Source organism: Dromaius novaehollandiae, chromosome 1 (genome assembly GCF_036370855.1).
Source record: "Dromaius novaehollandiae isolate bDroNov1 chromosome 1, bDroNov1.hap1, whole genome shotgun sequence".
Lineage (NCBI taxonomy): Eukaryota > Metazoa > Chordata > Aves > Casuariiformes > Dromaiidae > Dromaius > Dromaius novaehollandiae.
In genome coordinates this window covers 73,750,222-73,894,400 of record NC_088098.1, presented here as the reverse complement: position 1 = coordinate 73,894,400, position 144,179 = coordinate 73,750,222, and the positions used below count along the sequence as shown (strand labels likewise).

The 144,179-nt window shown below is 39.3% G+C and overlaps 1 protein-coding gene across 3 annotated transcripts; it reads left to right on the top strand.

Annotated features, from left to right (window-relative positions):
* The first annotated feature begins 50,734 nt into the window (after window positions 1–50,734).
* Window positions 50,735–136,845, top strand: SHISAL1 (shisa like 1). 3 transcript variants are annotated; one of them, XM_064516827.1, is made up of 5 exons: window positions 50,735–50,859; window positions 117,529–117,627; window positions 124,740–124,953; window positions 132,751–133,086; window positions 136,071–136,845. In XM_064516827.1, the coding sequence occupies exons 2-5, from the start codon at window positions 117,561–117,563 to the stop codon at window positions 136,297–136,299; spliced, it is 846 nt and encodes a 281-aa protein (XP_064372897.1). In that variant the 5' UTR covers window positions 50,735–50,859; window positions 117,529–117,560; the 3' UTR covers window positions 136,300–136,845. The 3 variants fall into 3 exon arrangements, with proteins under 3 accessions (XP_064372897.1, XP_064372899.1, XP_064372891.1); XM_064516829.1 differs by lacking the exon at window positions 50,735–50,859 and adding an exon at window positions 80,972–81,060; XM_064516821.1 differs by lacking the exon at window positions 50,735–50,859 and adding an exon at window positions 81,494–81,742.
* Window positions 136,846–144,179: the final 7,334 nt, after the last annotated feature.

The window sequence follows — 144,179 nt, the reverse complement described above, 5'->3', positions numbered from 1 at the left end:
GTCAACCCCAAACCACTTTTTCCCTTTCCTCCCTTCTATGCTCGATTCCCCCTTCAGGCTTGCTCAGCCTAAAATTAAACCCACAACTCTGTTTCCATGCAACCACTTCCACCACCTTCATACCAAGATGTAATACAGGTTATGTCTCAGTTAAGCCACAGAATGTGCCACAGTAATCCCAAAGTTTTAACAAAGTGAAATGGGCTAGCAAACACTGGCCTCTTTAACAGTTAGGTAGTTTAATAGCCTTGAAGGGTCTGTTTTGGCTATTGAATTGCTCTCTGAAAACTGTAAGAATAACCGATCACCATTTTTTCTCATTGGAAGACTGAGTGAGAGCACAAAATCGGAGCAATAAATTAAACATACTTAGTTATCTTCTATATATTAACACAGTGACCTCTGAGTTCTCCTCCTCCTGGGGGAAGCTTCAAGGCCTCCACAGTGTATTTTTTTTTCACATGTCTGCTGATTGGAATGGAGAAGTAACGGAACAGATGAAGCTGAATAAAAATGGAAAAATCTTCCCTTGAAAACTTTAACCACTTTTTTTCCTCTTCTGGTGATCTCTGAAACTGCTTATCAGTTGTATTTTGTTATTCTTGGAAAGATGTAACAATAATTCAGGGAAGGAGGAATAGTTTCTTGATTCTCTTTACCTTCTACACATATGCTGCTAGCCACATCCTTTCTCAGAGCTTTGCCAGAAACAGTGTTGCCTCCCCTTCTGTGCTGCTAAAAGATATTTAAGAATTTTCCAATACTGCTGGAATGTCCAGGTTTTCCAAAGAGACAGCTCCTTGCCAAGAAAGCTAGATTTTTCTCTGCAAGTGGTTTTGTTGCACATGTAGTAGGGTAAGATATTCTTTGTCTTGGCCTCTGTTCCTAGTCCAGCTCTGTAGAGTTACAAAGTCTTAAAAAACATGCTTACAAAAATATTTAATGTTTCTAGCTGTCTGCAGTTGTCCCTCATTACTTTTTCTTGTAAAAACAGCGATACTTTCTTGTATCGACTTACCCATGTTGCTATCGTATTCCCAATAGCTTTCGCTAGAAATAGAGCTATAGAAATAATCTTCCTATTGTAAAATTAAGTAATGGTGATGATCTGATAGTGTGATGTTGTATTTTGGGAATATCAGCTCCTACAGTCTCATCAAAAGAAGATTGGCCTTATTATTCTAGGAAATGTGCAAAGTATGGTTTGCATTGATATTGATGAGATGAGGACACCAATATCAGTATTGTGAACAGTTCACTGATATATATCCAAAGGACCGGAGGTGCAGAAGAGTATTGTCCCCGTTGAAGGCCCCTTGCAGTATTAGCCAACAACGTAGCTGGAGTTTTCTCTCTTTCTCTCTCTCATCATTTTCTTTCAGCTTCTCTTTCAGTATCTAAGAAAGTATCTTGTATGTGCCTTCCCCTTTCTGCCACTTTTTGAGAGTATGAGTAGTCCCATTCTCCTCTTGAGAGCCCTTTATTTCTCCTTCTTGGAGAGTCCATGCAGCTCTCGTTCCTGGATATCACTTTCTCCCAAAGCCGGAGGCTGCATGCCTGTTCCCTTTCCTCCTCTTCCCTCATTCATAATCTTTCTGGGAGCAAAGTCATTAAAAACGCTTCTGTTAGGAGGAGAGACAGAGCTGAAAAGTAGAAATTGGTAGACAGGAAATTACTAATGGCTGTCATCAACTAGTTCTTTGATTAACAGATAATTGGAGTGAAGGTTGCAGCAGTTGGACAGAGAATCCAAGGAGGAAGGATGAAGCTTGTTTCCCTCTTCTGATTCTCTCATTGCTTTTTCCCAAACCATTAGGGTTCTCTGAATGCTTTGGCCTGATATGCTATCGAAAAGCCAGCCTACTGCAGAGAGAAAAATGGCATCGTGCTGAGCCTAATGTGCTGTGGTGTTTTGTTCTCCTGGCCGCTGAAAAGCTCTAGTCCCTGTTGCCCCAGGCAGAGGCTATGGAAATTAAAGTGCGGCAGGGCATGAAATAAATTAGGATGGGTGTTTGTTTTGGGGTAGGTAGCAGCGCAGGGGATCTAGGGTATTTTAGCAATTGTGTAAATTGGGGGGCGGGGAGAACATTTTAAGCTATTGATGTTTAAAAAATGAAAGCTTCCTACAGTAAGTGCATTTAGGAATCTCAACAAATAGAGAGAGCCCTTTCTTTGTTTCTCATTAGAATATTGAGATCTTAACAATAGCTTTAAAAGTTGGAGCCCTAGGATGCTTATTATTTCAGGTACATTGCAAACTAAAGATACAGTGTCTCTACTGATCAAAAGTTAGTAGATGACAGTAGATGCTTCTATAAGCAGTCTGCAGACACTCTCTGGGGGAAAATCTCAGGTGCTTGAAAGGTTATAAAAAATACTTAAATTCATTCAGTGCTGCAGGAAATCTAGATGAAAATGTAGCTGCTAATGGCATAGCCAGCATCAGGCAGTAGGAAATTGCTAGACTACCTAGAATAGATTAATTTATTGCTATGGATAACTGAGTTCATTTTTTCTAAATGGAGAGCAGGAGTGGGATTTAGGTACCCAATCATAGATGCCCAGTGCTATTTTAGATGTGCTAGGCCAGCTGCCTGGCCTCCAACTGTGGCTCTGGAAAGACACACATCTCCTATAGCTCCTGTGTCATATCTGCCAGCCCTTTACAGGCTTCTCAGATACCCTGAGGCATCTAAAATAGCACTAGACATCTCTATTTATACAACTAAGCCTGCTAAGGAGTTAATTGTGCAAACTGGAATTAGCTTGAAATCTGAAGTCCTAATTATACAGCGTAGTCATTTAGCATTCAGAGTTGAGTTTCCTTCTGCTCTGTATCAGGAGAGAAGAGGAATGGCTGGCATTCGCCTCCTCACTCTGTTATTCAGGGCGCTCTGTGCTCAGAGGTTGCCGCCCGCCAGTCTAGCTCTCCAGGCATGATATCCTTCAGCATGCAAATACAATGCAAAAATAGGAAATATTCACTACAGAATTTTTAAGATGGTGTTTTGGGATTTTGTTTGTTTTTTTTTTTCTGTTGGTAGCACATGTTCCAAAGCATGCAAAGGACACCGTTATTGCGGCTTTTGGTCTTGCTTAGGACAGACTTCTAACCTCCTGGGTAACTTCCAGATGAGAAGGCTGGTATGATACATGGAAAGGAGTTGCCTTCCCCCTGCCTCTTTTTTCTTTCTTATGCTAACAGCAATGGGAAGGGTAGGCTGTCTTTCTTCAAATATACAGACTTCACCAGCTGTTTCACGGGCAAATGAAAATAAATGTACTAATCGCAAGGTCTAATAGAATTGAGCAAGAGACATTTTTTCTGTCTTGAAAAGGAAAGAAGAGCCAAAATTGTGATAAATAAATAAATAAAAACAATTGAAAAATTGGATTAGATCCGTTGATGTGTTTTGTTTTGACAATGGTCTTCTAAATAAAAGCTTGATATCTTTTGTTTTGGATAGCATATTTTCACAAAAAGAATCTGCATTTAATCTGTAAAACCAAACCACCTCCCCTGGTGTAATTATGCAGCAATGATGGCTATTCGTGGACAGGTAATATGGGAAATGTATACCAGATCCCCCCTCTACCTCTGAACCTCAGCAACCTTTTCTCTCAAATCTCAGAATTCCCTTGTTTATCCCCTGATTTTGTTATGGTTTTCATAGATTTATTTTCATATACTAGGCTTAAAAAGAGATGGATTTTTTTTACATATGTGTTCCCTGTACCAGTCATAGTTATTACAATTTTGAAAAAAATAAAAAACAGTCTGATTTAGAAAAATGTTAATACAACACAATTCAACAGTTTTAGTAAAAATACTTATTTTCCAAATGTGTTTATTCAAATATGTTTCTTCCTACAAAAAGCCTGAGCTTTGATGACTGGGCACTTTCTGAGGAGAAACATTTCTATAGAAGATTTCTTAGCAGATTTGCTTGTATTGAGGGAACTAATTTATTTTCCTATGCAATAGAATAATATAATGCAAAACAATCACTTCTCATCAATTACATTTGATTCAAATAGCATGAAAGAGTAGCATTAGCATGAGATAGTCATTTGTTTGGTGAAATAGTGTAGTTCTTTACATATCCACTAATTATGTATGAAATAAAAAATACAGCAATTAATTGAATGCAAATGTAAAGCAATCACAGCATATTACCAATTATAATCTCAGTTTATCTGTAAGGTTCTCTCCTGCCCTGAGACCTGGAATGACTGTGTGAATTGACCTAAAAATGTAAGTGAAACATCTGAATGAAGTTAAGCTGTGTCAATTTTCATCCCAAGCATACTGTGCGAGTAGAAATACAGTGAAATTTGGATCCAGTTCTGGACCAACAGAAAAACTTCCACTGATTCCAGTGGTCCCTGGATCATTGATTTCACCACAGGAGTTATTTGCAGGTTTTCTCATGCTGCTGTGGCAGGACTGAGTAAACAAATATGGGCCAAAAGCTCAAAACTAACCATCGGGGTATGAGTAACAAGATTTGGAAATGACAGAAATAGGATTGACAGTTATCTTTATTGTAAGAGTTTCTATGGCTTTTTTATCTGATTGGTCTGAAATGTGTATGTAAATGCCAACCAAGATCAGGAAATAAATTCCACAACAAGATGTTGTCCAAGTCCAGAGTTCTCATCTCAATAAACAATGGCCATATCCTAGTATGTGACAGCTTAAACAGAAATAATATGTAGGCTTTTATCAGTAAGTTACTTGGTATGTTCATATTGCTTATAAAAATAAACATGAAAGCTTCTTTCCTCTCTTGTGCTAGTGTGCCTGGCAATATTTTAATACCTAATGTCTGAAGATTGCAAGGGCCATAGCCTTCCACTGATTGACAAAGGCTCTGGTGGAGCTTTGTCACAGTTTCTTGTTGCTGTAGACTCTGTGTAAAAATAAATAAAATGAAAAGTGCACTGCACCAGATTTAAAGTATTGTGATTACAGAGAGAAGTTGTCAAAAGCAAAAGGAAATATAAACATGGTGACATCCTTTAATGCACTGTTTATCTATCTCTGCTTTTCCTGAAGTCAGTGTCTCCTACGTCAGTACTACTTGTTGAAACCTTAAAAATACCAGCTTAATAACTGAAAAGTGCAGTCTTCGTCTCAAGGAATACTACCTGATGTATTGCCTGTGTCACAAAGAAAGTGACCCTCTTGGGTGATGTGGCACACTATTTGCCTTAATTTCCTATGTCACCAAATATCGTTAGAATTAAAAGGTGAGTTCTATGGCTGGCAATTGCAAAATCACTGCAATCTATTTTTTAACCTCCTGATTCCAGTCCCAGAATCTGAATCCACTTACCTTTGGGATGTATCTCCCTTTGCTGTCCTCAGGATACGTGTTATATTGAATGTTAATGGCAGGTGTACGCAATAGGATTTAAAAGTACCAAAGAATGGAGTAACAGAATTTACTCTGCATTCTGTAAAATGTAAAAATAGAGACTGCTCCATGAGCGCTAAAACAGCTGCCCTGGCTTCCTTGTTTCTTAGGAGACAGGCTGGCTGGCTCATGCAAAAAGCATCATGCACATAATGCTGGGCCCTTCTTTGTGGATTGCTCTTGAACAAAGGGGAACCTGCTTTGCTGAAGATCTGCCCTCCAGAGGCGCGAGGCTGAGACTGTGCGTGTGCCATAGTTTAACTGTGGTGCTGCTTCCCTGAGGTGGATCTGCCCTAAGGGACTGTATGAGTAGGAACAGTGGGTTCGACCCACAGGCACATGCTCCAAAACCAGAAAAACATTAGAAACAATTCATCAACACTTTTTTTTTTTTAATTAGAAACACAATTTTGAGTTGTTTGGTCATTCTAACGAAATGCAGAAGGTTGTTACTAGACAGAGCACAGGGAGCACTGTCAGTGAAGGATGGCGTTTGTGGTTTAGCGGCTGAGCGGTGTGGGCTTAAAAATATTGGCTGATCTGAAGCAAGGCCTCGCTCTGAGTTTAGCATAAATTATTCTGGCTAGCATGAAGAGGAGATCTCTTCACAGTCTTGGCACATTCTGGAGATATTTATGCATCACTACAAAATGTGTGACGTCCATGCTCTTTCCAGAAAAATTTAATTGGGGGAGGGGGATTTTCTGAATATGTCTTATATTTCCCTTTAATGAGATTCATTTGCAGGATTCTCTGTGTATGCAGGAGCTCATCCTGAGCTGTAAGACAGTCTCCAACACATCGCTAATTCAAAGAAACATAAGCACTTCAACATATGTCTCCATAGATCTGATAACCTCCTTGCTGCTGCCGTGAGGTTCAGGGCAGGAGGAGATGTATACAGTGTTGGTGTTGTATTGCAACCTTTCGAGTCATGTTATAACTTGACCCGAAGGAAGACAGTGATCAGCTCCTTTATGGCGAACCATCTGGAGGGTGGCTGTGCTCCCTTCTACCCCCACGTCAAAGAGAGGAGGGTGGAGGAAACCACGCGGTTGCGGTTGGAACGAGCTAGAAATAGAGATGGACCTGAACGAAGGCCATAGGCCCAAATATGGGAAGCCCAGAAATAGACCAGGATGCAGATATTTTGCACGCGTTGGACCTGTCTCCACTTGCTACTCATATTTTTCACTTGTGCTAGATAAATTGGAAAGCTCCACTGGCTGAGCTGACAGCATCACAGCATGTTACGGCAAAGCAGTAACAGCAAAACAATTACAGCAAAGCATAGCATAGCAGGAAAATTGCTTTTCCTTTTTGTATAGGGATGAAGTAGGACTTTTCTTCTTCTAAATAGAAGATTGGTGTGTACATGGGAGCGTGTTGAGGTGAGGAAGGCAGGAGGAACAAGCAGAAGAGGGGGGTATAAGTGAGCTAAATTACTAATCCCTGGGAATTTTTTAGTGCCTTAATGAAACTGCTGATATGCTTGATTGGAGCTATTCTGCTTTTCATCATTTGAGCCACATTAAAGTATCTCTTTATATGGGATTTCCTGCTTACAAAATACATATGTTAATACTTCAAAATTTCATTTTTATTAAGTGGCTAATATTACTTCAGTGCTGCAACTTTTCACAATATTTAGTAGGGATTATACCTAACAAATACAAACACTGATTTAATGTTGTTCTGCTTTACTTAAGATTGTTGGGAGTGCACATAGGCAATTAAGGTCAACAACTATAATAAATATTTGAAATGGTAACAAGTAGCAGTGTTTAAACATAGGGCACTATATCAAAATTTAAGCTGAGATTTTTTACAAGAACCCCCAAAAGAAGCCTGGGTCTTGGGCTCCAGAAGTATGATTTGCTCACTGTTTGCGAAATTCGGTAGTGAATGTCAGTACTAGGTTCTGTTAGGCCCTAGTTAACCCAAGGCTTTTATCTCATCCGTCTTGCTGAAGTTCACAGCTCTATACTCTAGTATCTCTTTCAGTCTCCCAGTCACCTCACCTTACAATTCCCTCCTGTGCGCTGCCCTCCAAGTATGTCTAACAATCTGCTGCCATACTGCAGCTTTTTGTATACTGGGCAGGAAGGAGTTGTAGTCAAAATTCAAAAGTATGCGATAGAAAAGACAATGAAGAGATTCGGTGTCTGCCTACAATGCCACTGGTGCTTGGATTAAGTCTCAGGCTCAGATTGGCTGCGTTTTTGCTGTGGAATTTTTGAACTACCTGGGACGGTCATCAGACTTCTCCATCCTTGACTGTATCAGGTGAATGTAGATGTTTTATTAAAAGAGTGATCTCTTTCCATGTTTTACACGAAGCAATTTAGGTAGGGCCTTAGAAGTCTCTTTGGATAAACATACATTTTAAATACGCAAAGAGAAATCTGAACCTTGCTTTCTATGTGCTTTCTGGAAGAGCTGGTGAGAGCTGGTGTCTGACGAAAGGCTAGGAGGGCCATGTTGTGACCAAGCTGGAGGAACCTACAAGCAGTTCAAGAAAAAGGACTTAATAAATGGGCTTGAAACATTTTTGGTGGGAAGACAATCTCCACACACAAACTCCACAACCACTTAAAACCACTGCTGTATCCCTAAGGCTACTTGGTAGATGTTGGTTAATAAGGTTATGTTATTGCAGACCAGTGGGTCAAGTTCTCTAATTCCAATCTGCCTCTATCCAGCACAGTTCTGGAGAAAGTCTTTTACTGCAAGTGCTGAAGAGGGACCCAGGCCTGCTGCTGCTGGTTTAAATCAGTGTATGGGTAACTGTCACGTTCTCCTGCGGTCAGCCTAAGCCTCTGGATCCATTTTCCTAGCTTTTTCTTCATCCAGCATTAGGATGGGGGGATGGCTACAAAGCATAAGCCTTTAAGGAAACAGTCACTTATTTCAGTTAATAAAATATCAGTAACTTTTTTCAGCCTTGTATTTGTTGGTTTTGAATTATGAGTAGGTTAAAAATGTCAGTATCAGTGAGACATTACTTTTCTTCAGTGTTTTATGGTTTAATCTAAATATGGGATATGCATAGTCATAGTTCTGATCAGTATCTCTCTCTGGAGAATTATTAGTCCCCTTTGGTAGATCTTAATCCAATCGGATCTATTTTGCTACCTGCAAAGAAATGCAATCCTAATTTTACTTAGACAGCAGTAAACTCTAAGCTAACTGTTCCCATGCAGGAAGGAGATCACAGAGTTGCAGCAGCAGTCACAGGAAAGTGACTGCTCAGTGACAATCGAAAAGCAAATTGACTGTCATAAATTATTAGGAAACCAATAGAGAGCAAAACCAAAACAGCTCTCTATAAAGTTGTTGTGTGCTCACATCTTTAATGCTAAGGGTAGTTCTGATTTTCCACCTGTCTATTTTGACAAGGATGTAGTATTTCTAGAAAAGATATAGGGAATGGGAAATGGTGATCAGCAGTATAATAGGGCTTCTGTACAGGAGCATTGGGCTCAAGATGAACAAAAAGGTTGCACAAAGGCAAACTTTAAAGAAAAGCAAATGGAATCAAGCATGGAGGCTTTACTATTGGAGTACTGCTGCTGCTTTCTCCATAGTTTAGAAAATGCCTTGATCTCTATGCAGTTTTTTTTGTATATGTCTGTTTTCATTTCCTCTAAGACCTTTGGGATGGGTTCAGGTAGTCCGGAGCAATCCACAGTTTTCCTGTGTTGCTGATATGTCTTCTGACCTGACACATCCCTCTCAGCCCAGATGACCTTCTAGAGTCACCCCACTGTCAAACTAGGTGTTCTCCGGTCACCTCTGAAACAGTTTTATCTTTTTTTCCTCTTTCTCCAGTGTTTCGTGTGCATCTTTTCTCTGACAGTCCTTTTCAAACTCTCCTTTGTCACCTCACTTCACTTGGAGAATTACAGAAGTGCATATAAAAAATTGGATGGCATGAAAAATAGTTCTTCCCACTCCAGCCACTCTTCTTAGCTTATCAGCTGTTGGCTGTTATCTAATGGTAACTCAGAAATGTATAAGCCATATATGAATTTTACAAATTATTGTGGACCTGTATGGGTCACATTAGGTTAGCAGTTTTAGATCTGAACAGAAGAATTGTGATTTTTTTTTCCTGTTACTTACAGGTCAAAGGACCTTAACCTGTGGTTAGAATTTGTGCAGAGCTGCTTTTAAATTGTTGTGAATTTATTCTAGAAAGATTTTACTGAAGTCCGCTTCCACCCCAATGTATACATCGAGGTCTTTTGTTTTATCCTTTAAAAGATTTAAGGATATTTGTGTTTTTCTATTTCTAGCATTTGTAATAGATTTGTTTTTGTTTTATAGGGACCTATTTAGAAAGATGCCTGGTTTTATTCTGTTGTGCTCTAAAAATTAAAGAAGTCTGGTTTTAGTTTCCTCATACTGCATCTCTATTAGAGAAATATTCTTTCTAGACAGTTAACCTTTACTATCACTTTTTTGACTGAATCATCAGCAATTATTTTGTACCCGAGGAGTGTTTTTGTGGCTTCCCAGAGATTTATGGGTATCCATCCTAATGGTAACATAGTCACAGAAAGGGTTTTATTTCTGCTTCTTTAAAATACTTAAAGTGCGTATCACCTGAGAACCCCATGAGCTGGTATGTGAGCTCGTCACTGTCTGCAGTTGTAAGTAGGGTGGTGTGATCCACGAGAAAATGAAGGACAGCTTTGCAGTTTAGTATTGTTCTGTGGATCCTTTTTGGTAATTAGGAAGAAGCTGTTTTCAAGTACGTTCTGCATGCAGATGAAAAACTGTTGTAATTCTTCCTTTTGGCTCTTGTGTCAGTATGACTTACTTCTTTCATGAAATTAAACATCTATGAGCCCTATCTTGCGACTCCTCGGGGAACAACAACTCTGTGATGGAGCTGGGGGTGTAATTATAAACCTTTGTTCAGATGGGTTTTGAATTCTCATTTTGGTTTGTGAATCAGCTAGTTATAGGCATATAAAATTTGTGGGGTTTTTATCAGGATGTATGTTCCATAGTTAAGGGACAATAACTCTGGATCATAAGAGTATTTCGTCCAGCTGAGTTGGAGAAGAATGGGACTTGTTGATGTAAAGGTAGCACTCCCCTGTTTTCTGCCCTTAGATCCAGGGCAGAAAAAACAGAGGAAAATAAGTGGTTCAGCTGAAGATTGGTAGATCTCACTGTTGAGGTTTAGGATGTTACCTAGCTTTCTGTCCAGTCTCACTGCCAGAGGTTACCATCCCAACATCACAGGCTGCAAGGGAACCTGCACTTTTATCCGTGATTTTTCAGAGCAAAATTCAATATTTTGTCTTAAACCAGTGAGTATGCACTAAGATACGAGGCTCTGAGTAGGAGCAGCTGGTTCATTTCTGCTGATCAGAAGGGCTAGGCGGGCAGCTAGGACTCATGCTACCTTCAGCTATTACAGGAAGATTTACCGGAGCTCCTCTATCGGAGTTGTGTGCGTCATCCAGCTTCTTTCTGTGTTTCTCATACACTCCCATAGCCTTTGCAACCATGAAGAAATAGAGCAATATTGAAAAAGGATAGAAATGAAAAACCAAGGTTAAACACTTAGCAAAAGTTTAAGTTCTATCTAAAGACTTGGCAAAAATTCAGGAAATCTCTCTGAGCTAAGCAAGTTCACGTATTTCTAGTTGTGGTGCTTGTTGACCATTCAATTTTAAAAGAAGGCTGTTGGCCATTCGATGTTAGAAAAAGGACAGTTTATCTTAACAGGGAGCAGAATTTGGCCCATTTGTGAGGTTCTGTTGATGTCAGTAGATTGTTTAAGCAGAGCTGAAAGCTGAACATCGTACTTATGCAGCCACTAGACAGCATAAGGATAGGTATGTCATGTTATCTGTTACTGGATGATGAGATAAAACCTGTGGGCATTTCAGGTCATTTGCTTTTGGTGGTGTTACTGTAGTTCTCTGAACGTGGTAAAGGTTGTAGTGCTCAGCTTGTGCTAAACTATTCTTTGGGACTGTAACTTTTTCATAAACCTATGCAATGACTTTCCTCCTTTGCCCTTCCCAGAAGCAATAGATGCATGTTTTGACATGCAGTGAGGAACCTGACTCCCATTGGCTTTTAGTGAGGCGTAGTCACTTGAATGTCTAAGTCAATTATAAAAATAAAATTTGGGATCCTGGTTCCTAAGCTGCTCATGGACATGTTTAACCTAAAACGCTTTATTCTTCAGGACTGTAAGTATTCAGTATTTATTGAGGCATTTGTAATCCTGGTTTGGACGCATATAAAATAAATCAAATACGTTTTTAAATGGAGCCAAAAGCACACTTGAATAAAATTCAAGAGCCTGATCCAAAACCCAGTGTAATTTCGTTCATTTTGGAGGGTTTGGGGTCAGGACTCAATTAAATAATATTGTCTGGTTTTGCTAGTTTCAAGAAACGTCATCTTGAAAAACTGATGGATATTGAACATTCAAATGCCATGTGGTAACTTTCATTCAGTATTTTCCTTTTTGTGGCATTAATATTTGTGACTTCAAAATCCAAATTTATTATGACATGTATAAAACATCCCAATAGTAGATCAGTTTGAATACAGCTTTACCTGCTTATCCATCTACATAGTTCTTAGGCTGAGGTAATTAAAATTAGATTTCACAGTTCATATGTGGAAAAACATAGATATGATAAAGCAAAATAACCCATCTAACATTAATGATGATAGACTAATGGCTAGGTAGATTATACGATAGAATTTTCAGAAACGTGATTATATAACTTTTGTGCAGTTTCTCATCTCTTCCAACCCATTTGTTTAAGGGTCTGTTTAAATTTAATAACTGACCCAAAATAGGCCATGTACGAATGTGCACTACCATAAATAAGATAAACAACGTAGCCACAAATTTATAACATCTTCGAGGGAACAACTGCCTTTTTTTGTCATATGTCTTCCTTGCACAGAGTACGACTTCAGTCCACGGCTGGGTGCCCTGGGCCAAACTTTGATATATAAGAAAAATAACAGAAATTTGGGATAACCAGATAGTGAGGTGATATAGTAACTAAGATAGTCAAAATCTTCAGATTACAAATGTTAATTTAATATTTTTTACAAAATTTGAGTAGGGAAAATGTTTGTTACCATAGAAATATTAGGATTTGTGTTGCATGATTCGGTGGTGGCACCAAATGAAAATGCAAAACAAAAATAAAGAACAGTAATCTAATTCAGAGGCATCTTCACTCAATATTTTATTACTTTTCATTAAATGTTTTAATGGAATAGTGAGAGTAAATGGTTGGAATTCCCCATTGGTTTCAACAGTAAAATAAAACCAGAAATGAACAAAAATGAAACTCTTTTACCTTGGTCTTCTGAAATTGCTTTGCTGGTTTCAAAGTGTTCGTGTCCCAGTTGCTGATGTCACTTAATGTTAAATATTTAAAAATCTTACTCTTTATATGGTATCACGGTAATGTATCTATGTCCTACTAAGATGACAAATAGTAGATAACTGTGTAATGAGAGCTGACAGATTGCTAGGATTTCTGCTGTTTCCAGTCTGCATGGCTAGTCTTAGCACATCTGCAATGTGTTATCTACAAAAACACAGAGCAAATTTGTTCCTAAAATATTATAAAGCAACAACACATAATAAAGTAGTAGTTTTAAGTACTAGGAAAACAACTGGTTTTAATGTTTAATGCAAGATATTTTATATAGTCTTGTTATTACTATTTACTTGACCTTCTTTCAGTCTGGTTCATCATGTATTATTAAAAGCTTTTAACAAGATGCCTACAGTACTGACTATCTGCCCACTGTTTACACAAATAGCATGCCCAGGAATAATAGACTACAAGCTCTCTTTAACAGCACTGAAAATGTGTATGTAGCAAAAGCAAGCATTATGATTTAAATAGCTCTGAAGACCCTTTACTGAAACCATGCTCTGCTCAGCCAGTCGTCTTACTTGAGATAATACTTCCATAAAGAGGGTCATTTGGGACTTTGAAATATTTTAGGTAGGTGACATTGTGGCACTATTCTGGAACAGTGCAGAAAATAATTATGGGTAATGTTTTTTGTACTGCACCTTCCATCTCCCGTTCAATAGTGGCAAGCTGTATGAAATATGTGCAGGCTCTGTCTGGACTATGAGCCAGGAGTTCCCCTTTTTCCGTCCTTAAAAGAAGGGCTAAACAATGTAGCTGACAGGAACTACTAAATGTTTGTAACTGCAGATACAAAGAGCTTTTTAAAATCGCTGTAAAACATCCTGCCAGAAGCTTACAAAAGTGACCCTAATTCTGGAAGGACATTTAAACATGGAGTTAATATTGCAGCATAAATATTGAAGTCAGTGCTTTGGTACTTTTGATGGAATCTTCTATTTATTTTTAAAAGAACTCTTCATATTTTGATACGTTGTATCTGCTTTTCATTTATGACATGGTCCCTAAAGCAGCTCTGAGAGGATAGATGGGATTAAAGCACATTGGCCCAGCAGAGGAATGCTCGTTTAAGTAAGATCTGGGCACGTTGTACTTTGTAGAGAGAGATTATAATGGTCGAGTAGCTTTGACCCACATGGTGAGCAGCGTACAGTGCTAGCAACCCTCTTCAGGGATTGTGTCTTTTGGAGTCTGGCCCTTTGCCATGGAATCATGGGATTCCTTCATCATGTGCAAAAATAGTTAAAGAATCTCATAAATTGAGAGGGCATTAGGAAACTCACTGAGACAACCTATAGGTGATGAAAACACTAGTAATGGAGGCAGGAGGTGGGCGGGAAGGTAAATGCTGCTGCGTCAGGAAGATCTGCTTTGGAGGAGCAGTGCAAAGAAGGTGTGTTGTTCCTCTGCAAAACATTTATGGGGTAACCGTTCTGGTGGCCATAAATAGCTAGGAAACAGCGTGCATATGAAAGGAGTGCTTTCTGGCTTGTTACAGAGTACTTCTTGTGGTGCCTCTCCCCATGCCCCCATCCCTTTGGTACTGCAAAAGCCCCATTTATGATAATGAAGTCACTCAAACGAGTGCCAGTTGATTGCAGATTTAAGCATCTGGCTACCTTTAAACTGACAAAATGCACATTTATGTAGTTTGTTAAGCAGGGATGGACATAAGAACACACAATGTTAAATACGTAAATCCAGATGAGGTCTCCTGTGGTTGTTAAGGGATGACTTCAGGTAAGAGAAGCTTTGCCGATGCTTTTCTAGGTGCCTCCCACACACTTGAAACAGCATCTTAAAAATGCAGAGTTGATGTATTAGACTCTGTGAGGTGAAACTAGCCGCAGCTTGTGATCTTGCTGCCCACCTCGTAGGGAACCCAGGTGACTGAGGGAAACTGCAAGTGCCAGCATCCAGGCTCCAAAGAGTCCCGGCTGTCTCTGAGCGAGGGAGAAGCAGCGTGCTTGCAAATCCAACCCGGGGATCTTGGTTGCAGTTTATCATAACAGCAGCTAAACGCCTCTGCTCAGGTGCTGGCGGAGGAGCAGATGGGACAGCCCAGCCGGAGGATGGTCCAGCAGGAGGTCAGCCCGCTGAGTGGGCAGTGGGAGCTCCAGCTCTGCAGGAAGTCCTGCACCAGGGATGCTCCGGGAACACCTACGCTTGGCCGCTCGTTTGTTCATCCAAAGCAGGGCAATGGAAGGACCACATTAAATAAGGCTTATTGATTTAATGGCCAAGTGCTGTGGCCAGGCACGGTGCTCTCTCAATTTGGAGCAGCCGATAGCTGGCAGGAGCAGAGCCTGAGGCAGCACAGCTGCATGGCGCAGAAAGGTCCCCCCAGGCCTGGGATAAAGGAAATGATGGTCCCTGCAGTAATTTCTACTGGAGATTAATGAATTGTGTATTTAGAAACTGGCAGCCAAGAAAGAGACAAGTAACTTCTTATAAGAAACTAAATTAAATTGTCAGAATAATGACACTGTACCAGAAAGGAAAAAACATCCATTGTCTCTCTCTCTGTGCTGCATATATCCCAGAGATTATCTCTGTCTGTGAGAGAGAACTTATATTAATGCTTTATATTGGAAAGGTCCACCCCAAAGTTATGAGATCTTAAAATGTGATCTGTGTGATGAAACCGTGAGATTTACATTTATTTACTGTAAATGGGAAAACAATGTGAAGGGGATATAATAAAATACAAATATTTGAGAAGGGACAATTACAGGGAAGAAATCATTTCACTCTAGGGCGCAAAGATAAAAACGCATAGCAATGGCCAAATGACTATGATGTTACATTTAGCACATTGAACTGTGACCCAGCAGATTTGGCTCAGTCCTTTCCTCTGCTACGTATTTCTGCATGACCTTTGGTAACTCACTTTGGCCCAAATCCTTAAGATAACACTTATTTGGACATTTGCCTCCCACTGAAATTCACTCCTAGCTGAACAGAAATTTGATATTCACTTGGGGTTAATTTTCTGTGGGACTCACTTCCCGCTAAACAGAAGATGATACTACTACAGATCCTCCATCTACCTCAGCTATAAACCTTTGGTGCACAGTTCTCTCACGTAGTGTGTCCCCATGAAGGGCCTGGACGAACAGAGGTCTGCAGCCAGCCAACACCTCCTACCACTGTTTTAGGATTGAAGACATTTTGTTATGTTATTACACAGCATTACAGTGGTGCAATCATACAGTCGGTTAACATGCAGCCATACCCAATACTAAAGACATTGTCAAGCCTTTTCCTTCCATCACCTTAATGCATTTTTTCATCTCAGCACCCTCATTTGGCATCAGAATTGCCCCACGGAGGAAATTCTTCTGCTATTCAACTTAACCACATGATGTATGCCAAATATAAATCGTGTTAGCTGGTTATTAGGAGCATTAGCATTTCAAGTATCTATTTCAATTCTAAGCAAATATCCTATCTACATTTCAATAGTTCAGTGCCTTGGCTATTGCTATAATTTCCTTAATTGTATTTGCTATTTGTGCTGAATGGATTCCTGGTATTTCTGCACTTCAGTATCAAATAAACAGGGTGATACATGCTTTATTCTTTCTAGTACCTACAGTTATGACATACATCTGTCACTACAGACCAAAAAAAGCATAGCTGCTTTACAAGTGGAAAAATTTCCTTCTCAGACTTGCTGGAATGTTTCTTGATTCATGAAGAAAGGGCCACATTTTCCCCAGGCAAGAATCAAGCTGACCACCAGTAAAGTGGTTCCAACTTATACCGGCTGAGCAGCTATCCTAAAAATCAGGAATTTGAGGAGCAAAATCATTTTTATAGCAATACTGCATGAGAGCAAAAATTAAGTACCCAGCTCAGCTGATCTCCCTCAAGCACATTGTCTTGAAAATACTTACACCACCCAGAAGAAGCGGTTTTAAAAATAAAATAAAACTGATGCCAGACTGAGACCTTTAAAAACTCACTGTTTAAGGCAGTTGTAAGGGGAGGAAGATTTCAATAATAAGTGAAAAAAGAAAACCTAAGCTCTTGAATAAGCCATGAGAGGCACCAGTGTCGAGGAAGATGTATAGCTAGTAGCAAAGAAAGGAGGACAAGGAATACATTTCCCTGTATGTCATCTGTTTGCAATCTCTCTTCATTGCAGTCTTTTGTACCTAACCCACCCAGCAGCTCCACTGCTATCCATGACCGGGTCCCAGAGAGCAGCCTTCCTCTGCCCATAAATATGATATGTGCCTGCACAGGGCTGAGGGACTGTATCCGTGGGGTGCCCCAGGTATTCTTGGAAATTCTGGTTGAAAAATCGGCTGAACAGACTACAGACAGTGATGCAGATCTCCTATAAATGCTGTGTCTTCTGATTATTCGTAGCCTTATCAACCCTGTCAGCTCTAGATGTATTTTCTTGTGTCAGTACTAAAATGTAAAAGCTGAAGTATGTTTTGGAACCAAACTCAAAGACCCAGAATACCTTCCGTAACTCTGAAGCTTCCCTGAAGGTAGGTGAATTTTGCCATCAGGAAGTGCTTCTGAAAATCTGATACAACCAGTTTGCCAGATCTCATATGCCGATGTCTGAGTTTGCAATCACTGAATACTTAAAAACACCACTATTGTTGCAGGATTGGACTGAAAATAAGGGACAAAGACAGAGGGAGTCTTAAGGAGAGCTGAGATTTGCAGGCAGATCAATGTCTAATCAGTGCCAAATGTGCCATTTATTTCTATAGCCAACTTCACTATATTTTATTTTTGCTGTAAAGATCTCATACACCCCCAACCCCATCCACATAAAGTCGTGGGAATATCTTTGTGATAACAGTGGTTTTGGATAAAGGAGATCAAATCAGAGCATTCTAGCATCTACCTGTATCTAAGATCATTCAAAAATATATATGCTGAAATCATTTAGATATATTAGCAGCAGCTGCTCATTTTTGTGATATTAAATTAATTTCTATACTGCAGTCTTAATATGACAAGAAATGTAAAAGGACTAATCATAGGCTGTAGGTGCAATATATTGGTGGTAGTAATGTAGAACAGCAAAGATAAATGTAATAGTCTTAAAATTAGATCATGAAATATAATAATAGGTTCTCAGTACGTGATCATAAAATAGGAACAAAACTATTATGTAAATGAAATTAGTATATTCGAACAGTTACATGAACTTGTAAGTGGGTGAAATAAGTAAAGAGTCTTTATTTTAATCATACCTATATCTTAGGTAGGATGATGCTGGCTATAATCAGCTTCTTCAGGAGCCTGTTTCAGTACTAAGAATTTTTTTGATAACAGGAGAAGTACTACAGTAATAGTCCTGAAGAAAGAATATCAGCCAATAATAATAACTCTGTTGAAACTCAAGGGGATCAAAAAATCATGGAATTATACTCTGCAAAAAATGCAAGCTTTGGAAAAACAAACAGTATTCTGGACTGAGGGAAGAGGTGTCAAAAATAGATTTTTTTCTTCAGGTGAGGGGATTCCCAGAAACATTAATTTAAGTTCAACAGCTTCTTACCTTTCACCAGGGCATTTGTTTTCAAATGTTTGGGGTTTTTTTTTTCCTATTTGCAAAATTAAAATTCTCCCATTGAGACCTTCAGGTTTGCACAAAGAGCATTTGTAGGAGGAGATTAAAAGACAGACAATGCCCAACCAGCTCTCATGTGGTATTCCTATTTACATCTGTGCTTTACTAACAACTATAGATTTAGAAAATAACATTGTAATGAGACATAATTTATTACAAGTGTATCTACATGGAGAATTCTGCTGAAGGATCATGGCTTCTTTGAGTGATGATACATATATGAATTTAAGAAAAAGTAAGCTGTGAAAAGCAGCTTTCAATCTACTTTTCTTCCCCCTCACCCTTATTTAGGAAAGGCCAGAAAAAAACATCTGTCAAACACTGAAAAAAAAATCACTGTAGTTGTTGTAAAGGCTATCCTATCTCTTACTTACAAAATCGAAAGAAATACAGTCTAACATAAAAGAACAACATTAATTTGGTTTTTTTTTTCTGTTTAAGTTGCATTATTCTTTGTATGAATTTTGCAAAAGATCCAGGCTTTGACTGGTAGCTTTGTTCTTGGGAAGGATGGCTGCTGCTTGGCACAAGAATAGTTAATTCATGCCCGATTTAACTACCTCCCTAACATGTAACAGTTTTTCTTTTAGGAGGCTGTAAATGCTGACTTCACCAAAAATACCAAGAGAGGTTTTCCTTCAGAAAGGGATCTTATGATTAAAAGCCATAGAAGAAGTGAATTATTAAAGGCTGTATCTGACAATGTAATAGTTTTAAATACACAACGGGGACAAAAGAGGCCTATAGTCTCATCACCTGGAATCCAAATGTCAGCATCTGTCGTTGTATAACTTCTTATCCAAGAATGAGTAGAAGTTATGTGCAGATGAAAACATATTTTGGTTGTTGGGAGTTGCATATTGAGGCTACCATTGTTTGTTCACTTGTTTTGAAAGAATAGGCGAAGAGGAACTCCACCAGCCTAAGACATTGCAGGGTAGTCTAATTTTTTTAGAGGATGAGTCTTGGAAAAATAATTTCTTTCAAGATACCAGTAGGCAGATACCAAAAATCATCAGTTGCTTTGGAAAAGTGATAGCACAGACTTAATATAAAAAGTAGCACTATAAAAACAATATGAGAAGCCAGCCTTGTGTTCTGGGCTCTTTCTGATTGAAAAATACCCACAGCAAAATGATGACATCAGTATCAGTGAAGTGCAGAGTATCACACAAAGTAAGTTGTAATGACCAAGCCAAAAGATGAGAGAGCTCTTCTTTTTCCCAAAGTTGATCCCTCCCCAAATAAGCACACGCTTGCATTCTCTCCCTTGCAGCAGACAAGGGATAACATTTCCTAGAAGATGACAAGCTAGGAATGTTGTTGGATTTTTTTTTCGGTAAAGTGAAAGAAGAAAAAAAAAGGGGGGGGGGGGGCAAGAAACTGAGCAATCCCACAGTCCATCAGCTGCCTAACAAAGCACTGTACCAAGCCATGGCTTTAATGCCATAAACACAGCTGTCTACAGTTAGCTTGGGAGCAGATGCTGCAGCTGCAAGATAATTTTCCACAGCTTGGCATGAGGGTGTTAAATTGTTACTGAAAGGCAGAAAAGGGCTGGTAAAGTACTGCAGGATGAGCGAAATGTAGGAATACAAGTATTTAATTAGTATTTAGCATGATAGGGGATAGCATGTTAAATACCATCTAGCCTACTCCTACCATACCAAACTAGCATTTAATACAATTTAATTGTCACCTGTCTGCAGTGCAGCAAGCATCTCCTTTCTTTCTTTTGTTTGTAAATACATACAGCCTTTTTCAAAGTCAATGTATTACTGAAGCTAGGATGGCTGCTTGGCTCATTTTGGAGATATTCAGCAGTAATCAGACTTACAGTGTTTTTGATATATATACATCTGTTAACCCTCAGAAGGAAAAAAAGAATTCCTAGTTGCTTAGAAAACAGAGACTGATGCATCAAACTTCAGTGCTAAATGCTCATCTAGGAATTTACACCTGACAGCTTCTGTCAGTGTAAGCTGATCTAGCATCTTGGTTTTTCCTCTGCCCTTGACCTTCCTGGGCATGGTCAGGAGCTATGAATAGTAAACTGCTGTAGACATAGTTTGCTCCATGCTGAGGTGTGAAGCCCTTTGGAGAATGTATTTGTAGTGAATCCTGTACCTTGCAGCAAGAAACCTAATACAACAGGGCTTTGCTTGGACAGTAGCTTTTAACCAAAACAACGATGAGATTTGGGCTTTTTAAAATCCCTAAAGCAAAGTTCATCAGATCAGAAACAGGAACTTTGAGTCTGATTATCATAAGCCATACCTTCTTTTTCTTATTTCTCCTCTTTTTAAAGAATCTTGTTTCGTGGGCCAATCTGTACTATGAGCTTCACAAGCGGAACAAGGCTCATGTGTGTAAACAAAACCTCTTAGACCTTACTGCTCAGTCTGTTTTCTTAAGATGTTTCATTTGATACTGTTTTACTGAATTAGAAGTTCCCCTTGAGTAGCTGTGTGTATCAGGCTGAAGCAAAAGGAGATTTTGCCCTACTCATAGATAGCTCTCCGAACTGAGTGCAACGCTTACAGAAGTCAAGGGGTTCCCTTTCTGCTGATTTCGATGGGCTGTGACTCTCCCTCTCAGGGTGTGTGAACACCATTAGCGTTTATGTGTATCAAGAGAAGCTATGCCTCTCAAGCTTTCTGCAATTCCGGTATGTTAAATGACAGAATAAGCAATATCCTTCTTAATAGTTTTTTTCCCTAAATTAATTCTTCTGACCTAATACAGATTTTTCTGTATGATGGCTATTTTATGGAAGAATACACTTACATGGAGAATAAACTACCTAATGGATAGAAAGTCAAGTTTGACTTAAGAAGTGCAAGTTCTAATTCCTAGTTCTGGTGTTATCTGCAAGATAGCTGGGTAAATAACTTCATCTCACCAGGCACCCATTTCCCTGTCTGTCAAATGAAGATGTTTATGTTCCTCCTCTGCAGAGCGTGCTGGGACACCAGTATGGGGACAGTGGGCTTTGCTCACGGGCACCAGACCTTGTTATCTAGTTAGTATTGTATATCACCAGTATGGTTAAATAATAACTATATTTATATTAGTCATATTCACTACTGCGAAATCTTCCCATCTTTTTTCTATTCTCTTGGTACTTTGTATTTGCAGGCACAGTGACTTTGTTGAAAGGGCGAGAGATGATGTCCCAGTAGCAACTGTTCCTGTATAGTTTAAAAGCCTTGCATCATCTTTGACTAGTACCCTTCAAAAAGCTCCTCTGTGTCTATATTACAATGTCTATCCTTCTGTCTTAGTTAAGAAGTCCCTTTGGACAAACAGGCATGTCTTTTGCTTATACTTTGTTGGACTGAACAGAGTTTGAGAGCTTAATAAATATTAAAGGGTCATCAGCAAGGCGTATTTAGGAGATTTTTCTTGACAGATCTGTATCTTATTTATGGCCTGTGTCTGCATCAGTGAGCCGAAAAGACTACGACGGACAAGTAACTTCCTGAAACTATGACTTTACTTGACATTTCTTTGTTTTGTCATGAAGTCCTTTTAAAAGAAAGGACAAGAAGCCAAACGCTAGAGCTGAGTGTTTGCTCCAGTCAGTGCCTGGAAAAGTACCTTGGGCTTGGTGTACGTAGGAGCTATGAATGGCTTCACCTCGTTGTCCTGATGATAAATGCTTTCTCTCCCTCCACGCAGTCTCTGAGGTGGTTTGTGTCAGCAGAATAAGCCTAGTTACTTAACCCAATAAATCAGCATTATCTTTACAGTGGAACAGTAGCTGGTGCCTCACTCTTCTCTGACCAGTTCAATGTAGGGAGCAATTTTCTTCACGCTGGTTGGGACTAGTGCACTGTGATAACCAGAAACATGGACTGCAGTCTCACCAGATATCATGCATCATATTTTCTTCTTCTAATTCAGCAGCCCGTGTCTCTCATCACCGGAGGATCCTTGGGGGTCATTGCCAGGATTGAAAGTGAGCTACCAAAATTGTAACAGAGTAAATAGCACTCAACAAATTAATGAGCTGAATTTTGCATTTTTTTGCTCACATTTCTGTTTTCAGGTCACAGAAATTTGCATATTACTTCAATGAATAACTGTTTGCAGTTCATAAATAAAAAGCCACTCCTTAGCTACAGTTTATAACAGATTATAACTGCATTTTAACTGAAATATTCGATGTCATTTGATGGAAAGTTTTTTACCATTTTTCATTTTCCTACACATTTGTCACTTTTGTGACAAATATAATTTTTCCTTGTTTGGGTTTTAATTTTCTGTATTTCCCCTGTTTTCTATACTTTAAAAAGGGAGAAGATTAAGGGTAAGGAAGAAAAACAGCAGCAAATATTAAGTCTTACTTTTCTTGGTTAGTCTTGGCAAAAAAAACACACAAAAATTATTTTTTTTTATATGACTTTTAAAAAATCAGTATGTTTCATGGAAGAAATGATGAAACCCCGAATTAGCTTGAGCTGTGAGACCATGAACAACAGAAATTTTGAAACGGAGAAAACTCAGCCTGAAAGGGATGAGGAAAAAAGACTTTGTTGCAGCCTAAGAAGCCACAGAAAGCTGATGGACTGAGAGCAAGATAGGAGGAAAGGACCTGACTTGCCAGGACACAGTAGGCAGAGGATATCTGTTTACAAACTTCTCATCTCACCCCAAGGACCCCCATGAGAAGCCTCTTACGCTCTACATCACCTCTGTTTCCTGCTCTCCTCACCGCTCTTCCAGCCTCGGCCCTGCCTGAGGGCCAGGCTCTGCACGATGGGTTGCTCTCCACGGAGAGACCATGTCTCTTCCCTTTCCTCTCCTCTCCCACCCCAGAGGGGTCCATCTGGCCCAGGATACAGCAGCCAGGGCAAAGGCAGCTGGCAGCTTTCCTCCATGAGGTCCAGCTGTGCTCACAGAAGATAACGTACAGTATGTGTTAAGCTGCAATGACAGAGCCCACCACTCTTGCAGACGCTGGTCTGCCATCTGGGACCTGTCCTGTCCCTAACCGCAAGACTAACCACACTTCTCGTTGCAAGGCTCCATCCCACAGACTATAGCAATGTCCACTCTCATGCATCTCTTTTTTTTTTTTTTCCTTCAGAAGGAGCCCTTTATTGAGAGATGATAATTAACACTTCTATGGGATCTGCTTCCAGGAGGAGTGTATTGTTTTGCAATAAATCTCTCCCAACAGTTTTGGTGCAACACAAGAAGATAATCGTAATCACAGTGTTCCTGTTACTGAAATGCTATTGCAGGGGCCAATTCATGTTGACAGAAATACGAATTTATACCCATGCAATACTAAATGTCTAGGTTATATATAAAATAAACTAAAACCAAACTGGATTAAACCATAGCCAGTATATCAAGGGAAATGAGGAGTTCAGAGGGAGCACGAGAGACAGTGGTAACAAACTAAAACAGGGGAGGTTCTGGCTGGATATGCAGAAAAGGATTTTCACTGTGAAGATCATTATACATTTAAACAGGTGCCCAGAGAGGCTCTGGGATCTCCATTCTTGGAGGTTTTCAAGACTGCACTGGGCATGGTCCTGAGCAACCTGGTTTGATGACTTCCCTTCCAACCTGGATGATCCTCTGACTCTCCAGGACTCCTTACATGTCCTCTAGTAAACCAGGCCACATGGGTCAGGTAGTTTCTAGAATACCATGGAAAGGAAAGATAATGCTTTGGGAAGCTGAAATAGAAGATAAAAGTCTAGGATGCCTCACATGTGGGAAAGGGACCAAAGAAGATGACAGGAGGGAGACAGAAGGGAGAATATGAGAGGTGAAGTTCATCTTATCATTTAGTTTATTGTCTTGGTCATTTTTTTACATGATATTTTAGTGAAAAGGCTTTTGTAAGTGATGTAGATATGATGCATATTGTTATGACACTTATTAGATTTTATAAATGCTTTCTTTTCCTTGTAGTTATATTTCTCTCCCATATTTCAATTGTTTTGGTTGTTACTGAGAATAAAGGAAAGTGAAAAGACTTGTGACGTGTATTATAGAGAGAATGATGGATTTAATTTCAATGAGAAGCTGCTTTTGTGTTGCAAGGGGAAGTGAGGAAATACTTCAGTCCAGTGACTTTGAAAGTCCTTCACAACTTCAGGAAAGTTTTCAAGGTTTTCAACTAATTTATGGCCTGACCCCAAACCATCAGAGCTGATGGAAGTCTGTGCACTGACTTCAGGATACTCTGAGTCAGGATCTTGAGCCCAAAGACTCCAGCTCAGCTGTACCAGCATTGTGCGCTGCTTAATTGAATGGAGATGCTCAAATATACAACAAGCCACCTACAAGCTCCCAGGACAGCGACAAAGATCTTAATACTCCAAAATGAATAATATTTTCAGCGCCCAAGTTTCTCAAATGAACTCTTTAACAATTGGCCCAGATATGGGAGGTATTTTGTCCCTCAAAGTGCTAGGTTTTGTATGTAATTCTCAAGGCTTTTATTTTATTTTGATCAAGGAGTCATGTATGTCAGAAAGGGCAGAGAAGCAGAGGAAAGGCTTCATTTAGGCACTGTTATCCAATATGTGTTACAAGGATACAGATTTTCCTCTGCTATATAAAGACCTCATGCCTAATATGGAAGAAGGTAGTCCCACTGAAAGAAGTGAAACTAACTGCAGTGAGTAAATTTACATACGTCCAATAAGTTTTTGCAAGAAAAGGGTTTTACAGGCCTCACTTGTCCTGCAGATTCACTCAAGCATTCACTTAAATGGTGTCCTGGAAACTCAAAACCAGTAAAGATGACGTGAACCGCTTGATCACTAGGAAGATTTAAATATGGATCCCTGATTTTGAACTGCCCTCTCTCCTTTCAGGTAGCAAAGAGATGCTTTAAAAGAAAACTAAGCCGTCACAAAAACTTTCAATATGCTGCTCTGGCTTGTGCGAGAAACCAGAGAGCCTTGCCATTCAGTGGGAGTCCAATAAACAGCAGAATACAAGAGTGATCACCTCTCTTAGCCAGGTATTTATGAATATGCCTCCCTTCAAATCCATGAGTTGAACCATCTCACAAACAAAGCTAGATCCGCAAGATACAGTAGTAGCCACTGAGTATGTATGATCTTCTTGATAAAATTCTATACTATTCATCATTACAGTAACTTGGGCCATTCTCATGAGGAGTAGAATATATCCTCTTTCTGCTATTTTTCTTTCCAAATCTCCACATATGCTATTAGTTCTTCTTGATTACAAATGCCATTGTTTTTACTGGAAAATACAGTCAGGTTGCATAAATCATGGTCACTGCATATGCAAGATTGCCTTCCCATTTGCATATTAATAATTTTGCTAAGAAATAAGCCATTAGAGCCAACTCTAAATGAAAACATTTCAAATTTATAGGCAACACATTTTTCATTTCACTGATTCTGTGCGGTACTGCTTAGCGTGCACTGTTGGTAAACAAGGTACTGCCAGGAATAGCCTTGCTGCTAACTCCCTCTGATTCCCCGCCGCCCGCCAGGAACCCTGAACCAATGTAGTGAGTTAATTACCTCTTGACTGCACGCTGTTGTTTTGAAGAGAAACTTTGGACTAGTCAACATTTTCCTGATTTTGTTTTCCAGCAATTGTTTTCCAGTAATTGTCAGGGACAGAGCTTAAGAAGCAAGCACACTTCACTGCTGAGCTTCCTGAAGAAGTAAATAAGTATGCAGTCCTTTTGATTTAAGTTCATTCTGTCAAGGAGAAATGTAAGCTGGAAGCCACAAAATGTTATGCCATGAGACAATTTGTAACTGTGAAACATAAGTGGATTGAATAGTACTTAAAGCACAATTATACTCCTAGATGCGATTTTGGGAAAAGTCACCATCTGACTGAAGAGATCTGCTATTCATCCTCATTCAGAGTCTTGTTCTGATTTAGACCAAACTTACATGTATTTGTGTTGCTTTTACTATATCTTTTGTTCCTAACAGATAGAATTAAAGAAACACACTCCTTGTTTTAATTTGAACACATTTACACTGCTAATAATTGATAGAGATTATAGCTAGCTAAGCAGTATCAGTTATATACATATAAATATAAATTATATATTATATAAATTATTACAACTGAAGTAACATGAAAGCCCTGATCAAATCTATATGGCTATGAGAGAGAGGTATAGCTTTTATCCCATTATCAGCAGAAATACTGACTGAGTTTCACACCCATTCTGCTCTCAGCTATAGACAGGTCTTTATGCACTGTTCAAGAAAATTAAAATGCAGGCAAAGGCACGGCAAGCAGTACAGTCAGTACTGCAAGCAGTGCTGCAGATTTCATTGCTGTTTGAGCCAGCAGAGATATATCCAGCTCACACTTGTCCTCGAGCAGAGGAGCTTAATCATGTGCCTGTTAAAACTGTGAGTACACAGTTGTTCCACTGAAATGGGTAGAGTTACTCACATTTCTATAATCAGATATACCCATAAGTATCTTCTAGAACTGGAATTTGAGTCTTAGTGAAGTAAATTCATAGTATGGGTGAGGTGGATGGGGTGCATATGTGTGTGATGTATGTTTTTGTATGGGTAAGGGAGAGGCAGATGGATATTCACTGTTTACAGACTGAGCACAATCGCTTTGAAAGTCCTTTAAAAGTGAGTAACTGTGGTCCTTCCAGCATGTTTGATTTTCATGACATGTTCAAACTCTTATCTTCAGTACAAATGACTATACTGTTATTTACACATTTTTTAGTTACTTCAGAAAATTCCAAATCAAAAGTATTTAGCTGACTGTGTAGCTATACTTCAGTGAGCAAGAACTACCCCGGACTGTTTTCAGTAATTGCTTTTGTCTGTCCTTGTAACGCTTGCTCCAGATGTTCAGCCTTCTGCTGGATTTGGTTAATGCACGTGAACTATTTGACTTATTTATCTAATAATAAACTAGTTGCCCCCTGTGGCACCAAAGAAAAATATCAGATGTGTCATCCCATGTTCTTAGTGCATTTGTGATGCCAGAGAGCATGTCTGAGACATCCATGCAGCAGCTGAGACAGGATCCGCAGGAGACCTGTGCTCTTCTAGTGTGGCAGGTGGTTGCCAAGGAGGATGCCCAAGGGCATTTCACGGGCACTGAAGACGTGCATGTGGGCAATTGGGTTGAAGCTCCTGTATCTGAATAATTTCAGTGTTAGACTGAATGAAGAGGAACACTCTCCAGTTCTCTTAACATAGTCTTCAACATAGGCTATCTATGCTTAGTCTCATCCTGCTTTGGACAGAGTTAATTGACATCGCTGAATCTGTCCAAGCAGAGATACTTCAGTATGTCTTTTTAATTTAAATATAATCTCCCATTAGATCATTCAAAAATAGCTGATATCCCTAAACGCAAATAAAACTAGAGGGTAAAATCTTGATCCTGTTGAATGTGCTAAACACACTGATAAAGCTCCCACTAACGTTAGCAGAGTAAATTTTCAATTCATTGTCAGAATTTTTTGAAAGTGCTTAAACCCAGTATGTGCAGGCCTCTAAATCTCATTTTTAACCAACAACCCAACACAGATGTGCTGGTTAAACCTTAATTTGGATGTAACAGATTCATCTGAGGAGTAGCTAAGGCAACCAACTAATTACAAATGCCAAGAGGCTGAGTTAAACTTTACTTCCCAGAGATTCTCAAGTGATTTCAGAATCTGAAATACCAGCTAGCTAGGTAAATGTTTCATAAATAGTAGACATCTCTCATCACAGCCACTCAGTGCATTTATAACTTGGCATTAATATTTTTAACAGTAACGATATAACAATTGAGGATTGTTTCACAGTGATTTCTATCTAAAATGTTCTGAGGACTCTAGTCAGGGATAGAAAGTGCCAAAGCATTATTCTGGTTTCTCAAAATACAAATAAATGAAGAGAAGTTGGGCTGAGATTATTGAAGCCTACTGTATAAAAGTTGTTTTATTCTTTTCAGGAGGCAATTTCAATCTGGCATGTATATGTGTGTGGTACATTCTCTAGCTCATCTGTAAGACATCTGCAGGAGTAACTTCCTGTCCAAAGCCTGGGGAGAGGAATTAGCATGAGAAAATTATCCCTAGTAGGGTTCTATCTACCTTCAGTTCTTCTATACTATTCCATTCTTTTTGTATGAGGAAATGTAAAATCTTTCGTGTGCTTATCGGTCAGTTCCAGTATTAAACATTTTTTCTGTATCAGCTTCATAAAAGCTTTAATTATTATACCATATTTGGTACAGTGTGAAATTGAGTCTGGAAATCCAGGAAGGAGCATCTGAGGTAGCTGAACCTGCCTTTCCACCCTCCAGAGCAGTATGGCAAGGAGATGCAGGTGGACAGTAGCTGGGCTGTGCTAAGCACTGGGCCATCAGGCCCTCACTCTCCAGGGAGTGGGAATGTCCTAGGCATCATCTCCGAGGGCAGCTGGAGCTTCTGTTCAGAGATGCCCTTAACGCAGCAGCATCGCGATCTGTCAGCGCTCCCAGCTGTGCTCGTCCCTCCCTTCCATCTGTTCCCATGGCTGCCAAATCTCCGATACAACACAGCAGCAAGCACTTTTTACTGCCTTTTGCTGCACCATTAACGCAGCAGGGCGCACCTAGAGGGTATGAGTCATCACACAGCACATTTTGGCAGCAGCTTTTGAAGTCGCAGTCATGCAGGCGAGATACTCCCAGAGCAAATACAGGTGATGCTACCTCTGGTAGCTGGAGAGTCTTCTTTTTTGTTCACGGTGGTTCTGGCAAAGGTTTTTGCTGTTACAGAGCCAGCCCTCCTTGGAAGGGCCCTTCAAGGGGACGATGTGGGGAGCTTTCCCCAGCAGTGTAGGCAGAGTTAATGTTGCCTGAAGGGAATTGCCAGAGTGCTTTAGGCTTTCAGGTTTTGAACTGGCAAGCCATGGTAGTCCTCAGCCAGCCCGTTCTTCCCTCTCCTCCTCCTTGTTCCACACTTCCTCTTCTTCCTCAAGTCTGTTACTTGTATCTCTGTGAAATTGCCCCTACTTCATCCTTGCGCGTTAGCCTTATTGGAAACAGTGACACCACAGATTGACCGAGCTCTTTGCAGGTGTAAAGCAGTTTGGAAATTCAGTCTTTTGAGAGTGCTCTTGCCTGGGTATGGTCCCACACTAATGCGGTGACACATGTATAGGACTGAGGTGATGTGTGCCCAGATGCTTGAACTTCACTGCAGAGAGATGCCCATAGTCATATGGGATGCAGCATCAACGCTAGTACTGGCACGACAGGATTATAAATTGAGCATAATATATCCCCGTGACTGAGATCGGTATTCAGGCTTGCTAAACTTGCAATCCCCACTTGGAATAAGTTTATAGCAGCAAACAGTGAAGTCCTAGCAAATATATCAGTAATTGCATGCCCAGCTCTCCCATTTCACTTCCTCCCCCTTTTTAAATAAAAGAAGGGGAGACAGGAGAAAAGAAATGAAAGACGACCTTGCAGCATATGCCATCTTCCTTAACAGTAACTACATTAACCACAAGCAGGCTAAAGCCTCCCATTTATTTCTCAGCATAACAAGGCATGGTTACACAAACTGTTATGCCGGTGACTCATCCAATTCATAAACAGATATAACTCTCACCACCTTTTCCTTGCTTCTTTTGCAGACAGTTCCCACTACCATTCTTCCAGTTTAATTGTTGCTTTAACTGTCAGACAGATCAGTGACAGAATCTGGGTTGAAAAAGAAAAGCTAGCACAATCATGGATTTATTTGGCTCTGTTTCAAGCTTGAAAGGATTTCAAGTTTCAAGGATTGAAATCTATGTTCAGGCCCATCCACATAGGTTTATATCTTACTGGCAAATCTCCGACTTGCCCAGGTTGTGTGATCTTCTCCATGGACTTCTCTGTTTCCACCCTTGAACATGCTCAGCTCTGCAGCATCCTCAGCTTTTCCCAAGATCCTACATAGCTACATGATAAGATTAAGACCATTCTACCTCCAAAGTCCATGCAACACAAGGCAATTGTAGCCACCAAGTCAAATTCCTCAGTGTTGGAGAAAAACTTGCTGTATAGTCAGTTGACATCTTTTCTGAAAAAGCACCCTAGAGAATGTGATTTTCTCAGTGCTGAGTTTGTTCTGCTTAATGAGTTCGAGCTAAAACTCTGGCTAGGTGTTTAGATGTGTCCTAGCCAAAGGCATCCAACATGACAAAAAATTGTCAATTCAGTGCTGATCTGTATAAAGCTATGCAGTTGTAAACTAGAATATGGATATAAAATGCTGCCAATATACTGATATTATAGCTGTGGCTTTGTGTAGCTGGAAGAGACTGTGGTACAGGGAACAGAGTATCTCTTTGACCAGCCAAGTGACAGAGCTGACACCTACTTCTCCGCCACCAGGGCTGCCCAGCTCCTTGCCTGTTCAGAAGTCTATATGCAGAAGACATATACCTTTGTAATCCACTGTGTGGACATCCTCATTCTGCTGGAAGAATGCTTTTTCTTTTTTTTTTTATTTTTCAAATTAGTTTGTCACCATCACGCTGTGTTCGTACTTGTGAATCTATTATGTGTACATACCATATCATTACATATAAAGACAGCAGTGTAATTATAATGATATAACAGAAAACATTTGCTGTGTAGACAAGTCCTTAATAATACCGTGAATGCTGTGAGTTAACCCACTCAGTCTCCTCCACAAGCATGTCTGGGCCTTTTCTTGAGAGAAAAAAGCCATGTCTTATCAGTCATGTTCACCCTTCCCCAAAGGCAAGCAATTAGCATCTCCTGTTATAAGCATAACTAAATCAGACATTTAATTTAATTCAGAAATTTACCAACATAAAAATAATTCCAGCAAGATGGAGACTACTTTGTTTATCTCCATTATGAGATATGAATCTTTTGGATAATGTTTTTTATTAACAGTTTATGAACAGTTAAACACTGCATGTTTTCTATAAACACCTGTGAGCCATGTTGGGCTCCAGAAGTTTGTGCAGATTATTACACTGCATACTTTCACATTACCTTAGCCCCATTCACAAATGGAGGAGGCTACATATATATTAGTGACATGGCAGTGTTTAACAGTTCATCAATCACAGCAGTCGCAGCCCCTCCGACTCTCTTTAGAGAGTTAACAGCTCTCGTTAGCAGCTGGCGGACTATTACTGCAGTGCTCTATTATATTATCTAACAGAGGATTTTATGGCTATATTTAGTTTAATTGAAGAATGTCCTAGAAAAAGACTAATGAAAAGTTCCATTGTCAAAATACTAGTTCATATACTGACAAAATTTTAAAGAGGAGAGGGGGAAAAACTTAACTGAAAACACAACCAGAAATTATATCTGATAGTGAAGAGTTTCTAGCATTTTGCTGATATGTAGCTTGCATCTAGTCACTGATTGATATGAACCATGAGTGGGTCTTTTTCTCCTAGTCATTTTGAAACTAAAAGCCAAAAACCCTCTCACTCCCACTGGATAAGCATTTATTTACTTCAGTAATCCCACTGAAGTGAAGTGAATCTCTCATGGAGGCAACTTGTTTGCAGTATTGTACAAAATCTGACGTTTAGATGAAAAAAATCATTACTCTGCACCATACCTGTGGAAGCAGTGTTCCCCTCATGGAAACACTGGCAGAAAACAGCACATGGTTTCGCTAGTAGGAAGTCACTTCAGCCTTTCATTACCAGGTTTGCTGATGGTTTGCTTCGGAGTATCATAACATAATTCAGGTGGAAGGGATCTCAGGAAGTCTCTAGTCAAACCTGCTGCTCAAAGCAGGGTCAGCTGAGATGTGAGACCAGGTTGCTCAGGGCTTCATCCTGTCACATCTTGAAAACCTCTAGGGATGGAGACTGCGCCTCTCTGGATAGCTTCTTCCACTGCTTGGCAGTCCTTATCATGGAAAAGTTTCTCTTTTCACCCAATCTGAACCCCTCTTGTTTCAATTTATGCACATCACGTCTTGTGATGCACCGCTGTAAAGAGCCTGGTTCCATCTTATCAGTAACCTCCTTGATGGCCTTAGGTCCCCCTGAAGCCCTCTCTCCCCGAGGCTGAAGGAGCCCCGTTCTCTCAGCCCCTCCTCACAGGAGAAGTGCTCCAGCTCCAACCATCCTGGGGGACCCTCTGCTGAACTTGCTCCAGTTCAGTGATGTCTTTCAGGTCCCGGGATAGATCCCTGTAGTGCTCCGCTTTTTAGCAGCCTCCAGATAGTGTGTGACCATTAACCACTTGAGTTTCATTGCATGACTGTCTTTACATGGTATTTCTTCATATCTCCTGTTGGGGTAAGCCTACTCTATATTCACAGGAAGACTGGATGCAGCTATCTGGGGCATGTCTTCATAGCATATTGAGGTGTCAGGCAGAGACAAAGCCAACCAGTGTGTTGGAAGCTGAATTAACATGGTACCCTGCCCACGTTTGTTAGCCCTGCTGAGAAGAAGTATCACGTTAATGTAGCTATATTGCTTCTGACAGTGGAGCTAACTTAGGCATCCTGCACAGCACTGCGTTGCGCTGATGTGTAGGCATGCTCTAACTCATTTTCTAAAGCGGGCATCTGTGGAGAGGAATTCCCAAAGGATGCTAATGGAAGGCTGCTGAGTCAGGTGTGCTGAACAGGGTTTCTTCCCTATAACAAGTACCATACTTAATGCTATGAGTAAAAATATGTTACTGGACCTATGAAGGAATGTGCATTTGGGTGGGGAAGGATGGGCACAGGTTGATCTTCGCAGAACCTCCATAGGTTTGGGTATTTTTATAGCTTCCCAAAGTCTGAATGCTTCTATGGATGGATGTCTGTAAGACTTTCAGGCCTTTTTGATACTCTGGCATTGTTATTTTCATTTTTTGAAATTCACTTTTTTTGTTTGTTTTCCCTGAGCTGAGGCTAATTTTCCTGCATTTTGTAAGCTTTCTGAGCAGCACACACTGCTTGCTTCGGTAATAGCTGGGATTTAGCTCATGAACCCCATATATCTTAGGAAGGCTGTGTTAGATGCTGCAGAGTTTGTGCTTCAGGACCAGTTACATCGTCCTCCCGTTGTCAACTCATTTACGTACCTCATGAATACAGTTGCAGGCCCAGCAGGTGTTGTGCTATTCCTGTTTCATATATGGAGGCAGTTTTTTCCCCTGCTGATCTGACTTTGCAGGGAATGGATGAGAGCACAATGAAAACTGTTTGGACACTTAGTGATTGCAGAGCCTGCTGGCTTGAGAATCGTGCTGAGAAAATGCCACATATCCTAATCCTTGAATCTCAGGCACCCACAGAGTAGCAACAAAGAAAGGAAGCACCACAGCTTTAGGTCTGGCTCTGGTGAACTATGGATTGCCATTACAGTCTCATTGCTATGGGAGCTGTATTGCTGTATCTGTCTGCTTCCCTTTCCTAGTAGCATTAGGTAGCTTAACACCTCGGTCCTTCTTGAAGTCATTTCACAGGTACCAACATGCTATTCTTTCAGGCTGTCTAAATGATTAACATACCTAGTCTAACACAGAGAAATCCTGCTAACTTATATTTACACTCATGTGTAATAAGTTTTAAAGGTTGTTGTTTCCACTTCTGAATTTAGGAAGAGCTTTTGGACTCAAAAGCTCATCTATTTTTTTGTACCTCCATGAGTGTTGAAGATTTTGATAGAGTGGAGTCCATTTAACCTCACCTGAAACCAACTTTTCATCGGCTCTATGGTATTATGTATTGCTTTTCCCTCACATCTTAAGGAAAAGAAAAACTAAACTGCTCTCTTAAGTGCTACTAGAGCTATTTTTACTACCAAAATCTAGAAAATGGCTCTTTTAAGAATTTTTGTCATTATCTACTGAAAAAGCTGTTCTGTCTTTACTGAAAAGGGCTAAGATACTTGAAACTGAAAAATTGTTGCCATTATCAGTGTACCATCGATGGGTCATGTACTTACCTTCACACTGAAACTTGACATCACCAATAAGTCATATAGTAAATATATCTGCTAGCACATACACATATGGTGTTTACCAAAATATAACCAATAACCATAAACTGTATGCATATGATCTTATATCAGGATACAATGTTTTTTCTTTGAAATCTTGAAGCACCCTAGATAAGGCAACTGAGAAACAATTTTTCTGTGCTTCACTGGTATTCAGAGTCCCCATTTGTCCTTTTTGATATCACTGAAGATATTATTTCAGATTACTTTTAGAGATGTCTTTGATGGAATGATTTGGTATGGGCTTGTATACTTTGATGTTAGGGTATTCCCAACTCTGCACTGGCCTTTACTGTATTTCAGAAGTTCACACTGTGTGGAAAAAAACACCAGAATTTGTGCAAAAAATAATAATATGTTCTAGTCATCTTTGGTTTTCCACTGGTTGTTAAACAGATGTCAATAAAATATGTTGTTTCAGTATGAGACAAAATTTCTAAGATTTAGCTCACCCAAAGATATACGCTGTATATCATCTGCTTACTGAAAGCTATCTAGATCCCCAAAAGAAGAGAGAAGAAATGGGGTTCAATGGCACCTCTTTAGAGGCTGTATGGATCAGCTGCCTTTAAAATCTTGAAGTGGTAAGAACCCTGTTACTCAGAATGCTTATCTAGCTACCTAAATATGAATACAAAGCCCAATGCCCAGGTACAAATAATTTTATGTCCCTAGAGTATTCTTTTATGCATTCTCAAATGGGCAGTTAGATCATCCATGTACTTGTTTTGTGATACTAGAGCAAAGCAAAACAGGGGATCGTGGAGATCAGAATGTGGACATAAATGGGCAAAATTCACACTTCTTGAAGGTTAATTGACTTCAGCTGAAGATTCATCAAGATTTAAATTAGTCCAACAGATGCAAGAATTTTTCTCATTCGTTTTAGTGACCATGTCCCAGCTTTGCATCACAGGAGTTGGCTGTGAAGTTGTTACCTTCCAGAAAGCACCCATAATACAAGGCTGCAGGCAGTTAAACTCTCTATTTCACCAAGCCTGTGCTCACAAAATAGGGAGCGTAAGCGTGAGAGTGGGTGGTAGGAAATGTTCAGGATGAGCTGTCAGGAGCTTGGTATGAGTGAGCTGCCTTCGTGTCCCTGAATTTTGCCTGGCCACAGGCAGCTTTATAGAACCTGCAGTATGACGCCAACCTTTGACAATTGGCAGTGGTCCTCGAGGGAGCAAGCTGAGCATAATCAGAACAAGTACAGCAGTTTATTCTCTTCTTTTCCAATCTGCCCCTTACAGTGGAAGATAGTACTATAGGGAAAACCTGTATATAGGTCTTCTGGGGGATTATATAGGTCTTCTAGGAAATCTATGCTGGTGCAGCCAGCCTCTGCCCCTTTTAAGGAATAGGTGAGGAACATAGTCTGCCTCTAATTGTCCACATGAAATCCTATTCTCAGGAGAGGACATTAGTACACACACAAATCACAAGTCAGGCTTTTCACAGAGCTGTCAGCAACAAAAACTACTCTGCGTACATTTCAAATGAGAAATGCAAACCATTAGATTAAATAACACTAAGCAAAGGCAAAGGTGGATCATTTTAAAGTCATATGAATTGTTCTATAAATGTCTGTTATCCTCAGCAAGGCTTTTATGTCAACACAAAATGCCATACAGTGTAGCAGTGTTTGTTTGTTTCATTCTGTAAAGGCCAATTCTCAAGGCAGGACAAATGACAGATGAGCAGATCGTTGTAGCCAAATATTTGCCAAAAGGAAAATCAATCTTTTTTTCTTTCCTTTCCTTTTTTTTTTCCTTGCCTGCAATAGTTCACTTTGACACTAAGCAGAAGCCTGAAGTCATGTCCCTTTTTCCTGTCTCCGTGTTCAGACAGTGGTACCTGCTGCAATAGGTCAGACTCCTCAACTGTTTGAAAGCTTTGTTGATTTATTTGGTCAATAACACAGTCAATAATAATCACTCCCCAAAACTCTATTTTTGTACCATTACCAAAAGGTGAACTGTGGAAATTATCCTGTCCCCAACTTCCCCTCAGAGGGAGAGTTTCTTGCTCAGAAAGAGCACTTCTTATCCCTTTGGCTTCTCCATCTGCTCTCTTGCATAAAGCAGGATCTGATCCCAGCTGCCTTCCTGCCAAATGGAAGGCTGGAGGCTGCACTGAGTTGGCTGTATTGCAAAGGGGAAGATGATTTAGGAAGTCTTCTTTTCTTTTTTCTTTTAATGGTGCCCTAAGCCTTTTGCAGAAAGCAAAGTGTGATTTGATTTGGCCTAAGCTCTCTGCTGTACATATAATGAAGGTCTGGATAGTGGGTGACACCATGAAAAGATGTGGGAGCCCTCTTGCTAGCACACCAACTCATGTCACCCAAGCGTGAAGTCCCAACCTGACCAGTGGCCATGAGTAACTGATCCAGGAGACTAAAGTCTTCTCAGAAGCAAACTCACTAGGTTTGGCAAGCGCAAAGGACAATGCATGAGCTTTCACACTGTTACTGTCCAAACAGCACAAGATCAGCCTAGCTCTCAGGATTAAGGCAACTGTTATGATCACCAGAAACTGGAAAAAGCATAGTTTTGTCCGGTTTCTGTGATTCTTGGAAAGGTAAGCTTAGTTTCCTACCTTGTTTAAAAGCTATCCAATCCTATCTCAGGTTAACCTGACCATCACTTCATTTGCGACATCTAAAGAATTGGTCGTTATAAATTTCTTTTGGGAAGGAGAACAAGGGCAGAGATGTGCTTGCCAGATGCAGATTAATTCAAGATAGTAACAGTGCATCCAACCCATTTATAATGAAATAGCTTAATGTTAATCCCATCATAAGTAGTATAATTCTCTAAGAGAGGAGACAGTAAAAACCAGCAATATTCCAGAGTGTGGAAGTGAATTTTATGAGCAGTGATAGCCTTTAAAGCTAGTGAAATTTAATTAGAAAGCTGCTGCTAATGCAAAACCAGCTACAGAACCTGTGTCCCTCTGAGCTGAACATAGGTGGCAAATCCACCTGAGGCAAAATCACCTTCATTGACACCTCTTTGGAAAGGTCTGTCTGGACACTTCCAGTGCTCCTTTGGATAGGGTTTTCTCATGTTTGAGTGTTGGTGAACCTTTAGCAAGATGCCCCTTCCAGAAATACGTATAAAGAGGAGAAATACATATAAAGGAAGAGAGTGTCCTCTGTGGTCCCTGTGTTTGGAAGGTCCTGAATGTTGTTAAGACTCAGCTAGAATGAACTCTCTCACATGCAGGCCTGGGTATTATCTCTTGTTATCCCACCCAAATATACAATATTTTGAAAGAGAAAGAGTGGTAGCTTTTGACAAGGTATACTGAAAAATGTTAACACACAACAAAACGCGTTTGCCAGGGTGTAGCTCATTTGGGAGGAATACAACATACACAGTAAAGGAAAGTCAGTTCAATACCAGATGGTCATAATCTGAATAGGTGAATTAAGACCTGAATAGTGCAAAGCCAAGCTATATTTTTATTACTTTGTTGCATTCAGATTATGTAATGCATTCTTTTAATATTTCAATATCAAGTTAAGTGTGCTGAACTGAATTCCAGTTTTGCCGCTTTGATGTCATATTTACATTTCTCAAGTCATGACTAACAGAAAAGCTTCCTTTGCTCCCAGATCTGTGTCACCTGCTTCCATTCTCTCCAAAAGGGAACACTGTGGGCTGTGAGGCTGACTTCCTCTGTGGGTGTGTTGCAGAGGGGGAAGAGACTTTCTTAACAACTGTTACTTTGGTTTGATGGATCAGCCTTGCTTAACCTTTTGGTCGCAGTGTCCTCTTCTGCAGGAGACAATAATATTGATCCACTTAACTCTTAGTGGAGAGACATGGATTCAGATTAATGAACCAGCACCTGCCGTGTGTATGGGGCAAAGGGAGTTCTGCATGCCTGCTAAATTTTATTGCACTTTTTTTTCTTATGACTGCTCTTAATGCCATGTTCTAAAATAATCCATTGTCTTTAAATTGACTCAGGGGCAATGAATAGTCATCATGGTTCTTGTCACTACTGCTCTTGTTTTGGGGCTTTTTGAAGCATGGTTTTCAAATGTAAAATGTGTCAGACATTAGAAATGATTACATTTTGTTTTATGTTCTACATTTTGGAAAAGTTGCACAACATGAAAAAAATGTGAATAACAGTAAAGATTAGTTATTGTTCTGATACAGGTTGACTAGGCAGCTGGGTAAGGTCATGATTTTTCATATGTACGATGATGCATCAGTAAGCTAGCCACAGAAACAGAAATGATCACTTGGAGAGTATTTTAGCATCTATTTCTCTCAGCTCCTTTCCGTGCAGGAACTATGTCCAGATTAAGACATTCTAGAAAAAAATTAGGCTACTGTAACCTCCCTTGTATGTCTTTTCTTATATCTCATCTGATCTGCAGCACTCAGATATGTTTATCCAGATGTAATTGCCATTCAAATGAGGATGAAGGAAGTTTGTTTGTTCTTCTACCTCTCAATAATGGCATTAATAAAATCCTTTTGCCTTTCAGCTGAAAGGAATCTCAAAAGGGCTGCATAAATTAGCAGTATGGTAGGCAGGAACTGCTTCCTCCTGCTGCTAAAGCACATAAAATTCTGTGGGAAGGAGGAGTAGCAAAGCATGACAGAAGCAGCAGCTCCAAGGAGCGGATTAGGACCGTGGTGTAAGCCATGCCTGACTGAAATCACAGTAGTAGTGTTGATAGATTTACTTACCTGTAGATGTTAAAATCCTGTTGTGTTTTTGGTTTTTTGCAAGCAGTTTAATTGCTTTAACAATGCTCTGTTCCGTATTAAAATAATCATTCTCAAGACCATTGGTAACTGCCCTTATCTGTTTTGGTTCAGTAATTATTTATTACTGCAGTAAGAGGAGGGGGCTTAATTTTGTTAGACTTTGTATACCCCATTGCAAGGCTCTGTCCCTACACCAGGAAACCTACAAAAGCATTTTATTCCTTTTACACTAATGTCTCTTCACCACAGCTCTGACAACATAAGAAAAGTAGGATATTGCTTTATGACTTCCGATTATTAAATTATCACAGCTTTGCAAATTTCTGCTTGCAGCTGTGTTCGTGCTCTTAATGCGTCTGAAGTGAGAAGTAAAATTGGCTTAAAGGAGCTTTGAACTCATATTACTTAGCGTGTTGAAGGCTAGGAATTATCATGGCACCCAGCTGATGTGTGGTAACATTAATTCCATTCATTCTGTTGCTTTGGATTACACGACCATGGGCTTACACTTGTCTTAGCACAGTTTTCATGCTGGTGTAACTATTGTAGCTGAGGAGGGATTTGTTTATGGTTATACTGATATAAACCTTAGTATGGGTCCATTCAAATATTGACAATGCTTCTTTCTTTACCCTATAGATAATAGTAATAATGAAATGCACATTTTCACATCCATGTAGCTGTGCTATAGCACGGAATTTGCTTTATCTGTCAGACTTTGTAGTGAAAGCAGTTCAGTATGTGAACAAGCACTTTAAATGGGTGCAGAAGTACTATGGCTGCAGAAGTAATGCTTTCAAAAGCAGAAGTTTAAGTGGCCATCAAAACAGAAATAGCCTGTTTGACCAGAGAGATCCTGGAGATCTTCATAGAGGAGATCAGTGTGGTTCTGCCCATTTTCCTGAGCAGGAAGTTGAGGCAGGGTCAAGTGGGGCTGATACCGAAGACAGTTGACAAGCTAGTGACAAGGCTGGGGAGAAAATCTGGTCTCCTGAGTCCCAAACTGATCCTCTTCACAATTTCTCACCATAGATCTTTGTGAAATCTATTTTCTGACTGTTTTTGTTGGCTTTAGGTCTCTGAAAATGGAGAGTGGTTACTGTTCAGCTCTGTTCAGTGTTTACCCTCACACATATCTGTTATCACACATATCTGCTTAACCTCACACATATCTGTAATATCGACATAACAACTTGTGCAACTTTTCTATCTCCTAACAGTCTTCCTGACAGTTGAGGCTTGATTTTTTGTTCTCCATCTCTTTGCTGCGGAGCAAGGTGCTTTGTGGGGCAGTTGGTTTTTATGAGGTCTGTAATTGTCTTTAGACTGATGAATCTCACAGAACAACCATTCCTTTTAAGAAATGGCATTACATTAACCACATCCATGCATAACATGTGCTTCCTCTGGGGAATGATCACCGACAAGTCCTGAATGGCAAAGCCAACTTCATCTCTAGTTTCGTACTCTCATCAGCTTTGACAGTTGCTGTCCCAGCAGTAAATCCTTTATTTGTATTCTGCAGCTGAAAGTGTCCAGAAACACACTTTATGAGAGGTTCAGAAAGGGCTGCAAATACTTACCTCTGTAGGTAGGACCACAATCTCAGCTTCTGCAGTACAGCCTCTGAAATCTCTGTTCGCCTTTTTGGAAGGCTTTAGTCTCTCTGTAAGTTACTTTATTAATAATGCATAATTTAATTTTTCTATTACTGACTTAAAAAAGGAAATAAAATTTTAAACACTGCATTAAAGTGTGACATATGAAGTGAAAGCTGCTCAGAGGAAATTCATTAAGACTCTCAGTTCATTTTCTGCTTCTCCCTGGTGCCTCCATTTTGTATCCCTGGTCGTATTTAATACTGATCAAACTTTGATTAGATTTTGTCATTGCCAACAGCAGCAGGTACCGTTGTCACCAGTGGCAGCAGCTGTGCACATGAGCACAAGGAAGCAAAGCTCTGTCTTAACTTCTTCCACATAAGCTGGGTGCTAGGAAATAGGTGGTCTTATACGTATCGCCCTGATCCACAGTACGTCTTGCTCTTTCCAGGCCAGTGAGCATCTCTTGCAGGAACACTCAGCCTCACCAAACTGCCAGAGCACTTTTTTGTCTTTGCCCATGAGGCTAAATGACCTGGGATTCAATTCCTCACTACCACAGCTGCTGCGCAGCGCAGGCGTATCACTTTGAAATGGTTTGTATGCCATAGCTTGAGAGCCCCTGACATAGAGCAAGATGAAGACAGAGGTGAAAGCCACTTCAGAGACTGTGCTGGTTCCTGGGTTTATTTTGCAAGAATTGGGCCTGGTGACTGTTGAGAGCAACGTAAAAGAGCCTCTTCCACAGTGAAGCAGGGCCTGCTGCGTGATGAGTCTGCCAAACTTACCAGTTCGGCCTGGCAGACCAAACACTTTCTTTCATGGGAGATCAATATCATATGCTAGTATAGGTGGTATGAGCTTTTTTCCCTGTCTTGGCCCTATGATGCAGTTCATACCCAAAGGGCATCATCTGCAGTGAGAATGAGTGTTTTGCGTACATCCTAAATTGAGTCCTGAGTATGTCTGCTGAGTAAGAGAGGCCTAGAGAAAGTTCACTATTTTCCTTAGTGTGATCTTTGGTTTAATTTTAATGGCATGTGTTTGGGTTTCTTTTTTATAATTCAGTGTGATATTGTATACTCCCTGAACTTCATCCCTTTACTCTCTTCCACCAAGCATATGAAAAAAACAGTTTTCCAGCTCCTAATCCTTTCAAAGCCTGAGAAGGAGTCTTCAATCCTATGTCTTAGTAGGAGCTGATATTTAATTACATGCCTGCTAATCTGATTAGCAGGGGTGAAGAAGACTATTTAAAGATGTTTGGAGTACTTTTTATGAAGATCAGCTGGTATAGACTGCAAACCATGTTGCAATAAAAAGCCATACAAGGTGCACTTGGCAGCCATGGCACGTTCTCAGTGCGGTTGATGCTGACGTACAAAAGGGTTCCTGTGTGCCACCTGCCAGCAAACTCATTAACACATATGCATCTTGTCTTCCTCCAGGAATGTTTCTAGAAAAGTTACTTCTCACAAACATTCAATCTTTCCTTCAAAGAAAGAGCTGTTCAGTGCTGGTGCTCTTCAGGTGACAGGTTTTTGTGCTGTATTTGTAACAAATGTATTGAAGTTTCATCTGGTATAGTACAATGAAGGTGGCAGTAGGCTTCATGTTCTTTGATCCCATAACCACCTCATAGCAGTTCACCAAGTCAGTGAATAGTTGGGGCTGGAATGGGCCTCTGGAGGTCAGCTAGTCCAAACCCCTGCTCAGAGCAGGGTGAACTGCAGCAGGTTGCCCAGGACTGTGTCCAGTTGCGTTTCAAATATCTCCAAAGTTGGAGACTCCACAACCTCTCTGGACAACCTGCTCCAATATTCAGTTGCCCTCACAGTAAAAAAAGGGGGGTTTTAGGTTTAAACAGGATTTCTTGTATTTCAGTTTGTGCCCAGTATTGCCTTGTCCCCAATCTCCCCCCACATCAGGTATTTATACACATCGGTAAGATCCCACCTGAGCGTGCTCTTCTCCAGACTGATCAGTCCCAGCTCTCTCAGCCTCTCCTCATGTGAGAAATGCTCTCGTCCCTTAATCATCTTTGTGGCTCTTCACTGGATTAAATCCCGTATGTCCACGTCTGTCTTGTACTAGGGAGCCCAGAACTGGACCCAGCGCGCCAGATGTGGCTTCACCAGTGCTGAGCAGAGGGGAAGGATCACCTCGATCTTCTGGCAATGCTCTTTCTAATGCAGCCCAGGAGACCGTTGGCCTTCTTCGCCACAAGGCCACATTGGTGGCTCATGTCCAACTTGTTGTCCAGCAGGACCCTGAGGTCCTTTTCTGCAAAATGGCTTTACAGGCACTTGGCCACCAACCTGAACTGATGCATGGGGTTCTTCCTCCCCAGGTGCAGGACTTTGCATTTCCCTTTATTGAACTTCATGATATTCCTGTCTGCCCATTTCTCCAGCCTGAATGAGGCTGGAGGTTCCTCTGAACAGCAGTGAAACCATCTGGTGCATCAGCTACTCCTCCTAGTTGTGTATCATCTGCAAACTTGCTGAGGGTGCACTCTGCCCCATCATCCAGGTCATTAGTTAGACAGTGTTGGCCCTATTACTGATCCCTGAAGTACATTACTAGTGACTGGACTCTGGCTGGACTTTGTGCTGCTGATCACAGCCCTTTCAGCCTGGCAGTTCAGCCAACTTTCAGTCCACCTCGCTGTCCATTTCACTAGCCTGTACTTCATCAGTTTGTCTGTGAGGATGTCATGGGAGACAGTGTTGAAAGCCTTGCTAAAGTCAAGATAAACAACACTCACTGCTCTCCCCTCATTCACCAAGGCAGACATGTCATTGTAGAAGGCTATCAGGTTGGTCAAGCGTGATTTCCCCTTCATAAATCCACGCTGACTACTCCCAACCATCTTCCTGTCCTTAATATGTTTTGAAATGGTTTCCAGCAGGATTCGCTCTATCACCTTCCTAGGGATCAAGTTGAGGCTGACTGGCGTGTGGTTCCCCACATCTTTCAGTTCCCCAACTATCCTTAACAACACCTCTCACAGTGCCAGTGATGACAGGTAGCTTGGAGCTTGGTTACAGATTGTGGGGACAAGATCACTGTAGCATCTTTCCTTCCTCTCCAGGGACCACTTGATGCCTTGTGCACTCTTGGTTACAAGCCTGGGGGGGGGATGCCTCTGTGCAGCCCTCTCCTCATATCCCCAAATCAATTACATGCAGACTTTTCCTAACAGAAACAAAGAACCTTTCAATGTGAGCTGAAGAATAACAGTTTATAGCATAGAGCTTGTAGTCAGCACAGCCCAGCTGTTCTGATTGCAGAAGATGCTCTAGATAATTCTACAAATAACACAGTACAGTTTAAATCAAAGTTCATGCTTTAAAATATGGAATATAGCAGATTCCTTGCTACTAGAACTTTTCTGTAAATGGGACAAGTTGTTTTAAAATTGCAACTGTACAGTGTTGTCTATTACTTGTAGGTATAGTCAAATCTCAAGCTGTAACACAGTGTTCATTGAGCTATGAGGGGACTGAGGAGCAGCTCATGGAAAGGTTGCTTTCCTATTGAATTCAGACAAGTTCCCACCCCTAGATTTAATTTGGAAGTTGAGAAAATTTATAAATCCAAAGCAAAACACAGCTGAACCTACAAAACTTTGCATGATTTCCAATGAAACCGTGCAATTCCAGTGAGTTTATTCTGATCTCTTTCCCAAACCATAATGCAGCTTCATGCTCATAAAATTCAGCCCAGTTTTGCTGAAAGTTATATGAACGTCATTCAACCTGGAAACTAACTCAATCTTCAGGCAGATAACATAATACCTAGATAGACAGTATGTGGGTGGGAAGATGGATATATGGCAATGGCACAGTTTTTCATATCTGTTTGAATTGCATTTTAGAAAACAAGAACGTTAATAACGGCTGAAAAACTAACTTCAAAATCAATTTTGTTCAACATAGCTTGGGTTGAGTATTTGCAGTCCAAAGCTTACGGGACTTTCTGTCTTTGATACCACTGCCTAGAAACAAAAAGTGAATATTCAAACTGCATCTACAGAGGAAACTGCTTCCTGGCACTCCCACATATCCACTCACTCTTCTTCTTCAGTAACTGAAATAACTGAAACTCCCACAAGAGAAATTACGCATTTTTGGTCAATTTATTTCTGATTGATGATGAAAACTCACTGTCAAAGATGGTGAAAAAAATCCAAAGATTTTTACCAGGCAAATAAAAAGCATAAAACTAAGGAACTGAAGGCTGTGGGAATTCTGTCAACCTGTTATTTGTTGGGAACAACTCTAGGTAGGCATGATGTTTCCAGTTTATGCCTTACTTCCCCTGTCATAGCTGGTGATCTTTCAAATGGCCCTTTTTTGATGTTTAATGACTAGATTGATCCTAGTTAAGGGCTATATATTTTTCTCTGTCTCCCCCTATTCATGACGATGAGGACAGCGGTAGTGCAAGCGCACTTGCCAGACTCCAACATGAGATAATTCTATTTCTCTCCTTTCTGTCCCCTCGTGGGTTTAAATTGCTATGCCCATGCCCTAAATTGCTGGATAGCATTGCTTTGTGTTGTTGCGGGCAGTGACTGTGAAGTGAGAGCTGTGCAGCCCCTAGGTAGCTGCCATGTAATCTCCGTAGTGGTCACTGTGAACAATAGTTGACATATTTGGGTAGAGCTCAGCAGGTGAAAAGGGCCATCATTATGCATACTCAACCACTGAGTTAAATATAAGCTCACTATGTAAATGCATACTCTTCATATAGCATTTTCATGTGTGAGGTTATTTTCTTTCATTGGTGTGTCATAAATCATTGGCACTGTTAAAAATCAGTTAATGTGTATAAAGTATATAAAATCCTTTATGCAATGAAATAATTTTCAAAATTATTTTCAGTGTGATTAGGGCAGTTTTTCTCCCTGAAATCATTTTTTGAACGGTATAACAATAAAACGAACATAATGAGTCAAATTCGTGAAGTTAATTAAATTGTACCAAGATAAAACTTGACTCAATAGACAAAAAAAGCAGTTGCAGTGAAAAGGCATTATTCTTGTTGCAACAGCTGACTGGAAAGCCTAAAGACAAGAGCTCTGTAATGTTTTTAATGATTGAATTTTGAATTGCAGGAAAGAGCGTGGCTATGTTTGACCGCTATAAAGCGAGCAAGTCGGCTTTTTGAGGTGTTTTATCAAATTCTTTCCATAGTTGATATATAAAGTATATTAAAACTTCTACATTCTGAATGAAGCAGAACTGCAGCTTCCTAATAATTAAGGGAAATTACTGAAGTAAGAAGAGTTGTTCTTCAGGGATTTTTTTTAAACTACAAAAACATAGAGTTCTAACATATTAAAATTTACTTCCAAGTTTTCCTTCACTGCAATATCATGCAAAGTTTTGGCTTTCAGAATTCTTAGGGAACAATACTGCAAGACCAGAGGAAGTGTTTTTTGTTTCTTATAAAAGATCTGGCACTGTTTTGTGGGTTTTTTTGTTTTTTGCCTATTTTAACAAGTTGTTCTGTCATGGCAGGGGAAAAGGTAGAAATTCATAAATAATTCAGTTGTATGTGTTTACACAAAACCTTAAGAGAAATGAATCAGAATTTAGGACATACCCAAACATTTCCGTCACGGCTTCCACCTACACGTTTCAGGGCAAAATAAATGTGCCAATCAAGTGCTGCAGGCACTTGGTATAAAAGACACAAATCTGCTGGTTTCTATCAGAAGCGCTCCCAAACGAGGGTAAGCCTGCAGCCTGCCTTTCCTCACCACCTAAGGAAGTGAAAAGCTACTTTGAGCTTCTTTATTCCCTCTTTTTGTGCCAGCTGTCTTCATCTTCAGAGAATAACAGCGCAAGTGAGCGGGGCCTGAGCTCCCTGCAGAGCTGAGTGAGCTGGAAGGAATCAGCTGGGCCTGGACTTGGAAACAGTTTACTTTCCCTATGAAGCAAGAGAAGGGAAGCACAGGAGAGAACTGTAATTGCTGCTCAGCTCTGGAACAACCTGGTACCATTTTTAAGAAGCAAATGTAAATTTTATGGTCTCATCATTTTCTTCGTTCACTGTCAGTATCCCAGGACACTTTAATTCAAACTACTGCAAAACTAAGTGTAGTTTCAAACAGAGGCCCAAGGTAATACATAGCCCGCAAAACAAAATGGTGTCATGGATGGCTGTACAGTTCAGACCAAGCAAGAGCTTTTCACACCTGAAAGGCATTTCAGATTCAAATACGAATGGAGAACAAAAAAAAAAATCATTTTGAATCAATGCCCTATGTGGATGCTCTCGTTCTGTAATAAGTGTATGCACTTTAATATTGATTAAGCCTTCTCGAAAGTAGATTATGTTTTCATGGAAAGAATGAGGGTGTCTGGAAAAGGAACTCCATAAGGAACAGCTCTATGCCTTACTTCACAGCTGCTTAAATCCTGACGCAGATGGGCACATAAAATTTTATTGCGCTCTGTTCTATCCGCGCTGTCTTTTCTGTTTCTGAATCAGGCAGCAGTGTGCACCCAGCGCACGAAAGAGTTAATGGCCACCATCGTCCCTGGGAAGTTGCTTAGCAACGTCGCAGGGCCGGGCATCCCACGGCCACTGGCCACTTCCGCTGCCACTCAATGCCCATGGTCCAGCACCCGCTGCGTGCGGTGCGGGGGGGAAGCTCTCTGCAAGCTCATCACGCTTCCTCTAAATCCTGTAGCTTAATTAATCTCACCTAAAATAATTGTTTTCTAATTTTCTGCCAGTTACGTAACAATTATTCCACATGTAAAGGTTGTCTGTACACTAAAAAAACAATTATTCAGTTAATATCCGTTCATCTTAGATGTTTAAATCCATAAGTCCTGCTTGAGATGAACAGATTGGTTTCTGTGATTTCAAAGTCTTAGTTGTAATAAATGAAGATAAGGATTGACATCATGTAAATTCTAAAAGTAGGATAAAAATCTATCCAGTAACTGCAATAACTATGGCTTACAGAATTAAGCCTGACATTTTCCAATAAATTACCAGTTATTTTTTAGCCTGGCTTCCTAAGCAAAAACATGGCTTACCTGAGCACTTGCAGACTTTGGGTAAATCAGTGAGTACTGAAACCATTAGAAACACAGGACTGTGTACTCTGTCGCCCCAACTAGATTGCAGATCAAAGCTGTAGGTTGGATCATCTGCTGATGCTAATGGAGGTGCACACTAGTCTGTGTGCACTGTGGATGTTGCCCTTTGCTTAGAGGGTTAAAGTCCTGAATCCCTCAGAGAGAGCAGCCAAACTCCTGATCAGTAATTAATTTGTTATATACATTCTCAAAACAAGCCATTCTGCAAGTGCTAGAGGTAAGGAAAACTGCATTTTTATGGGTCAGTGTCTTGCAGTGGTGATGAAGTCTGACTGAAGACAGTGCCATTTAGGAGGTCTGTTTCCTTTGTGGCTTCTTTGATGTCAAATGAGGTAAAATTCACATTGCAGTTTCTCCCCTTTGCCAAGGTACTTGTATTGTCTTGCTCCTTTTGCCTGCCGGCGCCTAAAAAATTTGTAGGAACTTAATTAGCAGTCAGGTTTGGCTGAAGCAGGATCATGCAGAAGTTGCTGGTGGAGAGATACATGCACAAGCACACAAAGACTATGGGTAAATAAATGTCTTTTCCTTAGGGAACCGGTCTAATATCTGAGTGACCAGATAGGATTCATTCTCAAATAGCTCTCCTGTCTATTGAATGTACACTGATTTCAGCCAGAGGAAGGCAACACGGATGCATAGAATTGCATAGAAATTCAAATCCCTTGTTAAAATGGTTTGTTGCTTTGTTTTCTTCTAATAAATATTTTGTGTAAATATTCATAATCCTCATGCTCTATTAGACAAGCGCAGTTATGACACCTTGTTAGCTCAGCAAGTTCAGCAGTATCGAGCCTTTTAAAACAGTGATTCTTCAACTTTTTTGAATTTTTGAATTCTTAAAAAATTCCAGGGGCAGTGCAGGCATCTGCAGAGTGAATTTGTGTTTACTGACAGTATATTTCCTTTTCTTCATTTCCTTTTCTAGATTTTTAGAAATAGTTTTTGTTACCATAGCCATTTGCAGACCACAGGTAGAAATGGCCGCTCTAAACTCACCCTTGTGTTCATTTGATTATATTGTGTTTATATTCAGCCATGTCTTAAAACTCAGCTAAAGTCTGAACAAAATTCTGTAAGATTTTGGTAGAAACTTTTTTGTGTCTTTTCATTTTTAAGAAAATTTGTCCTCCCCGGGTCTGAATCGGGTTAGTATGTGTGCCCTTGTGGGAAGTGTAACTGCAACACCTCCAGAAATCAGATCAAAAGAGAGAAAGATAAGAGGAAAATATTTCCAGGATCAATCGCATTTTAATAATGATTATAGCAGAGTATAGAATTGGCTGGCATAGTGTACAATGACAAGGTATTAGACTGTAATTTTGGTCTTACTTAATTAATGGAAGTTTTACCACTGACTTCAGTGGAACTAGGATTTCTGTCTTTCTGAATATTTGTTTTTGTATTTAGCAAATACTACAATATTCTCAGAAATCCAGCATCCTCCTGACACGTTGGTACTGCTGTTCTTCCTCCCTCTTTCTCCAAGGGTTTTCTGAAGTTCGATACATTTCTTTTCAGTGAGCTAACCTTTATTTCATTTCTTAACTTTGTAGAAAACTCCATGGATCTCATCACCGCTCACATACTAATTACGCACTTTTTTTTCCTTCTGAATAGACAAGAGGTACCTTGTTCTTCTCATGTCTGGGTGTCCAGTCCGGAGTAGCCCTAAGGTCATCCAAGGCACAGTAAGGAGCAGCAGTGGTGCTCTGCCTTGGCTGGCAGCTAAAGGCTTTTCTCTGCCTTCTGTTGGAGCATCAGCCTCTCTGGTGCAGAAGTGGTTAGCTCAGGGGACTGGGAATGAGAGAAGGAGTGTTTTCCAGAAATGTGCTGGAAGGGGGCTCATGAGAACATCTTGTTACAATTCCACTTTTGCAAGTGAGAAATTTCTTTGCCTCAAACAGAGATCTGTCCCTTTCAAGGTATCATTTGATCATGACTGTGACAGAAGACTAATCTCTGGGGCTCATAAAAATGTTTTGCCTTCTGACATACATTACATTGTGCAAAAAAGCAGGAGACGTGACATATAAAAATTCCCAGGGAAAGGAATCCAATCGAGTATTTCCTGGGAACATTCACCTTCCTGATTCCCTAGGTAAAGTCTCCCATCAGTCATTTCCAATGTCACAAATTGATCCCTGAAGTATACCATCAAAACACAGTATTTTCACCCATAAAATGATTGCTGATTTGTGGCGTTCTCTTCATTGGTTAAAGCAGGGTGATGACCAAGAATTTTCTATTATTAAAGGGAATAAATGAGGACATCACTACTACCACAGTCCTGCTCTCACCAATAAATGAATCTCTTGTGTATTGACTAGCTGCTGATGGCATGCTGAGCATTAAGCTAAATATGGAGAAGATACAGGGTGAACTCCTGGTCCCATTGGAGCCAATGCAAAACTGCCACTGACTTCAGAGGGATAAAACATTGAGATTGCATTTGGATCTCTGCTCAGGGATTTTGGATCTTAGAGTCTAGCAGGCATGGCACTGAGAAATGCGTGCCTGAAGTTAAGTTCCCAAGTGCAAATTTAGGCCCTGAAATAAATGGCCTAATTTTTGAAAGCATTGAGCACTTACCAGCTCCTGCTGATGAGATCATTCCAATGAATAGTCGCTGCAGCTCATTCTCATATGCACAGACAAGGGATTATTTAGCCCAAGTGAGCATTATTCACTTTTTTTCTTTTTGCATCTGCCAAACACATTAAAAAAAATCTTTGAGTAAAAAAGTAACAAAAAGACTCAGCTTACCAAAAATGAAAGTTGTAGGACTCACCTTTTCTCTTTGCTATTTTCTTCCCCATATGCTCAGGTATGAAATAAAATGACAATTAGCAACTCAGCTGCAGAATTACAAGCAGACGAGAATCAAACTGCACAGCCTAGATCTTCCGCTGGGAACCCAACAAAAAACCTGACTCTGGAGCATGACATGAGAAAAGGTATTCAGTATTGTATCGATTCTTTTTCTTTGTGTGCGTTACAAGGAAACAGTCTGATGGTCAAAATTCACATGTTTTAAGTGTCCTTCAGGGGCTAAGATGATCTTTGCTGCTAGAATACTGAGTATGAGTTTTCTGCAGGTATATACAAAAAATCATTGGGGGAATGGGGGGACATCATACAGATGTATAAGAAATAAGTAAATCAAGACAAAAAAGGATCAATGAAAGACAATAAATCCTTTTAAAAGAAGAGTTTGTTTATAATACAATGATCATAGGTCGATAAAGGAAACTTCCAAGTAAGCCTCTCACTTAAGCCTTTGTAGTTTTTACAAAAAGACAAGCTCAGATCTGTCCCATAAAATTGAACTCAGATTGATTTGAATCTCCTGTTCTTTGAAAAGCGACTGTCATCTACAGTGCGTGTGTGTGTGTGTGTGAGCGTGCGTGTGTGTTTATTTAATAATGCCTAACCTGATATTTAAAGTGTTGCAAAAGTGGCTTAACTGAAGACTGGTTTTAAGTCTACTTAAGTGAACTGGTGCAGTCTCCTGTAGACACATTTAAATCAATTTATAGCTGCCGTATAAAATTCCACCCTTTGAATTAAGCTAAATCAACATAAGCCAGTTGTAAATCAATTTAACTATGTCCACATGTGGATTTGCTTCATGTTTAATGAAACTGATTTAAAGAAGCAATCCTAGTGAAACCACTGGCACTTTCTTTTGCAGGCAAAGCCTATATTATGTTGATTTATTTGGAACTAGAACTCTCCTGGCATACGTATTGAATAGCCAGCATAACTCTTCAGCTGCGCTGTTGAATATCAACCTGAATTCTTGGTCTTGTTATGGATTTGGCTAATAAATTTTCTTGCATGAAATCATGTTTCTCCCTCAGTGAGATTTAACCCAGGCATTTGTCTTCCCAAACGGGTTGGGGCTTTTCGTGAGTAATCTGATTAATTTAATCCAAACAGCATTTCACCCTATGTTTTTGTCCTGCTAGAAGTAACATGGGCTCCTCACATCAGCAGTTATATTCTTAACACAATAGTCTAGCTTTACGGTTGATTTATGGACATACAAACAAGGAAAATTTTAAATTCAATCAGAACAAATGGCCATGAATTGTCTAGCCAGGATATTCTGGTAGGGTTTCCATCATATCTAGGAAATTTATGCTTCCATGAATTTATGGCTTCAGCTGACAGCAGTCTTTAGGTTGGTCCTGATTAAATAATAACATTAGTTCTAGGATTGTAGCTCCAACTATTTGTACTTTTGGAATTGTATAAAGATTAATTCATCTCCATGGCATATGTTTGTCCTTTAGTGAACTGAGCTTTGTTTTCCTGTCCAGCAGTCATAATGCATTTTTTATATATGCAATTCATTTTGGAAAAAGCTTTAAGAAGCTGTAAGAAAGAAAAATCTCAGACCTGGGTACCCAGTTCCTAATGTCTTCTTTGAAAGTCACAAATTTAAATCTGTGAGAGACATATTAAAGAAAGACCTTGTGGGCACCTCTTATCTTGTCTAAGTGGGGCGGGGGGAGAGGTTCAGCTCTGTCATTTATTCTAATAAAAGCTATTACCACTCTCTACAGACTTTACCTGGCTGGTAGCTGTAGACAGTTGCAGCTACAATAACCCTGCTGCTGCTGTTATGCTCATCATTGTCACACCTGCTGCATAGCAGCCAGTCAGAAATTCAGTAGGAGCATGGGGACACTAAACTATAGAAAAATCAGTAGTGTGTGGCCTTTCACAGTCGGCTGATCCGAAGTGATTTACAAATCTATTAGCAGTCCATGTTGTATGTGCTCACTAGTTATTTCTTTACTGTACTGCAGGACAATGATAGATTTCTTATTTCACAGTGCCAGATCTTAATGAATCTTGTATGTAGAATGGAGTGTATTATTTTCTGATTTTCCCAAAATAAGTTCATGAGCCTTCTTAGTAGCATATCTGGCATTTTTGTCTGTGATAGTTTTATCTTTGTTTTCTCCAGCTGTCATTTTCGGTCAGTACTCAAAGTGGAACTTCAGTAATAACACAGATCTGGAAAGGAGAGAATCTGTGGCAGGTACAGGGCATGAGCCAGAGCCTCAGCTCGCGCTGGAGATACACCGAGTGCTACATATGTCTGTCAGCTGGTGCCCTCTCAGGGCTGTCATTCCCAGTCTAATGTGAGCGTAACAGTCTCAGTGTAATACTAACACAAGCATCCCGATGCTTTGAGATGTTAGGAGGAAAATTTGGAAAACTGTCCTGGATTTGCCACGAGTACTTTCTGAAAACCTGCTTTGATAAAGATAACTTTAGTAAAAATATCCAAAAGAACATACTGAAGGAAGGTGACTAACAGAATAACAAAGACGTGGAGTTACTGACTCAGTGTTTCACTACCAGAAATGGAAGTTCTTCATCAAGTTTGCTGTCTTGCACTACTTGAGCTAAGACAGCAACTGATAGCAGAAGCAGTAGGTGGTTAACCTCTACGTAGACCAGTCCCAGAGGACACTTTGCCAGTGGATAGCACAAGACTTTGCTGGCATCAGTTAATTAAGGAGATTTAGACTGTCATAGGCTCTGGTGATAAACTCTTCTGTTCAGCTACCTCCTTATTTGGCCTGCTTCTGCCCCATCCTTTCCTACCTTTCTTTGCTCTAGTCCCAACTTTCCCCATCCCTTGTTCCTGGTTCCAAGTCTAAATTTTAGATGTATCAGCCTGGTCTGTCAGATCAAAAAGTCCTCCTATCCTGCCTCCCTCTGCCATCCCCCCAGGTTTCTAGTGCCAGATTTTCCTCCTCCTTCTTGGCAGGCCACAGCCACTGTCTCCTTGTTCCAGGCTACTGCCCTGCTCCTTCCTGCACCTCTTCCTTGAGTCTTACTCTGTTGGGACTCAAGCTTCTAACATTGTTTAACTCGCAAACTGCAGGTCCATGAGATAGTGGTGAATGGTCTAGAAATGGTCTTTATTTTCAAATAAAGTATCTTTTCAATTCAGATGGTGGCCCACGAGGAATTCAGATGGTTGAGAGGTTGTGCTGGTCAGAAAGCTGGGGAACTGCTGTTCTGAAAGCATTTCCATGGTTAGTTTGACAATACACTTCTTCTTGCTACACATGTGACTTTAAATATGTAGAAAGATTTTTTCAATCTCAGATTTATAATTCTTTGGGTTGGCAAAATCTCCTATGAATTCCTTCACTGTGCACTTTGGCCTGACTTCATCTCTCATCCAAACCATCAACTCTGATTCTGTTCCACAAACTCATCTATTTTTACATCGACGGCTTTGTGTGTTATCCTCGCTGTTGTGCGGGCTGTCACACTCTCTCAATCTTCCCCTCATTCCCTCGCACAGCTTCCAGGCTCCTCTGTGTTTCCAAAAACTTCTGTCCCCTGTGAGTTTGTTTTCAAGCTCTCAGCTTCTCTTCTCGGTTCTTACTTACTCCAGAGCTGTTGTCTTTAGACTCAAGCCTCTGCCTGGCACTAATCCCACTGCTTCCAGGCGCATATATCTTCTCCCTGCCTTCTCTCTCCCTTTTTAAACTCTTCTTTCTCTTGCTACTGTCAGATATGATTCTGTCATTGCGTAGGGCAAGGAGACCTTCTCCTGCAGAAGCCGTCCGCTCTGCTTGCTCCAGCACCAGCCTTTGCCCCGTTGCATGTTTATGCTGCTGTTCGCTGCTCACTGTCACGTTCAGCACAGGCAAAGTACTTCCTGGCAATGGCAGTGCAAAAAGAAACACCACCGGTTTTAAAGTGACAAATGAGGTTGATCACTCTGCCTTTGGAGAGCATGTATTCTAACCTACTTGGGGGGACCCTTTTAATTGATTTTTTTGCTACAAAACCAGAAAACAAACGTAGCGCACAGTGCCATATATTTTTGTATGTGTTCCCAAATCCTGCAGGCTTCGCAGGATCTCAGCAAGAACTATGCAATTATGCAATTTTACAACTTGTCAAAGCTGCAGACAATACAAGACCAGACAATACGGCATAGACATAACACATTAGAGTGAGTGTTAGAGTTATAAAATAAGAGGAGACGTGCATAATAGGGGAAGGAGTGAATCAAGGGCAGCAGTCTCACTGGCTCTTAAACAATTGTATCTGGCTGCGTGCTCCAAGTGGGTCTGAATTTGTCTCCTTGCTCTCGAGGGTGACAAGCTCGTCTGTCTTTGGCTGCTCCTTCAAAATGGCCAAATACCCTTGTGCTATTCTGGGCACAGGCTTATTTCTGTGTTTTCTGTAAACTCGTGCACTCAGCGCAAGCATGATCTTTGCAGCCATTAAAAACCAAAGGCATTGTGGTCTGATTTAATACTTTTCAGCAAATAAATTTAGTGAATGTGATTTTCAGCAGAAGTTTGGCTCCTGAGGGCCATTTAAATTCTTGGGTCTCTCTCTTCCTTCAGCTGCCTGACTGCTGGACAGTCCCAGGCAGCATCTACCCGTGTCCTATTTTTCTTTGTTACAGCACCTGCAGGCATTAGAGGAAAAGGCCCTATGTCCAGCTCAAACTAGTGATTGATAAAGTTGATATTTATATTTTTGGATGAAGCAGTCTGCAAGCCATAAAAAAAGTCTTTTATAATTGCAAGGTACAATCTGCCACTGAGACCCTTTTTAAGGGCTGTGACCTGTTTTCATAACGAACTTGAGGCTAGCGGAGTACTTCATTAACAAAGTGCAGGGGAGAGAGATGGTGAGGCATTCTGGGAGCTGTGACAGTCCAGGAGTATCTGATCCAGTTTCTTAATGTTTTTTATTATCTTAATTATGGACGCAGTAGTGAGGGCAACAGTTCAGAATGCTGTTTAGCATTAGGAAAGGGAGAAGATTCCACTTTGCCTACAGTAATTTGGATTTCCTTAAATGTGACATGAGGGCGCTAACCCGAATCACACAGGAGGCCTGTATAAATGCTATTAATTTCAGTTTAATAAGTTAGGAGGGTGTATACAGGGAGGCAACAGAAGATGTAGAGATATTTATGTAGAATATTCATTTTTGTACTTAAATTCTTTCTGTGGTAGCTCAGGGAGAAATGATGTTCCCTATTCCCTGTTCACCTCACTGGGAGAACTCAGGGTTTAAATAAGGCTTCTCAAGCTAGTTAAAATTTCTTGGCAGTTTATTACCTTGGTCCTTAATTGCATTCATTTCCCTGTGGAAATTCCTCTGAGAGAGATTCTCCATTACATGGATTCTGGGAGATTTCCAACAATTCATATTTTTCCCAATTAATTTCAGACTCAAATATTGATTCATTTTTAGAATGAACTGATAATAGGACTGAACTTCTGGTTTGGAGTGTTGGATATATGTACCAAGGGGTATTATCAGCACATACTATTCATTTATGCCGTATTGGATGATTCTGTAAGATCTGCTGTCTAGATGAACCACCAAGTTATGGCTTCAAAAGCAAATGGAAAAGAATAACATGATAATGCCTTAATGATTCAGAAGATAATGGAGGTGTCAGAGGCTTTTTAGCTCATGATGTGAGAAGCTGGTGAGGATACAGGGTCTGAACACTGGAACTAAACACAGGCTAAAATCCGAAAGTTTGTAGATGATAGAAGATAAACCTCCTTTTCTTCACGTAAGCCTAAAACAGCACATCGAGATCTCTGGATTTCATGCTATAATATGAATAAGTTGTCAATGGCTGTCAGAGTTTTTAACAAATGTAGCTTGATTTGGATGCAAAAGAGAGCCCGAAAGCATTTTCAGGCTCATTGCTAGAACTTTTTTCTGTCTTTATCAGCTTTTAACCAGTCTTCTGACAGCACTGTTAAAAAGAGATATCAATCAGAAGCTAAAACATAGCAGGGCATCCCTGCTTTAGCCATGGAGCACAGTATTAGGGCTTTCCCCAGTGTCACTCTCCAAAAATGATTCATCAAATAGTCCAAGTACCTTTTAAGAAAAACGTGCAAGGAATGGCACGTGGATCTCTGTGACGAAGTCCTCCAAGGCGCAGGCTTTCCCCACTTTCAAATTCTTCACATCCTGCTCTCTCATAGGGCAATGAGAGTTTCTGTGCTGGGCTGCCATAGCTCTTGGCAATTTTTGAATAAATAGCCCCAAAGTACCAGTGTGCTTACACCCAGCTGGTCCCAGTGGTCTGAGAATTGAAAGGATGCTTTCATTTCATCAGAAAGCTTTGGATGATGTTAATAATCTACCATTTCTTATTATAGAAGACTACTGTTCTACATAAAAAGGCTACTTAAAGTAATCAGAACTTTCATCAGGCCTTAATCAGCTGAAAAATGCCTGCTTTTTCAACTAATTCTGGGAAATAATGCTTATGTCTGTAAAGGAGAAATTCAGCCTGACCTGAGCATACTTTTTGGAATTCTTACTGCTGTTTGTCAGAGATTGCTACCTATTTGGGAACAGAACCTACAATGTCAGTTAAATCAAAGGTTTTTTTCCTTCTCTCAAGGTCTGTTAAGATTTTTCCACAATAATAATTTGACTTTTCAGCAGGGCATATCCAATAGTAGATGTGCTACAGGCTGAGGCGTTTTTGCTTCTTTATTTTCCACACGCAAGTTCGTGTTCCTCGATAAACTTTTTGAAATATGCATCTGTAGAATCCCTTGTGTGTCTATTCCTTGGATCTGTAAACATTCAGAGCATTACAGATGCACAATCGGAGAAAACAGTTGTAGCAATACAGCAGTCAGCTAGAAAATTAACAAGCCCTTGCAAATCAGGAAGAAATCTGCACAGGCAGAGAACCCAGATAATAGTGAAAGTATGAGCAGTCTCCACCTATCGGAGATATGAGCTGCCAGGTATCACTTAGCTGTACGTCTTCAAAATGTAATTCCAGCACCACTGTAGTTTTGGTTGGCTTACAATGAAAAAGCAGCACTTGGCATCTGAAGCAAGCAAACCAACCTGTTTATTTGAGGTGGAGGCTGGCATGGGACACACTGAGATGTGACATGCTGGTCAGGGGGGTTGCCAACACTTAGTACCTTCTCAGAGGAATCTGTATTTCTCATATGGCAGGGTAGCAAGCACTTTGTAGGGACATGGAAAATGGAAACCTGATAAATTTGGTATGTTTTAACTGATGTCAAAATATTCCTGTGTATTATTGTTTCATCTTAATACATTTGCCAAATACAGCACATGAGTATTTGTAATGGAGGCTAGGGCTTGAACTGAGACATTTGACACTGTAGTAGCTCTGTCTGCTTCTCACAAAGGGGCTTTACATGCAAAGATCATTTTCTTTCCTGTATTAAAGATAGATAGAAAAGAGTGAAGAAAAGAAAGCCTATTGCCACAAATTATAAACGTTTGTACTAAGGAGCATACCATCCACTCTAAAGCAGCCAGTAACTCTTCCATACTCATTTCATACACCAGGTTGTTATATTCAGGGCCTGAGCTTTTGAGGAACTCTGGCTAGAAAATAGGAGCAGGGAAACGAAGATGCTGGGTGACAGGGGATGGGATGAGGGGGAAAGAGAGGGGACTGGTGCCTTGCAGCACAGGGCAAACAGCTGAGGGGAACAAAATCCAAGCAGAAGTAAGGAAAGAAAGATGCAAAGAAAAGCTCTAGATGGAGAGAAATCACTATAGTCTGATGATCAGCAACTTGTGTTACCTTTTATTTCCTTTCAGCTGTTCCATCAATGCATCGTTCAGGTTATTTACATCATATCATCTCATTTTGCAAGAGCAGCCTCTTTCATGCTTTCAACACATGGAGTAGCAAGCCACCGTGGACTCTGAGAAACCAGGCAGGGTGACACAAAGGGGTTTTCTGCAGACACCGCTTTTAAAAAGTGGAGTTAGTGCTTTCCTGCAGGGAAACCATCTCTTTGGTGTACTTCAGTGCTGAGATAACATTGTACTATCTGCAAACAAATTGTCTGTATTGATCTGTCCAGTTAGATGTGTCTGCCAACATGTCATTAACTCCCTGGCATAGCTAAAGGAGACAAAGACACCTCATATAACTGATACACGATTTAAATGCATTCTTCCTACAGGTATTTCATTCCCCTGAGAGGCCTGTGGAATTAGATATTCCTTTTACTTCCTTCCTGAGCCATTTCACATTCAACCATTTAGTAAAAGTTGCTATACCTGTTCCAGGAGATAATAATGTATGTGCTTGGAGCTGAAATGGTAACCAGCCATGTTAGTCACAGCCACTGGGTAAGTTTTTATACATAAGTAGATTAGACAACTGTAACAACTAGAAACAACTTGGTGTGAAACAAAAAAAAATACTACAAATATTTTAACCTTTTTCCAGCTTCTGAAAAGGATGCACTTTCTCAACAACTTTGAACTAAAGCTGCTTAGCATACTTGCATACTTGCATCTCCCCTGCTTAGCATACTTGCTTGAAGAGTCTGATCTCTCTTCTTCCCTGCCTTTTGCCTAAATCTTGAAAAATAATTGTTTTAATACACTGTGTTCTCTGAAAGGGTTTCTTTTTTTATCACAGGCTAGCTGCGTTCTTTGTTTTTCTTTTAAGGGGAATTTGAAAAATGTACCAATCAATTCCTGAGGTTTAGCATTCGATGGTGTTTTAGAAGCCAGTAACCTATCAAAATTAAATGTATTTTTATCCAACAGGGTAAAAACTTCTTCAAGGAGGTGGGGGGCATAGTTTCAGAGAGGCTTTTCTCCGTCCTCTCAGGAACTCTTACAACTGCAGAATAACCTCCTTTGAAGTTCCCCCATTTAGATTTGACATAAGATATTTCTGAATGTTTCTCTTCATCTGACTAAAAACCTCTTGTTCTTGGTCCTTCACCACTATTCTCCCTTGACTTTACTCTTACATGGTATTAGTGTTTACAAGACCTTTAGCTTCTTTTGTGTTTTAACTACTTTTTCCAGATGGGCGGAAAGAGAGGAAAAGGAGGCAATGTTCTTCATATCTTTCAGTCACTTGCGAGCTTGCAACAAATAGTTACTTACCTTTCAGAGGTTTTGAAGGAGGGAAAGATTGCCAAGGGTTTCTTGTGCTGAGTGGAAAGGAATATGGTACAGAAAACACCACAAGATCAAAAGAAACAAAGGAAAGTCTTACTACAATATGTAGTTAATATGTAGTTGTAGAATTCCTTGCCCCAGGAAGCTGAGAGTGCCAAAAGCTTGCATAGTTTCAAGAGGACATTTGACAGCTAATTATAAGAGAAATATAACAATGTTGTTAACTACAAAGATATCATCACTTCTGGTTCAGGACACCCCTGAGTCACAGACTGTTAGAAAATGGAAGAATATTGCTGGAAAATGTCACATTGTGTTTGCTCCAATATTTTGTCTATTGACAGCTATTTCTGGCTACTGCTGGACACAGGAGACCGGCAGAGGTGGACCTTTGGTCTGACCCAGTACAGGACTTTTTATGCTCTTGAGCAAGTAACTTTCTTAACCAGAATGCTGGTCATATTTATTTTTGTCTTGGATTCTTTTCTGGGATGGAAGGTCAGAGGCCAAAAAGGGACATGAAGGATGAGGGATAGAAGTTCTTCTGCAAGGTTTTTTTTTCTTAGCAAAATGTCAAATACCAAAAGTGTTTGGGTTCTTTAAACTCAGCAAGTTTTCCTATTTCATCTTGCCTTTTTTTCCTATCTAATCTAAACTTACTTAGCTACCTAGAAAGTCCTGGATTCCTTTCACCTAACTTCAATACCTAGCTAGAGAATCTATATTTGGATTAAGGTCACCATAGTGTCCCTCTGCAGTCAATGAAGAATGGTAGGCACCTCCAGTGGGTGATTGATATCATAGGTGGGCTGAATCTCCTTCAGGAAGCATGAATTAACTGCGTGGGAAGCCTAACATGACCTTGTTTCTAATTTAAGCACATCAGCTAAGTGTCTAACTTATCAAGGCTTCAAGTTAGTTAGGAACAGAACTTATCATCCTCATACCTACATTTTAAAGATTTATTATATGCATGTGAAGTGAAGACAATTGACTCTTTCAAACTTTTAACCACAGAAACCATGTTGCAACTGTTGTGACATGAATATAAAATCAAAATACCATTTCATAACTGTTGTGGCATGAATATGAAATCAAAATACAGAATAAACCAAAACAAGAACAGCTGCTTGGAATCCTCCATTTCCAGATAGTTTTCATAGACAGTCAAATAACATTATCAAGATAAAACAGAACGAGCTTAATAAGCAGGATACTTAATAAGCAGTGTATTTAATATCACATCAAATCAATATTTTTTAACTATACAGTCAACAGCACAGGTTCTGCTGTAGTATATGGCTAATCATTCTTGATTTTCTAAGTACAAGAAAAAAGAGCCATGAGGATTTTATTTGCCATACTATTGTTATATCTGTTTCTATTGGAATTCCTTTCTAATTTAGTAGTTGAGCTAATTTTGTACACAATAAAATGTTGTCATGATAACTTAATTTTGCATTTTCATAGGAAAGAAGAAGCAGATGCATAAATGAGTTTCCCATAAGCAATTTAGCAAAATCTTTGGGAGTGTATTTCTTAAAATGAACACTTGCCCGTTTTTATTGGTAATACACACAGAGACACACAGTTAACATAGCCTTCTTTTTATAAGCATATAAGAATCTACAATATTGCTTCAACCCCAAGCGGCAAACTCTAGAAACCATTGCTATGTATTTTTTTTTTTCCTGCAAGAGTGTCAACGGGTGAGTAAGAGCAGTTTTGTATTCTCAGTTTTTGGAATGTCCACACAAAACCCATATTTGATAATAATATCCATTTGGTATGAGGTTTAAATGCTATTTCTCAGGATTTTATCAATTCAACTTTCTTTATATGATGAGATAACTCATAAATACTTTGTGCACTGTTTTTGTACGTTGTTTGTTTAAAAGTAATTTTTTGCAGTGAGGCTTTTAAATTTCATTTGGCTGGCATGCTGAAGTATTCTCATTTTGCAGATGCGAAGACTCCTATTTGAGTATCCTCAGATTTAGCCAGAGGCTCATCTGGCTATTTCTCTTGAGACTGTCACAAAGCACTAGTTGGCACCTATCTTCATATAAGTGTTAGTGGTCATGCTTCAGCATTTATCTGGAAGACCATATGAGTGTTCACTCCAGGCCCTCCATGGTAAACTTTTCAATGTAGAGACTTTCTGTCCCAGGAATAACCTCAGTCAGGAAAGGGGGCACAGTCTCAGTTTACCAGTGCACTCCACCACAACACCAATAGTTCTCAACTTTGATTGTTCATTGCATAAATTGATATGCATCAATGCAGTAGCGTAAAAAAGATACCTGAACTAATACTGAGCAAGCTGTGTCTGTTCTAAGAAGCAATACAGTTTCCTCAGCCTGATACTTCCCTTGGGCTCTTTAGCAGCTTACGTGGAGATAGGTGAGGCACATCTACATGGTGTTGTGTGCTATGACTATGAGTTATCAACAGAAAAGTCCCCTGCCAATATGCTGTAACAAAAACAGAACAGGTGTGATTGCCCCAGAGCTATTCATGGACCTTTCTTCCTGGCAGTCAGAAATATATGCCCTGATCATGAAGCTGGAACAGAAAGAGTGAACAAATTCTTTTATTCATTAAATCACAATGGGAGTTTAGGGATCAAGAAACGTTTGGCCAGTTGTCAGTATGGCCAGGATATGGACATACCGTCAGGCTAGTAGTGTGATATGCTGAACAATAACCAGAAGTGACTGGTACCTTGATGTCTCATACAAAAAACAAAAGTTCTGTCATTTTCCAGCTTTTCCACCATTCTCAGCAACTTGGTATTCTCCAAAGTCTTCCATCCCAGCACCGACTCGGCCTGACCCAGCTTTCGCTGGAATGCCTGAAAGCAGCTCAGCCGTGGTCCTGGAACAATGCCACTTCCTCTGAGCATGACTTGGAATTGGGTGTGAACACCAAGAGACAAACAAGTTCTTGTATAGCTCCCAAAAAGAAGACTCATCTGCAAAGACTGATCATAGACCATAAAAATAAGGCTGCAAAAGACCTCAGGATGTCATTTAGTCTATCACTCTCCCAAGAAAGAATCAACTGTATCCACATCATTCAAAATAAATGGGAGTACAAACTGTTCTGAAAAACTTCCAGTGAAGGTTTCAAGCATATAACCTGCCTTTAAAGCCTTATCTACAGTAAGGAAACTTTCTTTAAAAGTCTGTTACCATTGCTAACACAGATTCAAAACCAGTGATTATTGCAATGCCATGAATCAAGCCCCAATGAGCTGCTGGCTCTTCTAGTATCTTCCTTAAAACACTTTTCCTATAAAGGCAGACCAATGTTTATTCATATCAGTGGGCTGAGAGTTTTATAGTTAAGTAACTTTTATGTTTTAGAATGATCAAAATCAGGGATTTCAACAGAAGCTGAACAGGATATTTAAAGTATAACCCGTTCAATAGCCCTGTCTCTCTTTTCCGAGAACAACCAGCTGTCCTTCTTTCACTCCCTGGCTGTTCTGAAGTGACCATCTCACCCACTTTCTTCTCCACTTTAGAAACCTAAGTGCTCTGTTGCAATCAAATAGAGAAACTTCCCATGGGAGGGTAATCAGTCTTTGCTAGAGTAATGGGATGTGAAAGCTTCTTCCCATCCATTTGCTTAAGATGCTACTGGCCTTTAACACCCTATTAATAAGAAATTTACCATAGAGTATTTAAAGAAGTTGTAAACAAAGTTGATCTGTGCTGTCAACTGTTAATGATCTTTAAAGGGGCAGTTGTTGGTCTGGTCTCCAGACTAGATTGTGCCTCCAGACCTCAGATTGATTACCACTCCAGTAGTGTAAGGACACATGCATAAGAAGCAAAATGCTGCCTAGCATAACAGTATCTGCTTTCTTGAAACAGCTTTTCAACATGAGTAAAACTCTGTGTGACTCTATATGTGATTTGGCTTTGCTCAAATCATTAACCGATGATAACAAATAAAACAAAGACAGCAAAAGCTAGTTTGCTAAGAAAGAGCTAAGCAAGTTCTAATATAAATGTATTTATATACAATCCAGACTCTCAGCAACAATCGCAGAATTTCATCTTTTGGGGGGTCTTTGGATTCAGAATCCAAAGAGCATTATCTTCCTATGTTATTTGTTGTTAAATAAAACAAATAGTAAGAATTTAGCTAAACCTTCTTTTCTTCATTTGGAGTCTTTATTTTTTCTCCTCTTTTTTCTTGTTTCATAAATAGCTCAATTACATTTAGCAAATAAACATCCATAAAGACAACTATATCTGTTTTATTTGCATGCTAGTTAGAGGAAAAATAGCTATCCTTTCCCCCTTTCATATTTCCTGGTAATTTCTTTTTTTTTTTTTTTTTTCAATCATCTTTTTTCCCTTTGTGTCCTTCTTCCTGGAAATTTAATTGCAAATAAATATTTGAAATCTCCCACAGAACATAATATTCCTAACAGAAGAAAAGAGGAACTTTCTGTTACAGTAAATGTCTTCCAAAGCTCTTTCTTTTCATGAGCATGTGAACACAGAATCTTTCATCAGCATATTAAAACTCAAATCCTCATATGCCTCTAAGCCTGTCATTATTTATAAAAGTATTGAGGCCTTACATATGTCATGGCTGTACACTCCTGTTTTCATTTGCAATCATAATCACTTCAGGTACTGGAGGTACTCGCAGTGCTTAGACTATGAGCTCCTTGAGAAAGAGTGCTATTTTATTCGGTCTGTGATTGTGCTGTGCCTACCACAGTCTGATCTGGATCTATGGCTTAGACTCAGAGACAGTATACTAACACACATAACAAATAATAATGAGGAAACCACTCAGTTCACACGAGACTGAAGACTCTTGTCCTTTTCTGCACCAGTAGCTGAGCAGTTAGTATCATGCTCATGGAGACAGAGATGATCCTTGGCCACATCCGGAGCTCAGCAAATAAGGAAATAAGAAGTGTGGCTTGTCTTTTCTTTCCAGCAAGGATTGTCTTGTGGTAGTAACACACCACACTGGGCCTCAAGAGATGCTGGTTCAGTTTCTAATCTCCTCTGTAGATTTCCTGCAAAACTTGATAAAAATTATTTGCTTTGTCTATGCCTCAGCACTAAACTCCTAAAAAGCAGATTATGGTGCTTTCTTCTACACTGATCTTTTTAAGCGCTTGTATTATGAATGCTTCTAAAGAAGGAGATTAACTGTGTGTGCCCACAGTCTAAGCCAGTGGGAGTCCAATACTGGTGGGGCTGTACCCATTGGGCTAACCCAATGGGAGTCCTGTGTTGATGGGCAATATTGATGGGACTCTGCTTAGTACAAATTATGAAATTCAGTGATCATCCATCAATCAAATGACATGATTCAAGGTTAGATGTACACTCAGTGTTTTACAAATAGATCGAAATGAGGCATATTTCTTTCCAATGAATGATCTTAGAAAATTATAACATATAGTCTCTAGAATGGAAGTGACTCTAGACTCATATATTTTACCAATGATCTGTTTACCAAAAATGCAGGTGTTCAATAGTCACAATGCTTCACTGATTTGGCTGATAGCTTAAAAATAGAAAAAATTATTGGAAGGAAAAAAATGTTGCAATTCAATGTTTTCAAACAAGATGTTTCAATTTTTGCTTTCAGAATTATTTTAAAGTTGCTAACATTCAATTAAAAAAAGGATTAAAGATAACGCTTCAGTTCTGGTCAGCCAAAATATTTAGTAATTAACAATTATTTTGAGTTCAGCCAGTAAAAATGTAAAGTAGCAGACACTCAGCTGGTCTGACTTAAAACAGGCAATTAGCAGTGAAGTTGGCATATGTTGTTGGTTGGACTATCTGGCTGGCTGGATATTCTTGGATTTTCTTTTAAGCTAAACTATTAAGAAATTGCCTCTCCAGATTTCCAGAACTTTATTGCCACGAATGTAAGAGCAGTTGCCAAGAATAGAATCATCTTTCTCAACTAAACAAGAGAGTGTCTCAAAATGTATAAAGAGCTGTGCTATTGTCCACACTTACAATTCAACATTTTTTTCCATATTCATCAGCTCTGAGAAGATTCACTTGATTTCAAGGTGGAATATCATTTAATATGGTGTCATGGTGCCTATAAAAGACAACCTGGTGATAACAGGATATTGCGATTTATTTTAGTATTCCACTCTAGAGTATTAGCTTTTCTGTTTCTGACTCAGTAATCGTATTTAGTGCCTCATGCATCAAGTAATACTGCCATTCAATCAAAATAAAAAGCCTTGATCAACTTCGACCAAATAACAAGCTCCTTCTATTGCCAAAATGTGGCCCCACACATTTTAATGGGCTCTCATTGATCCTAATGGCAGAAGACATTAATGAACGCAAGTCAGCAGGAATTAAGGAAATGCTGTGTAAACTCCATGGTCAAGGGCAATACAGCATGGCTAGAGAGATGACTCTGCCAGTGCATCCTTTTGGTGTCTGATCACCCGGGCAACCACAAAGGCTTCCTTGGCTATTTCTTAAAGTGATGTTCTCCTCTGTGCTCTGTCAGTGGCAACAGTGAGAACAGCCAGAGATAGTCTTTCAGCACGAATCATCCAGTTTCTGCCAAAGGCTGAAATAATGTGCATATACACTTTACACAAATGAAAGGGAACGAAGATGCTCATATTACTCTGTCTCTGTAAGTGAGAGAAAGGTTCAGTTCCTTCAGACTGAAGAGTCACCAACCTAGCCTGCCTTCTTCCTCTTTCTTCTCTCTAACTGGTCTTCTACACAGAGCATTAAAAATGCGAAGTTGTTTAAATACTCCATGCTCACCTTGTGGCCTCAAAAAAACCTGCATGCTTTCCCCTCTCTCCTCCTTAACTCATACTGAGGTTTGTATCTGCCTGTCAGTGCAATGTGCATTGCGCATTAAGCACTATGCTCTTAATACCGTGTCAGGTGGAAGTAGTAAGCTGACATTCTGGCAAAGCTTTTTTTAAAAAACACTTTTTCTTCTGAAGGAAGGAACTGGACATCTTAGCAGCTCTTTGTCCACAGACCAGTCAGGGTATGCTATAAGCTTGAATTTAAAATGAGCAACGCATACACTCTTGAGGAGGAAAAAGTGCTAACACCAGGCATGGTTATTTCTTGAATTCATAGCTCAGTTTTCATTGTGATTCAAATTTAAGCTACTCCAGGAGCAAAAAGAATGAGATCAGGAACTAGATTTGCCTGTAGATAAAGTATGTGGAGTGAGTTACTCCTAGAGGTAAACCATCATACTCACTGGACTATGAGTATGACTTGTCAAAGTAATGTTTTTGTATAGCCCAAAGGTCTCCCTGTTAACTTTACATTAGTAATTATGTCTTTCCAAATGAAAATAGTATTTTAGTTGATGCTGCTCCAAAATAGCTTTATGTATGTATCTCCCATAAAAAAGTAAGAAATTCACCTTAAAAATACATTTGTTAATAAACAATAGAAGCTTTCTTTGGTCTAGTAGCATTGGAAATGTAGTCAGCAGACTTATCTTGAAGGGCAAATAGGGGCATCATTTAGGGGAGACAGAGAAGGAAAAAATCTTGTTAATAGGACAGTATAATATATCACAGCAACCCTCAAATTAAAATATCTATCATTATTTAGACTGAAGGTAACACTTAACATACTGATTTCAATTTATGAATGCAGTAAGACAGTAGGAAAATGGGGCATCCTGCTGGTAAAATGACATTTGTCAGGAAATTGAAGACACCTGGAATTTCTTTGGCTTCATGATCTGTGCACCGCCATGCCATATTGCTTAAATATGGCCAGTTAATTATGAGTTGCCATGTGGTGTGTGCTGCATGCATTGACTTTGTTGAAAGTAGCACCCTCAGTTCACTTTTATTTCTAGCTCTTCTCTTTCTGCATCACTGTCACCAGTTTCAAAGAACATTTAACCTAACTTAGTATTTAGTATTCTGCTGTTTACAGTGCAGCACAATGCTATTTAATTAATAGGGCAGTCTATCATATGAAAGATGTAAAGTGTTGTGCTCTTTAAAAGCCTGTACGCATGAGCCCGTTTGACAGCAACATGAATGTTACCTGTAGAACATATGCCTGGTGTTTGCAGTCTCTGTAACCAGTGTGCTGTAGCTGTGAGCAGGTGGGAATGCCCTATTCACCACTGCAGGTGACCCATGAAAAGCGTTTGTGACCTGATATGATAGGGCCAGCATTTCTAATCTTCCTGCATTTCAACTGAGGCCAATGGGAAGAGCTGGAGACCAGAATTTCTGAAAATCAGGCTCTGCAAACCCTACATCCTGCAGCCATTCAAACCAGTGTCAGTCTTCTCATGGATTTCAGTGGAAGGAGCACAGTCTTTTAGATATGAAATAGAAAGTCCTTTTTCAAAGACACTAGATGAGAGCAACGGATCTATGGGGATTTATATCACCTGAAGATGTGGAACTAGGCACCTTAGGAAAAAAAGTCTGGATTCTCTATGCACTTGCCTTCTAGGCGATTATTTACAGTTGTATAGATCAACCATAAAGCACCTAATTTGGCAGCATTCTACCAGCTTATTTAAGAAAAAAATATGGAGCCTCTTGTTTACCAAAGGAATAGAGACAATACAGAGATGGAGAGAAATCAAGGAGTCTTCTTCTAAGCTCATTTATGCTGGTGTATGTCATCGGTAACTTCACAGAAACCAGTGAGATAAACTGATAGTAACAAAGGAGGGAGGAGGTTTATGAAGCGGAGAAGGCTAGCTAGTTAGTTTGGGATCTTTGCATGCCCTCCATTTCATGGTGTACTTCTGTATGAAATTGGCCTGTGGCTTCGGATGGTGTCGCAGCCCAGCCATGTCACAGGCAATGCCATCATGACTAATCTCAGCAAAGTGACAAAGGTCCTGAGTTCATACCAGCAATATGCATTTACAACTGACTTCCATGAAAAAGAACCCTATTGATAGACACAAACTGTTACACTACTGCTGTATTACCTTAAGAGCTGATTCTGCTACCAGCATCTAAAAAGCATAATCTGGCTTCCAAAAGAAATAAAAAGCATATTCTGGCTTCCAAAAGAAATAATAACTTGCAAGGAGCAGATATAAGTTGTTTTGAAATTCTAGCCATAATGCTGAGCAGAAAGCTAAGACCATTAGTCTTATTTCTTAACACAATGTTCCATTGTGATCAAGGGACCAGGTTTTTCTCTCTCTCTCTCTCTCTCTCTCTCTTTTTTTTTTTTTTTTTTTTTTTTTTTTTTTTTTTTCACCTGCACAGCCACACAGACTTCTCCAACTTCAGTCTGGGGTAGTGAAAATCAAATGTGGCTTTTATTCTTTTCCAGGAAAAGTTAACAGTGTCCCTGAAAGTGGGAATATACTTTGGCTTCTCCCTGGGAGGAACTGGGAAGTTTTTCTCCCGGGGGAACTTACCACTTTTGCCTTTATCAATTGCGTGTGTGAGTTTGTTCTGCTGTGTGTTAGGTTTTTTAAATTCCTCTTGTGCTGTTTCCATGAGGCTAGTTAGCATACTGGAGGAAACACATTACATTCTGGGGTTCAGGGATTTAGATGACACCATCACGGAGTTCGTGGCCATGTGCTGACATGTTTCCTATTTATGGTACAGGCACTTTCTTGTTCATTTTAGTGTACAATGGACCACAGTGAGCTTGCTCCTGATTTTGAGCTCGGTAAGCTGGGAGAGGAGGACATAGCCAGAAAAATAGGAGAGGATGTAATTTCATTATAGGACCTTCTTCTTGAATTCGTTGAATCATTTGAATTGCATGGGCATCAGACAAGGTGGTACTGAATGTGTAGTCAATGAGAGTTTTCTCTGTGCATTGAAGTTCTTGCACAATATTCAGATGGTTCTTTCAAGAGCTCTGATTAAACAGTTTCCTGAGAAAGTACATTAAATGTACTGTTCCTTCCTTCTTCCTCACTTACAGACATCAGAGCTAGTTAAAAGCTGCCTGCTAGAGGACAGCTAGAATAAACGTTCATAGTAACGGAAAACAATGGGAAGATATAGATGCATATATACATAAAATTCCAAAGGAAATGACTATTTTTAATATATATTTTTTACAGTATTTGCAATTCAAATGTTGTATGGATGTGTGAGTGCTAGAAAGCCCTAAAATGAAAACGAGTGGAAAGTAACTATTCTTATTGCAAGCAGAAAGAAATGTACAAGGTAATCAAACAGCATATACAATGAAGAGTAAATTAGATTTCTGAAACTCTTCCTGTTTTTAGTTGCTCCCATGTGGCACTTGCAACACAAGCAAGGCAACTTGTTTATTTTATAAATAGCAGGCCAGATCCTCACATCCTCCTCATTCCACTCCTGCTACCCTAATGTCATAGGTGATGGCAAGCTGCTTTAACAGCTGTCTTCCCAGCTAGCTTGAGAAGGGACATCAGCTCCCTTCAGCTGCCTCCAGTGCAGAGAGTGAGCTAGAGGAAAGAGGAGAGTTGGTCACAGCCAGAGTATCCATGCTAGGCAAGCAGCAAAGTCAGGCACAGCCAGCTGCATGTGAAAGACAATCATCTCTGGGCTGCTTTGAGCTGTCACAGGGATTTGAAATAAAATATATATGAAGAAAGCAGAGATATAGCCCACCTGACATGTTAAGACATAATTCCATTCCATTACAAATGATAAGATAGTTCCACTTTTTAATAATACTGACTACATATTGGAGAGATTATGAATATTGTCAGAAAGCAGAACATCATACCTCAATAGCGATATATATGCAAATTGATCACACTGAACTGATTGCCTGGGAGCCAGTTTACCTAATGGCTAGCATTTCTCACTATTTTAAGCATTTTTCACTATTTTTCAGCATTTTTACATTTTCAATTTATTTTTGACTCTGTAATATCAAGGAAAGTAGGCAGTGACTCATGTAATCTGATATTCCCTCCTGCCTCTCCTGTCATTTCCCTGGGTGATCCCGAACAAGTTACTTCATTAATTTTAATTGGATGCTGTCATGAGAAAAGGCTTATAGGATTGGGCTGCAAGTCTTCAGTCATTCAATCCTTGTTCAGGCAAATTCCTATTAATTCTGGGCAAGTCTTGGCAATGCAGGAAAAAGCACAAAATAATGTGCAATTTTTTTCCCACTGTTGTGCTGCAAAAATGAACAGATAGACTCTGTTTCCCAGAAAAGCTTACCTTCTTGTTCCCATCTCTAACTGGGCTGTGAACAGCCCAAAAGAGACTCAGGAGAAGGCCAGGCTGGCTTCAATTGTGGGAGAAATCTAGCCAAATGTGAATCTTCATGAGAGGAGACCAGAATCAGTATAAACAGTGCTTACAAGGTTCTTAAGAGTATTGCAAACAAATAGAATGTAGAAATCTTATTAGATTAGAATGTGAGAGTGTCTGATTTCCATAGCTTTGTAGGGAGAATATTGCTATTATAATTAAAGCAGTAACAGCCACTGATTAAATGAAATCCTTTTAAATGCATAGAAGAGCACTATAAAAATATGTGAAGAGTCAGAAAAAAAAAGTTATTGTAACTGTGTAAGATAAAGATGAAAAATAAAAAACAGCATTGCATTCTACTCAAATTCTCTGCAGTTTCTCTCACATCCGGTTCTGGTCTTTACTAGACTGGAACAAGCACTTGACATGTGGGAGGGATGAGGGGGATGTATTTGTGAACGTTTGCCTTGAAAACTGAGAAATAGCTCTGAAAATATTTGTGACTTCTTTTTATTTGCTTATTTGTACATTTTTCTTTGCAAGTGTTTTTGCCTCAAGAGAGCATCAGGAATTTCAATGTGTATGACCAGTTGTGTTGGTAGCATTCCCTGGCTACCTCGAAAAAGCTTTAGTATGAGAGTCAACGCGACAGGATTCAGAAACCCCGACATGTGAACGCCACCGTGCCTTTGGGTAACAACCAGTCGTGGTCACTGCCACCTTGATTAGCATTTAAGAAATCCAGCCCTCTAATTCTGCACACATGTTGTACAGGAGCCATTAGACCCCTGTAGTAAACTGCTTTCTGTTGCAACCCTTATGCTTCCCTGAGCATTTTCTCTTGAGTCACTTCTCTTCCTCATTCTTTGATTCTCCCTGTATTTCTACATTTCCTCCCTTTTCTTCTGCAGCCCCTTCTTATCTACTTCTCTTTTGAGGCTCTGCCACTTGTTATCTTCCCAAGCTCTATTGTCCACTAGCCCCAAAGCCTGACTTACTTCCCATTTCCCCCTTTCCCTGAGCTGCTCTGTCTCTCTCTTGCCCCACCACATACTGCTCCGATGCCCAGGTTGCTCTCCCTGTGCAATGACACAATGCAATGGACATCACACGGTGAGCTAGGCAACCTGAGCATGACTGAACACTGACTGACATGTTTTCTGGCAAAATACAGAGTTTCTTCTGTGAGAAGGAAAAAGAAACATTTTAGCTAAGATAAATCAAAGCAGCATGCAAAACAGTCCTCTGTTTCTAGGACAGATAAGGAAAAATGAGCTTAGCGTTATGACATCTAATGGCTCGTAATTACTACTTATAGACATTGATATCATCTAACATATTTCATCCTGAAAAAATCCTATCAGTCAGTGCTCACAGAACAACATGGATACACAGCCATCATTGAGCAAAGGACAGTAAAACCGCAACATCTGTTAGGTCTGTGCTGAACAGAAAAGGACCTTAGTTTTTAGAATATTCACTCATAATCTCTTTCTGTAGGAAGCCACACAGAGGAGTATTTATCTAGCTCAGACAGAAGTGGCCAAGCTTCAACCTATGCTTCCAGAAAAAGCAAGAATTTTAAACATATTCAGACAGGTCACCTTTACTTGCTTTCTTACTGGGTTTTACTTGCAGCCCATTAGTGAAAATGGTTTCTTGTATTTTCTGCCAGTGAAGTGTACTGTCTTAATGTAAGTCTCCCATAAAAAAATTACTTTTTTCCCCCCTCAGGATAAGCACAGTGCCCCAAGAATGGGAAGTCAAGAGACTGAAATGGAAAGTAACTGATTTGTTTCTTTTCACTAACAGAAAGATATCTGGTAAAAATAAGCAAGAAAGGATGCAGAAGCATGAAGCAAGCAAATTTGTATTGAAGTTGCACTTCAAAGTGAAGATAACATTTTCTAATACATCTGTGACCCAGATCCTCAAGGATATGTAGATGCTTCACTCCGATGCCTAAATAACTATAAGGATATGGGCCGAGAGGAATGAGAAGGACACCTAAAAGGCTGTCCTCCAGATTGCTTGTGGTAGGTTCATTTGTTCATTTTTCCAAAGGTTTTTGAGCACCGAAAATACTGAAGAGAGTATAAATACAGTGCTTAACAGAAAAATGAAAACATTGTATGAGCTCCTGAGAATTTCTAGGAAATACCTGGGCTCTGGTGAAAGTACTGGTGCAGTTTGGGTCGTTTGCTCTTCACATATATTTCTATGAATGGTTACAGTAAGTTAACCGAAGAAGGGATGATTCAGCAGTACCATGAGGGAGAACAGTTCCTTCACAGCTAAGGTTATCATCCCTGTTTCCCTTTCGGGCAGGAGAAGAATTTTACCATGGGGTTAAAGCAATCTCTGTATCCTTTTCCAGTTCGTTAGTAAGAAGTCCTAACCAGAAGGATGGAATACTGTTCCGGATTTAATCGCTTATTAGTGCACAGGGGATTTGTATTATGCGTCACTCCCATTAATAGTAAAGACAGATATTTGTTGTGTGCTAATCCTAGCCCAAGGATGGCAATCTAAAACCTCTGAACATGGAATATTGTGCAAGAGAAACCTATTTACATGATGGGTTTATTATTTATTTTCTCTGTGTGTCTGCTCTGCACTGATAGATGCCATGGAGATTGAATATAAAGGAAAACATAAGCAACTCTGCAAAATATGCTTCAGTCTTTGGCTTTAACTCATATTAAAAACCCCTTGACCCGGCTTTTTGCAGTTTATTTCCATATAATAGAAAAAACCCTTAGCTGGCATAGCTCAGTGCTATACTGCATGTTCTCATTCAAATACATATTTTTTTCCCCCTGAATATCAACTTCAAGGAATATTTCCAGTGAATTACTAGGAAATAAAAAAGGTAAATCTTTATTATAGTAGAAAGAATAAGGAGATTGAACATCTTGGCCTTTTCTCTTGAGTAGTAGGTATTGACACTTTCAATGTTTTAGGTTCTCTCTGTAATAACAGGGATTAATATGATGTGCCTACAAAGAGATTATGTGAATGAATTACACAGAAGATTAGGGGAAAATCTCATTTTGCACACCCATCAAAATAAAACCTTTTCCAACTCAAAGAAAAACATTTCCCTCATTGGACGAGATCCTTCAATGTGGTAGAGCTTGACTAAAAGAAACAGGCAAACCCAAAGCTAACCTTTGTAACCCAACAAAATTCTAAATAATCTATCCTGCAAAAGTCATTTACACCAGCTAAGAAATATGGACATGCTGTCAGCTGCAACTGTCTGTAGTCCCTCTCACTTGTACCACACATGTCTAACACCCTCCAAACGCCATAAAGTGAGCAGGCAGTCGGGGGTTAGCTGGAGAAGAGCTCCTACTACATCGTAGCAAGCAAAATACAACAATGCAAATTCTTTCTCACTCGGAGAATCTTAAAATACTTTACAAACAATATGTCCCCCAGCACATCTGGGAGACCAGATATTTTTGTGTTTATGTTATGGATAGCTAAGCTAAAATGTAGTCTGCTTGCCAAGGGTACCCAGAGAAGCAGAGACAAGGCCTGGAAAAGAACAATTCCTGAGCTTGTGCAGTAACCACAAGAAAACCCACCCTATTTGCTATCCTCCCTGCTTTGGTTTAGTATTTCCTAGTAAAATATAGTCATCATACATTTATGTAGCTCTCTCTTTGTCAACGATCTCAGACTCTTTTAAAAATTGTAAAAGATACAGTTCAGCAATAACAATTCCAACACTTAAGTGCAGCCATATTTGGAATGAAATGTAGCCACTGTTTAACGGTTGAGCTCTGTATAATAATTTCTGACAGGAAGTGAACAGTGACAAAACTAAGCTCCTGGAAAAACTATTAGTTGATCCGCACTGTCCGATCATTTAAACTGTAAATTGTGTGGGATATATAACTTGTCCCAGCTTTCTTTTCTCTTCACACTTCCCCCAGCTTCTTTTTTTGCATAACTCTACTTACATTGAAATTGCTCTATATCACTTTTTTTTCCCCTCTCTTATTAAGGATTCCACATCCCAGTCGAAATACTGTATCTTCCTGCATTCCTTTTTTTTTTTTTTTTTTTTCAGAACTGGATAGTTTGGCTGGCTCCTGTGGCCACAAAGACCTACTTGGACTTTGTAGAACCAACCCCTTTTTCTTTCTTCCCAGTTCCTCCCTCTTCTCTCCATTAACACAGGCAAAGTTATAAAGTCCCATCCAACTCTGACTCCTTTAGAACCTCTAACTTCTCTGCACCTGGAAGCTCATGGGCCATAGACAGAGGTTTCAGAAGGATGGGTTATCTTTGAAAAAATTATGCTCTTACAGAAAACTATAAAGATACCTTTGCTCCTAATGTCAGACAGGAATGATGTTCCAGCTCTCTAGCACAGATCTGTTATCCTTTCTGAATCAATGGAAATCACACATTTTTCTTCTAGGCAATCAGTAGAAGGGGAAAGAGCAAAAAGTATCTAAGAGATCAAGGAGTTACAGCTAGGCTGGGGATAGCCTCACATAGCTACTGAGGCATAATCAACCCATTGCATAATATTTCCATGACGAGTATTAATAGGTTTTAAATGTCAAGTGTTGTAGCCTAACCCACTATCTACACAAAGATGTAACCGATCTTTTTTTATTTGCTTACACAAAGATAGTTACCCTCCTGCCTCTTCTCCCTTCTGAACAGCAGCTGGCTGGGGTGCATGCGAGTGGGAGAGAGGTGCTGCAGCCTGACTTGCTTAGCAATTGAAGGGAGGAGAGAGCATCCTGAATTCACAGTAGGCGGCTCTGGGGGTGGAAGAGTGAATGTCCTTCCCTCCTTTATAACAAGATTAATGCCAACCCCACATATTCATGTGTATTCTGAGGTGGCCCTTAAAATGAGCTAGCATCACAGGAACATTCACAGGTATAATGTAGCTACCCATTCGGTGTCCTTAGATGGGGGCATGTAAGTAGATGTGTATTTGTGTACATGTGCATATGTATGCAGAGGTAGAATGCACAGCTATATGTGCTTGTATTACTATCATTACCTGTTATTCTTTTTTTTAACCTGTATTATTGTCCCCTAAATGCTAGCATCTCGTTTTCTTTCTGGGTTTTTTTGCAGGGGTAAGGGGAGACCCAAGCTAATTAAAACACTAAAAAAAAAATCTCTGCTGTAACTATTCCTTTCCAAAGTCATGGCTCTGGTAATGTCTACAGTACTACATGCCAGAGTTGTTGGTTCTCTTCCACTTTTTAGATATCACAGTTTCTTCTTGCAAATGATATATATGTATGTAATGTATGCATGTATATGTAGATATATAGCGTGGCCAGCAAGTGTAAGACCTCTCCCTTACTCATTACCTTGACATTTGGTTTTGAAAACCTTCTCTGGCAACCTTTCAGGACCATGTGGTAGCCAGGGCTATGTCCAAACCACCTGAGTTTGGGCTTTGCTGTTCATAGTCAGCACTTTGATTGTTAATTTAATGCAGATGTCAGCACTGCTAGTCTGGTAGGGTCTACTGTCTTGGATGTACCTGGTTAGCATGCGAGTCTCTCACAAAAAAATTCCATGGAAGTTCCCCCTAGACAGTATTTAAAGATCAGTTATGAAAAATAGCTTAAACAATACTTGAAAACTCTCACTTTTCCAAGTACTATGTGGAAACAGTGTACATGTCCAATGAACAGTCCAATGAAAAGAATTTAAAATACTAGCAAAGGTGAATCAGCTACTTCATAAAAGAACTGATACTGGCACATGCTGTTCTTCTGCATTTGTAACGCGTTATTGGGATTTTATAAGGTGGTGTAGGAAAAAACTGTTAACAGTTATATAGTGAGTGAAAAAGCTCAGAATTCCCAGGATTGAACAGTACAGAGTTGTTGGCTTTGGCAAACTATAATCTGTAGTGATGAAAATCTAAGAATTTTGGGATCAGTCCCACGAATGCTTACACATATGCTTATCTTTATGCATAATTCATGCATGCAAATCTTTACAAGATTTGGCCACCGACATGTCTGCTTCAGCACAAAGTTCTCTACTGTAAAGCCTAAGGTGTGATCTTGCCCTTACTGAAGTCAGCAGGACTTTTCACATAAGCAGTTATTCATGTGGGCCTGCAGAACTGGCCCATAAATGGCGAAAATAGTAATTTAGCTACTCAGATGCTGTGAACTTTAAACTAGTGCTTTGTTCTAAATTTAGGGGAATAATAAAATATACTCAATATACTCAAATAAAAAATATTTGAGTAGTGCCTCTATGCTATTTTTTATTTACGATGGTATCAGCCCAAGGTCCAGATGAGGTTCACATTCAAGGCTTCTTTATACCACAAATAGGCAATCCCTGCCTGGATTCTAACCATCTTCTGTACTTTTTTATAGAACTTAAAATTTGGAATCCTTGAAGTAGTATAGGTTTAATTGGGAGCACTGTCATCAAACTTAGGAGACCTGATCTTAATATCAGTTCCACCACTGGTTTAGGCAGGGTGATTGATAAATCATTCACTTCTCTTGCCTTCTGTTCAGTGTTACTCTCCATACCAAAGTACATACTGTAAGTCTACACAGTGATAGAAGTAGTGATTTAAAACAGCATTTATTCCATGGGAGTTTAATTTGGTGCTAGAGGAGGAAGACCTGTACTTTTTTAAAAATAGAAAGTCTGTTCGAACTACCTAAAATACAAGATTGGTTTAATTTAATATTTACTGCAAAAGAGCCATATAGCATCAAGCAGACAATGATGAGGCTGTTGGGACACAAGCATTTGGTTGCTGCATCTGGCATTAGCATGGGATAGCAGAACCTCTGGCCAGGATTTAATTCTCATTTCCTGTCCTAATTTGCATCTCCTATTACTTTTTGTAACATTTCAGCCTGTGTGCTTAAGATCTGGCCAAAAAGCCCATCAAAGGCTCAGACCAGTAAAAGTCTAGCATCCCTTTCTCTCCTCCAAAAAGACTAGAACAAAAACATACACCTTCCCTGCTGCTCTTTCCCCTCGCACATACACACGCTCAGAAATGTCCGTTCCTCAGGAAATAGGCGTGATCATGTAGATTCATCTGTGCCTTATTTAAAGGAGACTCTGGCCATAGCTTTTCCTTTGGTCACCTGCAATAATGAAATGGATGAGATTGAGAGCATCACTCTAGTTAAAGTAAAGCACTCTAATTAAAAGAATAAGAGAAGCCCAGAAAAACAGAGTGGCTGAAGCCCGAGTACCTCGCAAGAATGGTTTTAAATCTTTGTATCCAGTTGAGGAGAGCTTCCTTGATATCATCTCCTTACAAAAGAAAATGTGGAAAACATAGGAAATGGAATGTCTCATTGCTCTTCTCCCTTCACCTTTTTAGTTTAGTTGAGGAATCAGCAATGGCATGGGATTGAAAGGAAAACAAAGTGGATGAACTGGTGGTCCACCTTTCCTGTGCTTTGTGATTATTTTATGAAAAAATAACAGCAGCCCACCTAGTCCTAAGGAGTTTTATTAGGTGTCTGTAAAAGAATTAGTCCCAGTGGGACAGTATAGCCTAGTTTTATTTGACTGTTTAATGAGAGATCCTACTATAAGAAATTGGCACAAGCTGAGAGGGGACCTTGATTTCTGTTTGAAACCATCCAGCATTTACAGCTTTTAAACAACTGGCTAAATTTGCTAGTGTGAAGAAAGAGTATATATTTTTGCCTGATTTGGGAAATACATCTGCAATCACTCTTTTCTATGTGCAACAACTGTACAGAAAGTACATTTCACCTGCTTGAATATTGTGTGGCCGAAGCATGTACTTTCACCCAAGACCATCAATTGAAACATGTCAGGGAGAGAGACTAGGGTTAAGAAATCATACTTCACTTCCTCCACATCATAATTATAGGGAAACAGTTTAGAACATGTAGATTATGTTATCAAGCAGCCTAATTTAAACATAACTCTATCCCCAAAAGTAAATAATGTACATGTGGTGGGCATGAGTCATCACTCTTGCAACTGTGTCTGTGGAGCTCCCTGCTTTGCATGGTTTATGCATTAAAATGTAAATGAAAAATAGTTCTTTTTACAAATTGAATTTGCATGATAAAGATCATTGATAGACATTGGTTTAAGGCAGTCCTTTTCTCTGAGAGGCCACAACAGTCTGTTATGACTATGGAGCTGTGGGGTAAGGAAAGGAGGCAGGTAGGAGGAAGCCTTAGCCATTTTTGGAAAAGTGAGCCCATAAATTACTGTACATCTTTCTCATTAGCATCTTCCTAAGGTTGCTTTAGGTTTTCTCTTAGAGAGGTAGCTTCTGCCATTGTGAGCAGCAAAGGCATAGTACATGTGTAGACGTGCTTTAAAATCACCTCTTGGTATGGAGCCATGAAAGCTCACATTGCTATGTGTGTGCATCTGTCGAGTCCCATCTTAAAAAATCAGGCTTTGAGCACTGCAAGATGTCCACTTACTCCAGCACCTAAACTCCTGTTGAACAAAGTAAGGACAGTATTGTCAGACTATTATTCAGACCCTGCCGAGCCTCAGCTATTTTAATTTGTAGCGAAACGTAAGAATCAAACTATTCTACTGTTACTAAGCAGAGACTCCGGCTTGCCAGCAGTGGTACCAAGCTATTACTTGCGTCACTCTGCTCCTAGGAGATGCTATTCCAGTGCCTTCACATATCCTCGTAGCAAACTCTATTTGCACTTGCCATGGTGCGTAGCAGCTCTAATTGATGCTCAGTTGTACCCTATACAAACACACATGTCCTTTACCATAGTAACCACGTCTTCGCCGGCAACGTGCTTCGCTCCTGCCAGGATGTACACATAAGTATACTGAGCCTGCCACCTCGGTGGCTCGGCGAGGCTGCCAGTGGGCTAGTCCCGGCCTTCCTGACCCCACTCTTGCCTGGGCCAGCCAGACCACCCGGCAGCTCTTTTATAACTTATTAAAGAATCTGAAGCAAGCGGAGATTTGCTGAAGCCTACTCGAGTTAAAACTAAAGCTATCCAAATCCCCGAACAACCCACCAACCAACCACAGTGAAAACGCACGAGATAAATGCACTCCAGTCGGGAGGGACGCTGGAAAACGTAGCGCCCAGGGTTTATCCCGGCGATTAAAACGTCCTCGGGAGGATTGCTTCTGAAAAGGTTGCTAAATGCTCCCAAAGTAATTTAAAATCGCCGAATCACTATTTAGAATATAATGCTCTTAAAACTGAAAGTACACTTAATCCCGGGAGCCTTCGTAACGAGCGGGGGGAGTCAGCGCGGGGGGTGGGCAGCGGCCGTTGCCCGCGCGCGGCGGCCGTTACGCGGCGGAGCGCTCCCTCAGCCCCAGCGCGAGCGGCGCACCTCGGCGCCCAGCTCCCCTCCCTGCGGGCTCGCGGCTCGCCGGCAGCGTGGTGGACCGTTGGGAGCCGGGCGGCAAGGCGCCCCGCTCCGCTGCGGCTGGCCCCCCGCAGGGACGACTTAGCGCCCCTGCCGGCGAGCGGGCTTCCGCTGCGCCCTGAGGTGCCGGCCCGCACCTCGGAGCCCCGCGCTGAGGAAGGAGTCCCAGGAGCGCAGCGACCGCACTCTCGCCTCCCGGTGCTCCCGAGAAGGGCCAAGCCGCCCGCTGGCTAGTGACAAAGACCAACAACTCCACGGAGGGAGGCTGCCCGCGGGCACGGCGAGCGGCTCCACACGCCTGCCCCAGCCCGGGGCCGCACCTGCCCTGCTGATCCGTCCCCTGCCCCTCGGCGCACTCCCTCCCGCAGGAGGGCGGCCGCGGGGAGCCGCAGAGGCGCCACGGCTGCTCGGCGGGGCTGCTGGCGGCCAAGCAGCGCGCCCCCCCGCAGCGAGGGGGGCTGCCCGCCCGGCTCCGCAGGCGGAGGGCGTGGGGCGCGCCCCGCGGCCCTGCTAGGCTTCACCTCCCTCGGCGATGCCGCGGAGGCCGCCGGCGCTGCCTGCCCTCCCGCCCCTGGAGGACGCCGCCGGGCTTTGCTGAGGTGAGTGGCCAGCTCCGGCGGGGCAGGGCTCTGGGCAGCGCTGCGCGCACCCCCGGCAATATCGCTAGCTTAGCACTGACCCACATCCCCCCAGGTGACCCGTCCGCTCCGTGTTCCGCCACCCCCAGTCCCGCGGGGAAGGGAGAAGAAGGGGGGCCGCGCTGAGCGGGGAAGTTTGTGCGCGGGACAGCAGAGCCGGCACCCGGGCTGGGAGCGGCGGGGCGCCTGCTCTGCGCTACGTTTGTTCTATAGCGGACGGGCCTCGGGGGGAGGCACCTGGAGAGCTGGCCCCAGGTAGAGGGAGAGCATCTGGTTGGAGCAGAGGCTGGGCGGGGGGGAGCAGAAAGTGGAGGGTGGGGAAGCAGGCGGAGAGAGGAGGGGATGGGGGAGCTGTGGAGCGGGGAGATGGGGAGGAAGGTGGCGACTCCTCAGCACCGGCGTCTCGCCCTGAGGATCGTGCGCTGATCGGTACCGTGCCTTGCCCGCGCCTCGGGAGCGCCGGGCGCTCTCCCCGCGGCCTCGCCGAGGCTGGCGGTGCCCGGCGGCCCCCGGGGTGCCAGCGCTGCCTTCGCGCTGGGGCAGCCCCCTCCAGCGGCGCAGTCCAGCTGCGGGTCTCCCTTCGCGACTCCCCGGAGCGACTGTTGGAAAAAGTGGCTGTGCCCTGAGAGACACTTAGCGTCAGGTTAGTCTTTTTCGGGGTGGGGGAGGAAGGGTGAGGATCGCTGTCGTCTGTTAGCGGCTCCTGGGCGCTCTCTGCTAAAAGGAGACCGGCGGGCGCCGTGCCCCGGTTCGCGGCAGCCTTGCCGCGGCATCGGGGGTCGGGCAGTGGGGCTGACACGGGCCCGGGCTCGGCCGGGCTGGGCAGTCGCCTGCCTCCCCCCCCCCCCCCCCCTCCCCCGCAGCGCGCCGGCAGCTCGCGTTCAGGAAACTTTGTGCGCCTCCCCGTGTGAAAGGCAGCCAGCACGGTATGTAAACAGCGCAGCTCCGGGACCCGATAGAGAGCACCAACTGCGGGATGGCTATTTTGTTTTCCCATTATCTAGACTGCTGGCACTAGGTTTATTATGTGTGCGTTTGGGCTATGAATCAATATTTATTTACAGGGCTCAGGTATTAATCACTGATGTCTCAGAAAGCTCATTAGTGGTGACTTGTTTCCATGACAACAAGACCCCTCTGAGTCTTCGGGGTTATCTGTTTGCCCGATTTCTTTTTTTTTCTATTCATGAAGAGAAATGTGTTTGTGCTAGTGTCATGTTTTGCTAACAAGAACAAGCAAACAAAACCTGAGTGATCCTGTGGTACCTATCCAGTGTTCCTCTATCGCTCAGCTATTTTGCCTGCCGTAATTAACGATACACGGATGGGACTAAGCAGAAGTATGGAGTTGCGCAAGATTTCTTAATGCTTGGTTTACAGGATTATTTCTTAGCCATAAAGCTTGGACTAAAATGCGATTTGGGTTGTCACTTGCTCAAAGTGCTCCGTAGACGTGTTCATACTGAACATGACAATGTTTGTCATCTTTTCGTTTGTGTATCATTTTAGGAGCATGGAAGCCTGTACCTTTGCAAGGTTTTATGTTTCAGTCTCTGTAGCTTCATTGCTACAGCGCAGAGCTGGGAATCAGGATTGACTTATTGGGTAACTTTGTCACCTTCTTGTGGTGCGACCTTGGCAGGGCTCTTAACTTCTCTATATCCCGTTGTGTCTCAACAAAAGGAAGTGCTGCCCACTCACACCTGTGCTCTGAGCTAATCAAGCAAAACTGTTTCGAAGTAAAATGGACTACAGTTAAAACTGAATATATTGTTTTCTGTTACGAGTGGTAAACATAGCCTATATTAAAAGAGAAGAGGGACATATAATGTAAAATTCCCTTTTAACTTTGGTCTTTACTTAATATAGCACAGTTGTGCTTGCTCTTCAAATCATGTGCACAGGTATCACCCAGCTGCAATCAATATTCTAATCCCATTCATACTAATTGACTATCACTGCTTTCCTGGGTTAGCTTCATCAGATTCAGATAAAAATATGACTCTAGCAGTTTTAAATTTGTAGGAGCATCTTTAATATTAGAATGAGAAATAGCATATATCCAGCAAGAAGATGCAATAGTAGAGAAAGAAAGGGGCTGTGAAAATGAATGATGGTTTTGATTGCTTGCCTTAGCATTGCAACCTGAGAAGGACTTAAATGCTTTTCTTTGGGAGAGAGAGAGTAAGCAAATGCTCATACACTTCTAACTTGGCTGTATGTCAAGTCAAACACCTGAGGCTATGTATTCTACTATTTTCATAGTTTTTCAGGAAACATTTTAATATTTGGTGTTCTGTACAGAAATACAGAAAGGGAATGTTTAATAAATGTTTTAGAATGTACCATTATTAAGGACCAAAATACTGCCTTAATTATGTGCAGTTATGACTCTTAGGTGACAATAGTAGTACGTCTTAATGGGGAAACTTAAGTAAGAAGTGTACATGTATTTGTTGTTGAAATGCTCTCTTTATATGAATAAACTACTTCTATGATAAAATAAGAATGTCTTTCATACCCCGAGGAAGAGTGTATCCCCAGCTCAGTTCAGCAAAGTGCTAAAACATATGCCTCGTTCCAAATGCATTAGTGCTCTCTAATATCAGCAGGCAACTCACGCTTCAAGCATTTTCTTAAATATTCTGAAGAATCAAGGCCCATGACCTTGATTTTTATACTCTATTCCTTTCAGCAGCTTAGCAGTAAGACATCTGTCTCTAAAATATTTCTTGAGAATTGATGACTGTCTGACCATTACCAGCCCTAGTGAAGTATGACAACCTCATAAAGAGAAAGAAGAAAGGAAAAGAAATAATATCTTAGTCAGCATCTCATCTCCTTTGGATGTCATTGAATTATATTTCCATACTGAGCCATTAAATTTTTACTACTCTATTGCTGCGTAGTCAATACAGGTAGAGAGAAAATGAGCTCGATTTTTATTCTGCTGTATACATCCTCAGCAAAGTTCAGCACTTTCTTTATCCTTTTTTAATACTAGTGATGGCAAGAAGAGCAGATATTCCAGTTCAATTTTCAGACTCCAGTTCAAAGTGCACTATTGGCAGGAGAGAAAAGTTTGTGGGTTTTTTTTTTTTTTTTTGAGAGCAAGGCAGCAAGAAAGATAATTCATAAAAAGGCTGTATTAATTTATACTTAATTTTCAGAAGAATAATCACTTAAGATTGTGGGAAGACATCTGCATGTATAAGTTGTCATTGATAAAGGTGTTCTGTTTCAGCGAGGAGAAGTGTATAGATATGAAGGCTAAATCCATAGGATGATATTGATTTACGTAATATTTTACTCTGTTATACCAAAGCTCCTTGGATATAATGTACACCTTCTTCATAAACAAAAATGCTTCTAATGCTTCTACACAAGCTACCTACTATTTAAGCTTTGCTGGCATGTGGAAATAAACTTAACCACTGTTTGGTTTTTTTGGTGCTGGAAGTCCCTTAACTGATTTGATAAGGCACTGGATTGGTATTTAGTGGAGGGGGCTGAGCATCTTTGTAATTGATCTGCTTTGGACAAGTCACTTTACCTCTCTTTTTCATCTTTTTCCCTATTCATCCTTCATCTGTCTTGTTTATTTGGAGAGTAGGATCTTCAGTGTAGAGTCTTGTTACATGCCCATGTTGCACCCAGAGAAATCTCTGTTGGAGCAGCAAAATGTTACTGCAGTGCAACAACAAGGAATGATGGTCAACTTTTTTCCTGAATCAGTCACTGTGGTCTTTGCATGATCATTAGTTATTGTCCAAGAGGCACTAAGATTGTTACAAATCAGTGTGCTTCCTGCCCTGTGGTTGTAGGTGGGGGGAAAAGGGAGATGAGTTTCCAGAACCTTTTCTGAGCTTATAAAACACCCAGCTTCATTTGACAGGAGTGAATAATGACATTAGAAAGGTATGAGAGCTGTTTCTGTATATTGCAGTTGGAGGCCTAATTATGCTCTTGATAAACTGTTTTAAAAATGTTTATGCTTTCAAATGCGATGTATTTGGTGGTAAATCCAACTATGTTCTTTTGTTTGGTCTTGCTTTCCAAAACCACCATATTGGAGAATACAGATGCTTTCTGATAAACTAAGGCTTTTAGACTAAGGCAGGTTTATTTTCTATGAAGGGTTTAGAGCTGAAAAAATGACTTTTAAAGTGATCTCTTTTCTGCTATAAATTTTATTTCTCTTTCATCAGAATTTAGCTGCTGAAATAATGTAAAGCAAAGTATGTATTTTCATGTATTGATAGAAGGTAAAGTAAAGCTCTTATGCTTTGGTCATTTCATTCCTCTAAAAAACAAGATCTCTTACATATGAAGACCTAGAAAAGTTGCTTTCCATTCTTTTATTGATTTGCCATATTTTTAAGGAACTCTGTACAATAATTTCAAAGTGACTTAACCTTTTAAGGGCCAAATTTGAAACAACCCAGATAAATCTGGGTTTTGTTTTCCTTTTTTAATAATGTGCTCTGGAGGAAAAAAAGTCTTAAAATGTCTAAAGTTGCACACTTGCAAGTCGACATGCAGAAATCCACTAGTCACTATGAAAGCTTTGGACCTGGGTCCCTTTTCTACTTGGAAAAGAGATGAAAAGAGAGATCAACTTGATTTTGTTACTCTCAAATCTTTTTATTGTTCAAACCAATAATAAACAAAGTTTAGGAGTTATAGGGCTCAGCCAGTCAAGTAGTACATCACTGCAATATAATCTATAGGAAATCTGAAGGGCAAAATAATTTTTTTTCTCAAAGTTGCACTGAATACAGTATGGCAGAGTGCCTGCAAGTTTCTATGAACTTAAAAATTCAGGTGGAAATAATGGTATTTAATGAAAATGGACATTGCAAAAGAGTCATCCAGAAACTGGTGAACTGGGTAGTGATAGTGGTGTTACTAGAGTGACCAGAAACCTGGTAAGATCGGAAGTCAAATAACAAATGTTAGAGTAGATGAGATCTGAGGGCAAGCACACCAGACTACCTTATTGTTTTCAGGGCCTCTGAAACTAATCCTTTTGTTCGGTATTTCTGAAGCAAAGACAAGTCTGTGTGCTGGCCTCTATAGATTCTATGACATGAAGGCATCATTAGCTCTGTTGCTTACTTAGCCTCAGTTGTAGAGTTTATCTGCTGGTGATTGGTAATATGTCTGTGATGTAATCTTCATTCTAAAAAGCTGACTATTGGCCAGAAATAGATGCAAAAACATGTGGTGAACAGTTTAGCTTTGCCATATCATATCTTTGCTCCAACTCCAGATATTATCCTGTAGACTTCAGAAGGCCCTGCTTTCTGGAGAATCCTTTAAAATCTAAGAAAAGCAAAGTGCAACCTTTGGAACAGTTCAGAGTTGAAACAGTGGAGGAAATAATTATATATTTATAATTCTGAGAAAAATGTAGGCAAATTTATTTACTAGCAGTTCATACAGTAGAAGGTAGACTTCTGTTTTGATTTGTAGCCCAGATGCACATACGCATTGCTTGCCCTGAGTAATCCAGCAGGCGAAATGTGAAGGAAGAGAAGGAGCAAAACCCAAAAAGTCAATACAGTGCTAGCAAAACAGCACATTCTTTGTTTACAGCTCACTACCCTTTGTCAATATACAATGCCTACAAAGAGGAGCCATTGGGTAGTTATGTGAATTCAGGCAGCATCTCAATGTGTTGATGCTGATGCAGTATCTGAACTGCCTGTTATCTTCAGCTGGCACAGTATAATGTTGCTTTTGTGGTAGGACTGATTTGCCTAGGTGTTTTCACTTGCAAGAGGCACACTAGTTGGTGGGTCTGCCTGGCTGCCTGTGTAGTGTGGAAACCAAGATGCTGATCTGCGGTGTTCTCTGGGTGTAAGCCGGTGAGAGACCCAGCCTCTGTGTGTGTGTGTGTGTGTGTGTGTGTGTGTGTAGTACACAGGCTGTTGCTGGAACTGCTTCTCCATTTGAGTCCCTTGATTTGTAGGCTGATCATTTCATACTGGTGAAGCTTAGCAGGCCCACCCAATTTTGTCACTTTATGCTGGCATGTCTGATATTGCAAACAGGGAGCCTGTGTCTGCTCTATTTGGAGTCAAGGTCAGAAATTCTCGCCAATTTCCATAGGAACAAGATGTGTTCCTAAACATACTTCAGTAGCTGGAAAGAAACTTCCTAATAAAGAACCAGATTACAACATTACACAAAACATCAAGCATTGTTTTAGGCCTCGAACCTCCCAACAGTAACGCGCTTGTAAGCGAAGTGCTGCAAACAAAAATCCCGGGGCATTCCTGGCAGGACTGTAGAGGATTATGAGCTCTCTTTCTGCTGTGAGAAACAACTGAAGCTTGATCATGTTGCTTATAAAATCATATATATTCTAATGACACTAGATCAGGCCCTTAGAATTCCATTCCTGACACAATCTAGAGGCAATGAAGTGTGACATGGTGGCTGTTATGCAAAGGATTTACTACATCAAGCAGAAAAGGTAGAGTGATTTCAATTTACCTGAAGAAGCAAAAAACTCTTTCCCATACGGATATGGAGACCATTGGAAGTTGCTGAGGAAAACTTCAAATTGCAAACTCTGACTTGGAGTTGTGATACTTCAGAATGACGACTTCTTCTTCTTCTTTTTTTTTTTTTAACTCAAACAGTTGATTTTCCTTTTGATATTGGGGTTTTTTTGGTGTTTTGTTTTGGGGTTTTTTTGCTCCTTTTTAAAAATCTCACCCTCATTGGCCAACTCACTGATGTGCCTATGCTGCATTTAACAAAGCAACTTCTTCAGTTTGTCTCCTAATGCATGTAGCTGACTTGCTTTCCCATTATGTCACTTCTCAGAATGAGGTAGTTGATATTTTATCATTCAAAAACATAGGCAAAAAATCTACAGAGAGGGATGTTTTGTGTCCACCACAGACATTTCGTCTTGAGTGGCAAATGTAAATGTTGAAAACACAGTCAAACCCAAAGTATTGGCATTGTCTTGCACAGTTAGGGTTGGATTTTTTTTTTTTTTTTTTTTTTTTTTTGTCTTGGGTTTTTTTGAGTATAGCCATGGCACACAATTTGGGCAAAAAGCTGTCAGACCAAACAAAAATCATTCATATGAAATTTCATAAAACACAGAACTTTAATACAAAGCTGTTTGCCTGATTTACTGGAGAGCTATAAAAGATACCACAGGCAGAAGTGGTGTTAGCCCAAACAATGAGACTTTTATGGTCATGGAGAACTTGCACTATTCAAAGACAAGGAAAATTCAGGCATTTGTGAATAGAAGCTGAATGACGTCTTTACAGGACTGTCTTCATTGCTAACTTTGTGGCTAAAGTGGTAAGACCTTCATTCTGCTAAATATAATAGTTGCACCAGGAGTTAAATTCCTCTTTTAGATACATGAGTGTAGGAGCCCTGACTTTAATACAACACTAGTGGCATAACTGTTTTTTGGAAGAGTTGCTCACAGACGGATTTGGCTAGAGTTGAAAAGACATGAGAGAAATCAATCTGTAGCTGTTTCCAGTATTGGAGCCATGTTTATAAAGTAAGTTCAATATAATCATGCTTGTTATCCTTTTTGATTGTGTGGCATTTAAGAGTAATTTATTGTGATACTTCAGCATTTCCCTGATTAAGATATTGGTGATTTTTCATATTTAGAAATACCATTGGCAGGGATTTAGAAGCCTGGATTCTGGCCAGAAAATAAACAATCACCGAAGCCAACTATGCAAGGAGATTCTGTACATACAAGTCAAACTGTTAATTATTACTTTGTATTGCAGACTCTTCGCTGTGTTTGGGCTAATCTACGAATTCCCTTATGAAGTAACTCAGTAGCCCTGTAGCCAGCCGCAGAAGGATTGTTCTAGTGCAAGGACATTAGCCAATGCAATGGTTGCTGAGCCACATCCTGTCCCACAACCTTGTGGCAGATGGAGAGGGATCTTTGAGTTCGGTGCTCTTCTGCTTCTAACCTGTAATTTGGGACAGCCTTTTTTAAGTTGCTGTACTGCTAGAAAAGCAGCAGAGCATACAGATCATTATGCTGTGAGAACCTTTGCTGCAGACAAGGATCAGGCTGTCACTCTTTCCCATTGCTGTTTCCTCCTTCTTTTACTTGTATGTGAACCTTACTGTTCACCTCTGACTAGTGTCAGTCAGGAGCAGCTCCCCTGAAACTCTAGAGGGGTATAATTTGCATAAGAAACTAGCCCATGTCATATGTTACTAATGTTGTTTATTTTGAGGCTCACACATGGAACTGTATTTAAAAATAAAAGCCCATTTTCCAACACAGAAACAATTCACCTTTATTTCAGAGTGGAAAATCACGAATGAGGAGTTATCATTCAACAGAGCTCAAACTTTTTTTAAATATGAAATAACTGTGTTCAAGACATGGATCCTATGTTTAAAAGTCGATGGACAAATTCCCATTTATTTGAATAGAAGCAGGGTCAAGCCCTAAGTGTCTGAGGGATGCTATTGTGAAAGCAATCCCTTGCTGAGTCTCCTCGGCAGGAACCAGGAAGCACTCCTGGCCAGTAATGTAAATATAAGGAGGAATTCATGATGAAGGGAATTGGCAGTAATAATACTTCTTTTTGCCTTTCTACTCTTTATCATCAGCTTCCCACACTTTTGGGTTGTTCTCAGCAGAGTCCTGTTCAGTCCATTAATTGTCTTTGTTAGACTGTCTGTATGTTCCTTCTCATAGTAACATATTCATAGTAAGGAGAAAGTTCTATCCATCATTAATGATTTAAACCCTGAGGCCATAGACTGAAGCCTACTTTTTTTTTTCTTGAATCTATTATATATGAGAAATTAGTATGTACCATTTGTGCATGCATGGCATACGTGCACAGCTTTCATTAAAACAAATGTGCATAATGTACACTCATTTTAGAGTTTTGTAATTGCTCTAACCTCTCAGTGGTAGCATGAGGAGTACACCAAGGTTACTGCTTATGAGAAATTTTGATCCAGAATTTATGCAAACCTTAGCTTTATATGCTTTTATATATATATATATATATATATATATATATATATTAAAAAAAACAATCCACCTAGCCTCTCTCTAAAGCTTTTGAGTTTGGACTGCAGTGGAAGATTTGCAGTAGCATGAGCATGGGTCCATATGACTGAGAACTGTCAGTGAAGAACAAAATTTATTACTTTGCCTATTGAATATGAGTAACAGCTTTCTAAACTCATTGCAGTTGTGGAAGTGAAATATGGAATAAACACCTCAAGAGTTCACTGCGTTTTTAAATGTTTAATAGATTATTTTTCTCCTTTTCTTTATTTATCTCTGAAGTATGAAATTTAATCCAGTAGTCTTAAATCACTATTTATAATCCACCCTTAAAACATCTAGCAAGAGCCCCAGCAATGTGGGCATGCTTTTCAGACTATATCTGTCTTGCAGTAAACCCTACTCAGAACTCTTGGTGCCAGGTGCTTTTAAGCTCAAGAAAAGAGGAGCAATAGTCTCAAGAAAGTCCATGCTTTTCTTGCAGGCAGTGTTCATATTGGTGTCTCTCTTGATATGTCTGTTTCCTTTAGCTTCTGAACTTGCTGCTCTTTTCTGTTTCATCTAACCTTTCAGTCATGTATCCCTCTCTAGGAGGGCTTAGGCAGGCACACAATGGAGAGTCATTTGTTTCAGTTACCAAAAGGAGATCTAGCTGTATTTTGCAATGTACTGATGGCTTGGGCTGGGCAAAGGAAGTTTGAGTGTCTAGAAGCTACCTACAAACTTACCCAATTTGCCTAACTTCTGGATCAAAAATATTTATTGTGCCTTCTTTGGATCTAGCCTCAGAAGTAGTAGTAGGAACAGTGGCAGTGGTTTTGTTTCATGTAATACTGATCAGAACAGGGAAAGTCCTACTGTTTCTTGAACCTAGTCCCTATTTCCTTTGCTTTTCCTCTTTGTTTGGTATGAAATAATGTTCTGGTATCTCAGTTTCAGCAGCAAAACCAAATCCTTATCCCATTTCAACAAGAATACGTCTCTTCTTAATTTTTCCATCTCAGCTGCCAGAACAATCAGTTGGTTTGCATAGCGTTATTGGAGAACTTGTATGTGACACAGAATGCCCCCTGAAAAGAGCACAGGTTTCCCTGTGGATTGAGATGTTGAGCACATAATACTATCAGTCTGCTTCCAAAATCATCACCACAACAAGTCCTGTTTTCAGGGAGGGGAGTATTGTCTTTTTGCATGAGAGCAGTTTCTGTGATTGAACAGCCAGAGGCTCACAGAGTTTGTGAAGAATTCTGAGTTTAGGAAACCAAAGCTCTTTTTATTTGCTCGAAGGGGAATAATATACCCATGTTCTGTTCTTGGGGAGAGGGGAGGGAGGCGGTTAAGACAGTCCTTAAGTAACTTGGTAACTTGAATTTTTATACCCAACTGGCTATGCTTATCATAGAATCCCAAGCTTCCTATTATGCAGATGCAGAAAAAGAACTGTTAATATTAACTGTAAAAATATTTTTTTGATAAATACATGTTGGATTATATGGTGACATTATCTCAAATGTAGTTTCTACATCCATGCTGGATACAGTCCATCAGTATCAGGGTTTTCTTTTTTTAAAGGGGGGGAAGAAGATGTCACCTAAATTAAATTGCCTAGCTATTAGCAACAAAGCAGACCTAATAAAGCAAGCCATCTGTTGTGTGGCTTGCTACTGCTAACAAATGTAATGATATAACAAATATGGAGCCTGAATTTTGAAAACACTAAGTGATGATGGATGCAACTGAAATTCATGGAGGTGGCAGTCTCAGGCCTTTGCACCCTCCCCCATTAAAGGGATTCAGATTTTGAAGTAAGAATGAGCAGAAATGTCAGTGTTTAACAATATATAAACAAATATACACCCAAGCAATACTGAAGTTTGTTTCATCACAAGAGTGAAGGATTTCTGAAAATGTAATGGTTTGAGTAATTAGCAGTAGAGCTCCGCCCTTAAAAGAATGAAATAATGTCTGAAAATGTATTTCTTGAAGCCAGAAGTGGTAAAGTCCACACACAACCCAACAAAACAAAAAACCCCACTCTGCTGAATCTTCTTTCTGTAAGGTCTGTTTTCTTAGCAGTGTGCTCTCTGACTTTTTGGTCAAAACTGAAGATCACCAGAACACAAACCTTTTCTTGTTGTTTACCATATAAAGTACAGTGCAATAGAAAGTACAACCCTCAAGCCATGCAAAAGATCAGCGGGGCACAAATGAAGCACAAATATATAGGATTAGTTTGTAACCAATAAAAGACCCAGGGGAGATTTTCTCTCTTCTGCCCTCTTATGACTAACAGAAGGGACCAGTGAAGCAACTCAGTAACTGCATGAGTCTGATTTCTCTGCAGACCTTACTCTACAGCAGCCAACATCTAAGCAGAATGCAGGATGACTGCTTTGCAAAGAGTCTGCTGAAGTTTTTGCCTGCTCTACACCCTGAGCAGAGTCCAGAGCAATTTTAAGTTGAACTACAACTACACAGTAGTTGTCCATACACAATAATAACTGCACATCAATACGGTGGCTTTGTGCTTTAACAGGAGTTTACTTTCGAGATACGTAAGTTTGTTTGTAGAGTTCTCCTGCCTGTTCTGATTCAGCGTTGTGACTTCATTATATTTTGTGCTCATAGAGGAACCAAGGCTGGGTCAGCTCTTCAGTAAGACATGGTGAAGGGTAGGTTATAAGTATCAAATTGTGAAGTTTTGGTTCCTGTATCTGAACATTAGAACTTGAGTCTGTACTAGTCTGTATTTGCCCAGAAGCAGACTTTCAGGCAGCCTGGAGAAGGGCATCTTGCATCAGGTAGTTTCAGAAAACTATGATCCGTGGGGCCATCAAAAGGTGACTTTGAACAGATGATCTGTTCTTGTAGAATAATGTTTTTTCTATACAGGCATCCTGCAGGGGCTTGGGGGGCAGGGCAAGGAGACTGGACTTTGTCATGGTTCTTTTAGATCGGGCAGATGGCACAGAAGAGGAGCGTGAGAATAGATGTTTTGGGTCAGATTAAACATCCGTCTAGTTCAGTGTCATGTCGCTGCTGGCTGAGGTAGATACCCTACAGTTTAAGTATAGGGCAAACGTACTTCCCTAGATATACCCTCCCAGCTTTTGGTCATCTGTTTCACAGGTATTTTCTGAGTTAGAAGTCATAGCTTTGTGTTTAATAGCCCTTGATTTTTTTTTTTTTTTTAATCCATGAAATTTGATTGTTTTTGGAACACAAGTAAGCTTCTGTCATTAACAAAATTCCACATGCTATGTGGAAAAAATACTTAATTCTGTTTGTTTTTAAAACTGCTGTCTGATAATACTGTTTGGCCTGTAATTCTTGTATTATGAGAAGCAGTGAAGGATTGCTGCCTAGTCAGTGTGTCAATGCTACTTGTAGATTTTATAGACCTTTGTCAGATCTCTTCCCAGTTGAATCTTCCTGGTCCATTTAATTGCTTTTATACAGAAAACAGCCTATGCCTTTTAATATCCTTCCCATCCTTCCATGTTCCATTTCCAGCTCTACTATATCTGCTTTTAAGAAAGGGAGACCCGGAAAAGCATTATTCAAAATGGAGAAGAAATATAAATTTATACCATGACACAATGAATTTTTCCTGATTTGTTCTCTTCTCCCCTAGTAGCTTGTAAAATTCTATCTGCTTTTTGATTGCTACAGAGTACTGAACCACTATTTGCATAGATTATTTATTATAGCTTTGAGATCTCTTTTCTAAGACAGAGTACCTATGTCAGAGCCTACCACTGTGCATGCAGAGCTAGTGTGGGGAGAGAGTTTCCTCCATGCATTACATTGCATTTACCAGTATGAATTGCATTTACCATTTTATCCCCCAATTGTTCAGTATCATGAGTGACGGATTCTACTTCAGTGATGTCTGGGAGAGTGCAAGCACGTGTTCTGCCAAGCCATGGATGCTTTGATGAGAGTCAGCTCAGTGTAAGGGAAGCTCTCCGGCTTGCTATAGTTGATATATAGTCTTATGGATCTGAAATTCCTAAGTTCTGTAAAATAAATTGAGTCAAGAAATTCTACTGCTAAGCCTTTGTGTTTTTTGCCCTTCTGCCACAGTCTTTGGAGGGCTTAATGGACAAGACCTGAGAAGCAAAGGAGGTTATGGAGGAGTAGTAACAGCAGGAATGTGGGAGGTCTGCCTCACTAGTTTCAGGATCAAGGGCAGCAGCAGGAAGAGAAGGACACAGTTCCAGGACATGAGTTGATGAGAGGGAGATGAAGAGAGACCTGGAGACACAAAGATAAAGACAGAGGTTGGAGTCTAGATAGGAATTTGTTAGCTTAGAAACACAGCATATTGATAGCATGGTGACAGTACAGCCAGGAGCTTGATTGATTGATGACAGATGCATCCAAAGAATCTGTGCACTGTGGCCATAGTGGTTCTTTACATTCTAATTTTCTCTCAACTGGTAGTGGTGAAGTGCTTCTCCATCATGGCTTTATGCTATGTTTCTTGTAAAGATTAAAGTTTGAGACAGAAGTCGTACTTGGTTTTTGCTCACTATGCAGTGTTTTGATCAGTAGTAGGAATTGGACTTGTTAGTGTTGAAAGAAGGGACATCCCAAGTGATTGATATTCCACATGCCTATTCAGACTGTCTTAAAACTGACCGTCTCCTTGGGGGTGCAGTACTTGGGTTTCGTGTTCAAGGGAATCTTAAGATGTGGCTCCTCACAAAATAAATGCCAACAAGAAAAAAACCTTTTTTAAGGTTGACAGATCTCATTCTATTAAATCATAAATTTTTGCCTGTGTGGAGAACAAACACATCTTCAATCAGTCACCAGATATTTAGAGGGCTCCTCCCCCCCCCCCCCCCCCCCCCCCCCATGTCTTTACTTTGGCTAGGTCATGGGCTGTTGTTACTCCTTTGGGAAAGCAAAATTCAGTTACTGGTGTTGTGGAAGAACTTAGTTCAGTGTGTATTCACATAGAGTGTGCCCAAACAGAATACTTAAGGAGACTACTAACCGATTTATCTTTATGTGGGTTTATCTCAAGGAGACAGAACAATCACAACCTCATCAACAGCAAACGATATCATTTCAGGTCATTTTGGAAGAAAGAAGAAAATGAAGTGATTTTTATAGTAGTCCTTTGTTCTGGCATCCTTGTTGGTAATAGATTTTAGCTCAGCAAGATCACCTGAACACTTTGAGGTAACTTCATTTCCAAGTATGGTGTTTCCTTTCTGGGAATTTTTTGGTTTTTTTGACTTTGCTTTAGTCTGTCAATTCTAATTCTTTCCAGAGCTGCGTAGACCCTCTAGCTATGCTCTTTTGCTGTTTCTTTTAGATTAAAGCATCAGCGTTGTCAGTGTTAACCTTTTGTATCATCAAAAAAATTTTCCTTTAATTACTTTCTTTGTTGTGTCCAAAGGAAAGTAATCTACAGAAAAGCTTCTTTATGGGGGTATCAAAAAGGTGCAAAGGTGCTCTGCTTTTCTGAGAGCTTTAGGCATAACCTTGGGCTGCCTGAAGTATAGGAAATATTTGGAATCATCTGTTTCTCCATTTTTTTTTTTTACCCTTGTTTTTTACCCTTGTCTTTTTATATATTTAATTGCTTCATTTTGTCCAAGGCCTCGGTTTCACCTTCTTTTATACTGCAGAGGCATTCACTCTTTGGTTTTTCATCTGTTATTCTGTTAACCATGTGACAAGGGACTCCTCTTGTAGCCTGCATCTTTAGGCACAGACTGTGGAGTGCTTGAACTCTTTAGGCTCTGCTCTGTGCCTTCCTCTGTCACATTAACAATTGTCCTTGGACTCTTCATTAACAGTTTTGGATGCACAGGAATGGGTTGTCTAATGAGTATATGCTTTTAACTAGACCAAGTGCTGAACATGGTTAAACCTAGTGATGGGTAATTCCTTCTCCACTGTATATTGTTACCAGTTGTAATTTTCTCAGTTTATGTAATTAAGGAATTTGTTCTATATTCTCCCATTGTGAAAATGAAGTACTCTTAGACCTCAATTTAACTTATTTCCATGATGGTTTTTCTTTCAGTGTTGATAGCATTACTTGGCTAACCATGTCAATTTTTACACATGTGCCAAATTTAAAAGTAATAAACGGCCCATTTGCTTTCAGGATGATATTCATGTTTATCTTCTGCTAAAAACCTCATCCATAACTCTTTGATAGGATGCTTCTCAATTAATTATGTTAGTGTCATCACTTTCATTCGTGTTGTATAAGCACCAGGGCTTGCATACTCTTCAAAGTGGCCTAAGTCCCTGCAATCACTGCATCTTTTTTTTCATATGGCAGGAAGTTATCTTGCTATCAGTTTTCTTAGGTTCATGGGCACCTTTCTATGTCTTATTTCGCTTCCTTGTAGTAGCTTGGGTTCTTTGCAGTTTCTGTAGTGGCTGTCCACCATAAACTTGGATTTGCTTCACTTGATAAATCCTCATTTCTTTGCAAAAGTTGAAGTCTGAGTTTTCCAGTGTCTTTTCTCTGTTTATTACTGTTGCAGGTTCTAGTTGCAGCCTGATTTCTGGTCAGTGCAGTATTCCTCGCTTATCTGTAAGGATGTTCCATAGTTAGTCATCTCTGCTGGATTTGACTACAAATATTTAAAAGACAATTAACTACTGTCAGAAAGTTTCTTCAAACTGTCTTACACTTTGCTAGTACTTAGTGCAAGCAGATAGGGTGGGATTCGTTAAATGCGTTTATGCATCATGGAATTCTCTCTGTCATCATTCAGTGGAGTCAACAGTGCAGTTTGTATCTTCCAAATGGAGATGTTCATATTGATCTGAACTCTCAAAGTGATTCCTTCTCCATTGAAATGAGTATGATATAGACCTGTAGGCTGCAGAAAGTTTTAAAGATAGGTAAGATGAATTTCAGTAGCATTGAAATACCTGCCGGGGGAATTTCTGCTTAGGGACTCCTAACTTACCCCTCTTCTACTAGAGGCAATGAATTTTTCTTTTCTTTTTTTTTTTTTTTCCTTTTCTTTCAGGAATACCATTCTGTCCTTGAATTTAGAAATGAGGCATGGGGCATAGCAGTGCTTTCCGCAAGAGCTACAGTCATGGAAATTTGGCCATTCACAGGGCTGCATCTAGAGATGGGAGGCAAGAGCAGTGATCACAGCCAGTCCATCCATCATCATGGCCAGTGGTCAGTCCCTCCTTCAGATCATGTTAGCTTACCCAGAGAACTTGCTTCCAATATCCCTCTCTTCGTAATTTCTAATACTGGATAAGAAGTACTCGGTCCATCCTTCTGATGGACAAGCAAACAAACTGAGATTACAGGACTCTAGCACATAGAAAACCCAAGCCTTGCATATCTGTTACCACCTGGCAACAGCAGGGCTAACTTTTCAAAGAAGACCCTTTGTAGGTATGTGCAACATTGTATTGCTAGTTAATCTAATAAGTAAACTAATATTTTGTTTGTTGCTTTTAAGTGACTTAAATTTTGCATCTTGTTAATGTTGATTGGTGATGATAATTATTATTCTATTTCTTTGGAGAGGGGAGACTGGGGAAATGGGCCATGAGTGAAAATCATGTAAAAGTGCATGTTGCGTGATACTGATTAAGCAGATGTGGGCTAAAGTGGAGCAGATGCTAGCAAAGTCATTTGGATAGGAGATACTGAGCAACAAAGCTGTCAGCATTTCAGGTGCTGTATGAATTGTTCTTTTTAGGTAGTTTGTATAGTGACTTAAAATATTGCTCAATGGTGAGGTACACTATGAAGATGATTATGGCAATATAAAATACTCCCATTGTTTTCACTTATGTCCTGCTTCAGCTGCATTAATTATTATAAACATTGAATCAGGCTTTGAATTTTCATTCTGCATAACTGCTTTTAGTTTCAAAGGGTATTTAAGGAAGAAAACTTTTAACCATTACAATGTTCAAAAATACTTTCCATGTACCTGGTAGTTCAGTTAACAGTAGTAATTGCTAACCTTATTAACTATGCTAGCATATTGACTGTGTACATATTCCTTCACATCTGATAGGAATGTATTTTTATTTCCTGAAAATAGATACTTGCTCAATTGGAATCTAGCCTGAGTGTGTTTTGCATGAACTTGCCTTTTATGTGCAGCATCATTTTCATTCTGTATCTCGTTGATGAGAGACTTTCTCTGCAGTCGGTTCATCTTTTCTCTCCTCATTTTTTTCTATATCATCTCTCACATCGCTGTCTTTTTTCCATTTATGTAGTGCTACTTTGTTTCAGCATAATTAATAGGTGATACTGTTGAAAAACAGTAAAAAGGCTTCTGGAGTAGGTTTTTAAAACATTTGTAATGCGTTTGAAAAACCTAGTTTCTCACATCTAGCAATTTGAGACAGTGTACCATGGTTTCTAACTTAATTCAGACAGATTCCAAAAGATCAGGCTAGTAAGTGGGAACATCTTCTTGAACTTGCCAATATATGTTTTTTATTAGGCTGAATATGTACTATGCATTGTAATAATGTAAATCATTTCCTTGCTGGTCATTCAAGATTCAGGACTGCCCAGTGTTGTGACTGTCTCCTGTTCCGCTGAGCCTGCCCTGTACCCCTCTCAAAATACAGAAAAAGACCAGATTCTGGAAGAGGTTTCTCTGGTGGTACATGACTAATCTGATGAGATTCTATGAAAAAACAAGGCTCGCTTTTATCATATCATGCAGGACAGTATGTCTCCTGCTTTGGCTATCGAGAGGAAACAGCTAGAGTATCACTCCTGGGCACCTGTACAGCATTTTCAGTGCAGTTGTGGCACTGCTCAGAAGGGAAGTACAAGTTCCCTGCATTATGGCTTGCTCAGAGAGCAATAGTATTTAAGAAAAATTGGTAACTTCGATTTGGAATCATTTTAGTACAAACAACCAAGGACAAATGCTAAAGCAGGCAAGCCTGACGTGCCATTGCTATTCCATTGTGACGTACGTGTAAACTTTGAGGCAAGTTTTCTGTGATAAACTTAAATGTTGCCTAATCTTTGTCATTCTTTCGTGCTCTTGTGTGTTGCTTAGATTAAGCATTCTGACTTTGTCTAGTGTAGAGTCCTCCTCAGTGACCAAAGCACTAGCATAAAGTCCAAAGGGTGAAAGTTGAGCTTCTACACCGAAGATGGAAACTTTTCTTGTTTAGGCAATATGAATAATATATGTCAGATTTTAAAAACCTTCAGAAATACTTTGGAAAAAAGAACATTAAGATCCAAGAACATTCATTTTCCTGTAAGGTGAATGCCTGAAAGTACTTTGTGCTAAAATGCTACAAAGATCTTCCAAATAACGGGGGGTGAATCACTTTCACATCACCCATTTGTTCTCCATATGTAAAATCTCTTAGTATATGCACAGAAATGGTGCTGTATAATTAATGACTGAATCAATTTTATCTTTAAAAAAACTTATTCTTAAAAGGCGAGACATCAAAAACGTCCAAATCCTTTAAGGGAAGTAGGATCTTTGATTTTTTGATCAGACTGTCATTTACTCTGCAAACCTTGAACAAAGAAGATTGCATTGATACTCTGACACTGCAATGCTGTGACAGAACTGTACCTATGCAGGGGGAGAGAAGGTGTGCTTACAATGACTTGCCAACTGTTGTAGTGGCTATATATTTCTGTTATGCCTGATTTTTATATTAGAGACCTAAGTTTTCCATTGGTTGTGGAGTGCTGAAGCAGCTGGACAAATTTTTAGCCTCTGCTTAGCTAAAAAACAGATACAGTGTACCACCTGAGGCTGTTAGCACAGTCTGCAGGCAGTACCTTAAATATTTGGAAATTATCTGTATGCACAGTTTCAAATTGAATCAGGTTTGGAACTGTAGAGCAAATATTAATGTGTTTGCATGAGCAGTCATTATGTGTTGTAATGCTGCTGATTTTTCTGATGAGAAACAGCCTTCCTTAATTATCCAATTATCTTTTTACAGTAAAGAAGCTTCTGAAGGAGTGAACTACTCATTTTTTGACTTATATTTTGGGTAGCTGTACAGTAAGTTAATTTTCTTATAGCATCGAGTCAATGGAAAAATAAAGATGTTTATCTTCCTATAAGCAAACAATATGAATGATGTATTTGCTTGACAGCAATAGGAATTATACAGAAAATACGCAGAGTTTTTGTTTTCAAGAATAAACTTTATTAAAAGCAAACAAGCTTGCAGGATGTCTTTTAGTTGTAGAAATAGGTAACATAAATATATGATGTGTCTTTTCTTAGATGCAAAGAACTTTTCCAGAATATTTTTCATGCTCCAGCTACAAAAGCAGATTGAAATATGATGCAAAGTGGATAAAAGTAGCAAGCTAATTAGGTGCTGTGTTGTAGTGTTGACAGGTTGATGGATCTATTATAGTGGAAATGCCTTTGCTATAATGCCCACTATGTAACTGCTTGTAATAAAACCAAATGGCTTTTGGATTTTTTGTAATCTTTCTTAAACACACAGACATACTTGCACATTTTCCTTTGTCTGCCCTCTGCTCATGCTTTGCCAGGCACTTCCTCGCATGCTGGAAGAGCAGACTTTGTAGCCAGAAGACATGTTTTAGGAGGCAATGATGTTCAAGGATTGTGTGTTTTCATGTAACATGCATCTTACAGCTGGCTCCGTATTCTGTTTTTCTGCTGCTTAATGGGCGTGTTGCTTTCTTGCTATTTAGTAGCTTAATTATACAAGGAGAGGCCTGACCGTGGAGAAATCATAGTTAATTGGGATGCTTTTCCTTTTTATAAGACAGATAAGGCAGAAGTTTTCACTACTTTTCACGGTGATACAGATGTTTGCCCTATGCGAGTAGTTTCAGATACCCACTAACATGCTACTACGCTGAATAGTAATGATTCAGTTGGCTTTTGTTTTCCTCCTCCTGTAAGACAAACAGAACTTGAACACTTGCCTCAGGTTAACTGACAATACTTTCGGTCACTGATTTACTCCAAAGCCTTGTATGTGTTCTTCTGCAGGAGTTCTGCCCTTTTAATAGTAATGCTGCTTTTGGAAAAAACATGCTGATCACTGTTCCCACAAACAGTTTTAAAATGTCTGTGTGTAGTCATACTAACATGACCACCAATTTTTAAATGTATGACTTTAATTACAAATGCAGTATTAGCGCTTCATATGCGTATTCTTCTGGACTAGTTGTATTTTAATGCTGCAGTTGAGACAGTCCTTTGTTAACAGCTTTGCTTCAAGAGGATTGAGCTGATATTCCCACAAGTATCTTCTTAAATGCATCTATTTGTTTCGTGTTGCAAACATTTAGCAGTCAGAGATCTGCAGTTTAGAAGTCTATATATTGTAATCATGTATGTTGCTGCTTTCGCTCTTCTCATTGCCTGTTGGGTTATAAACATTAATAGTCATATTTGTCTTCATTCCTAGGCAATTTTCCTTACTGCTTCCTTTAACAAACAGTGCCTTCTGGATTTCTTTATGACTTGTTTCATCCACTCAAAGATCCAAAATATTCTTCTACTAGATAACTAAATAGGCTTGCTCTTTCATATGCATCAGTGATTCTTAGATGTGTACTTTTGCAACTTTTGTCTTTGCAGGGCACAGTCATTCGATAATTAACAAAGAAGCAGACTATTAAGTTCTGATTGCTACCTCTTAACTTCCCTGAAAAAGAGATTACTACTACTTCAGATGAACTCGGGTCTCATCCCTGAGCATATTTTGCAATAGCTTTTATTCGAAGACGCCCTTTGTGACAAGGCTTATGAGATTGGAAGGCAGTTACAGTGCAAATGCATAGCCTGATTATGAACCTTTCTCTGAAGGATTAAGTAGAAGTTGGTGCCCACGTTGTTGCAGTTTCAAGCTGCAAGCCTGATTAACTGAAAAATGTTTTCCTAAGAGTTCTATTTTTAAAATAAATTCCTCTTTAACCAGTGTGGTACTTAAGGGGAGTTTTCTTTTCAGACCGAGAGAGATTTCTGAGTTGTTTAAGTTACAATGGCATTCTCAATTGTTATTAAATACCTTGCAATATGAGGGAGATAATTAATTGAATGACTTTGGAAATTCATCTATTTAAAATCACCTTCAGAAGCAACTGTGCTTAGAGCTTATAAGCAAGATGAATTGCAGTTCTACCCCTTTTCTTTGGCATTTTCAGTCTACAATTAGTTTAAAGACAGTGGTGGAAAAAAGGATGTGAGATAAAAGTATTGTGAGGGACTAAATTCCTGATCAGAAGTACATCAGGTAAATAACAAGACCTCCTATAAACTGACTTTTTGCTGTTCGCTGGATGGTGTTCCTAACTGACAGGGTTTGTGAACTACTTGTGACTCTGTAGATCTATCTTCTTGACGAAAACACAGTTTTTTTAAGCTAGGTAAATATCAGTCACATCTAAAATACTTTGAAACTACTTCTTTCCTTTTTCAGATTGCTTGATGTTTCAATGCACTTTCATTTTTCTAAGTGCATCTTTGAGATAAAAACTATGGTCCAAGTCTTACAAAAAACAAGTTCTAGCTTACTAATCAGAGGCTCAGAGTTTCCCCCATATTTCTCATGTGACAAGTGACACACAACTTGGACCAAAGAGAACGCTGAAAACGTTGAAACTGTTTATTGGGAGGTAAGTTACAAAAGGACATATAAAATAACATACAGCAAAGGAAGCTCAGCCTTTTTGTAATGCAAGGTAAGAGAGCTGATCAAATACTATTGAGTAGTGGTAAATAAACAGTTCACAGATGTCATTGAGATAAACAGTATCCATGTGGATAAGAGCTTCAGAGAAGGTCAGATGCTTTTAGAAACAATGAAATACTTCACTGTGACAATAGTTTGAGTTTTCAGGAGTAAATTTTTTCTTGGAGACATTGAGACTCTCAAATTTAAAGACTAAGGAAGAAATCTACCTCTAAGACAAACTGTTCTGCTGATGTCCGCTCCTGAATATCTAGAAGCCTTTTTGGAAAAAGAAAAACTGGATTTGACCTATGACTGGTATGGCAGCCAAACTTTCTGTTGGAATTTCACTGTAGCTTCTTATTCTTGGATACTGAAACAATTCTAGATTTTTACCATTAAAAACAAAAATTTCCATTTTGTGTTCTTGTATTAAAACTCCTGTCATTTCATTCAATGAAATGAAGTTGATGTAGAAGAAGCTTTCTGAGTTAGTGGCCATACAAAAATATTAAAGAATATTGTATGAGGACCACAGCTAAATTAAATAGGGTTAAAGAAATGGAAAATGGGAAAAAAGAAAGTTAACTCAATATTTCATTTGACCCAGAAGAGTGTTTCTCTTTCCCTATAAATTAAAGGGAAATAAAATAAGCATTTTGATATTTCCAGAACAAAATCTTTGGGGTTTTGTTTTTAAGTATCTACATTTAAAATGTGGAACACTTCTTATCTAAAAAAATTCATCATTTTTACCTGACTTTATGAATGCTTCTTGTTATAAAGCTTAATTTCTGGTGCATGAAATATAGACAAACTGTTTTGATTTACACTGTAAACAAGTAGGGGATCAACCTTTTTTTTCTAAAGAAGGCTTCTTGTTCTTAAGAGCTTGTGTAGATTTTTGAGAGTTAAATTACACATGGAAGAAACTTAGACAACTGGCTTAAAAGAATAAAGCTGAACTTAACTATCTGGATTATTTCACATGGCTGCCATTCTGACAGTGCTACCAGCCTGGCTTGTAAGCAGAGAAATAGAATGATTAAAGTCCTGGCAATTGTAGCAATCTATACCACTACCTGGAAGAAAAAAATTAAACTTGTTCCAGTGATTAGTCTATTGTTTGATGTCTGCTATGTTTAACTCTGTCATGAATACACATCGAGCTCATATATCCCACCTTAAGATCAGAGCAAAAAGATTAATAGTTTCTTAATGTGAAGAAGAGGCAGAAAAAGATCAGGATCCACATAGATGGAGTAAGGAATTATTCTGGCTTTTGAGAACTATGCAAACCATTCTATGGGCAACTGATTTCCTGTAATCGGGGGGATTTGAGTGCTTAGAAATTTTCACCATTTTGGCCATTCAGTCCTCCAGTTTCTATGGAGGACAGTTTCCACTTTTCCATGGATTTTAGTGTAGGATTGAGAAGATCCAAAATAAGAGTAAATTATTTTATCTTTGAGTGGAAGACCTTGGATTCCCTGAGCCTTCTTAGGAAGATTGTCTTCATTTGATATACTTTGCTATAACCATAAAACTACCTTATTAAAGCAAGAAGTCTTGACAACATATTTAAAAGTTTGTTTCCCTTACGGTGGCAATTAACCTACAGCAGCTACAGCAGTTGGTGCACTGACTGTTCAAAACCCCTTGGAAAAGGCTGAAGAGGGTAAGCATAACCAGGAAAGGACAGAGTAGTATATGGGCTTTGCTCAAATTTCACAAACAAAAGCAATTATGTTGGCTAGAAAAGATCATTTGTTACTGAACTCAGAGATGACAGCAAGGTGGAGCAGACTTTGCAGAGACAACCAGAATGCAGAATAAAATTAAAGAAAAGAACTGGAAGGGTTCTTTAGAAGTCATCTAGTCATTTCCATTCCCGTCATTTTGGCTGGAGGGATTAAAGTATGATTTAAGCAGCTGAAGGGGGTGGAAGATGAGAGGGACAGGAAAGGAGTAGGCAAAAAGCAGAGAAGCTAACCTCCACTCTGGCTCCTATTTCCTTACCTAAGAGCCCCCATTTTACATGACACTGTCTTTTGATCTCATCCCCTCCTTTGCCTCTTAAAATATTACCCATCTCTTGTTCAGTTTTCTCCAACGATATCCGTCTGAGTTGACATTCCAGCTAAAATTAGGAAGGCAGATTTCAGTGCTTCTTGCTGAATCTCAGACCTCTTTATAAAAGTGCCGTACTTTTTTCCTCTCCATTTGTGGAAGGTTCTGGAACCTGTAGCTGGAGTGAGTTAATCCTGAATAAAAGCCTACCGCTTTTCACAGACCTCATTAGATTCAGCCCAATTGCATTTGATATTAAGGATTGCATAATTCAGTATATTTTAGGTGTAATCTACTGTCTCAAGATACAATAGATTGTCTGGGGTATATGACTTCATACATACTGGTAAGTGTATTATGTAGTGGGCATAAAGAACTTTATGGTTAATGAAAAGAAAATCGCTGCAGAACGAGCATCTGTGACAACTGCCAAAAGGATTATATTTTTATTAGACAAGAGTGACAGTAGATACCATATTTTGGAACAGACTTGGAAAAACCACTGAGAAATTAGAGTTGAAGTGATAGTCTACTTGTATGATTTGTATGCACAAACTCAGCTTTAGGAGCTGTAGCACTAGCTTATTTTGTCATTTGCTAGGTTTTATGCTCCGTTCTCTCTCCGTGTTCCCTGTTCAAGCAAAATAGCTAGAACTGTCTTTAATGTAGGATAGTAAAATTGTCAGTTGAAACTAGTTACATGTGTTCTAAAGTACCCAAGAGAATGGGCCATTAGGACCCCATTGGGAGAACCAGTTCTCTGTGCTGGTATGGGAATCTTCCCCTAGACATTGATGAGGTAATGCAGATGATCTCTTATTACAGAGAGGAAATGTAATTATCCAGCCAAAATTTCCAGAAACAAAGCATCTCACTTTTCAAATCATTCCTGTAATTTAAAACTCTAAATTCTTATTTGGCTTCTTTAAGGTGTATAAATTGTGTCCTGTTTGTCACTCTCTCTGAATTTGGAGGTTAAGTGTGGATCTCCTAAGATATCTAACTATCATAAAAAAAAATATGAGCTTGTTTTGTGTGAAGATGGTTTAAACTGATACTGGCATCTTTTCATCACAATCTTTCAATAAATCGTGGATATTTAATTATACTTAGGTTAAATAATTCTCCTGTAAGTTCTTTGGGTCAGGGATGTTGTAGAGTATCTCAAAGATGCAATGGCATAAGCCAATTGAGACAAATAAAATACATGGTTGGGTCACGTTTATTTTATGCATGACTCAGTGCCCTTTCCATCTGCAGGTCATAAGGTGCTTACAGTCAGTGCATGCTAATGTGAGTAGGGTTTAGAAGGATGCTGAAACTGGAAACAAAATACTGGCTTAAAGAACAATGGGTAATTTTTTTTTTCCCCAGAAATGTTTTGTTTCCCAGCATAGAGCACAATTGTCAGCTCAGGGCACCCTCATCCACTGTTGCAGGGGCAATTCCTCCATCAGTTGCTTTGTAGTCGTGAGCCTGTTAGGGTGACTTACTGTTGATCGGGGTGGGCGATATTAGTTTTATGGTATACAGTGTGAGCCCATTCAGTTCCTAGCAGAGACTTGCACTTGTACGAAGCAAAGGTGAAATTGTGGTCCCACTGTACTTGATAGCAAAACTTGATTTCATTAGTGATGTAATTCTGCACCCAGCTGAATCCAATGGGACTTAATTCCATAATTAAAGCTAAGTATATTCATCTGTCTTCATACTGGCACTTAATGCAGTAATATTCTTGGGGCACTTAATTTTTGTGTTTAAGCTCCACTGTGTTTAAAAAGGCAAAACTGATCCCTGACAGTTCTGGAGGTTTTTTTTAAACAAAGTAAGCTATTTCAATAGATATGCACAGAAAAGTGTACATATAGGTCACATGTAATCGGTGCTAGCTTTGCACTGGAATAGCATGCCAGAACCTGCTTCAGGCATCAGCTGAGCTGCAGTCCCTCCCCAACCTATATATTAGGCTTTCAGTATCTCTTCCCAGCATCTTTCCATACAAATTGATCGTTCTGTATTACTGTAATTATAGACACATGAATGGCAAGTAATTCAGGTAGAAGCCCTTAGGTATGTGGCTCTATGGAGCGCAGTACAACGCTGATGTCTGTGGCTGATGACTAGGATCCACAGATAAAGCTGTAGCACTTGAACATCAAGGAGTACACTATGTGTGTAGTGTATACATGGCCACTGAGCGTATGCAAATAAATACTGTGCAAAGGAAGTCACTTCTATGTGATTGTGGCTTCAATCTGCAGCTAACACTTGTTGTAGATCCTTGTAGTTTTGCCCCACTCCTGTGAGTTCAGTGGAGGGGATCAGTGCAGGATCCATGTGAGATCAAGAAACAGCATTTTTATGGAATTTTGTGCAAGTCTCTTTAAGTAGCTGCTGCCACACCTACTTCTGTGCACAGCAAAAAATCTGCAGAAACCCCAAGCTATATACATAAGTACTGCTTACATCCTGTGAAACAAAGGATGTGAAACAAAGGTTGAGGCCTGTGATGTCAGCAGCAGCAACACAGCTTTGTTTTACCTGATCTTTTATTTCCAAAAATGCATGCTCTGAGATGGGGGGGCGGGGAAGATTGTTAAAAGCTGCTCTTCTGTTGCTCTGCTTCCCTTTTTTCCTCCTGCTTGGCAACCTCCACACCTGCTGTTCTGACTACTAAAAATTGTCCTTTCTTTTGTCCCGAGAGTGTTTCTGCTTCAGAGAGGATAAAGGATTCACTAGCATCTTCTTCTTCTGCATTGTAACTTTTGAAATCAAGTTCTTGTTAACAATTCAGTGCTCTTGGGGTTCCAAAATTTAGTTTTGCAATTAGAATAGCTATGACCTGGTATGGTTGCAGCGGTACAGGCACTTAAAGCTCTTAAAACTGGCTTTTTAAAGTATTCCTTAAACGTATGGTAGTCAAAATTTCATTGCCTGCTGCAGTACAAAGCTGGCACAGTTTATCAGGAATGAGGCAAAAGAATGGTTGAAAGGAAGCTCCTCCCCTTTTCTGCCATGCAGTTTTCTTCTCTCCAACATTTGTTGATTCAAGGCTCCCATGCAGTCCCCTTTTTCCTTAGCTGGTGTGGTGACAGCTCCCTATGCTGTCACAGCCAGCTTGAAAAACTGCCTTCACATGTGATGTTACCGAGAGGAATATATGGAGCATTTGGCTGTACCATCACCGATATCTTAAGGAAAAAGGCCAGTTCTTTCTCACTCAATTCTGATGAGTATTTTCCATCATTTTCATTAATGAAAGGGGTGAGTCTTGACTGAAATGTTTCCTAGAATTCAAAGTTATTTGACTCCAAGGGAAGACTAATGGCCAGTTTCAGATTTCAAAAGTGAAAAAGGCTTGTCCTTTGAACGAATTCTTACAAAAGCCACCCCTTCCCAAAAACAACACATACAGACACACCCAAATAGATTAAGTGCAGAATTTTGCCAGTTCACCCCAGGCAACCATCTGGGCTATTTTATTTCTCAAAGCCATATTCCTACCAGCATTAAGGGTATACCAACAGTACCATGTAGTATAAAGATAGCCAAACTGGCTCTCAATGAACCAGCCTAAATATTGGAAGTCACCCACCCTTCCTCACAGGGTAGACAAGCCTGCACAGAGCTCTATGCTGGCACAGCTAGGATGCTTTCAGTTCCTGCTGTAAAACTGGCTAAGATACTGCCCTAGCCTGCAGTGTACTGTTGAGATGTTTTCCTTCGGAGGGCTGGAATAATACTGGCAAAATACTTGTAATGCAGACCCATCAAACTACACATTGCATTGGCATAGTAAAACGATACTCACAAGAAAAAAAGTATTTTTGCTAGTTTAACCACAACTGGCAGTTTCTTCCAGTGCTGTAACATTAGTCAGGAGCTGCACCCTTTCCTGAGTTAACTGTGTCAGCAATATTAGGTTGTTTTCCCATTACAAAGCATTCTTTTCTTAAAATGTGTTAAATAACACAATAACATCTTTGAGCAGGAACACCACTTTCCACTTCAGTACTTGCAGGCTGGAAAGCCATTTGGCAGCCTTTGGGAAAGCACCAGGTCTACTGCTGTATGATATGGATGGCATGCTTAAGGTGATAACATTGTAGGGGTTGATGCTTGGTAGTTAACCAAAGCTTAATTATGACTTGCGGCCTGTACAGGGGTTTGTCTATGTAAGTAATACATGCTAACACAACAAAAAAGCTTTTTTTTCTTTTTCTTTTTTTTTTTTTCCCCCTCCCCCTTCCTACCCTCTACAGTGAAGGGAAGGTCTGATGTATGTGTGTATGCTTGTAAGTATAGTGGCATTAACTGTTCATTTAAATAAAGTTAAATGCATGATTCTAGGATCCAGGCAAAACCTAAAAGATGTTTTTTCTTTTCATCTTTGACTCAAGATTTTTATGCTTCTTAGTATTTTTTTAAAATTAGACTGTAAAGAAATGGAACAGTGTTCATATCTGTAAAAGTAAGCATCCTTTCTACAGCTGGTGGAGAGAATGAAAAGTTTCCTTGAGAATTTTGAATCCCTTTGAATTTGACATATTTAAATTGAGCCTTTCTGCTGGGTCCACTTTAACTTTTGCTCAATTTATTCCCCATGTTTTCAGTATTGAGCATAATGTTTTACAAACCCAGATTAACAGAAAATTAGAAACAAGTCTGTTTAGATACACATAATGATTAAAAATGTTCAAGAACATTCAAGCAAAGTAAAACTTAATGTCAACAGATTTTTCACAGCAAGCTTTATTTTTTTGGAAGAGGCCATTTTAGAAGGAAAATACACTAGCTACCTTCACTATTGTGTATGTATACATGCTCTCAGACTCTAGAGCAATGCAGTAATGTATAAATTAGCAATATTTGTCTATGACTATTAGACTTGAGAAGTTTTAACATGTCTGCAATAAAACTTTAGTCTTACCTTCCTAATTTCCTTTTAATTCTCAATAACCTCTTTAAAATTACATGAAATACTGTTCCCACTAAACTAGTGGAATTCATATTATTAGAGACTTGGAACAGTGCAAAATTTTAATTTAAAATATATTTGCTCTGGAGCTATACTGAACATAGTTAAAAACACAAGCTTAAGCTTCCCTAGGGAAGAGCTTTGCGTTTTTTAAAAGTTGAAAAGATATCTTGATTAACAGTAGAGATTTATAAACATTTTTAAATGAAACCTATCCTGCTTGCAGGCTCCTTTAAAGGCTACTACAAAATGCAAGTATTTCCATATCACGCCTGCCTCATGGGAGACCAAGCAGGTCATTCATGACTTCAGAGTCAAAATTGTGTTGTTTTAGATCACTTCATTCCATGAATAGGCCAGACTTGACTATTCTGTCTTATTAGATTTATTTATTCAGTTAATGAAGCAGTCGGAATAGCCAGCCATAAGAGTTGGAACTAGCAGCTGGTGCACAAAATCATTCAGCAGCTTTGTCTGACTCTATAAACTAGATATATATCTGAACCTGGGGTTTGTCTTCAGAAGATTGGTTTAGTTCATTAAAAATAAGGATTCTGGATGACCATAGTAAGTCTTTGTCAGGTACCTATGCTTATGCTGGTGTAGTACGCATAAATGAGAATGTATACATATTTCAGTCTTTTAAAACAACTAAGCGCAGCTCAGAGCATTAAGAGGGGTTGCAACTGTTGGCTGCAGAAGGAATTTTGCTTTCAAGAAGTGAAAAAGTTGCCAGTAACTTGTAGCTGAAGTTAATTATTGACATCAGTAAATCATCACAGCAACCATTTTGATATTATTTTTACACAGCAGACCATCTCCAAGAAGTAATTTAGGTACTTTTTCCCAAAATGAGATCTAATGTTTACAGTGAAGGGCCAGTTATAGGACAGACAAAAATCCTAAATTTTCTGATCTCCGTCAGTAGTAAATGCAGTAAAACAAATACTTCTCCTAAGAAATGTAAATATACAAGGAATTGCAACAAGAAATGAATCACCTAAAGTTTATCTGGAATGCTGCAATAGTTATGTCATAGTAATAGCTTTAGTATTGCTTTTGAGACGGTGAGGAATTGGGTTGCTAATAAGGATTTATGCTAATTTAGGGAAGGTTCTGATCAGTTTAATTTTGTGATGGAAAGGTCTGAACATAGCAGTGATTTTCTAAAATTAGTGATACTCTCGTATTAAGGAATCCTTGACTTCTAGATCAGTCTTGTGCAATGTACTGTGCGGTTGGGGTAGGCACTGTTAAAATCCTTTTCCGATTTGCATGCTCGTGATATGTGCCTCAGGCTGTGTTGGTGTAGGACAGGTTACAATGGCTGACTAAACATATTGGTGAAAATGAAAGTGGTAAAAGAGAAGATAAATGACTGACTTTTGTATCGTAGTTGACAGTTGCCGCATGTATAAGCTTCTTGGCCTTATCTTATTGATAACAGCTATTAACTGCACGAAGTTTACAATGCTGTCTCCAGGCTGCACTTAATTAATAGCTTATTTTTAGGACCCATGCCTGTTGTCCTTTCATGGCTATTTGGAGAATAATGGTACATTGTTTGAAAAAACACAAACTAGTTCCTATTTTCAATTTTAAAATTTATTTAAAATTATAAAAATAATTATAAAAATTTTAAAAAATTATAATCTATTAAAAGAGGGGGAAGAGTTCTGTAACTAAATTAATGTAATATAAATGTATTCATCTTTAGCAATACTGAAAACATAACTGTATGCGTTTCCCTCAGTTGCGTAGAGACTTGCACATGCTTAACTTCAAGCATATGCGCTAAGACGTTTTTGGGAAAGAGACACTGAACGATTTTAATGCTGCCCTCTATTCTAAAGGATTTTCTACCAGTAATTCCTTTGCATAGGTCTGTTTTAATCATTTCAAATAAGACAACTGTCAACTTAAAACTAGGATCTGTTTTTTATAAACATTTCTTTTGAGGTTATTGTAGTGTGAAACCACATGTTTTCTTAATAATCAGGTTTCCTTTCATGCCAGTTATGTTGCTGCCTTTGTTATAAGACTGTGGTTTTATTGCGGTAGCGTACATTAACTCATACTAGATGCATTTTTCAGCATGTTTTAATATGTGAGAGTCAACAGAGCTGGACTGCAAGTTAGGTTCAGATCACAGCCTTCTGTTTTCCACCTAATTTTAAGCAGCTTTCTCAAACACTGTGTCAGCCTTGGCTACGTTATTCAGCCTCTTACTGATGGCACGCTCCTACCTGTTGTTTTCTGTTGCCTTCAAGTGAGAGAACAGGTTGAGAGGAGACCATTTCCCTGCTGGTGATCCTTCCTCTCCGAGCAGTGTATGGGAGCAAAGCTCACATGTGTCTGAGGTTAGTAAGTGTGTGCCCAGGAGGAGAGTGGAGAATGAGAAGGGATTATGGAAATCAGACCCTTCTTAGGTGTTATTTAATCATGGCTATGGAAGATGACTTCCATGCCTCAAGAGAATGAAGGAGGAAGTGGAGGGAAGCCCATCACTACAACCGCCACCCTGGCATGATTTCCCAGAGGCAGGACACTGACAATTGCTAAGATTTGAGGGCCTGCAGGAGGTGAATGTGAAAAGAGAGACATCTTCAGTTATGTCACATGTAGTGGAACACTTTGGCCCATATAATTATGTTTGTATGTAGATGTACCTGTCTCAGTATAACAGTGGCACACCAACATATCTTTTGATTAACATTATGAGAATTAGCAGAAGCTGTATGGCTCATTGCACTTTTGCAGTGTTATAATTTTATTTACCCTGGAAGAATTGGTAGCTATTGGGATATTTATTAGGACCTTCTGGGCACTAACAAAAGACAGAATTATATCACAACCTTACCAAAAATTGTGGAGCCAGAAGTAAGAGTAGGTATAGAAAATATGTTCTTAAAGGAAGGATTATAAGACCTGGAAGTTGTTAGTCTAAGAACAGACTGAGTGGAGATACGATAGCACTTTCTGTATGTATTAGTTCAGGCTGACACAGAGAGAGGTGTACCTTATGTATCTGCAGACAAATGGCTCTGCAGCTCTACTGAGGATATGATGGGCTTGAATCGTAGCAAGGGAACTACGAGTTAGACATGAGATTAGAGAAACACTAGAAGTGGATTGCACAAGGAAGCTGAAAAAACCTCCAATGATGGAGATTCTGAGAACTTCTAAGAATGGTTTAGAATCCTTAATCCTGTGTTAGAAAGATGGATAAGATGACTTCTTGAATTCTTACTAGCCTATTTTTCTGTTGTTCTATACCGAGAACTAATGTGAGAGTGCTGATGTATTTAATAAATACTCTTGCTAGCACCTTTTGTTCTTTCTAGTAACAAAAAATGCAAAATGTGTAATGTCTCTCAAACATCTCTCTTCTAAACATAGTTTTTCTTTTTCTTTGAAGTAAGGGAAAAATTATTCCTACATAAAATCTCCTTGCCACATGAAATGGCAGCTTTTCTTTCCAATGATTCATTGATTCCTTTCTAGAAAACAGCTAGATAAAACTATAAGGGTAACCGAAGTAGTGAACATAGCAGCAAAGTAAGAGCTAAAATGTCACAGTGTGTGACTAAAAAGCAAAATATGGCCTAGTGATCAGATGCATCAATTTGATCATTGCACCTAGAGTACATGGTGAGGAGGGAGGTTAAAGGCAAACAAGTTCAGCTTCTGGAGCAGTGGTGAGATTAGAAGCTATAGCACAACCAAAGATTTGGTCAGTAGAAGGAAAAAGCTACCCACCTGTTGTATCTCACTTTACTGTCTGTTCTCCCCGATCACAACATCACAGCAGCATTCTTTTGAATTTTGTTCTCTTTAAATCATTCATTGTCACATCTTCTGATAGGGAAAGCAATATTCCTAACATACGCGTTATACCATGACGAGATAGCAAAGCACTTTAAAAAAGCTGAGTAAGGACCATAATTTCCTTTTCATGTCAGAGATGTTGAAACACGGGAGGAGGGGAACAAACCCTCTCATGCTGTGATTTCTCAGCTATTTCTTTAGCCTAATTTATGATGACATAGTTGCACAGATACTTGTGATTGCTAGCAGAGGGAGGAGGTGTTGTGAGGCTGGAAACAGGAAGACAAAGGATATGGAAAAGGATTCTTCTTCCTACCACAGAGACTACAAATGAGATTAAAATGCTGAAGGAATCAGTGCCTTAGACCACCCATTGATTTATCATTGATTTAAAGAAAGGAAGAAAACCTGGTCTCTTAGCTTCCAGTCCCTTCATCTTCTCCACTGGATTTGTCATATGTTGTTCAAATTTTTTTTTTTAAAAAAAAAAAAAAGCTTTCCTCTTTCCTTCAAATATAATTTTCTCTAATTTTCAAGGCCCCAATCAGTTTTGATTAATACTAACCATAACAAATTATTCAGCTATGTCACTGCTAATTACCATGTCCTATCTCGCTTCAATTTTGTTGGCCTAGCATTAGGAAGTATTTTGTGTGATTTAAGCACTTTGTTTTACTGTGCCACCTGCTCTCCTGCCCATCAGTTCCACCTGGCTGATTCAGTTCTAAATCGCTCAGAGATGTCCTCAGTGACAGTGCACTAACTATGACAGTGTTAATTGGACAACAGCAGGCGTGAAAAAAGAAAAAAAAATAGTGAATTGTTAGTTATGTGTCTCTCTTCCTATGAATGACCATATTTTGTTTTATGACTACTGATTCAATGATCATTAAAGTTATAAGAGCATCTCCATATCATCACAAATATATATCTATGTGTGTGTAGGTATCTATGCACATATATATGTTTCCTGGCTCTGCTCTTGCAAGCTGGCACATAATAAAGCACAAGCATCACAAGACTTGGATTAAAATGCCAAGTTCATTGTTGCCAGTTCTGTTGAACTTAATTGAATAAATCTTTCCTTCCCCTCCCTGAAAAGCTTCTAGACTTCTACATAAAGTAGTGATTAAAAAATTATCAGTAAGACTCTACTTTTAAAAACAGGCATCTTATTTCCAGTCTGATTCAGTCTTTCATGATTGATATGCTATATTGTTTTCTCACTGTGCTTGTTGCCTGGTCAAATTGCATGCTACTAAGTAAAATATTTTACAGAAATCTACTATGCTAATGTCTTATTAAGCAACCTTCATCAACAACAATATAAAGAGAAATGAAATTTACTTTCTGTAAGCCCACAATGATATGCATCAATTATATTATTCTCCTTAATTATTTATTAATTGTGTTCTATATTAACCATTTAATTAACACTCTCTAGATCCATTTCAGGCTCATAAGCCTGTAATTACCTGGATTATTTCATTTACTGCTAAAAATGTCATTAATTTTCTTCAAGTGCTCTGTAAGCTGCCTTAGTGTCACCCCAAAAATAACTGAAAAAAAGAATATATATGCTTCCCAAACAGCTCTTCTAAAATAACTGGATACAAATTACACAGAATTGCAGATTTAAAATTATGAACATTAGTATCAGCTCATTAATGTCCTGCTAAATTATTCTTGAAATGGAAATATTTAAGTCTCAGCTATACCAAACATCTGTCTCTTCCCAGATGCACAACAGAAGTGCTTATTGATTGGTTTTCTTTTTCATGAACTACTACTGAATATAATATTTCCCTATAGTAATGGTCACTGTCAGAATTTCTACAGTTTTGATTTCCCCAGGGGAAAAAAAAGTCTTACTCATTTTATTCTAAACAGTGTTAGCAATACATGACTCTCTTTATCTGTTTGCTTTCTTGATTAAACTTGTAAATTCTTAACCTCTTGCTTATATTCAGTAGTATCTTTTTTTTTTGCTTTTTTTTTTTTTTTTTGCTTTTTATGCAATTCTAACTTTAATTAAAATATCAAGCAGATTTAAAGTGATATTCCTTCTGGAAAAAGCATGGCTTCTTTTGATTGATGCTCGGTGGCATATTCTTAATCTGTTCCTGGTTAGCATTCATAGTTTTCTGTACAACTATTTTTTCTTTCACGTGTTGTGGTATATGATTGTTTTCCCCTGAGAGGAACTGACTTATTTTAGACCTACAAATATTAAAGTGGTTTGGACTTCACTCATGTTTCAGATGACAAATGTAATTTATCATAATTTCTTGTACAAAAGTTACCACTAATTTTTAGCTTTGTGATCTGCTTGTCTTCATCTGCTAAGATGATTTGTTACAGAATCTGCTTGTGCTGGACACAGCATTTCTTGTTAGTGAGCAATCTGTTGTCTATCAAAGTTTTGTAGGTTGCATTATGTCTTCCCTCCCATGCCCACGTATGTTGCTCAGAACTTAGTTATTCATGATACTGCTGATTTTTCTTTTCCGTCTTTGTTACATACAGGTGCAATTGTCTTGGGGTTTTAATTTGATTCTGTAGCCTGTAGTAGACCCCAATTAGTAAACTACATCATATTTACCTATTATAGCACTGATTTTTAGAAGCATTTGGCATCATTTTGCTCTTGAGCTGTCAGTGTCTTAGAAACAAACAATATTTTTATATAAATTGCCATTTTTCTATAATTTTTCTATGTTGCTTCTTTATGAACACCTTAAACTGTTGTTCTTGGTTTTTATCAATCCAAGAATGTGACTCACTCCTGTCAGCCTCCAGTATACCAGCTAGGTGGAATTTCTTCTCCTAAATAAGCAATTCCAGGCTTCCTGGTTTATAGCCCAAGCTCCCAAGATAGCTGTACAGACCATTAAAGTACCTCTTTATTATCCTCTACTGTCAACGTGTGGTCAGGATGCTGAAGAGCTTATATGCCCATTTTTAGTCTGTGTAGCATTGACAGCAGGATAGGGTACCAAGACGTTGCTATTGATGTTGATGGCAATGTTTGTATTGGGAGAGAACCTCTGCTACACTTGCAGAACATACAGCTGGTGAAGTTGAACCAATGTGCATATAGGAAACATTCCGAATCCCCCAGCTGTGAGGCTGTTCTGCAAAAAAACTAGGGTAGCCTTTTTATGACTACTGCCAGCCAAACTGCAAGGAAGCCAGATGAGGAAGCAGATAGGGAAGCAGATGGCAGCATATAAGTATGCATCACATCTCACCCTCATTTCCAGAAACACGAGAAATAAGAACAATCCTATGAAATGCTTTGATTCTAATAAAAAAAAATTTTTTTTGAGATGTTTTCAACCAGCTTAGTTGCTCAACCCACTTTCTGAACGACTGCACCCTCTAATGGGGTAAAACAGAGTGACTTTCAAAGCAGACTATTTTTGTTTTGTTTGTATTCTTCCAGTTCTTACAGGCATAATACAGTGACCCATTCATGATAACAATAAAACAAGCAGGCTCTTGCTGAGTTTAGATTACAGGGAAAGTGTGAATATCCAAGAAGAACTTCATATGATTCATCTCTACTCATTGTTAATGAAAGGTGTGTAAATAGTTGTTTACATTCACGGTGAAATAAAAAGGAATTTTAACAAAATCCTTGAAAGGAGAATTTATTTCACTTCTAAAACCCAGTCCAGAAAAAAGTATGGGTTTTTTTGTTTTTAATTTATTTTTATTGTATGAAGTAGTTTCAGCCTACCAAAGCTTTGTGTGGAAGCAAGTCTTTGAACAAATGAAGGTGAGATGAAACAGACACTTAACCATGATGTGTCTTGTCCAACAGGTAATTCTCTAATGGACCAATGAAAGCCAACGATGACAAGTTGTGGTCAACAGTCCTTGAATGTGCTGATGGTTCTGCTTTCATTACTCTTGTCAGCAGGTAACTTTTATGCCAAAAATTTATCTTTCAATGATGTATGTCACAGGGAAAAAGTAGCTACAATTTAATCCTGGATTACTTCAAAACTAACAAGATCTAATGCGTTGTTCATTGAGTAATAAATAAATAAATCAGCTATGCATTTAGTAATTGGAAGCTGGAATTTGAAATGCAATTCAAAATTCAGTATAAGAAGGCAAAAGTAATGGGACACTGACAAGAAAAAGCAAGCTGAAAATTTAAGAGGCAGAGATACTGTTTTGATATTCTAGTTTTTCAGCTCATCTTAAAAAAAATAAATAAAATAAAAAGGTCTGCACCACTATACAATCCAATCATTTTGCTAAATGACCATCTATTGAAAACAGACCAAGCAGGGTTCCAAATGTATATTTCTATACATGCACACAGGAGTATGTGTGTATGTGAAGGACTGCACTTGGAACTTCAGCTGGTCTTGTAATAAGTGCATGTCAGAGGTGATGTAAGTTATCTTACATATATGTAAAGAAAAATGCATGACGTTATACAAATAGTACATCATTTTCCTGATTGGTATTATTCTATGTAAATGTACAATTTTACCTGAAGAATTCACTGGACAGGGAGTGGGCACCAGGTTTTTCCACTAGATGTGTGCTAGATCTGCCCTAGGTGTTTGCTATTAGTGCACAAAAAGGATTTATGCAGAAATCTGTTAGCTGTTACACTGAGAATTATTGGAGCCCTATGATTATTAGTTGCATTTTTTTCTTCAGGAAATATCTATGACATGAAGGTTTTCTGTAATGATGGAATAATTTTATTTTTAAAAAATTAAAGGGATCTCAGTCCAAATAATTTGGTCCTAGGAATTTTAAACTTCTAGCACAACCTCTTCTACCTTCTTTCTTGAGTTCTTTTTGATTCAAAGAGATTTTGTTTTATCCACCACTACTCCTTATTCATATCCTCAACCACTATACTTAAAACTTTACTAAGCATTATATATCTTTATGCTCCAGTAACAATTGTTACTGTAGTGTCTGTTATCCTTACAACACTCAGTATTATATCCTCATCCATTAGTTCAAGTGTGCATTTTGTTGCCCAGAGTCGTCGTTACTCATTTGTAAGCATTCTAGTTGATTTTTACTATTGACAGTTCATTTTGTAGCTGTAATTGACACAGTCCTTCTGTTAATAATATTACAATATTGCCAACTTGACCGCTGCTCTGCCTAATCTTAAAATGTTGTCTTGCTTTACAGTGCTTCCACTGATATCCCTATGTATGGCGCTGCATCCCTAGTTATGTAACCACCCTTCTCCTATGTACTAGGATCAGGGATAGGGGTTATAGCCATCATTTTTCAGGTTAAAGTCTTTTCAGAAAGCTGTTTTTCTGGTACCTAAATGAAGCCAATTTTTCAAGAAGAATTCGGTGCACATAGTCCAGGAGTCAAACAGCACAAAACTTTTCCAGCAGCTCCAGTCTTTCTGTTCATTTTCATTATGTTTTCAAACTGTTACCATTCTTTTTAGGAAACTTCTAGTAGAAATCTCCTGAGATTCCACTTCTGCAAGCATTTTCCTCAAGATAATGTAATTGTCTATGTTCCAATTGAATGGGACATTAGTATTACACTATGTGTGCAAACAGAAGTAGTGATAATATAATTGTCTATGTTCCAATTGAATGGGACATTAGTATTACACTATGTGTGCAAACAGAAGTAGTTAGCCACTGGTATATATACATTTATTCCCTCAAACCCAAGCATACAGCAAGTGTTCTGACTTGTTTTTCTCCTAGGAGATGAAATACTCTGCCTCTGAAGTACAGCTTCTTTGTTTGAGACTAATTACATAGAGTTTTTAAATAGTTTATCTATAAATGCCAGAAAATTGTCTTTGTAAATGTGTGCCTTATCTTCTTGCTGATCTTCAGTTATTGGTATTCTATTATCTGATATTCATTACTAGCATGTAGAGTGCAGGCTTAATCTGGAATCATCAGAAGCCTTTCATGCCAGCCTAGCTCTGCTCCTTGGGGAGTTTTATTACTGACATCTGTAGGCACGGGTTTAGACCCTTGCTAACTTATACCAACATTTTACAAGACTCGAATGAAATTTATTATATATTATTTTGGAGCTAGCACAAATATAAAATATTTGTCCAAGATGCATCAGCTTTCATAAAGGAAAACTATTGGCTTTATGCAGTGAGAATGGCAGAGCTAAAGGATGCTGCTCTTTTTGAAATGATACAAACATCATTCTTAGACTGAGCTGAAATGAAAACCTAATGGCAAGACTCTTTTTGACTTCACTAGATTTACAGACTTCTGTCTGTAAGATCATGCCTCATTTCCAAGTTCTTGATCTACTAAGAGGTGCAGACTTAAATTTTTAAAACCTTTATCTATGGTTGAAAACTGCACTTAATAATTGGAAGCCTAACTATCATTAGCTCCACAAGGCACAGTGAGAGTTAGCGTACAAGTAAAAGACAAGTTCCCAGAGCAGCAGTTTTCAGGGCCTGGTTTTCATTGCGTCAGTGGCAGCAGCAGTAGAATAAAGGTGTGTGTTTGGATATCAAGCTGTGGGCTCAAAATGAAGATAAAGTTTGGCAGCTTTAGCTGTGTGTCTAGGAAGGAGATGTAATTGCCCAAAATGAGCAAAATTCTCTCGTGACAAGGAGAAACAACTCTGAAAAGGAAGGCCTAAGTTCAGAGTGGGTAGGCTGTGGCTTCATTAAAAAAAAGGGTGAAATCAGATTCAGAATACAGAAACTCTTCAGACTAATTTTATTTCAATGTGAAAACATCAAGAGCACAAGGCCACACAGTTTTAGGATATGTGGACACATTAATTGTACTGACGGCACAGGGAATGACTAATAAAGGAAGGAGCAGCATATAGTCATGCTAGAAGAATATCAGTCTGTCCATTTAACTCCTAAATGTACACTTTGCAATAATGTTGATATTTAAATTCCTTGAATGGGTTAAAATACATTTATAAAATCAGTGATGGCAGCAAGGCTGTATTAGCAAGCAAAATTTTACAGATTATTTGCACATTACAGTAATTTTCCTTTAGAGTAGAAAATGAATGTTCCTATATCAGAATTATCAGAGGATCTGAAATGATTGGGGTTGTGCCAAGTAAAATGTATGTATGTGAATATTTCTGTGGATACATATGGAGAGCTTATAATGACCAGCCACCTCTGAAAGCTTTTGTGCTTTACAAACTTGGTAGCTAAATTAAAGATTTAATCAGCATTACAGAGATCTAACTAGAAGCAGATAGGAAAGTAACATCAGTTTGATGTACACCATCTGTTTATTTTTCAGGTAGAGTAGATAAATCTTAAGATGAGCTGAAATCAGTCATTTGAAGGATGACAGACTTCTCTAGAAATGTGTGTGAGCAGAGATAGGAGGATCTGTACTACTAACCTCAGTAATACATTTCAAAGATAGTGTGAGAATTTACACAGGCAGTTCCACTTCAGAAACGGCTGCCATCTTTGCAACAGGCAACTTAGAGCCTTTCAGTCACACTACTTTTATCTAAAGAATTTCTGTAGCAATAAGGCTTTCTAATATTCAGACTGTCTTCATACACATGCAAGATTGAAATGCACTTATTTTCAGAAAAAATATCTAGTAAAAAAATGCTCTTTGTTTGCTAGATCTCTGATTCCCAGGGCAAACACAGACAGCAAGTAAAATTAAGCAGATTACCATAAATTGATTTTTTTTTCACTGACTGGCAAATTCAGACCGAAATTCAAACACGATATTACGTGTTTTCTTGTGTATGTATTTTAATCACTAACACATTTTAATATTTAAGCCCTTGCTTAGCAATACATCTTTATTACAGACTTAATTCATCCTCTGACCTGACATTATCTTCCATTCTCCCTCTCTTCTGTAGCCACCTTTCACCCAGCTTTCACCCCAAACAAGTTTGACTTTAATTTTGCTTTTAAAATGGGCAAAGGATCTGTGTAGGGATATAGACTAGGGACATGGGTTGGTAAGAAGACCATTTTGCAGTGAGGAGTAAGTTAAACCTCTCAAGGTCCTATAGCCTTCCATTGCATTCTCACCGCTCACAACATGCTCAAGAAAGTAATTTCTCTCTCTGAATGCTGGGCAAGAATAATGTCAGAAGAATGGAAGTATTTGTTAGCTTATGAAATATAAATAACTGGTTATGAAATATAAATAACTGATGACATGAGCTAGATACATACACAAGTCAGGTATAGCTTGGCAGGGCTGCTGTTCTTTTGGTGTACTCTAACCTGGGTATAATTCACCTAAGCTAAGTTTGTAGTAGACATGTGAAAAATGACATTTTTTTACTATCCTCTTCACAAAGCTTGTACTGGCAATAAGTACTTTTCCCTTGAAGTATCCCAAACTTGAAACTCTCGTCTATACTAGAGGTTTAAAAATTACTGCTATGTAAATGATAGTAGTAATGTTATTTTTTAAAGGAAAAGTAAGTTAACATATCTTTAGCCATAAAAGCCATTAGACCTGCATTTTGAAAAAACGTTGATGGTTCTGCTGATAACGCATGAAAAACAAAATCTGTGCTGCATACCAGGGCTTTGCAGGCAACAAAGATGATGGGGAAACTCTGATTCATAGAAGTAGCTAATATATAACCAAAGTACAGCTATTCCAAGTGAGAAGGATCAGGTCAAAATGACTAAAAAGTGACAACTGCCAAATTGATCAATTTAGACCAGTTATATTTTCTCTACAGATACAGCAGAAGTAGTACATACTTTAAGCCACAAAAATCACTGCTGCAACGTGTTATTCTGATAAGAGATCTGTAGTTTCAAAGACCATTATCCCTCTTCTGGATAGGGAGAACACTGGACAAGATGGAGGAAAACAAAACCCAGAAATTGAAAGACAGGCATGTTTCAGGACAGAACCCATAAAGGAGAAAAGTGGAAAGAAATTTTCCTTACTAGAGAGTTTATTGGACAACTTTTTCGCTTTGAAGCATCTGAAACTGGCCATTATCCATTATCCAGAAGGATTAGATGGATACTCTACTGCTAGATAGTGTTAACAAAAATACCATGGATAAACATCACTACTGAAGTGCAATATGAAGATTGTCACCCCACTTGTATTTATTAGGTCCAATAAAATGAATTAAAAGCCAGCTCCTTGATCTTGAAGAAACTTACAGTAGAACATTAGGCAGGTGTTACCTCGACCTGTGAATTTGTATGACTATACAAATTGAGGTCAATTTACTGTATGTTTGTTGACATCAGGCATAGACTCATCTTTTTCCTAGTAATGACTAGTGGGACTATGAGTAGTGTTTAAGATAAGCATGTAATGCATCCTTGTAAACTGGCAGCAAACATTTGCAAAACACTTGAGGTCTTTAAGTGCTTAACCACATGCATCTAAATGCCATTCGACTTGCCCTAGAAGATCTGTGTGTGGACAGGACGTACAAGAGACCTGCACCTCTTAGACTTAAAACCGGAGGCCAGGCAGAACAGATTGGGGAATCCCAGCTGGTACTGCAGTCCTGTATTTAAGCCACTGAATCAAGCTCCTGTTCTTGTTAGAAGTCAAATACATATCTATAATAGCTCTACATGCTGTAGGAATTTCTCCCATACCAAGTTTTGCATCTCCTATTTTTTTTAGGTCAGCGTCTCAAAAAACAACAGATACATAGATAAAACTAAAATTTTCAAAACTTTGGATATTAATCCTGGAACACTTAGTAATATTGCTATGTTAGTTAAGAGCGATGTAGGGAATTACTCGTTCAAATAAATATATATATGTGTGTAATTATCTGCTTTGTGGATTTTGTGCCCCAATTTCAACATGCACATTTGTTGCAAGAGTTACAGAGGGTCCCAATTCTGAAAACCTAAGCCTAAAGAAAGAAGATTTCATTACCAGTTACAGAATCGTGAGATTTGAACACGGATTTTTCCCAGGCAGAGCAAGAACAGTTATGTAATTAGTTTTCCAAAAATCTATGTTCCTTTGGAAATAGCATTTTTATAGCACTTCAGTTCCTGACTCAATTCATCTACAAAGGGATTTTCTCTTCTGTTAAAGCAATGATGACAGGTATATGTACGTGTGCGTGTCTGTGTGGAAAAAACATTGATATCATTCCTTAGCCAAGATGACTTTCTTCTCTGGCATACTGGGCTTTCCTGATACTGGATGCTGGTTCATCTCTCATTTTAGCAACAGAGCTGAAGTATGGGAAAGGAGCATAGCTGCTATAGGATCTATAATCCACAGAAAAAGAGGCAGGTAGTAATAGGGTGATTCGGATTCTTGTGTAGTGATTGGCACACAACATTCAGCCTCGAGTCTGCATTTGGAGGATATATATGGAGAGCATTTAATTTTTTTCAGGAAAACTGATAGTGAAATCAATGTGATGTACTCCTGGAAAAAATGTTTTGAAAGATGCAATAACATGAGAATTTAATAAAGAAGAAAAGTAGGAATGCTTAAGAATAGCTGTTTCTTTTAGTTCTAGATACTTGCAAATTCAAAGTTGTTCAGGTCTGTTATACTGTTTTGTACTTTTTATTTCTAGCAGAGTGATCCTTATCAAAAGGAATGGCCTTTACAATGGAGTAGATATTTTTGACACAATAACAGTGACTATAAAGCATGTACTGCCAAACTTTTATTGCAGTTTTTATATAGGCTTTTAGCTATAATGACACAATCCCAGGAAGAACTAATATGAACATTGTTTGGTCTTTGTGGGTATCTATATATTTAAAATAGCAGTGCGAAAGTGTTTCCCTAACACTTGTGTTCCTTCGTGTGGAGGGTACTTCTTCTCTTCCTTAAAAAAAAAGAAAGGGGGGGGGGGGGAAATAACAGTAAAAGTCAAAATATTGCAAAATGCTAGATATTTTAAGTTCTTAGTGCTAAATATTACGATGTCAAAATCCTGAAATATCTTATTAATGTTTTTCAGAAATTAAAGAGCAATTGTTTAAGCTTAACCAAACAAAAATTACAGTTCACAACATACGGATAACACAAGTGACTCACTAAGCCAACATCATTCTTTGTTTTACAGCATTGTCTGCACATTTTCGGGTTTGCGAGCCATATACGGACTACAAAGGTCGCTACCACTTTGGTTTTCACTGCCCACGTCTTTCTGACAATAAATCTTACATCTTTTGCTGTCACCATAACAACACAGTATTTAAATATTGCTGCAATGAGACAGAATTTCAGACTGTTATGCAGATGAACCTAACAGGGAACGCAGATGGATATATGCATAAGTAAGTAAATGAGTTTTAAAGTACTCTTCACTGAACTGTTCTTGATCTTAATAACATAGTCTGAGGTGTTCTTAATGATGGAAGCAATTAGAATAATTGTACATGCATAAAAACACAAGGTTTTTGCTGTTACGGACCTTTTCTAAAGGACAGGATATTCTACCTTTGCTTTTATTGCTTTGACACCCACTGTAGACATTGCTAGCAGAGCATGGATCTAAAAGTTATAATAAAATTTCTCTCCCACACCCCAAACTAATCCAAACAATGTTGAAATGTGTATCAGTCAAAATAAACCCCCAAAACTGTCAGCAGGGGAGAGAGGGAGGGAGTTGACATTTTCCATGCCAACCTAAATTTTCCATGGCCACTGCTATTTTGAATCTCTGCATGTTTTGCATATAAATCTTGTAATCACTGACCTTGGGAAACAGGACATACTTGCTTATATACCCATGTTGTATGGTGTCCTTGCCTGCTACCTGAGATACTTTGCTACGCATGTGCATCTCCCATGCAATTCTGGGGCCTGTCCTCAAAGATAAATGTCAGTAACTCTTTTTCCAAAGAGCTAATAAGTAGCAAGTAGACCTTCATTACTGTTTATGTATGTATGATGACAAAATCTTCACTTGTGATCTGTGTCCTTTTTACTGTTTGATGTTCTGGCCACACTAATCCACTGTGATTTCTCTGGTGGTGAGGGCAACTTGCACCTGGTGCAAACCTGCAGGGTCCATATCTGATCTGTCTGTTTTCCCCTGCCATTTTATTCTGGTATCCAGGCACTCCAGGGTAAGGAAGGGGCAGATTAAAGAAGACTGGAATTCCAGTCTATTCATTTCTGGCTACTACAGGGATTTTGGTGCTTTCTTCCGCCATGCAAAAGTCAGTCGGAGTTTTGTCATCCATTTCTATGGAAGCAGATGTGAAGAAGCTTGGAGACTATAGTGCTGGAATAGTAATGTCAGCTATTTTAAGTCACAGTGCGGAGCTGCGTCCAGTCAGCTGTTGTCTTCCTTAATAATCTTCTCTCTTACAGCTCTGCCTAGCAAAGCTCGAGTCTTGTATAGATACAGAAGTTGCATGCTGTAACTTCTACAGTTGTAGAAGTGACAATCACCTGGTTATCTTGGTATGAAGAAGCTTTTATACTGTGTAGCATAAAAGAAAGATAAAAATAAACTCTACCCATATAAGATAACTTTAAATCAAGTTGTTTCTACACTCTCTTGTTACAGCATGATCAGCTGTGCACTTGAGGTCACATTTCCTGCTTTGGCCTTGTGGTGCTTTTGGGAACACCATGGGAACTTACCATATGGAACACAGGGGAGATGCTTCAGGTCCAACAGGTCCATTAAAGGCCATACATTTTTTCCCACCCTTTGTGCACTCCGGACATTCTCAAAATTGGTAGCACCCTCATCTGGGGCTGCCCAGCACTGCCAAAGCATGTGCCTCAAGGTAGCCTCTGGTAGTCTATACCACAGCTTTGTCATATGCTCCAGTGCAAGATATGCCCTGTATACATTATGTGGTAAAAGTAGGATGTGCTTTCCCTTTGCTCGCTGGGATGACCATGCTGCCACAACAGCAATTAGACATCTGGCTGAATCTAAAGTGTGGATGCAGACTGACTACTTCAGCACATGGTGATCGAGTAAGGTGGATCTGCTTGCAGTAGCAGGGCATAGGGAGTACATGGTATCTTTGGCAATAAAAATAGCTTGATACATCAGTCTCACTATGGAAGACAAAAGTCAGCCTCTCTTTGAGTGATGCAGTTATAGTGGTACAACAAATATGCAGAGAAAAGGCCTTGGATTTAGGAAGAAATCCAACACTATTTTGTATGAGACTCTCAGATTTTAGCTTTTTATGATAGCTTTGCAGGCTGTTGTCTGGGGCTCGGTTCATGGCTTGGCTATTCTCATTATGGCACAAACTTCTTACGTGTTCAGTGTATGTTGGATTATTTGGACAATTAGCAAATGCAGTCCCATCTCCACACAAGTTCAAACTACACCAGTCAGAGACTGTGTTTACTTGTCTTTTGATACGAGGTTTAAAACGACATCTCAGCACTTAGTATGAACAGAGGAAGGTGTAAATTATACTCTCAGCTGTTGTGTGTGAGCAGTTTTAGTGGGAAAGGAGGTAATTTGGTATTCTCTGGACTATGCTATCTTCTTTTAGTGAACATGTTTAGGCCCTAGTTGTAAGCATTATTTTAGTTTTAGCATTCTTCCCCCCCCCCCCCCCCTTTAAAGTACCTCATTCAGTTTTGATGGGGAAAGATCTCTATATTCTTTGTGGGGAAGATTCACCTCTTGGTTGAGAACAGCTCACAGACTATGTACTACATGCATCTTCCATCCAGAATTTTTTTGTGAGCATTAGCTACATGCTGATCTTTTGCAAAGGTAGGTGAAAACATGCTAAATACAAGAAAATGCTTTTGGAGGTGTAGCTTAGAGAGGTGCAGAAGTGGAACCAGTGTTGTCTTCTTGTAACTTCCTGAAACATCAGCTTTTGATAAATAAGTCAGGGTCAGGAAAATGAAGAGAAGCTAACTTCCAGCATAAAACTCTACTAGTGTAGCAAGAGACAGGGAGAGAGCTCTCCTCACTCTGACATTGGTAAGAGGTTTCCCAGGAGTTTCAGCGTACTTTGGAGAGGCAGGAAGAAGTGAAGCCTAGATGCCTACACAAAGGCTGTGGTAATAAGCATCTTATTTAACACATACTGACTTTATTTAAGACATATTATTATTTAACTTTATTTGGATTCTAGTATGTTCAAGGTTCACTTTATAGTAACATTCTCCAGCGTCCTTTATGAAACAAAGTCAGCTATTTATTTAGATTTAATTTCATACACCACTGAAAAAAGATTCTGGTGAGATGTTCTGCATTGTACCTGTGGAGAATGATTTAGGATATGGGAATAGCAATAAACTGAAGAAAAAGATTATAGCTTTAATGGAAGAGTGATTCAGTGTTGTTATTTGGTTTATTTTTTCCCCCTAGCCATTCTTACGATCATCGAAACATTTCTTATTTTGTTGTACAGCTGAGGGAAAACATTAATGAAGTGACTTGTAACTTCTTTGTCATGGCATAGCTGAAAAAGCACATTTATCTTCTGCAGTTGCATAATATGTCTATAGCCAGGTTTATTTACATTTTTTCTGTTACCATAACTAAAGATTCCTATGTTTTGGTAAGTGCAGATACTGGGCTATGGCTATCTATCTATCTATATAAGATATATAGGTATATAGATATATATCTCTTTGTGATCAAGCAGATAAATCAGTTTACAATATTTATGGATGTGAACAGTTCATTTATTAATAAATACAGAAAAACTAGTGATGTCTAACAGCCAAGAAAAGTTCTGCTATCCAAAGTATATTTGCCTGAAACTTTGTCTAATTTGTTTAATTATATTTTTTAAACAGTATTCACTTGAATCTACTATTTACACTCTCTCAAATTTTTTATTATGCATGTTTAGATGGGTTTCAGCAATAGTTCTGTGTTAGGAGTCCTTAATCTGATACTGGGACAGCATTATGGCAGCCTGTCATGCATTAGTTTTTTTTCCTTATCTCTTATTCTAGTTTTTCAGGGTTGAATGGCTTTTGCACACCACACTACAACTTTGCAGTGAAAGCAATGTGAGGACAGAATAGCACTGTACAGCATGTCCCATGCAGAACTGCCATTTTCTTGAATATCTCCTAGAAGGTCTCCTCTGCAAGAAAGGGGGGGGCGGGGGAATCTATTAAATCCACTAGCATCCATCCCCAAAAGATATAATTTAAGTGGGAAGCGCTCTTAGGTATACAATGACGATTTCTACAGGAAAAACATTAGGTTAGACAGAGGCCTTTAAATAATAGTTAAAAAAAAAACACAGGTTAAGTTTATATGTATAAACTCTATGTTTATAGGGCTTCTCAGTGATACAAGTATCAAGGTATTTGCTAGGCATGTGACTGTGCATTTGCTTGGGACATCTGATGTGTGTTAGGGCAGCAAGTAGCAGTGTTGTTTAAGGAGAATAGGGAAAGAAGCAGCTTCCATGACCATCTGCCTACATATAAACTCTGCAGCTGTAGAATTCTGTTCACAAGTGTTTTGATTTGTTGTTTTTTAAAACCCAAATTCCCCGAAGAATTATTTTCTCTTCATGTACAGCACACGAAAATCAACAAATCCTTCTAAAAAATAGCCTAGGCCAAACCTGCTTGTCATCTATCTCAAAAAGTTAATGAAATAGATGGAAGGAATTACATGGGTAAGAATAATAATAAAAGAAACTGTCTATTTTTATTTGTGTGTAGGGTTGACAGAGAAATCTAAGTAGGATTTTGTAAACGGAATAGGATGAAATGGGTAAGAAAAATATTTCCAGTTCTCAAAGGGCCAAATTTAAGGCTCCCCAAAGTTGGAGCAAATCTTTCCGTTTACACAAGTGCACTTTGTAGCAAGTCTATAGCATATCTACACCATATTGCTACAACAGCCAAAGTATCTTAAAATAACGGTGTTTTCTAGCAGGTAATACGCTAATGAACTTTTCTAGGAGATCCATGAATTATCCTGTTTTACATAGATGCTAAAAGGAAATTGTCATGTAATGTTTACCCTAGATTTAGCTTTTGTATTTGTGTGCCAGCAGGAGCAGAGGACTTTGAAAGTCATTTCTTACACTGCTGAAAGTTATGTTGAACCTAAACAGAAATCTCCAAAATGACAGATTAGGAGGGTGGGAAAGTTAGGAAGAGCAAGTTTTCCAGTTGGGGATGCAGAGGGAAGATGCAACCACATCAAAACAGCTTTTCCTACTTGATTCTCTCCATGAAGGACTAAATCCCCCAAATTTGAATCTCAATAGTTTTGGAGTCTATTCACACTTTAATTGAAATGAAACTTCTGTGCAAAAGTATGGGAGAATCAGGCAGTAAGATGAAACTCTTACAATTAAATCATTCAGTCAAATGAAATGAGAGCAAGTCCTAGGTTTTTGGAGTCCCAGTTCTTTGCCAGGTCTCTGGCCCTACTGTCATTCAGTGTTCATATTCTACCTAAGGTATTTTCTTAATTTATACGGAAGTTTTAATTTTTGATATTATTAGTAACCATCAGCAAAATTAGTATTTTGTAGCATGTTAATAGTTTGAGTAACAAAATAGATCAAAGTATGGAATTTTTCTCTGTGTACAAAACATACCATTTATTAATTTTGCTTGTGATTTTTCACAAGGCCCTTTTGATATTGCTGTTGTCCCACTGTCTGTTAATTAAAATAAAGCAGTCTTTCATTTTTGTACGTGTAAGAAACAGATGTTATTTAGAAGGAGCAGATGGAGAACTCACATATGGCTTGATTAATAAATTGTTGCTTTAAATTGGAACACTCAAAATAGCTCTAATTTTCACTTTGCAAAATTTTGATGGGTAGAACTAAATGCCTAAAATACAAACAAATTCTTCTGAGGTAACTGTGAGAAATGTTCCTGCCTCTCAAATTGTTGCCAAAATAAAAATAACATGATTTCTGATATTTCCATTCTCACTATGGATCAAATACAGCTTACCTATTCTTAAAATGGATCGTATTAGCATCAGTGATGAAGATGAACAGGATTTGTCACAGTGGATTTCTTCCCCAGTTCTCTGGTCCTCACTTCCCTTTTATTTACATTAGTAGCAGATAGAAGAGTTTACTCCAAATAAGAATAAATCCACTGAAAATCCAGAGTAACGCTACACAGAAGCCTGGTGTAACCTGGTTACGTTACACTTCTGAGTGCTAGGGCTGCAAAGTTTAATGTGTTACCAAGATCTACTCACTGTTGCGGGAAGTTAGGCACATGCATATAAGTCTTTACCTGAGCCAAGCCTCTTTAGGTAAGGGTTTTCAGAAGTACTGTACTTTGTCTACTTCCAATCCTCCTGGAAATTTACTGAAAGTTCTTGAAAATCTAGGCTTGCATAATCCTGAAGTTACACAGAGAGGACCTATTAGCAGGTCAGATTTTCTTCGCATTACTCCCAGTCGTTTGCCATGGAAATTTCATTTAATTTGATGGAGTTAGGTCTGTGCAGTGTAAAGGAGATTCACAGGCAAGGAGAATCAGTCTCAATAAGTGCTGATGGGCAGCAACAATGAAATTAAAATTCTGATTTCTTATCTGATTTCTTGTATCAAACCCTGTTTTTTTTTACTATAAGTGAAAGAGTTGTACAAAACTTCAGACTGAACTGAAGGGTCAAGGTAAAGTCTTGAAAAGTTTTATGTCTGAAAAGGTTTGGGACATATTTTAAAATTGCCAGAATATCTTTCTGGCTTGTATCTATAATATGTGATCTCAGTCTTTCTTCTCTCAAAGACCTTCAATGTTGATCAATGTTCTGATAAAATACAATTCCCTCAAAGCTTCTCTGAATGTCTATTAAAAAGAGCATGGCTGACTATGTGTTCAGTTTTATTTGTGTAAGTTCAGGTTCACACAAATGGGGGATGCCCACCTATCAGTTTGTATCATCATTACCCAAGACTGTCTTTCTAATGACATTTTGTTACTATCTCTTTTTCTTGTTTTTCTTTTTATAGTCTCTGCTACATGTATTTCGTATAAGCTTTTAGGTCTAGAGTAGCCTTCCTCTCTGTATACCTAACAACTTAATTCTTGCACTTTTCTCTCCTCTTCTGTTCTGGCCTCCTCTTTGCTACTCACGCAGTTTCCAGTTCAAAATACATTTACAGCTGACAGTCATTTTTATTTTAATAAGATTGTATCTCCAGCAGAGCTGTAGCACTTTTTCCCTTTTTGGTCTCCAAATTCTTGACCCCGTTATTCCTTTTCTTACCCTTTTTTTCCCCCCTGTCTTCTAATATCTTTAGTCACCTGTCTTAGCTTTAAAGCTCTGTGAGCCACTCCAATGGAGAATAGCTGATAATTTTCATAGACTTTCCTCTTACATGTATTATAGCTACACCAGCATGTACATATAAGCATAGTACATATTTTCCTTCCCGTTGAATTCATTCTATAATACAATCTTGTCAATGTTCTTCCTTCCTGAATTTATTACCAGCACATTAAGGGATCTTCAGCAATTGCTCGTGAAAGCCTACGCTTTTGATAATATGTATTTCTTCTGTATCCAGCAGTGATTAATTACTAAATTCAGAGCAGAGTTTAAAAGCAGAGAAAAAGGTTTAACACCTTTTAAGAAAAGTTGTTTATAATACTTGTCAGCAATGAGTGCTTCCATTGGCATAGGCACACCCCCAGGGCTCAGTTATTACAGCATATTTTCATATTGCTACTCGTGTTAATCTCTACTCCTGTAAAAGCCCTGTCACTTTCAGTAGGATGACTCTCTGAGAGTGAGAACTTGCAGAATAAAAGCCATCGGGTCCATCAAGTGTGTGCATATCAGGCCTCACCTAAAGCGTTGAAACTAATCATATACCAAATTTATGCACTAGTATGTATATAAAAAAACATTTGCAGGACAAGGGGGGGCCTTTGTTTCTAAAAATGTCCCATGTCATGCATACAGCAGTGTATAGGTGGATTAAAATAACAGATAATTTTTAATAAAACACTTTAAAACAAAATGTTGGTTTTGTCCATCTGTGTGTGTGTGTGTATATATGTGTGTGTACATATACATAAACTACATGAAGCAAATAACCTTGATAAACTAATGCAAAGACTATTGTTGATGTATTAGATGACTTTTTTTGTTTTCCCTTTTTCTATTTTCATAGCAACTACACTGCACTGTTAGGAGTGTGGATCTATGGCTTTTTTGTGGTGATCTTGCTGGTACTGGACCTTTTATACTACTCTTCAATGAACTATGATATTTGCAAATTTTACCTGGCACGGTGGGGAATCCAGGGAAAGTGGATGACACACGCACAGAGCCGATGGATTAACCCTGCTCAGGATCCAAGCCAAGTACAGACACAGCCTCAGCCAGAGACACAGCCTCAGCCTCAAACTCAGTCTCAGACACAGCCTCAAACATCACAGACAGTACATACTTTAAAAGGAGATGCTTTAAGCCCACCCCTGATGTCTTTTCAGAGTACATCTGCCTGGTAAGTAAGTGAAGCCATACTGTGATATATATATATTTTTTAATCTATTGTTTTGCAGTGTGGACAGTCACCTGTATTTGGAAACATGACTGCAAATTCGGCTGCGCTGAATGGCACCATTTGAGTAGCTGGCCCATGATTCTTTATATCGTTAACTGCCTTACAGAATTAGGCTTGATTCCTTATTCTGAAACACTTTAAGTTGTATTTCAGTACTGGCGTCTCGGAGAAATAGGTGCTGCCATTTTTCAGTGGTAACTAGTTTTGCTACACTGTAGTAGAAATAAATGCAAAAAGTCTTTGTTTCTACGTTGACCATTATAAAGTTAATTTTAATCTGGTGTCAAGGACTAATTGCCAACTGTATCCCTGATTCTGTTGGTTCAAGGACTATGTAAATAATTGCACTGAAATAGCATGGATTTCTGACACAAACTATTTGTAGCATGAGACACAAACAACATGAAAACCAGCTTAATTTTTTATTTGCTTAGCCAAAGAAGCATGGTTTAATCTCATTCGATAGGATGACACAAGTAGGTTACTGTAAGGTTAAATGCCACAAAAAAAAGCACAACAGATAGTTCAGGAGCAGGCAGAACATATTGCATGAATGGGAGAAATTAAAGCTGGATAACCTGGGGACAAAATGGCATTGGCAGATGTTGGACTGTTTTTAACAAAGAAAAAGGAAAGGAAAGGAAAGAGCTGAATAAAAGAATGCTCTGAATAAGGTGTCAAGAAAAGAGGGTGCTTTCTTCTTAGCAAGAACAGTTTTTTATAGAGAGCATAAAGATGGAGGGGAAGCACGTAGTCACCAGTGTATTTTAGAAGCATTCTAAATGGCCAAGTGCTAAGTTTTGGCAAAATAAAATAATCAAAGGATGAGTAGGGTGAAAAATATGACAGCAGTTCCTGATGCTGAAGAGCATGTAAAGCCTCTATATTAATCTGAAGATCTGAAACCTTTGGGTAACATTGTGTTGCAAATAGGATGATGATAGTAGTCCTTTTACTTTATAACTTGCTTTTAATTTTAAATGTACATCCAGAACAGAAAAGGCTTTTGTAGTAGAAAAGGTGGTGACAGTATGACTGGGGACTAAGATCGGTGAAAGATTTGGTCATTTGGCATTGTACTACTGGATGTATTTATTCAGTGCTGCTTTGAACATTATAGCAGGCCTTATCTGAAAAACTGAAGAGTACTGGTAATGCTACTTAAGGCAGAGACTTGCTTGTGTTTAGTTATAAGCATGGGTAATCTCATGATAGCTTGTACTTAGTTGTTTACTTGAAATCCTAGAGCTCTGCATGTCCAAAACAGATCCAGTCCTGAATCTACTAAGCACCTTCCATTTTCTAAAGGGTTTTGGTAGAACTCCAGCACCAGTGATTGTTGAGCCTTTAGGTTCTTTAAATCCCAGTTTTGGCGCCAAATCTACATCTTAGCCCTACTTTTTGGCCTTTGTGCCCCCTCCCTTTTCCAGCAGTTTTATCTGATGAGATAGCGCAGTAGTCAGAATAATGATAGTTTCTATCTCCATCTGAAATAAATGTTCTGCCTCCTTTAAAAGCAACCTTCAGTGCAGCAGAGCAACAGGATGGATCTGATTACAAGGCAAAGTTTGGCTGTCTGCAAAACTGCTCAGAAGGAAATAAAAATGAACAACCAATGAGGTTTTTTATTATTATTTCATATATGATTGATATTTGCTTTTGTTTTGAGCTCTTTTCTACTTATCCTGCAGTTTCATTTAGATACAGCTGTGTTCTGTTCTCAACTATTCTGTGGTGTATATAGAATTAAATGGCTCCTCTTCTGGACTGGAAGTGATTTCTCCCTATGGTACATGCACATACTTGATGTGAAAGTCCTTGTGCCCATTCTGGTTTGCATTCAATGAAATGTTTAGGTCACAGTGTCAGGATCACAGATAGGAAAAATTTAAGTGCTTGGAAACTGAATATACTTCTCAGTAACTAAGTTAATGACAGACGAATAGTGCTACACTGAACTAGACATGTAAAAAGGGCAGAAAGCAATCCAAATAAAAGGTGTTGAAAATGCTTTTCTTCATGATGTGTGTGTATACGCACACACACACGCAATTATTCTTTTTAAACTGTTACTTCTGTGCAATATTAGCATAGACTTTTATTTACTTTTCTGTAAACAATCTATGTGGGAATAGTATTTATGTTTAAGCACTTGGCATTTACATTTATGGTCATGTTTAAAGTAAATACAACTATCAATATACGGACACTGAGAAAATGAAATAGTACAGCTATTGGCCCACTTGGTGTGACTGGGCCAAGAATTGTTTTTCATTTCTACCACTGCAGTCTTGATCCATGCCAAAACCTTCCAAACACTTTAGTCTTATGATTTCGATTAATTAAAACACTGACTTAAAGTAGAATGGCTGTAACTGTAAAATAAAATCTTAGCCCTTCACCTGCTCCTGCACCTCCTATTCTGCTGCTCTCCTTCTTTGTCCTGCCCTCCTCTTCCCCTATCTTTCCCCTCTTCTTCCTTTCTCCTCCTCCTCTTCATCTTCCCTCCTTCTTTCTCCTCTTCTCATGTCATCCATTCTTCCTCTTTTTCTTCTTCCTCTCTCCTCTGCCCCCTCTTTCTTTCCATTCTTTTTTCCTTCCCCTTGTCTCTCATCTCTTCCCCCTTGTCTCCCCTTTTTTTCTGTTCTCCTTTCACAGTTCTCATTCTCCTCCTGCTTTTCTTCATCTCCACTTTACTTTTCTCCTCTGCTTTTTCTCACATTTTTCTTCCCCTTTTCTTCTATTACTCTTCTTTTCCTTTTTGTTTTTCCTGCTCTCCTTCTCGTCTTTCTTATTCTTCTTTTCTTCATGTTTTTCTTTTTTTCTTGTATTTTTTTCATCCTTTTTTTGTCCCCCCCTTCCCCCTGTGGCAGACTGATGAATGAATTTTTTGCCTTAAACATTTCTTGGTGCATGGGGTGCAGGCAGGCCACAACCCCGAACAAGCCATCTGTCCCTGGCGGAAACAGGACTGGGCTGCTGCAACCCCTGAGATGGTCTCCCTGCGACCACCCGGGACACACCGAGCCTGCACTGAACGAGACCGCAATCGGGCAGAGACTTTGGGATCTGGACTGTAAATTATTGTCCGTTTTTAGCACAACTTCCATAAAACCTGCTTGGCATGAGTGGCTAAATTTGCTGAAGCCTTAGGCCGCACTCCCTAGTACAGTGAGAAAGGGCCCAGAGCTGCTGCAGGCGGGAATGATAAGGGCGTTACCAGCAATTTGCATTCCTGTGCGCTGCTGAAACAGTGCTAATTGCTGGAGTTATCACCTTCTTTGTCAGGACCTTGAGAGCTAATGGCTGGACCTAAGAATGGAGACACACCTGTCAGCAGAAACGGCAACAGTAAACGGCCTACCTAGGGACAGTGATGAGACCCAATAAGGAGCAGGAGACCCCAGACCCAAATATTACTATTGGTCTGAACTACCACGTGAGGGGTGGGAAAACTTAATTTGAAAAAGCTATAATTGCCGAGGGATTTCTTTGTTCGCCCCCCCCCCCCGCCCCCTCTCTCGTCCCTCGCTCCTCGTCCCTCGTCGGAGGCACCCAGCTTGAGCTGTGATTCGAGCGGAGTCAGCGGAACATCATCGGCCTCGGAGTGGTGGTAGCTAGCTTCCTCTCTCCTTTTTCAACTTTTCTCTATCTTTTCCCCTTATCCTTGTTCTGTTCCCCTCTTCCCTTCGCCTGCCCTTCGCCTTCCCCCCCCCCCCACACCTTTTCTCCCCACTTCGTGGAAAATAAAGGTAAAAGGTTGTACGATATTTGACCGGTTTTAGCGTCTTGATCTCGTCCTTGGGATCGTAACGAAACCCTCCCGATATTGGATCGGGACACCCCCCTTCCCCCCTTCCTTTTTGCACACTGAATTCCCAGTCTTTGGTCAGAATTGCCATACCAGCTAGGACCAACATTCACAGTAGAATGATTGTATTCTAGCTTAATATATGTGTGTGTGCACATGCATGTATATATAAAAATGTAATGGCTGCATATAGATGGATAGAATTAAAATATTAGGCCTTGTTATACTGGTTGGTAGCCTTGCTATATACCATTACAAATTAAAGGAAACCCTTAAATAATTTTTAAAGGATTCTTGATCACTTTCTATTACTGACTTTGTTTTGTTTTGTTTCTTTGCGTTTTTTTTCTAAAGCATTAAGCGAGGATTGTATGTTAGGATCAGGTGAGCATATCCCATATGCTCTCTTTCCTGTGATTGCAGGAGATGAGCATTGTTAAGCTGCTCCAGTAACCCTCATTCCCTTCCCCACTGCCCTGTCTGTGCTTCCCTCAGTTCCCATAAAATTGTTTATTTTTTTCTAATGGCTTTTATTGCTCAATGGTAGAAACAAACAGGTGTTTCCCTTAGCAAATCCGTGTTTATCCCTTGTATTTCATGTCAGACACTCCAAGAGATGCCATATTTTCAAGCTTATAACCTGCAGCTTCAGGAACTTACAGCCTTTTAAGTGCATAGATAGCTCAAAATTTGAGCTGGACACAGAAAAAATACAGAGAAAAAAACAGCAGGCATTGGTGATCACAGACAAGGTGTTTAATGTGTGGAAGAGGTTTTTGAGTAAACAGTTCCCTCAGGATTTATCAGACTTACATACTACAGCAAGTGCTAAGTCACTGAGGAGTAAGAGGAGGTTGCCTGGCTATTTATTTCTCTATTAAGATAATCTGCAGGTTATATAGAAGAAAATATGGTAATTTTGCCATATAAAAGTTAAGCACAGTTTCAGAGTCTGTTTCTGCAGCAGCCTGTATTTGTTGAATGACCTCAGTATTGTCGTCTTAAAATCTAATCATGCGATCAGTGAAGTGCAATGAACTTAACAGATTTATCATTTCTATCACTAGTGTTTAAAAAGTTCTTTGCTCAAATTATTAATATCTTTTCTTTTTGTATTTTATACTTGAATGTTCATTGTTCCAGATGATGACACCAATGTCTTGAGATACTTTAGTAATAGCAAGATTCCAATCTGTAAACTAAACTTTTCAGTTCGTGTTGGCATTTATAGACTATCCTAAGTTTATCCCTGCTTTCGCCTCCATAGAGAAAATAAGCACTTTTTGTTAAACACTCACACATGCTCTCTCTCTCTCTCTCTCTCTCTCTCTCTCTCTCTCATATCTCATATGTATACATATAGGTGATATCTCACCAGGAGTATAGTTTCTGTTTATAGGTGAGCTTTCTTTCCACTCAGCAATAATAAACTATTATATGAAAATAAAAAATAGATTTTGTAATCCTGAGAGACATGTATATAAACCAAGGCATAAAAACTTAATTACTGCTGAAAATGTTTTCCAAAAAAGTTCAGAAGTTTTCATGATGACAGAAATGCTGCCTTCACAGATCCCTCACCTCCAGTTCCATAGGTCCTATTTTCTGTATGCAATCCAAAAATTAATGTTCAGTCTGTGAACAGCCATAAGATGCAACAGTGGCTTTAAACTAACAAACTGTGTGCCCTGAAAAGTGTAAATCAACTTTATGCAAGTACTCCAGCAATACTCACAGACCAGGAGGAAGGGAGGTCATTTGGAAGAGTTTTTTTGACCACAATAATGCAATGATCAATGAACAATTTTATTTTTATTGATAGAAAGGGATAATTCGTGGTGTCTAACTAGTATTATCACACTCGAAATAATAGAAACAAAAAATAAGCTTACTACAAGATTTGATTAAGTTTATGGAGCACAGAAATGGGGTTCCCCCATTTCCTTTTGTCCATGTGATGATGTGACTGGCATATATGTAACTTTTTTTCAGAAGTAAAACACACAAAGATATGAGAAAAGATACTTCTAACATGCTACGAAATAAGATATGTGGGGTACATTGTCTACTTACTTATCCGTACTTCTAGTCAATGAAATCAGCAGAAAACTGAGGCTATTCAACTTTATTGATTGCTGAAGAATTACTCATATCATATAATTGTGTTCTAAAATGCCTCCTCAAATATTTTGAAATATTTGTTGTAAGAAGAGATTGCCCTATGTTGATTTTCTAGTGTGAAGGAGGGAGCATTATTGGTAAATGTCAAGAATGCTGGACATGATGCTCTAAAACCTGTCATTGGATTTCTATTTTCTTTTCAAATTAGTATTGATTTATCACAAGAGTAATCATATTGAAGCCACCATAACTCAGCTGGTACAGAAAAGCCAAACAAACCCACAGCCATAATATGCAAGTCAGCTATCCTTTCACATCACTTCTAAATTAGAGGTTTTATACCTCAACCTCAAACTTGAGGTTTTATACCTCCTAATTTTCTTTGCTTCTTTCACTTAATGAAATTCTTAGCTTCCTGTACTACATTCATACTATTGCAGTTAAAAACCATGCCCACTCTAGAAGAAGCTACACTATCATAATAGGGAAGTGATTCTTGCATATCAGTCTCTGCAATGCCACAGACTTTCTGCCTCCTTACTGCAGAGAGCTCGCAGTGTAAGAAACTGTCCCAAGAATAACAGCAGGATTAGCCTACAGTTTGTAAAGCAGTTTGGGATCTTCCTGGATTAAAAATTTTATGCAATTGTTTTTTATTTTATGATTTCTTTTTTTTTCCCAGTTAAAATGCTGTGAATCGCCTATGAAACCAATGAATGAAACAGATGTCAGAGAGAAAAATCAAGCAGATCATGGTATCGAGTGGGTAGAATCAGCCCCAAGGTGTTTAAATATTTTGTCTTAGCAGACCACTTTTTTACTTGAGACAAAGAGGGCCATGTATAGTCATAATATTATTATAAACTAAAGGAGTCTGGAATCCATTATACGCATTTCGCTGACTGTTCTGCAGAAGGCTTCCAGTGTTGAATAAGGACAGGAAGGAAAATCATTACTCTTAGAAACAGTGAGCCTGATTTAGAACAACATTGCTTCATCAAGTAGTCTATGGCTTGTATGGCCCAACTAATGTTGATTTCTTCTTTAGTCTGGAAACCATCTGAGACTGTCCAAAGGCCTGTGTGGTCTGAATCCAGGTCCTGGTGGATGTACCTTCCGCAACCCAAACACCGTCACAGATTCAGAAATGAGGCCTGCAAGTGAATGAGTTTAAACTGTTCTGGCTTGCCTCACGGTGCTTCTTCAAGGTCATCGCTGAGGTACATGAGCAAGCAGGGCCCTTCCACGTTTACTGATTCTTATAAGAACCCGCAGTCTGTAGCTGGAGCAAGCTTTTTAACATCTGGAGATGAAACAGCAACAAGCAGCAGGCAAATCATTACTGCTGCTCAACAAAGTACAAGCTAGGGAGGCAATAAAATGAAACATTGTAAGTTAAGTGGAGGAATCAAAATCCTGACTATTGAAGAAAACTTGTTCTCACAGTCACAGGAATAGTGCTGATTAATAGCAACCAGAAAAGTTCAAACTAGCAAGGAAGATCACATAAGAGCAAATGGGCCTAGGTCAGCCTGGCTGAGGTTTCTCTGGGGCTGTGCTGTGTTCCAGCTGTGAGAGTGGAACAGATGAATGTGATCGCTCTGCCTTGCTCTGTAGCACAACGTGGTGATGTTAAAACTCCTTTCCACTGCTGACAGGGATGCAGATTACAGGGAATATTGCCTTGAAGGCTAACTTGTCTCTCTAGTCCCTGCCTTTCAGCACAACAGCACACAGAGACAATGTCTGCACTGTATGTGCTTGTATATGGTCTGCCACATGACTCGAGGTTTCAGAAAACCTGCTGCTTGTCCAGGATCAGAAAAAATATCAGCCCAGTAGGGTAAGCTTGTACTTATTTCCTTTGTACAATCAGAAGAGGTTAGACAAAGGCAAGTCTATTTTACTTCCCCTTATTAGATGTTGCAGTCGGCTTTTACTGTGTTCCTCTCCATCACAGCGTGTCCTGGGCAACAAATAGCTTTCAGCTCACCACTATTCACCTGCTACTTCACACCTTTTCAAATGACTACCAGAGCACTTTTAAAAACAAATGGGGGGAGGGGGGCATAAAAATATTGGCAGAGTTTGAAAGCTGTCAGGTAACTGAGCATGGCCACAGCAGCTGTGCAAAAGACACAGAGAATAAATACTTCGCAGGTGGCTAAAAAGGCTATGTGAAAATATTCTCTTTGATGACAGATATTTTGAAACAGGATACAGCATTATCACTGGACCTAAATATCTTCATCAGATAAGTCCTAGGATTCAGTAATTTCTTTTTTTGAGCAGCTGCCCATGCACTCTGGCTTGTGTCACCTAGTTTGGGCCATTGGCTTTTGAAGTGGGTCAGATGTGCAGTGTGAACATGTCCACAGCCCACCAAAAGCATGTTTCTGCCACAGGGTATTAGGTATTGGTGGTGGTGGTGTTTCTATGCACAAACTGCTCTAGATAGAAGATATTTCAGTAACAAAATGAACAAAAATCTGCCCCATTCCATTTTGAGCAAAGTGTTTTGAAAATAAGAAAGATCTCAAATCTACATTTGCAAAATGTTGATGTACTAAGCAGGAATATGACAATACAATTTTAAAAATGCAAAATTTTATGTCACAGGGCCAGAGCATTGTTTTTATTTACATCCCCAACTATAGTGTTTTGTTAGACTAAGCATGGCAAACCAGAGCACCAATATTTTTTTTTTTAAAGTGGCAAGAAATAACAAAATGGACTACTCTTGTAAGCCTTTTGAAAGAACTGCCTGGACATGAATATCATCTGGAATATCTGTCTGGTAGCAGATCTTAAGTATATAAGATCAAACATACACTGTTATAGGCATCTCCAATTCCTTCAAAATATATTGGCTTAGAGTAACAGATATTGTTATTCTCCTCTAAATATTCTTGTCTGTTTGCAAGGAACTGCATAACTGTAAGACTACTTTTGTTTTCAAGCAGTTCCGAAGGAAAGAAATTCTTGGTCCTAAAAAAGCCAGATGCTGAAACTGGTTCTACATTGCAAATCCCTGCTCCTGCTTGGGCTCCTACTTGATGTGAAGGCAAGAGATCAACAGTACAAACAAAACTGTAGGCTTAGAACCTAAAATCTAAAATTCTGCAAGATGCTGAGTCTTTTTTACTTGCTTCAGTACTATAATAATGCAAACAAATGGAAAGATTTAGTTTTGGATTGCATCACTTGCATTTAATTCAAGATATACATATATAGTTACTAAGTTGATTCATTCTTACATTTAGAAATTCACCATTAGCACATGAAATTAAGCCAATATGCAAGGTTTTCACATTGCTGTGATTACAGACAATCCTTGTTTATTTTGACAGACACTGTCTTTTTTGTTGGTATGTAAATAATATGTATTATTCACTTCATGTTGTAGTCTCATTTTCCTTTTGCCCTGTAAATTACAGACCCTATATCACAACTTTTATTTCTATATGTTCTTGTCAACTGCAGATTCATGGGATAGGGGATGATCAATGATATTTTAGCTCTTTCTCAGCCTCTCCGTCAAACTGAAACTGTCACGTTCATCAGCTTCATGAAAGTCTTTTAAATGAACTGTACAGCTGAAGTGATTAAACTAAACCTGAATATGGTGATGAATTGTCAGAAAATAGCAATTAGAAGAAAAGTGAGTAGTTAAAGGTCATCTGAAGACTATTGCTAAATGAACTCTGCATTCTGAGAAAAGTTTTCTTATATTGTTTAAGTGGATTTTCTTGTATCCAGATCCTTAGCTCATTTACATTAGAACAAGTCCAGAGTAACAGCACTGAAATAGCAGAGTGATTGATAGTAGAGTAAATCAGTGTGAAACCAGAAGAATCTAACTGAGCTGCAGTTGCACTGCATAGTATCACAACTGTAGCGTTGTGCACAAGAATGATGAATGCGACAGCCCAGATTTTAACAACCAATCCCATTCTCTTCATCATAATAAAAGCTGCTTAATTTTAAAGAAGTTGTAATTATTTTAGTAGTTCTTTCTCCTACCCCTTATATCTCCTTAGAAGCCAGATACTCAACAGTATCCTAATAGCACATAGTACTTTTTACACATTTTATATATGCAGTGAGAAACAAAGTAAAAAAGTTATTCTAAAGAGCCTCAGTTAGATGCTGAAGTATCACAAAGATACTTTAGAATAGCCCCAGCCACTTTCCAAGTACAGCTGAGAGCAATAGCCAAGTTTGAAAGAAAAAGACTCGTATACTGCATACAGTCCGGCCATTTCTCTCAGTAGCACTTCAAAGGTGTCCAAGCTGGCTGATTTCAGTTTCATTTTTTGCATTTAAAAAACTAAGTCAGAAGCTCACAACTACTCCTCATTTAGCTTTGTAAATATAAATGTAACTGAAAATGGGCCTACCTGTCTCTAACATGTCATTAAGAATAGCTGGCTCTGGAGTATCAAAGGCAAACGTATGAGGCACTGATGCTTCCACACCTTGTATGGCATTGTGCAGCCTCAGCTGAATTAAGCTTAAATAATTGGCAGGGACCAAAAGTTACTACATTAATAAAATTCAATTAATTGCTTAGAGATTATTATAAATTAAGCAAAGCAGATGATAGACAAGCAAGCGGCAGGGAGGATAAACAGCTTTAGCCAGAGATACTGGAAGAAATGGTAGAGAGCCTGGAGTTACTGACCAAAACAGGCAAGCCTTCCTGCATTTATGCAAAGTTGCAACAGGATTGCTGGGTGGGATGTTTAGAACTTACTTATTAGAGTTCTGAACTGAAAGAAAACAATGTTTCCAAAAAAGGGGACAGAAGGAGGAATATATTTTTTTATATATAAAAATAGGTATTATATTTTATATATTAAAATATTATTTTGTATATTTAATAGCATATATTTCCACATGAAAGAGTGGCATGCTATGGAATACCAGAAAAAATAATCAAGTCATCAAATGCCTATATGATGATGCTGAATGTATGACTATAAATGGTAACAAGATCAGACAAATTATTTGTAGTGAGAGCTGAGGTCAAGTATCTGCTACACCATTACTTTTATTGACACTAGCCCCTGATTAGATCATGAGGAAGACAACCACAGTG

Bases quoted from the DNA above. Each gene is read 5' to 3' on its own strand.
- SHISAL1 (XM_064516827.1), top strand. From the start codon at position 117,561: ATGACAAGTTGTGGTCAACAGTCCTTGAATGTGCTGATGGTTCTGCTT. The intron at 117,628-124,739 runs GTAACTTTTATG...TTTGTTTTACAG, and splicing joins TTCATTACTCTTGTCAGCAG to CATTGTCTGCACATTTTCGG. The intron at 133,087-136,070 runs GTAAGTAAGTGA...CATGGGGTGCAG, and splicing joins TTTCAGAGTACATCTGCCTG to GCAGGCCACAACCCCGAACA.